Source organism: Gobio gobio (assembly GCF_949357685.1).
Source record: "Gobio gobio genome assembly, chromosome: 8".
In the NCBI taxonomy this organism is placed as follows: Eukaryota; Metazoa; Chordata; class Actinopteri; order Cypriniformes; family Gobionidae; genus Gobio; species Gobio gobio.
The window spans coordinates 28190885-28297802 of record NC_137114.1 but is presented as its reverse complement, the minus strand read 5'-3'; the positions used below and the strand labels follow the sequence as shown (position 1 = coordinate 28297802).

The window sequence follows — 106918 nt, the reverse complement described above, 5'->3', positions numbered from 1 at the left end:
TGAGAGGAAGTGATAGGACGGAGATGACCTAGTACATTACTGGGGCCAACATCAAGACAAATCAGTGGCCTGTAAAAAGGTATTCTGGAAGAAAGGGACACTCTGCAACAAAGAGCAACCTGCCTCGGGCCTACTGAGGGTTGCTTCTCAGGAAACGGAGAAGAGAAATCCTGTTCCCTCACCTTCTGCTTGCGTCTAAACACTGAAGTTTTTAAAAGCTCAAAAATGACATGCAGACCTATTTCGGTGACAGACAGCGGTGCACGAGGGGGTTTAATACTCAAAGCTGGGAGAAGCATGCAAGCCTGTTTTTGAATATGAGGTTTCTTTTATGTTTTCCTCCAAAACTAGGTCATATAATGTAGGCCTACACCTCCTTTTATGTGTCAAAGTGAGGGGGTAGGGGGAGGCTCAAGTGAGAGCTGATGGGATTAACTTAAAGCAAAAGCAGGTTTATGCTGTACATGAGTGTTAATAAAAAAAAATGCTTTTGGAGTTTCAGGTTATACTAACAGATCTGGAAATCAAATGATCTTCTACAGTGCTTTGAATGTTAAAAAGCACAATAAATGGCATCATTTTGCTTGTAAAGGAAGGGATGATAAACCTCTGAACAACTGGAAGGGGCTGCCGGGAGGGTCAGTAAAGCAGCGGCGCCACTGATTAAGTGGAGGACACTCTTCACATTCCTGCTGAGTTTCTTTTACAGATCCTCTCCCTCGTAATTGGACAAGAGCTTGCGTGCATTTTTGATGGATCAAAGAAAGTTGCACAGTTGGCATGAATCCGCCGATGTGGAACAATACATAAAAAGTATGCTGTGCTTGGCTGATGATAGCTAATGCCCCTTGTGCTTAAGTGGGAGATTCTAAATCATACCTGTAATTTATGGCTCTCTGAACTTCTCACATGGAATATGACTTCTTGGCTCCTTTACAGCTCTTTCATGCCCCCTATCCCTGAAGTGTCTACTTAAACAGGCCTTGTAACCTTAAGCACAGGACTACGCAGTATGCGTCGAGGGGCGCCTCCATCTTTACTACAACTAAATTTAGCAGTGAAATTTTCCTTATATCTCATCGTGTGGCTTATTTTGTAATTCATAACGAGGAAATGTGTGTGTGCGTGAGATCATGCATATTCCATGTTTGATCAAAGAGAACAGTCAAAGAGATTTCACGTGACCCAGTTATGCTTATGAAAATGACATGTATATATATATGTCTCACATTAGATATGCCAGATTACTTCGAGGAGAGAGAGTGCAGAAATGAACCACTGAGAATAACATTGTAGATGTAAGTAACTTTTATCTGAGGGCTTTCAGCCTTTTTTAGACCAAGGATTACATATTCTGTAAAAAGGCAAACACACACTATTTAACGCTTGTTTTGTATAATATATATAATGTGATCTATTTACATATATATATAAAAAGCAAGGCTTAATCTTTCAAACCAGCTTTTAAAGGGGTCTCAGAAAGTGAGGACCAGCCAAAATGTCCTTTGTCCTCACTCTGATGGTCTAAAACTCAAACGGGTCCTCACAAAAACAGTTGTACAAGTACACACACACACAAACAGGTTTTTTTCTTTCTAAATGGGGACATTACATAGATTGTTTTTCTATACAAATAATTGTACATTTTATAATATAATCCTAACCCACACCCTAAACCTACCCATCATAGAAAACTTTCTGCATTTTGACATTTAAACAAAAAAAAAAAACTTAAATGACTTTATTTTTATACCAAATTTACAAATGAGGACGTCCCCAAAGGGAGGTTTTTGGAAATTTTGTCAGGTTTTGCTCACTTCTGGGTACAAATTTGTTCCCAAAATATGGATAAGTAGGTACACACACACACAAATACAGCTGATTGGATCTGATGCTCTCCCTACATTGTTCTTGCGGTGGAAGGGAAATAACTAACCTTGAACGGTTGCAGTAACTTTTTTTTTTAACTAGATGGTCTGAGGGGTTCAAAAGGGCAGCAGAAGTTAAAAAGACCTCGGATTGTACGTGTGCATGTGTGTAGGACAGAAAGTGGAACAGTGGGGTTTTGTTTGCCGAGGAAAAGGCAGACTGTGTGACACTGTACACATTCCCCTCCTCTGACTTCCACTTTATTTGATCTTCCAAAGATTACCCTTTCCTTCAACTTCTCATAACCTTTAGTCTGGCAGTGAACCCTTCCCAGCGTAGATGTTTGTCAGGCTTGAACTGACAATAACCTCTTGCTTGCCTTGACTACAAAAAAAGGAACAGAAATTAAACAAATAAGTCTGGGACCAAGACCGAGGTCAAGTTTTGGAGCTTGACAACTATTCGTTTGTCATAGAACACAGAGGGGGGTGGAAATGCCGCACAGAGAACACTGGCTTTGATGTCCTGGTCTGCGGTACAGTGGCCATGGACTTACAAAGGGTCACGGATTAAAAAAACAGAGCTTTGATAAACAGTCAGGTTAACTTAGTAATCAAATCGGATGCCATGCATGTGAATGTATGCAAATAGCGCACAATTATTTTAATAGGCTTGAAATAATCTGTATTTATGCATGTAGGTAAGTTCAATTTAGAACATTGCGTACACAATGTTTATTCATAGTGCTTAACATTAACAATCATAAGAAATGTGTACATTTATGTACATTTATTTGTTTATATTCATTAATCATTCATGAATTAAGTAATTCATAAAAAGAGTGAGGAATTATTATTTTTTTAAATAATCAATGTTTAAATTAATTGCATTAAATGCATTTTTGTATTACTTGAAATATTTCACACATTTATTTAGACATGCATTTTATTAATGTCCTTTATTTATGCATTCAAAATGCATTGGTAATAAAGTGTACCATTTATTTTTGATTGGTTTGCTAAGGTCAAAACACTATGGAAACTATAGCAAACATTAAAATGAATTGGAGACTCATCTCTCTGACAGAGAATGTCTCATCTTTGACAACAAAGGCCTTTCAGACTCGTCCCACAGATATTTGCTTACAAGGGGGTGAAACCAGACATACTTGGACCACCCTTTAATCAAAGTACAGGCTGTTGTTTGGTAAAAGGCTCAGGACTCTGAGGGCAGAGTAAGGTCACAGCTGACTGATTCTGCTTAATGTCAAGCAGGACAGTGTGGGAAGAGTTTTCCAGTCCCATGCACACTCACGGGAGAGTAACAATGTCTGCATTCATTACAGCATGTCAGGCCTCTTCTTCACACTACTGTCTTTTAACTGTGCCAAGACATCATACTACCACCCCCATACATAGTGTACTTCAGATAGGCTACACACTTTACAATTACATATGTTTCTCCTGGATGTGACAAATCATCACAGACTTAAGTTCAGTCTTAGCCTACTCAAAAGGTGAAATATTCCACAATTTGTCTGGAAAATACTTCAAAGGGGCAGCTAATAGACACTGAATGTTCACAGACCTCTGCCCACTGGTCATTAAACACAACTAGTGATAAATCGCTAGTTTATGAAAGGTCACTGCAGAAAGGTTTTCCATGAAAATATGGACGAGGTACGCTCTCTAGTGGTTAGCAGTGTTAGAACATTCTTCATGCGCAGTTTGTAGCAAGGACTTTGCACCTGAAGTTGGATACATTATTAAGGTTTAGTCCGTCCTACTATTTGCAATACACATATTTATTTCTTTAAAAACTTAAACTCGACGAAGTTCACAAAACTACAACTACATTTCGTTTGATTTACATTAATGAAACACGCTACAACACTTCTCCGGGCTTTTCAGCGTCGAGCACAAACCGTTAGCATGTCTTCTGCAGTTCACGAAAACGTGAAGGTAAGGGTAAGCGGTGATAACGCGCTTTTACACCATTTATTTGTAAAACTGTAGTATATTTTTTTAAAGTATTGTTACATTAAATGAGGAATTAAATGGTTTTTGCAATATCAACACATAGCCTAGAGGTAATCACTCAAAAAAAAAACTTCATTTAAAATGATCAAGCATCATTTCTGTTTGATTACTTTTGACCTACTGAGCAATATTTGACTCTGTAGTTTCCCCATTGAACGCATAAATAAAACATGTATGTATGTATTTATAAATATTAATTCATAAATATTTTGCATGTATGTATTTAAATGTTTCTACCACCAAAAAAATGAAATCCCTTAAGAGTACACTGCAAGCATGCAATGTGCCTTCATTTAAATAAAATTTGACCACCACAACATTGCATTGAAACGCTCACTCTTTATTACTTCCAGAATTATTATGGCTCTCGGTTGGAGACTTCAGATGACTTGCAAACCAATGCTGCGTGTGTCATGCCCTCCAGACCTGTGGCCAAGAGTGCATGTGAAGCCCTGAAACAAGTCCACCCAGATGTTTGCAAGAGGTACAGCATCACTTAGATTATACTTTCAAACATTATTCTGTCTCATTTCTTTCAGTAATGCACAGAATATAAATCTGCAGGTATTTTGGCTGTGGCCTGGTGATTCCAGAGAAGCTGGAAGGATGTGCGGTTCTTGATCTGGGCAGTGGATCGGGGAGAGACTGCTTCGTCCTCAGTAAACTGGTGGGGGAGAGCGGTCAAGTCATTGGACTGGATATGACGGACGAAATGGTACTTCTCAGATTGATGTTAACCCATATTGATAAAGTTCAGAAACAAAGTATCTGAATATTAATGTCTTCAAATAACCAAGTAAATAAATGTGTAACTGAATTTGAAAGAAAGTGCAACCTTTAACCTTTGTCTTTACTCCATAAATAGATTGTTGCCTCACAAAAATATGTGCAGTACCATCAGGAGAAGTTTGGATACTCAAAACCAAACACTGTGTTTGTGAAAGGATACATGGAGAAGCTCAGTGATGCAGGGATACAGAACAACTCTTTGGATGTAGTTGTGTATGCACACGCTTGGGTCATTTATGATGTTTTCCATGATTTGTTGACCATTAATCTGCCTGTGCAAAAGTAGTAAAAAAGGCCTTTTTTTTTCTAGGTCAAATTGTGTAATATGTCTGTGCCCAGATAAGAGAACTGTGATAAGTGAAGCATACAAAGTTCTAAAGGTGAGATATTCCCATCACATATAGTTACTGATAATTTCCTCATTATTGCATTTATGCAACAAAATCCTAGTCTTACACTTTACAAATGCTATGTTTCATATGTGAATGATCTCTTAGGAGGGTGGAGAGTTGTTCTACAGTGACATATATGCAAGCAAAGTAGTTCCAGACTCTTTCAAGGAAGATCCAGTTCTGTGGGGTAAACTTGATTTCTGTTTGTTTTCTTGCATTCTTTCATCTGTTACTTTTTAGAACTTGCATTCTTTTCTTGTTCTCACTGGGTTCACACCAGTGTTATTTTAGTATAATTCAGATACTATTATTGTTTTTATTTATATTTTAATCAGTTTATTTTCATTCTAGTTAAAATGTTAGTAATTTTGTTGCTTTTGCCATTTTTTATATTATCTATTTAGTTTTTATTACATTTAATTCAGTCTTACTTTTAGTTATTTTAGTACATCAAGTTAAACAAAAATGAGAAATGCTTACTTGGCAACTAGGTGTTTATATTTTTATATATACTGTATTTATAGGGTTAAATATATAATAATATTTAAAAAAAATCCTGGTCCACATTGAAACACATTTAATTGAAATTGCATTCTTCACTAACATATGAAATGTGTCTCATCCACGTGAAAGTGAATTTGATTTAGCCCCAAAAAAGTGGATTTAAATGACTGCTTGTTACTATCAGGTGAGGGAATGGCTGGCGCCCTCTACTGGCGAGATCTCATCACTCTGATGAAGGACATAGGCTTCAGCACTCCCCACATGGTTGCAGGCAGTCACATTGTGGTTCACAATCCAGAACTTCAAAGAAAGACTGGTAACATATTTGCTAACTTTTTTTGTGAAAAATTCTTGTTTTTACCACTCTGTGTGTGTGTGTGTATGGGTAACTATGGAACCTTGTTTCCACCACAAAATAAAACATTTTAAAAGATAGTGACTTTTTATCTTACAATTGTGAGTTTACATCTTGCAATTATGACTTTTTTATAAAGTCAGAATTGCATTACCGGTATATAAAGTCAGAATTGCTAGTTATACCCCCAGTTTCACAGACAAGGCTTAAAGAGATAGTTCACCCAAAAATGAAAATTAGCCCATGATTTACTCATCCTCAAGTCATTCTAGGTGTATATGGCACTCTTCTTTCAGACGAATACAATCGGAGTTATATAAAACATGTCCTGGCTCTTCCAAGCTTTATAATGGCTGTTTCTGTTTTGAAGTCCATAAAAGTGCATCTATCCATCATAAAACTGCTCCACACGGCTCCGGGGGGTTAATAAAGGCCTTCTGAAGCGAAGTGATACGTTTGTGTAAAACCTTACAAACTGTAATCTTGTCTATTCGTCTGAAAGGAGAATGTCATATACACCTAGGATGATTTGAGGGTGAGTAAATCATGGGCTAATTTTCATTTTTGGGGGAACTATCCCTGTAAGATAGTCCCAGACTAAAATGCATGTTTGAGCTGTTTTACCTGAAAGCAACTTGCACTGACATATCTCAAAATATGTCACTGCCATTGCTTTGTTTCAAGATGCACATCGGCAATGTTTTTTTTTTTTTATAAGGCATGTTTAAAAAAGCCACTTAAATGTCCTAATTGAACCAAGGCCTAATTCTGGCTTAATCTAATCTTATGGTGCTTTTCCATTACCAGTACCAGCTCAACTCGACTCGCCTCGGCTCGCTTTTCGGTCCGTTTTCCATTGCAGATAGTACCTCCACAATAGTACCTGGTCGTCATAGCGACGCCGCAGGAAACTTTTTCGTTCCTCGTTGCCCCATCAAGCTCTCGCTGGATCCTCTCTTCGGCAACCAAACAAAGGAAACCTCCTCGTTTGACCACGGCATATTCTTCCGAGTTGCCATAATAGTAATGGGTATATCACACAATCTCTGGCCAAACTATTTAAAAATGGCGGGGTTATTCAGGATACTCCGTCTGGTGCGTGCAATGATGACGATTCTCTCTGACCAATCAGCAGTCTGCCATGTTTTCACGTCACATTTTAGAATCGTCTCAGAACCTCGCCGGAGGTGATGCGAAAAAAAGTACCTGGAAGCAGATACAGGTACAACTTTTACACAGTGGAAAACCAAACAAAGGCGAGTCGAGGCGAGCTGGTACTGTGTAGTGGAAAAGCGCCATTATAGTACGGGGCTGTTGAATGTTTGAATCTGATTGGCTGATAAACGTTCTAAGGTGTGCAATTATTTTCAGGGAAACGCACGGCAAAAGTAGTTCAAGGCAGGTCTTGACCGCATTACAGTTCCATATCACTTCGCCAAATGACTACAGATTTGAGTTATAAAGAATTGTGAGACATAAACTTTTTTTCTCACAATTGCGAGTTTATATCACGCAATTCTGACTTTATAACTCACAATTACGACTTTATATCACACAATTATGAGAAAAAAAGTCGCAATTACTTTTTTTATTTTTTATTCTTTGGTTTAAACAAGCTTCCATAGGTAACATTATAGCTGAACTGCATTTGTTTTCATGTGCCACTGTGCTTTTATGTAACTTGGATGCAGGCAGATGCTTTAAATATGAATTAGTGATGATTTGACCTGCAATGTATCACTATATAGGTGATGTTAAATATGCATCTGGAACTTTCCGGATCTTCAAACTGCCTCAAAACTCCATCAAGAGCAAAGCTCTGGTCACATATAAAGGCACCGTGCCTGACTGCGCTGATTGCTTTGAGTTTGATGCCTCTCATTCCTTCAAGGTAAACTTCTACTTCTTCTTCTTTTTTAGTATGTTAGTATGACATATTCAGTGGTCTGTTTTGCTAATTCTGCTCCAGACGAATGTCCCAGTGGAGGTGGATGCAGAGATGGCCGCCATCCTCAAGAACACACGTTTCTCTACGGACTTTAATATTACAATGTTAGACACTCCAGATCCAAACCAGAATGGAACTCCACAGGTAAATGTGCCGTCTTGTGCACGTAGCTTATTCATTATCGTTTGGTAAATAAGGTTTACTTTAGAAGCTATAGAAAAAGCGAGAACTAGAAAAAGGAATTACTTTTAATCATAGTTTTTATTTTTCCAGTATTGCCACCTTAGCCCGTTCCTTCTCGCGGATAAACTGGGCTCCTCTGTCAAACAGTGCTCAAAGACGGGACACTAAGGTAAATGTTGAGAGCCTGGTGGATCATGTGATGTCTGGATCACTTGAGAAAATGTGGTGGGAAGTGAGAGATTATATGGTGTCTGTAGTGCTCAAATGATCATTCCATATGTTTTCTTGAGGAAAACCATTTTTGAGGAAGCTATTTGTCCTGCTTATTGTAAAATGACTTTTAAATATGGTAATCGCAACAACAGCAGCCTTAACAACAAAACAATAGTAATAATTATTCAAATATTAATTACATTAATATGTGGCAAGCATGTGTAAAGTTATCCACTTTTTATTCAAGAAAGAACAAAACCAACATCTTTGCCAATGCATTTGTGTTTTGATTTGATTGAACTTTAAAATCTTCATAGTTCTCTTTTCTTCTTCTTTTTGTGCTATAGTTGTAAAATGTAAAGCAAATTGTATTGGCCACTATTTTTGTCCCTTTTAAGATTGAAAGTATTGGCACTTCAATTCTGCATTAAAATAAGGCAGTGCTGATATAATCATCTCTCTCTCTCATTTATTTTTTACATTTGTTATTTTTGCTTTAAAAAAAAGTTTGTTTACCAAAGTGACAATTGTGTCAATTAAGTGAATTCTTGAGGTGGCATAATGTATGAGACATTGATTTTTCCAATCACTTGTGTACAGAATATTTTTACTGTGCGTCATCACCAGCTGTAATTGTCAAAATTTGCAAAAATTGTGAAAATATTATTTCTTTCTGTGTATTTAGGTTGCATAAAATACTACAGTTGAAATTAGCCTTAACATACAATTGGTTTAGAGCTAAGTTTTATATATATATATATATATATATATATATATATATATATATATATATATATATATATATATATATATATATATATATATATATATATATATATATATATATATATATATATATATATATATATATATAATATATATATATATAAAATTTAATTTCCACCATAATTGTATTGATCAAAATACATTATTTGAGATGTGGTGAAAAGATTTTAGAAAAAAAAAAAACGAATGAAAAAATTAATTACTGTGATGGATATATATTCGCTGTTGTTAGTAGATTAAAAGAGTATCTAAAGTGTGTTTTAAGGAAATGTATTTTTTAGTATCCAAAAGAATAGTCACCCATTACATTAATAAGCAGCATCACATTGATGCTGATTCCGAGAAGGGATAAGTGTTAACTTCACTTTTTGATTTCCCTTATTCCTAAAAATCACATGACGCTGTTAATAGCAGGATGTAGACCGATGTCATTTTCCCTGCAAGTCTCTTGAGAAAGGTTTCTTTGCCAGTAATAGGAATTTCATCATACTTTTCAACAACCATATATTACATACGTTTTACCTAATAACAGTGGTATTATGATGAGTAAGATTAGATTCAAGATTATGTGTAATCTCAGTATTCTTTTTCGGTATTGTTGAATTGTCTCGTTTTATTGAATTATAGCCTTTCGGTTTGTCATGTGGTTTAATCCGCAAAAAGTCCTGATGTATTTATGGTTATTGGACTGTTGGTGGCGCCAAAATCCTCAGTGTTCCCACACTAGCTCTATATTCCTTGCTGGCTATGATATTGCATTTTTATGGTTCTGCAGTTTGCAGTGCAGAACCAATATGATTAGTCAATGATAAGGGCATAAAGCACTCATAATTCAAGGATTTAAAGAGGCAAATTACCTGCAAGACAATTCATCCCAAGCAATCAATGAGCATTTCTGAATCTCATTTATAGTAATTTACTTAGAGACTTCATTTGCTGATAATAGCCTGCAAGAACAAAGAAAGATTTTCATGATGACAAAAAATTCCTCCTCTGGATACGCCTCATCCAGGACTGTGTTATTTGAAACATTGCACAAGACAAATTGACTGTGCACAGGTTTATTTTACCTGGATTCTAGGTGTCTGTTAAGTCTCTGCATGTATCTCTAGAAAAAGCTTACATTGGACTATCCTACCAGAAATTGGCCAAATAAACTCCCTGACTTCTCCTCAGCCCTCTGAGAAGGAGTGCTGTGACATTCCGAGTTGTGTGGAGGAAGCAGGTGTGGTTTAAATGTAAACACAGCAGTGAGGAACGGCTCTCATTGTCCTGGTTTCACCTCTTCTAAAGTGCTGGGCTTCTACCGCGTGCCCAGAATGTATCCCATTACTCTCAGCCACTTAATGCTTGACGATATCCAGAGCTAAAAAGCCTCTACTGTCAAGAGACACTGTGAAGGGAAGTGTAAGCTTCAATGTATAAGACTACGCACTGATTCCAGCATGATGCTCGCTTTCTGAACTTGTTCATGTATTAGTTTTCAATGACGTAAGCTGGTGTATTGTACTATTGATAAATAGCTACTGTGCCAGTTATGTCGGCAAAATTGAATTTTACATTAATGGCCAACTTCCTTTATAGATGAAAGACTTTATCAAATCAAAATATAAGGTTTGTGGATACAAGTCCAAATCGTACTAAATGCACTACCGTTCAAAAATTTTAGTTCGGTTTTATGGCCCTATCATACACCCAGCGCAATGCGACGCCAAGGCACAATGCAAGTGTTTTTTGCTAATTTCAGCCCAACGCATGTAATCATTTTCACATCTAAAGCCAAATGGACTCGTGCCCATCTGTTCGCCCATCGGCGTGCTGGTCTGAAAACGAGGTGTGTTCAGGGACATTGTTGGCACGTTGCTATTTTGAGACAACTGAAAACGACTGCGCCATTGTCCAACAAAAACCTGGTGTAAAGTCAATAGTGCAGTATTTTGTGTTATTTAAAGGGTATGTTAGTAATATGTGCCTATAGGCGGGTGCGCGATGCGTGTATACTCTGCTTTTTACCCACACAGAGGAACACGCAGCAGCACACAAACATTTTAAATATTACAAATAAAAGGATTCCTCTCTGAAGAAGCGTTCAGTCTTTCCGCTCGCAAATTCCGCCACGTAAATAGTGAATCCACCATGGAACTGGCTTTTAAAGGGAATGGGAGATGAGACTCTGATTGGTTTATTGCACATTACGCCCGAAACACATCCATGACTCATTAAGAGACTAGGTACAACCCTTTTGGACCATGCACTTATGCGCCGACCGTTTTTTTCTGTCATTAAATTAGATAAAAAGGTACAGGTTTTTTGTTCAAAATTAACAACATTTAAATAGAGTCAATACGTCATCAATCCTTCCTTCGAAACGTGTTTTTGTCTTACCCTGATTCATTATTTAAGCCTATTATAAGTGTTTAAATTTTAGACCGGTCGGGAGGATTTTCATGAGAAATTGTGTACATATGTCACTCACCCGTGGGTCTCTTGTCATATCCGTAAATAGAGAAAGATTGCTACTTTGATGCGTATATGTAATGGTAGTGGCATAGGTTAGTTGTCACAACTAGCGAGAAAGGTTGATATGTCTCCAACCTCCATGGAATGGAATTTTTCTTTTTTCTGCTGGCAAAAGGAGAGCTTGTAATAAAACCTGAATCAACATTGCCTTTGCTTTTGAAATGTTGTAAAAGCAATGTGGAGATTGTGTTTTTATAACTCAACAGGTGAGTACAGTGTTTTATTGAACAGATAAATTGTCATATGTACTCTAACAGAGTTCGTTGTAAAGCATTATCTATTGTGAAGGGTCATTTCATTATTGGTTGTTGAAGCCATATGTGTATATGAAGAGTTCAGATGCAAAAGCCTCTAAAAGCCACTTCGGTCAAAAATGAGATGACGATACTGAGTGAATCCTCTCCGCATATAGTATACGTTCTTAAAATACTTTCACTTCAAACCCACTAAATCCAAGCCTGAAGTTCAGAAGTAACGGTACTTAGGTAGAAACCAATACATAGAGGCCTGACAAAAATGCTTATTTAAAAACAAAAACGTCAGACGGACTTAGAGGCTTTTGCATCTGAAGTCTTCATATGTAGATGCCACATTTGACAGCATTGTGCAGCCTATGGCTGTAAAAACCACTGAGCTATACATTTCAGATGAAATGAAATAACCTTTCAGAGGTGAGAATGTGCTGGTTTGTGTTTATAACTCAATATGCTGGATTATCACATTAATGATAAGCTAAATGCAAAGAAAATAATTTGCAAATGTCTAGTGCAGATATAGATATTCAAACATGTGAATAAATAGATTGCAGATGAACAGTAAACTTGCTCTCAAGTGGTCATGGACTGGATTTGATTTTTCCAATATGTCGGACGACTTGCGTATAGCAGCCTATAGAAACAGACACTGAGGCATATGTGTGTATGTATGTATGTATGTATGTATGTATGTATGTTCTATTATTTATTGTAATGCTGTGCTGGAATTTATTTTCAAGGAAGTAACGTCTTCAACTAGTCAACTTGAGAAACATGCCATTTAAACTGGTTATATCCCTTAAGCCTAGTAGTCAATGTGGACCCACTTTATATTAGGTGGCCTTAACTACTATGTACTAACATTTTAATTAATCATTTGATACATTGCATTTATTGTGTACATACATGTTTTTACATTGTACTTACATTTTGAAAAATACCTGTATGTAATTACATCTGTAATTAATTTCTGTAATTACGTTTGTAATTACACAGTTGACACTTCCCTTACACCTAACCCTACCCTTAAACTTACCCATACCACCACACCTGTCCCTAACCCTACCCGTATCCCACCTCAATATCAGCAAAGGTGTTTTGCAATACAATTTGAACACAGTAAGTACATTGTACTTACTTTTTGATGTAAATACATTGTAGTTAAGGCCACCTAATATAAAGTGGGGCTGTCAATGTTTTATAAGCACAACCAAAACAATGTTCTTCTGAAAAATACATGCAGGTTTTTTTTAACCGCTAGAGAGTTAAACGTTACATAATGTACCCTTAATATATTTTTAATGTAATTTATTTCTGTAATGGCAAAAAAATGAATTGTTAGCATCGTTACTCCAGTCTTCAGTGTCACATGAACATTCAGAAATCATTTGAATATGCTAATTCTGTGCTTTACAAGCATTTCTTATTACTATCAATGTTGAAAACAGCTTAGTATTTTTGTGGAAAGGTGATACAATTGTTGCTGTATTTTTTGGCCACTACAATGACCAAGTTACTCTAGATGCAAAAATGGAAACCTTCCAGATTCATAGCTGAGTGTACTTCTAACCCAACATGTCTGAGGCAACACTTGAAGCTACAGGAGCTAACAGGGTCTCGGTGAAGAGGAAAAATAGAACGGTGCTCTTGACCTGCCCTCAGCCCCGCTCCCACAGAGCCTGACCTGCTGGAGAGGCTGAGGGATATCTTACCCATGCTGCTTGACTAGCCAACCGAGATCAAAAGCGCTCACGGCTCCCCTCCCCTCCTGTCCCAGCAAGGAGCTGATTGAAGCGATTCATGACCAGGTCATGACCCCTGTGTGCCAGGCACTGCTGAGGACAGACAAGCAGCTTTCCTAAGCAGGTTTTGCAGACTCAGACTGAAGCACCCACAGTGCATTTATCAGAGCGTTTCACCTTTCCTGGCTATAAATCATGCTGTTTCCTTTTTTATTCACCTGCTTTTCCTTTTAGTTTTAAGGTCAATTGTGTGACAAATAAAATCTCAGTCTTGAAGGCAACGTGAAACGGCATTTGCAACCCATTTTACTTGAGGAGAATGAAACATGATATTCAACATGAGTAACACTTTACAATAAGGTCCCACTCGTAAAGTTAGTTAATACATGAACTAACAATGAGCAATACATTCACATTAACTATTAATAAATGCTTTAGAAGTAGTTTTCATTATTAGTTCAGGTTGACAAGTGAAACCTTATTGTAAAGTGTTACCTAAACATAAAACAAATGTAGGAGGGGATCTATCAAGGTTTAATTGTATTTTATTGTATTTGATGGCGTCATGTCTGCGTTATCCTCGGTTTACGCTTTAACTGCATTAGAAACCATGGCAACACTGTGGCTGCATGTGAAATGCTCTGTTGTTGTTTCGAACAGTTTTTATGGGCCACGATTTTCTGTTATCGTTTGCAGGAGGTTCTGTCACCAAAGATAACTCAAAGAAACATAAATGTACGGGTGAATCAAATGACCCAAGAAGAGTTTTGGACAAGAGGAGAAATAAAACGAGGATCAATATCGGTGTGGCATTTCCTAACATTGTTTAACAAGTCTGGTGATCAAGTCTATGGCAGTGTAATTAAATACAGTGTGTGTTATACGTAAATAGTAAGTTAGCCTTTTTGCAAATGCTGTGTGTACATTCAAATGTACTTTATTGTTTTGAACATGTAAAACTATGCTGCGTTGAGCCCAAAGTATACTTCGCCCGCCAATGTCTGCGTGATGTAATTTTCATCATCAGGAGGGGGCACAAATATCCGCACAACCTGTCAGAATACAGCCCAATTTTTGTGACTCTGCAGATGGTGTGCGTACAACAGCACATGTGCAAGTGACTTGAGCATTTGAAACCAAAATCCTGAGGTGGCACATGCCCCGAACGCATCTTTCCTCGCTCATGACCAAAGGTTTATACTTTGAAAGGCTCCTGCGAGACGGAGCGGAATGTGGAAAATGGAGTATTCCTGGACCTTTACCCCACCAGTTAATTCGACAAATAAAGTGACATGTATGAGTAGTAATTTAGCATTAAACATTAGGTTACTTGCAGCTAATTTGATCTAGCTACACTTTTATTATTGTTTTGAATATGCAACCTTTAGCAGCGAAAATTACATACTGTGCCTTTAAATCCATTCCACAAAATTCCACCGGTTTTCGAATTTGAATTATTTTTTTTATAAAGGCAATTTTTAAAAAATAAAGTGTTAAGAATGTTATATTTGTATATAATTCCTAAAACTCAGTCAAGTTTGTGATGGAAATGTTATAAACCCAATGTCTGCCTTAATATGTCTGTACAACTATATCATTACAAAGGGTTCACACTAATAAACTGATGCAGTGAGATCCAGGCAGACAAGCAATTATTAAGATCAAATTTGTTAGAGTAAAAGAAAAAGAAAAAAAAAATTCAAATGTAGCAAATAAGTTGGATAGAAAAGTAAATCTAAGTATTAAAGTAGATGAGAGTATAGAGAAAAAAAGGCCCAAAAGAAGCAAAATATTTGTAGAATACAAGGAGCCCAGAGTCTTCTGAAAACTAAACATTTGGTTACAATGTGTAGTTACCAAAGAAAGTACTGGTATATATCTACATGAGTTAAGGTTAGGTTTAAGAGTAGGTTCAGGGTTAGTACCTAGTTATAACCCAGTTATTGTAATTGCTATAATAAGTGCATAGTATGTACATGTGGAACAGGACTGTAAAATAAAGTGCTACATTTTATATGCTGAGCCTAAGTAACAGGAAGGGACTAGGGGAAGTACCTATTGAAGTATTGAAATTAAATTCTCTAATTGTGTAATTGTATGATGCACTCAAGACAAAATGTACCCTAGCAGGCTTTATTAGGTCACCATGGTCCCTGTAGGCACACGGAATAACTTGATAAGCAATTGTGGTTTTAACACCTTTAAGAGAATATCGCAGATCTTGCATTAACTCATGTCTACAGAGATGGAAACTGATGTTTTGATACCAAGGTACATCACATAATCAGTTCTGATGGAAAACACACCCCATCAACAGGATAAATCCTGAGTCAGAGTATATTATGTAAGCTTGTTTCCGCCACAAAATGAAACATTTAAAAAAATAATTGCGACTCTTTATCTCACAATTGTGAGTTTACATCTCGCAATTTAAAAAAAAAAAATTCTCAGAATTGCAATATAAACTCTCAATTGGGAGTTATAGTCAGAATTGCAAGATTGTTTCTCTCGCAATTACAACTTTATATCTCACAATTCTGAATTTATATCACACAATTCTGACTTTATAGTTCACAATTCTGACTTCTTTTTTCAGAATTGTGAGATTGCAAAATTATAAAGTCCACTTCTGAGGGGAAAAATAATTGCGAGTTTACTGTATATCTCACAATTCTGACTTTATAAAGTCAGAATTGCAAGATATAAACAATTTCTCAGAATTGCGACTTTATATCTTGCCATTCTGACTTTATAACACTTAATTGCGACTTTATATCACGCAATTCTGACTTTATAACTGACAATTATTATAAAAATCTAGCTATAGTAAATAGAATTGCGAGATGTAAACTCACAATTGCGAGAAAAATAGTCATAATTACCTTTTTTTAAATTCTGTGGCGGAAACAAGCTTCATTAAAGAAATCAGTAACATGCAAAAGAATAATCATACAACATAAGGACTATAACGATGAATGATGATTCATCGAATACATAGCTATCAATGACTAGAATTCATGAAAAGACTAATAACATTCAAAAAAAGGAAAAATTAATGAAAGACAAAAAAAAAACTATTCTAATACGAATAATTTCTAATACACCATAAACACTTTGATGCATTGATTTAGCTTTGGTCCTTTCGAATCCATTGATAAGCAAATATTTTTGTTCCTCACTATCTGCCTTTTGTGACATTGTTCACTTCACAGGGGCCTCTTTTTTCTCTCTCAAACGTCCTTTTGTATAGTCTTTGAGGATACGTATTGATTCTCGTTATACTTCCCAGCGTGGGGCAGCTTAGTCCTTGTTCAATGTCGCTTTCTGTTTTAATTAAAAGGTTATTAATACGGTATCAGGCGAGGAGATTAGCCCTGCGGTTATTTAAGGAGAGCTTTGTGAAATCACAATGTCCATTCTCTTGGGCCCTGTCAAATTTATCAGGTTCAAGGGCAACAATAGGCACTAGAATATCAGCTAACAGATCCATGGAAGCTTTTGTCTTGGCCGGCGAGAGATCTAAATTGCCCTGTGTTGTTAAGCTAAAAGCTTATTCAGAGGAATGCTAAAACCCTCGCCTTTGATCTCTCAAGCAAAAAAAAAAACGGATGAAGGAGAAACAGAGGAGAAACAACAATAGTGTTTGGTTTGAAGGATTTCATTATTCCCATTTGATTGCTTGCAATTTGGTCACTGGCTCGATAGTATCTGGATTTGTAGCGCTTCATATTCCATTTCATATCAATGCAAGTGTCAGTTAATAAGGGAAATCCCACATTTGTAAGACAAGCCGGAGAGTGGAAAAACAGGGGTTTTCCTGTTCCCATTGTGAGTTGTTTGATGGTCAAGGACCTTGCAGACAGAATGTCTTGGTTAAACATGACTGCTTCCAAATACAACCATAACAGTCCATAAATCACCAAATAACCTTTTATTGTTCCACTGTCTAGACATTTTGTGATTACAAGATAATTTAATATCCGATTTACGCAGGCTCTTTGTACTATAGCTCTGATAAGACAAAGAAATGGGTGACAACCTGTGAATGATAAACCCAATATTATTATTATTATTTTTTTTTTTTAGGGTAGTAGATTTTTGTTAGGAGTGTCAAGAAAAACTTGCCCTCTGACATACTGCTCATTATCACACGGGTCATACCGAGGTGGTGGAGCTTTATCGCAAAACTGCACCTCTCAATTAACCCACAATTCATTCTCTTCCACAGACAGGCTGTTTACTCTCACAAAAACATCCAATCAAAGTTATTGCCTTTGCAATATGATAGGTCTGCTAGCCAATGGGATGTCATTGTTGAGATGCTCATAAATGTGTTGTGCCCTAACTACCTTTGTTTAGTTTTATAGTCTTTGTATGCTAGTATAATGTGACCATTTGAAGAACACGACGGTTTTATTACAGATTCTCAATAGGCAGTAATGCTTTCAAATGTCAGAAGACAATAGCAGAGCTCATTTGATGACGCAGACAGTGTTGTTACTTTTTACTTTTCTCCTGAGATTAGTTCGGTTACTGTTACTTTTCCTAACAGGTGTCTAATCACATTGACAAAGTGAATAATTTTCAATAGTTTTCATTTGAAATTGGGACAACTAAAATACTACGGAAGGGACAGTTCTTCATTTAAATTTTTGCATGCATTTTACTTGTGATTTATTTCTTAGTAAGCTGGCTGCAAGTACGATGTGTATACACCACCTGATGAAATATTACTACACTGCTGTAGAGTGTATGCAAATGGCAAGACCATTGAGAAAACGGACAAAAAGCCAAGGTCAGCTGATTGGAAATAGGTGTACACACAGTATGGATCTTCTGAGTCAGTGTGGTATTAATATTATGGTCACGCTTTCGATTAGGGTGCAATTCTAACTATTAACTACGACTTTTGCCTCAATAAACTCCTCGTTACTGCGTATTAATAGTTAGTAAGGTAGTTGTTAAGTTTAGGTATTAGGTAGGATTAGGAATGTAGAATATGGTTATGCAGAATAAGGCATTAATATGTGCTTTATAAGTACTAATAAACAGCCAATATCCTAGTAATATGCATGCTAATAAGCGACTAGTTAATAGTGGGAATTGGACCCTAAACCTAAGTGTTACCAATATTATTACTACTGTTCTTCTCTTTCCATGAGCACCTGTTGGGTGGGGAGCAAATTCATCACATTGTAGTGCATCTAGAGTTACATGCAAACGTTACTGTCATTGTGAGGGTGGAGCACTCCAAGATTTATGTATTTCAGCACATCCTTACATAAACATCTCAAGACTGCGGATACACGCAGGCTAAGAAAATCACAATTCCCTGTGGATTCTGTTACGGGATTGAAGACCGCACAAGATAATAAATTGTTTACATAATACAATGTTTGTTCTGTTCTTCACTTGACACTTTGCTAAGCCCGCCTTGCTAAGCCCCGCCTTGTAAAAACCATTACTGACCAATACTACCGTAGCAAATTTTGCAGTCTGCCATATAGACCATGATGATGATGATGTATTAAGTGGGTGGAGAAAAGGATATCTCACAATTCTGAGAAGAAAAATAAATATTCTGCCTTTGTTCCTAAGAATTGTGAGCTTATATCCTGCAATCCTGACAATTTTTTCCTCAGAATTGTGATTTAAACTTGCAATTGCTAGTTATAAAGTCCAAATTTGGATATATAAACTCGCATTTTCTAGAAAAAAGTCAGAATTGTGAGATTAAAAAGTTATAGGTTTAAATGTTATCTAAAATGTTATGTTTAAATATTATTTCATGCTTCGACAGTAGGACTAATACATCATGGCCCTCTATTAACTTGTTTACATCAAAGTCATGCTTTTAAAGTAGGCTAATTATCATTTTGTCCATCAAGACAATTTTCACAGATGAACACAACTTTTATGAATTTTGAGGCCTAAATGCAGTCGCCAGAAGTAAAAAGCAAAAGGTAGGCTATAAATGAGCTACACCGTGATCCCACAAATTCAACGTCACCAGCACTAAGCTTCCGACAACTCTTTCAGTTTTTATCAAAAACTAATTTCCCATAAAGTTTGAGTTAGAATAGTTCATAAGAGCACATTATAAGCATAACGAGGCTGTAAAAGCGGACTGAGCTTACCTTTTTGGCGTGATGACGTTGAATGTCCCCGACAGCCTCTGAAGTCCCATTTAGCCACTTGTTAGCAACCGCCTTTAAGCGTAAAAAATATTATGTGTGAGGTAATACTGATATATTTTATGTCGTAGAATAAAACGTCAAAGTGTCTTTAGCTAGTGTTCACCACAGACCTAATTTTAACCAAAAACCCATTCAAAAAACCCATTGACTTTGGGACATTGGAGCCGGAAGTGCTAAAATGCTAACTAATTTCCATTTATGTCACACCTACGCCACTTTATTATGCGACAAGGTTTTACTCTTTTAAATCTAATTCTAAGTATTTCTAATGTGTTTGGGTAGAATTTTAAATGAACTTATACCGAAATTATCCAAAAATACTAAGTATGCTGTAGAACAGTTCCGTTAACATTACTGTAATCACTTTCAAATAAGGCTTTTCTGTGTTTGCATTGCTTTTTATTCAGTTTCTGCCGTTTTTAAGTCATGTCATTAATACATGTAATCTAGTATTTGCTTTGAAGAAAGACAGCAGATAAAGGATCCAGTTCTTTCCTACGGGACCTTCTGTAGAGCTTGTCTGTGAGAGGGGGCGGAGTTTAATAAAGGGTCATTTGGTGCACAGCTGAACAAATCCAGCTGCTAGTAAGGTGTTTATTTATTGTTTAGTTTAGTCTATTAACTCTTTGACTTATTCCTTTATAATATTTAAAAAAGAAATGTATAAAAAGCGTCAGACATGAGGTTAGGCGGTTCTGTGTCATAATGAAAAGCACTTTTTTTTATAAGGGCCTCATGGGTGGAGCAAACACTTACTCCACTTGTCATGTGTGCTGTGTTGGCTTGAGTCCAAATGGACGTCTAATAGAGCCTATTCTAGGCCCTCAGCACTGTGGTCTAGATCCCCAGGGTCTGATTATTCTCAAGAATAATTCTCGAAAAGGGCACGGTGAAGACAAGGTTGATTCTAAAATAGGTTCTAAGCAGCACAGGAGTGAGTGTGTGGTCTGGAACATACATGAGCAGTTGATAGTGCTCTAAAACCCACTCGACTTCTGCATATCTTGAACTTTGACTCTAAGTGAAAGTGTTAGTTCAAGCGGCCTTGCTAGAAATAGTATTCGTTTCGTGAGAGACTGGCTCAGAGGGATATTCATGTCTTGTGATTGCCTTAAGACAGTGTTAGGAAGGCAAAGGCCAAAGGAAACGTATCCTGATCATATGAGCATTTGTGTTTATGGTGAAACACTGATGTTCTGTTCACTGAGCGAGCGTGAAACCAGATGGAAAAGTCTGCCTGGGTTCACAACCTACCTCGAGGCACGGTAACTTATTTTCGCTGCTACAGTTGGACATGGAAAATGATCCTTGTCTCGTTTGACATCCAAAACATACACTTGGATAAAAGAGTAGAGCCATGTGATAGAAGTCAAATTCTGGAAAAAGAGTTTAAAAAAGTAAAAAAAGTGCATTATAAATGCATTACATGATTGCTTAAAGGGATAGTTCACCCAAAAATGAAAATTCTGTCATTATTTACTCAACCTCAGTTTGTTCCAAACCCAGATTTTGAAGAATACCCAAACGGTTGATGGACTTCCATAGTATTGAATTCCAAGTCAATAGGGCACATCAACTGTTTGGTTACCCATATTCTTCAAAATATCGTCTTTTGTGTTCAACAGAAGAAAGAAATTCATACAGGTTTGGAACAAATTGAGGGTGAGTAAATGGTGACAATTTTCATTTTGGGTGAACTATCCCTTTAAGTTTGTACAGTGGAAAAAAAATTTTTCATTGGCAACAGTGACTTGATAAAATGACAAATTCACTCGGTTATCATGTGTGGGATTAATATGGGGAGGAATAATTTCGAATTTTGTCAAGAAACACGCCATTTTAAATGTTTATGAAACACTATACTGTCAATGCAATGTTTTTTTGTCTTTAAATAAATGTCAGTTGATGTATACTACCATGATGTATGATGTGCAACCATTTAAACGTTTAGGTCAGTTAAGATTTTTGAATATCTTGAAAAAAATTTAACAGTTTCCACAAAAATATTAATCAGCACAACAATGAGATATGTAATATTTTACATATAGATAATGATAAGAAATGTCATTTGAGCATCAAATCAGCATATTAGAATGATTTCTGAAGGGTCATGTGACACTGAAGACTGATAAAGAAGACAGGAATAAAATACTTTTTTAAAATATATTAAAATCGAAATCAGACCCCAAACTTTTGAATGCAGTGTATATACCATGGGCAATATCACAATGAAATAGTGAAATGAATACAATAATTATTATTAACAAGCATGTTTTCATTTTATTCGGTTAGGCACCTCCAACCTGTATCCTTCTACTTTTAGTTACTTCCTCCCAACCTTGACTAATTGAAAAAAATAAGTGTCAAAGAGATAATAAGGCTCTAACTTGGTTAAAATGCACATCCATGCACACGTGCTAGTGTTAAGCTTGAGGTCACAGAGGAGTGACTGACTTGGGCTTGTCTGACTGGGCCTCTTGAAGCATGGCCTTTGCATTCCAGTGCTCAGACAAGGGCCAGCAGCTCCTATGAGAGAGAGAGAGAGAGAGAGAGAGAGAGAGGGGGGGAGAGAGAGGGAGAGAGGGAGAGAGGGAGGAAGTTTCTGCAGGGAAGGGATTATGCGCAGTTTCCTCCTCCTCCCATTCGCTCTCTCCTAGTCCTCCATAAACTATGTCGGAAAAGCTCTAGAAACTTAAACCTGCTCCTCAGGTACACGACCCTGCAGACAGGATTATGCTCTCCCCGCGCCAGCTGTATCTTTTTCTGCTCTTCACTTTCTAGCCTTTTTTTTTTTTTTTTGAGTCATGTGGTGAAGGAAGGGCCAATCTCATTGGAGAACAGAGCGGGGAAACTTACAGCTGCACAATGCTGAAGCCGGTTTTCTGCCTGACAGGCACTTAAAGCGATTCCACTCATGGATGAGGTAGGGGGTGCCAGGCGGGGAGGAGGGGGGTAATAGATTGTTCGCAGGAAGGGGGAAGGTCGTTTCACTTCTTTAGCACCAAGTTTCTGCGTGGTCTAGACAGCAGTTATTTCAAAACCTTAAATGGAATAGACTGTGATAAAGGTGGATGCTTCACTCCCTTTATGATACTTAGAGGCTAAAGGCATGGTAAGTGTGTTCTGCCTTCTTTGTCTACACAAGTTTGTTCTGACATTAAGAGAGTAAAGTGTATTTGTGCCGTTATGTGCATGTGCGCTCATAGACTTAAGCAATCTGTCCCATTTTCTCTTTAATAATGTTTTTTTTTTTTTTCTCTCTCTTTGTGATTTTTGTATTGACTCTTCAAACAAGCTCTGTGTGCCTTATCAGCTGAAACTGAGAATTGAGGCAAAAAGCCAGATATGTGCTTGAATTCCAGACAAGTTCATGGCCTGGTCTAGATTTTCAGTCTTTTACTTGAGCACACGTGAAAACAAGAGGCTGAATTTACTTTCAGCAGTTCCTGGTTCCATATTGTCTTATTCTTTTTTTTTCTTATTTGGATGTATAATATTGTATCGGTGTTCTCAAGATTATATATATGTGTTTGTATGTGTGTGTATATTCTGTTCCTGATAATATGAATAATAGCTTAATATGTTATCTCTCTTTTTATAAACGTTTTAAGTGGAGTATGCTTTTAGCTGCATATGTGTCTAGTCCAGTTTCTCTCTAGCGTCAGCAAACACTAACCAGCAGGCTCCGTCACTTTCAAGGACTTTCTGGGAATAGCTCTCAGTATTTACCTGGCTGTGCTGTTCATCACTGCATGGAGTCCTGTATGCTGTTTATTTGTGTAGTCTGCCTAGACATCCAGTTTAAAGTTTTATATAAACGGCGGAAAAACTAAAGAAAAACTACATTTGTATTTGTAGTGCTGTCAATAATCTCTCGAGTCCATCCTTCTGTCGAACCAGTTTTTTAAGTTATTAACCATAAAACAGATAAAGTTACATTACGCCGATGAAGATTGCCATTCCTGTGGGCGTGAAAAATCTGTTTTTCTATTCAGGTTTTCTGTGAGTTCAGTTGTAGACTAAAACCAACCCTGCTGGGAATGCTTTTTGAAGACCTACATTCATCGAGTTGGCAAGAAGGCCCAATTAGCAAAGTTAAGGTTCTTGGTCTGAGGTGCCACGCATGGGAGTAGTAGGTCAAGTGTAGATCAAGAAAATTGTAATTGGAGTTCACAGAGGATTAAGACAGATTAGATCCATCTTGTTCAAATTCCTCTGGTGAATGTGGAATTTATTTTGTCCTTGCACGTTATGCTGCTGAATGTGTTTGTAGGTCCCAGAACCTTTTGGGAGCCATGTACAGAGGCTGGTTTTTTGTGGTTATAACCTAGTATTCCGTGATTTTTACTTTTAATAGACAAAGAGAAGAGCTGTATTGGAGAGAGGTGAGAGAGAATTGTTCGAGGGCCGTCTTGTAAGGGAAACTACTGTAGAGACTTTTACTGTCAGCCACCAAAACTCTTGTTATATTTTCTCCTCTGATAGAAGGGTTTTGTCAAAGCCAGGATGCAAGACATGGAAGTACACTGTAAAAAATGTTGCAGCCTTAAAATTTTTAGTACAATCAACTTCGATATAATTTCAACATAAATAAATTACATTAAACTGACTTAAAAAATGAGCTGAGTATTCTACACTTTAACTTAAAAAGTTGAAAATGGCTTAATTTATTTTGATGAGTAAGTAATGTAAAAACATGTTGTCATAACTTATTGATCATATTTTTTTTTTACAGTGTAGCTTCAACCACAATATGTTTTATATTGTTATATATTAGAATTATGCAGTTATTATGCATTATATTACACTCTAAAAGTACATTATTAGTACACATTATTAGTACACTCTATTAGTACACTCTAAAAAATGCTGGGTTGTTTCAACCCAAATTTGGGTCAAATAGGACCAACCCAACAGTTGGGTTAAAATTTAATGTAAAAATTTGACCCAATTGCTGGGTTTGTCCATATTTAACCAAAATTTGGGTTGAAACAACCCAGCATTTTAGTGTGTATAATATCAATATATTTTATATTTCAGTGTTATTATATCAATATGTTTAACCCATAACACACCCTTACCACCAACCACTATTACATTTAGCCGTGTTTAATGGTTACATTAATTTAATACAAACATTTATTTTAAGTCAATGAAAGTCTTATGCACTATATTCTAATACAATAAGGTTTCGTTAGTTAACCACTTTAGTTAACATGAACTAAGAATGAACAATACTTCTAAAGCATTTATTAATCTTAGTTAACATTTATACATTACTAAAATCAAAACTTGTATTTGTTAACATTAGTTTAAGCACTGTGAACTAACATGAACAAACAACGAATGACAGTATTTTTTATTAACATTAACAAAGATGAATAAATACTGAAACAACTGTGTTGCTCATTGTTAGTTCATGCTAGTTAATACATTAACTAATGTTAACAAATGAGACCTTGTTGTAAAGTGTTACCTCTAAGCCTTCTAAGATGGTGTAAAGCTAATATCCTCTCCCAATTTTCTTTTAACCCTCATTCAAAAAGATGCATTCAAACTTGGTGAGTTGCAGTTGGTTACAAGGCAATTGATCTTTTACAACACTTTAACACGTCAAACCTGACTCAAGGAGGAAGTGTATTTTGACATTTTGTATTGTGATGGAAATTTGAGAGCTATATTTATGGTGCTTTTTTAACCTGACAGTGAAAATCAGTCAGCCTTAATGTCTTTGGTTGTACAAGTAAATGCACTTTAATGTTATTTATAATTGTACATTACTGTTAACTATTTGAATTCTAGATTAATGTGTAAAATGAGGAAATCCTGATGCCTGCCGTGAAGAGGCTTTCCTTGGAAATTTAGAAATCACCCTTTAGAAATGACTTTAGAAGTGAATGTTTAAACATAAGAGCCAGTTCAAAAATTAATTAATCTTTCTATCTTGCAGACTGATCTCTCGGTCGAACTGAAACATGACTTTTAAACTTGGAATTGTCCAAACATGCTTCTGCTTATGTTATTGTCTCCTTTAAGCTGTACAAACACCTGTGATGAGTACAAAGGAAGCATAAAAGTTCCAAAATGTTTTTTTTCCCCCCTTAAAAATCACAGGACACTTGTTTGGGGAAATGACAAGACAAAAGAAGCAGTATGTGAGTAGAATGGCTCACTGATATCCACAGGAAATGTCTTTTGCTGTGTTGCAGAGAGAGCGAGAGAGTTGGTACTCGGGTTCAGCAAACAGCAAGTAATGTCAGACCTGCCACCATTATAGTCAGTGTTTTTGCCGTGAAGAAAAAAAATCTATCTATCTATCTATCTATCTATCTATCTATCTATCTATCTATCTATCTATCTATCTATCTATCTATCTATCTATCTATCTATCTATCTATCTATCTATCTATCTATCTATCTATCTATCTATCTATCTATCTATCTATCTATCTATCTATCTATCTATCTATCTATCTATCTATCTATCTATCTATCTATCTATCTATCTATCTATCTATCTATCTATCTATCTATCTATCTGTCTGTCTGTGTAAATTATAAAACTACGTTTTTTAAGAGACAAAAAAATCTAAGAAATAAAAGTCATTCCATATAATGCACACTCTTAAAAATGAAGGTTCTTTATAGTAAAACAAGTTTAGATTATTAAAATGTTCTTCGCAATAAGAAAAACTTTTTTTAAAGAACTGATCACTGGCAGTTTCTTTGGGAAGCCAAAAATGTTTCTTCAATGGCATCACTGTAAAAAAAAAATCCTTTTTGGAAACTTAATTTTTTTAATATAAAAGTAATACATTATCTGGTCTAATTTATCTGTTTGATAGCCAAGAATTAAGACATGTTTTTTTTTAATGAATATTAGCTTTTCCTGCTATTCCTAGAAATGTTTTATAGTATCAGTTTTTGCGTTTTTATAATATTTGGGAGGTGGGAGGCTCATGTGATTTTTATCATGTGGGCACACAGCCTCTTTTGTATTCCGAAGTGGCACCTAAAGGGTTAGAAAAAGTCTCCGATTTGAATACGGAATGCCAACTATAGTACTCTCCCAAGCTACGTACTTCCAGAAGTACTTGGAGAAAAAAAAATGGTGGTGAAAACAGCTAGGGTTTCAGTGAAATAAGCCTCCTCCAGGCAGGGGCTCATTCTCCACTGTAATCCTTGAATAGATCTTCTAAATGACAAAGCCCTGATGTCATGCTCTCCTTCTGTGTGTGTCAAGCTGGCAGACATACCCTCGATTCACAGCAAGATCTGTCCGCAAGTCCAAAAACACTGAAGAGTGAGGACATCCATGTCCACAAAGAGATGACTTAATCACGAGAAGAGCGCTGTATGAATAACAGATGTACAGAACCACAAAGCAGGATTGAGAGGAAGAAGAACCATTCAGAAACACGTTAGAGATGATAACAGGAGTTATTCAAATGGAGATTATGAGATTTGACATCCTGTGAAATGGAGATTTATAGGATTTAATCAAGGCATGTCAAAAAATTTTGTAATATTTTTATTTATTCAGTATTCAACTTAACATATATATGAATACGCTGAAAAAATGGTGAAACAATTTTCACTCAGAAATTGCAAGTACATTTTACAAATAATTGTCAAGAAATGGCAAGTGCACGTTGAATTAAACATACAGTTTTTAAGAAAGACTGAAACATTTTCTTGCAATATTTTCTTGCAAAACATACTCCAATAATTATATAAAAAAATTTAAACAACAGTTTATATATTTAATATCTAGATTAAGTAATATAAATATCAGTTGTGTTGATGTAATCTCTGACTAAACGAAAGATGGAAAGGATTTTGTCATTTTATTTTTTTTTATAATTATTCTTAATTATATTAATTTATATGAAATAATATTGAATATATTTCTGATCAATATTAATAATATAAAAAATTATATTTTAAATAATTATATATAAAGTAATATATTATTGATAATAATTAGTTTTATTGTTATTATACTGTAGCTTATTTGTATTTCTGATATAGCCTACAGCCTTAGTATAATAACTTGGTATGATGGAAAACTAATTTTCCCTATATAAACAACACTTTTTTCCCCATAAACGTTGTGCTTTATGATATTATTTCAGTTACTTTTTTTCTCTTCACTACACATTTAATGAAACATCACTGGCGCAGCTGTGCGGTATAAAAGCCAGTCGGAGCACGTTGATTTGGTGAGCTCCTCTATCTTGTCCAATCACCACCCATCCTCCTATCCTGACCCTTCCTCGCCCTCTAATTATTGGACAGCAAACCTATGACATCACAGAGGGGAGTCGTACACATGGCTGCTGTCAAGTTTGATGGTCAATGCTGTGGAGGATGGGGGGAATTAGGGATGTCTGTTAGAATAGATGGGGCATCGGAGGGCATGGGAAAGTGTGGCGGGGTCACAGGACACGTGTGTTGAACCCAAAGAAAAGTCAATCAACCGGCCAGCCCTGCAAGATGTATCCTGCGCCCTGTCCAGAAGGCCCAAACTGTGATTGGCTTGAGAACAGATTGTTTTCCCAAACTAAAAATGCAAATCCGTTTTTTTTTTTCCCCAAGCTCCATTTTGTTTCATTGCTGGCTAAAATGTTGAAACGAAGAGTCTTGCCTTTAATGTGTATGCGAGGAGCTTCAGTGGGATATCGCTGTGGCTGTTATACCCAACAAAACATGGAATTTTATATGGTTATTTTTTCTCAAATTGATTCTTTTATTTTCATGTAGCCATTAATCCAAATATACAGTTTCCGCTGGTGTTTTGTGACGGAGCAGTTCACAGGTGGTTGTGCTAGAGTAAACATTGTCAGTAATGATGACATATGCTCACGATAGCTTTAACCGGAGCATTTCTGCATCGAGGGAACAGAAGGGATGACCGTTTTAAAACCGAGGTTGCTTTGCTTGACTTCCCCTGCTGGAGTGATCTCCCCTTCACAGGACTGCTATTTTATTAACAATTGATATGGAAATAAGGGGCAAGGAAGGACCAGATTCTCACATAAACTTGATGTGGCCATGAATGTGTCTCTGTGTTTGCCATGACCCCGCTGTGGCATAAGACACTGCCTGCTAGGGCCTGAGGGGCAGACACAAAGAAAGAAATGAAAAGCAAGCACATTCCTGCACGGCACACAAAGGCAGCAGGAGAAAGGGAGAGAGAGAGAGGGAGAAAAGACAGAATGAACCCCATCTCTCTCCCTCTCGCTTTTTTTTTTCTCCCAGTGTGATACCAGCCTTTTCTCCAAGTCACCATGCCTTCGGGTCATTCGTCCCCTGCTCAAACTCTCTTCACTTTTTCTTTTTCGTTCTATGATCAATAATCATGCATTAGGATTCAAACGTCCACATTAAAAATCAGCCCTTTTTATTTCAATCTGGAATTAAACAGGATTCACTTTATGATGCAAAATAACACATAGCTATTTAAAGTTTGTAACTCACTAATCAAATAAGCATATGTAAACGTTTTGGAACATTAACATCAATGTAATATTTGCTTTGGATTAATTGACAAGTGATGAATTTTTCACTCAAATTCTTATCCTGATATAAATATCCTAATGTAGAATAATATGTAATTTAAATATTTAATTGTATTAAATAAAATGATAAAAAAAGCAAAAAAGTTTTTTTAGTGGTCTCAGACTTTTGGACCCCACTGTCAAAGTAAACCTAACCAAATTTTTCTTTGTGAAATATTGCATTTTATAAATAAAAATATAAATACATTTAAAAAGCTTTTTAATGTTAGAATCATTGTAGAATATTATTTGTGCATTTCTACTTCCTATATTTTGTATTTTAATTCAATATCTATACACACACACACACACACACACACACACACACACACACACACACACACGTTGTGTTTTCATGTTTTTTGGGGACTTTCCATAGACATAATGATTTTTATACTGGACAAACTGTATATTCTATCCCCTAACCCATACCCCTAAACCGACCCATCACAGAAAACTTTTTACATTTTCAAAAAACATAATTTAGTATGATTTATAAGCTGTTTTACTCACAGGGAGAAAAAAAAAAGTCCCTACAATGACAAGGATTTTGGTCGTATGTTGCCATCCTTGTGGGGACATTTTGTCCTCATAACATAGGGTTTACCAGGACCACACACACACACACACACTTACACTTTTTATATTTTACCTATTTTGAACCACACTGACACCGCAGTGGTTGTTTCATTAAACATCTGTACAGTGAAGTGTGCTCAAGTCCTTGAATGCAGGGATTGATGCTAAAGCTCCATTAACCTGTTTAAAACCAATTAGGTTTGTGTATGTGTGTGTGTGTTTTTGTTTGCTCAGGGTGCTTGTTGCAGCACTGTCATTCATGAGCCGGACTCCTGCCTTTGGGGGGTGCAGGGGCGGTGGTGACCGCCGTCATCTTTTGTGTATTGACGCGTTTGTCACACTTCGCAACAAGCTAAATCTTGTCATGTAAATAGAGGGTATTTAACAGTTCTCGGGCAATTAAACAGATAATGGTGTTTTGTTAGCTCTGGGAATGCAGAGGGGGATCTTTTTGTGATGTGTACTGAGGGGGATCTGTTTGAGAAGAGCGACAGGGTACTTGGGGTACAGTCCACAAAAATGAATGCATTGTACCAGGTGGATATGTGTCCACCAGTGGTAATTGCTATAAAAATCTGAGATTTTTCTGTCTATAATAGCAAAAATTGCATGTGAAAAAACAGATTATGTGAAATGGATGTAGCAATTGAGACTCGGCTCTATTAAAATGCATTATGAGGACGGAAAAGCAGTGGGATTTTTGGCAGATAGACGGTGTTATCATTTGTTAGTGGTGACCAGAACGCGAATGGGCTGGAGACATTGTCATGCGGTAGGGTCAAGCTTTCAGCCTAATCTACTGATGTGACTATAAATAATGCATAGAGTGAGCTCAACAGAAAATCACAGCTGGTCTTGGCTTCATTGTCTATTGTGAGTCACACGTTCGAGTGAGCCAAAAGAACATATTGAGCGGCAGTCTCAAAGTCAAAACACTAAGAAGCACATCACAAATGACACTTTTGGACATGGCCGTTTAACGCATACCACAAGTGATATAATTGCATTAAAGTCATTTGCTTGGGGACGAGCTGACCAGACATTGTCTTCTGTGCGTTTAATGCATTAGCAATTTATCCGTTTAAATTAAAATGATTCATATTTCATTATAAATCACTATATTAGACAAATCAAATGGTGTTTGGACCTTTTCTTAAAATTATTTTGAAAGGCAGGAAGAGTTTGTAATTGTCTCTATATTATTTATTTTAAAGAAATAATGCCATTTTTAATATCTTTCTTAATGAGTCTAAATTTGCACTGTAAAAACAAGCACTACAGAGTTTTAATAGATTTGGCTTCAGTATAACATTTATACATCTGCACTAACATAATAATAATAATATGAAAAAAAGAAAAGTAAACCATGAGTGAAAATCATTTCCACATTCAAAAGCTCCATGATTAGAGCACGGAAATCCTTAAAATAAAGGAACAAATGCTTTCCCTTCGGAGCAGCTGTTCAAAATGCAACGGTAAATAATGTACCAATTACTTTTTAATGTTTGTGCATTTAAATTGGACGTGACCTGTATTTTTATGACAATAGCCAGTAAATGGAATCAGACAGTGGGTAATTTCCAGACTGAACTCAGACCTTAAGCTTCCATTTTCTGTGACCTCACCGCCAGCTACTGACATGGCGCGTGTGGTACACTGCGTGGGGTTCCGTCCAATCAGATTTCTCCAAAATAAAATCCCCACTTCAGCACCCTTAAACACCCAGTTTGGTGCATTCTCAAGCTTCCACCCATACTTACGTGAGCAGGAAGAGAAAATAAAAAAAATACGTCCAAAATGGTTGTTAAGATACAAAACTTTTTTTTTTATTGTTATGAAACTGCATGGATCATGTACTTATAATGTATGAAAATACATTTATGGGAAATATGGGATGTGTTATAAAAACAGGAACACATGAAGGGTTTTTTTTTCCATTTAAATGCTTTTTATTTAATTAAATAACATTTTAAAATATGTATTATAACTCATTTAGTCAATCTTGCATAAGAATATTTTTTAATTCACTATTATTTCATTTATTTGTTTTAATATTTTTTTTAAAGATATTTTTAAACAATACTGAGCACATAAAGTTGATGGTAGCCAAAAATCTACAGTAAACAAATCATATTTTAATGTTACTTAAATACAGTCTGTCTAATACAGTCCAATATTATTTAATATATTATTGTATTATAAAAAAATATATATATATATATATTTTACTTGTGTCAGTTTTGATGTCTGCAATATTATAATTTTTTTCCAGGCTGTCATCATATTCTACATTTGTGTTGTCATGTTCTTAGAACATATGACAAAACAAGTGATAATTTTTAGTGTGCTATTTAATATTATTTTGGTATTTATATAATCATTGATAATATGTTGATTGATCAGTTCATATCACATTATTGTCTATAGTTTCCATATGTAGTGACTATAATTATATACAATATAATTTCAACACAATAAATTAAATACATTTTGAGTGTTTAACTAGTCTCCAAACAGAAACATTTTCTCTTGTAACAGCCTAAAACCAAATTAAATGTTTTCTATTAGTATCTAAGAATTCACTTCTCATCACAATATGTACACAGTGAAAACCCTGTAATCCCACAATAATAACAACACGTCATTTGATGAGCGACAGATACATTCAAAGACTCACGGCTTTAATACAGCATATACTCAACATACATGTTTCAGGTAGACAGTGTACATTTATTGTGTATTGTGTACATTCCTATTTTATCTTTTACATCAGCTGAATATACCAAATCGAATATATGAGAACATAATTATACTCACCTCACGAGACATCAGTTTTTCACATTAAAACTGTTATGTTTTGTAAGCAGAAACTGTCATCCATACATCTTCTAAGATGGAATGGAAACAAAAGCAGTGCGTTTGCCAGTATTTTTGTTTAAATAGTTTAAAAAGTCCCTCTGTGGTTAGTGGTCATCCCGGTTGAAATTGAAAAAGCAAACAGTTTTAGAGCAGCATGCAAAATCCACGGGCAACACAAAGCTGGAATAAAAAAAAAGATAAAAAAAAAAAAAAAAACTTTACATTGATCAGAAGTATCACAACATGCTGATCCAAATGTCCCAGAAAATCAAAACAGATGCGTAGAGAAGTGTAGAAGAGGAAGAAAAAGCAGAAAGAGCAAGAGAGAAAATGCAGAAAGACGAAGAGAGAAAGTGAGAGAGAAATGGAGAAAGAGGGACAGAGAGAAAGAGAGAGAGAGAGGGAGGGTTCGAGAGCGACTAAGTACGAGAGAGGAAAAAAAAACGGGAGAGTTGGCCCACAACGCAAGCTTGATTAGAAAAAATGCTTACTAAGCTATCCGTTTCACACATGCACAGACTGAGGGTTCGATATTCAGCCGATCGATGAGGGAAAAGGCACAAAGGCAAAATCGGACGGAGCTCCTTTTCAAATTCACATCTCCGATGTCCCCCCCTGCAGTCTGCGGTGGTGCGACGCACGGGGAGCAAGGGTTACCTCAAGGCTGTTCCGTGGACCATGCAAACAAGTCTAGACCAGTGACCTGCTCAATCGCTCCCTTTGAGGGCCAGGCAAGTTCGGTCAGGAAGAAGAAAGCGAGGCGTGCCCTCTTTTCAATGAGGGAGCAAGGAGGTAAGGAGGGCAAAGAGAGTAGGCATCTGCTTCCATGGTTACTAGCCAAGTATGAGGATCCTGCTATTCAAAAGGCTCCGTTCTCATGCTCTCAGCCAGCCAGTGTCACACGTTTAGAGGGAAGGCAGCACAGGAGGAGACCCGCGGCACCAGGCGCGCTTCTTTTAACGCTCTAATGATACGTGCAGGGGCTGCTCACCAGAAAAAGGAGAAATGGAGGATAGAAGGGCGACTGTATGTCACATTACTGTGTAACACAGCTCTGTTATTTATTACTTTTTTATTTTAAGGAAAGCATTATATTGTCTCAGGTCTGGTTTCAGTAAAAAAATGACCCAAACAAAAGTCTTTAAGATGAGCGTGAAGGTCAAATGCTGTTGAATACGTTGCAGATATTGTGTTTTAGTGAAAAACGTTGCCAGCTAAAGAATAGACTTCGCACTCTTGACCATTTTGGTTAGAGCTTTTGACTTTTTTTTCTTATAATGCTTAAATTTCTCACATTGGATGTATTATGTCCTGTCAGTTTTTTTATTTAGGAAAGTAATATTATGAGAGATTGATGCTTGATGATGGTCTCAGAGTCTATGAAAAAAAAACAAGCTTACCTCTGTAAAATTCACTTTTCTTGACCTGGCAGACCACCATGGCTTTGTTTCAACTGAGGGAGATGGAAGGAAAGAAAGAAAGAGAAATCATTAGGTATTCCATTGTTTATAGTAGTAATACAATTGACGCTTCTTAATTTTTTTTTAATCGAAATATATTTGTATTTCTAGTGGTGGTGAAATCTGTTTTGGAATGCTGGACTTGTCCCAGGAGCTGACACTTGCTCCACTAGACGCACTCTAAAAAATAGACAGATGGCTGGGACAGAGGGAAGGGGCAGAGCAATGAGAGATTTACTGAGGGATCGTGGGAAAGTCTTGAGCTCAGTTCACCTGCTTAGAGGGAGGCAAGAGTGAGAATATATTTTCTGACCAGTGACCCATGATTAAAGGGAAGGATAAAATTGTCCTATAATCACAAGCATTGAACTTTATTTTAAAATCTGTGATTTCATGATATACATTTTTTCAATGATAAAGAACTCAAATTTAATGATAGAGCATTTGTAATTTCTTGCAGATTTAAATGAGTTATTAATCAGAAAAATTGTTTTAAAGAAATGAGGAGGAAAATAGGATCAGTATAGGATGCCTTTTAATAGGTTGCATTGTTGGCTTTCTTTCATTTCTGGCTCTGACACTGTTAATATTTTTGAGCAAATGTAGTTTATTAAATATCTTGACAGGAGGCTTTTAATAATGTAATAACTAAAACATAAGCTCCAGTCACAGAAAAGACACCCGTTTAAAAGACACATTTGGATGAAAAATGTCAAGCTATTTAGCATAATTTCAGTGCACTTGGGATCAAACAAATAAGTTCCCTATTAAACAGGAAAGGGGGGGGGGATCAATCGCTCCAGACACTTGCCCTATCAGTGTGGAGAAAGTGAGAAGACTTTGGGGGAAGTTAGGAAGTGCTACTGGTGTCTTATCCTCTTTATGTCTATTGTTCTTAACAAAGGCCAGTCACAATAACCCCTGGGGTGGATGGCACTCCACTGAATAACCACTTTGGTGGGATTTAACGGGTTAACCCTACACAAAAGGGTCTGTGGCCATGTAACACAGCAGGGGTAGAATGTTGGAAACACCAGGAATCTACATGCTCCACTTCCCTAACTTTTGGCCTTAATTTAACTCTGGCTTTTGCACATTTTCCATACATTTTGGCTTCCCTTTTCCACGCATTATGCATGTGGATGCTCCAAGTTTGGTTTTGTGAGCGATGCAAAAAACCCCAGATTTGTTTAGTTATGCAAAAAAAAAAAAAGAAAGGAAAAAAAAAAAGAAACCCCGGTGTTGAGCATTCACTGCCCTTGAGTAGTGTGCTTGACCTGGAAAATGATTTAGACAAGGTTTGCTTTTGTGCTGCACTCTGATTAGGTTTCTGCAAATATTTATTATTGTAGTCTTGCTCTTTGTTCTCGCTCTGATTTTGACTGAGTTTCTTTGGTTTGCTTTTCATAAAACTGGATCATAACCATTTATTCCCTGTCTCCCTGGAGTGATTTCAGTTTTTGGAGTCTGCTCCGAGGGGAATGGAGGGAGAGAACGAAGCTAAAGCCTGACCTGGGATTGATTTCATTCTGAGAGGGTTTGCTTCTATGGAAATTAGTTTGTTAGAAACTCATTTATTCATACTTTTGAGCACCATTAATAGGGAGCTTAAATCATGATGAAACTTGTGAACCATAAATAATAAACTATAAAGCAAATGTCCATTAAGTTATTAATCAGCATGATTTTTTTTTGCAGCAATTTTTTTCAAGACATGATAAATAATATTTGAGCAGCATAGCAGAGGATGAATATTTAGATCCATATAATTCATGATCTCAGTGCACTGTAATTTCAGAATGTTTGTAACAAGCATTGATCACATTCTATCGTATGAAGAAAATGTACTCCCTTCTCAACGTGTTACCGTAATTATGAATATTATAGTAGCACTGAGTGGTATCACACAATCGAATTGTGCAGCAGTGAAACCTGAGTCTCCGTTTCATTCGGCTCCTTGTTTTGATTCCACCCCTGAGGAATCGTTTCCCTCGTTTGACCCCAGCTTTCATTATGATGCATTTCTACTCCGTTTCCATTAGCTGCATTGTTGAGGGATCCCACTTTGCATTGCTTTTGGCTCCCACAGAGACTTTGCTGTACACAGATTCTTACATGCCAAGACAAAGTCATCAAACCTTAAATTCACATGTAGTTGAAAAAAGTGATTAGATATAATGCTGTTTACATTTCAATACAATCATGTCAAAATAAAGGTCTATTCACAAAGCCCACAATAAATAGCATTTTGTGAAAGGAAAATAATAATAATAAAAAAAATAGCCTTGTTATTTTTTAGAAATAATATATTCTCTTTCACAAATCAAATCTAGAAATAAAAAATGCAACACAAAAAATACACAAAAGCCAAACTCAATTTTCTAAATAATTATTAAATTTAGTCATTTAATTTAGTAAAAGCCAACAATATTTGATGCAAACTAGAGCAGAAGTGAATGCAAAAGTAAATAAAGAGAGTTAAGTGCCTTTGTTAATGATTGTTATTTAATTAATTAATAAAATATACATTTGGCATAAAGGTTATGCCTACTATGATATGGTGATAATTTACAAGAAAAAAAATTTACAGAAAAAGGAACAAATCAACAAAATGTATGATATATGATAGCAGTGTCACTAACAATTAGGATAGGATATTGAATACTGAATGAAAAGTAAGATTTGTCAGTATTTTTTATTTTCTGAGGTTTTAATTCCGTATTATTTCCTAACCATTGTCACGAAAGCAGCTGCTGTAGATCTGGTCAAGGCATGGCAGGTCAGGACTGATTTTTCATTTCTTTTTTTTCACAACCTTCTGAATGGCATTTAATTTCCACACTTTACTAATGCCACAAGTCATTTTTGTCTCCCCCCTTGTGGTGCTGTGGTAAATGCTTTCAGAGATCTGAGAATTAAGGTGCACACTTCTGTCTAAGGTCCAGGCAAGAGTCCAAAATATGAGCCTGAGTTTCCTGAATGCATTTCCAGTTTGCATTGATGTCCTGTACTCAATTAGATTTCAGTGGTTTTGAAAATGGGTTGCAGCATTTTATTTCTGTCCTCAGATTTCCTCTCCAGTGCTGTTACGATGCATGGTGCCACCAGCACGTTTAGTAATGTGGTCATTATTCTTTATTGCAGTCTCACACTAAGGTGCTCTTTAGTAAAAACAGCCTGCAGCAATAACAGCAGTGCTGTTCAGAATCTGAATGAATTGGTATTTTCATCTGCTGTGATTTTGAATGGATCTAGAGGCCAAGGATAAATGATGTTCATGAGTCATTCGACTTTTTAGAAACTTAGTAAAGCACACAGGTTGCATTACATTTAAAAATGAAGGTTTTTTTAAACTGTGTAGTATATACTTGGTTATATGGTTCTTTGGAGGTGTTTCATGTAAATCTCTTTGGCTGTTGAGATGTTATTTAGTCACGCATATATGGTTCTATGAAAAACCTTTAACATACATGATACCTTTCCATTGGACAAAAAGGCTCTTTTTAATGGGAAATGATCTTTAGATTGAAATGTTCTTCACACTAAGAAAATGGTTCTTTTGAGAAGTGATCACTTAAAGGATCGTTGAGGAACCCAAAATGGTTCTTGGCATTACTGCGAAAAACTCCCTTTTTGGAACCTTTATTTCTAAGTGTTGTTGGGCCTTTGCAGTTTAGTCTAATTTTCATTTTATTCATACATTTTTGTTACTTTTATATGATAATCAAGTGTTGTGTTGTCATAAAATATGATTCATTAACCAAAACTAGTTGAGAATCACTTATTTATTTATAGAATTATTATTATTTTAATTTGTGAATGGAACAACATTTTGAACAGCTTTTAATGTTGGATTACAAATATCCTTGTTTGATCAGCTTTAGTTTAGCCTGTCTGTTTGATATTGTTTGATACTGAGTCATCGGTACTGGATCATGTGACCAAGTGTCCAGCTCATAATCATATGAAATGGAGGGAATTTTTATTTTGACATGCCAACTGTTGAAACTAAGTTGTTGTGCGCACTAGTCCGGCTCATACTTATTCCGACAGATGAAATTTCCAGACTTTTGCAACTTTAGCACATTTTGAAATATTTAGAAACAAAATGTCAGTTTTTTGTGTATTCAATTTGAGTCATTTCAAGATAAAGACCAATACAGCTTACTCCATGATCAACAGAAAGACCATAAGAGAGAGAGATAGAGAGAGAGAGAGACCACAATTTTAGTGCAGATTGCAGTTGGTATCATATTAGTTCAGTTGCATTTTTCCATCCTCGTTGTACTGGGATTCGGCCTCTAATGGATACCATACACACGCCTATGGTAAGCAATTAACACTAAGCATAGTTGATCCGCAGACAAGAAAAGTAATTAAACTGAAATGGCATTTGATTTTTTTTTTCTTTTTTTTTTTTGAAGGAAATTCTGATAAATGGATTTACGCTTTTGCTTGCATTGATCCTAAAATAATGCTTAATTTAGGCACATTGAAGCTTTTTTGGCCAAGCCATGTTCATTTGAAATTCATAAAGTATTGATGTTTTTCATAATCACCAGATGTAGTGCTTGGCAGTAGTCTTTTGTATAATGAGAAATTATCAATATGAACTTCCATGACATTGGCCTCAACATGACATTTGTGATTTATATTGTGATATATTTTCTTTTTGATAAAATCAAGGACTAAGCTTGCCCAGCTCAGGTTTGACAATTTTTGTAATCCTTTCTGCTGACCAATGAAAATGAAATGCCTTAGTTATTTACTAAATTAAATGAATTGGCCTTACTGGTATAATCTGATGATTAAATGTGTTATCACTAGCTTTCTTTGTCAGAATATTTAATTACAATGTTGTTCTAATAGAAAACCAGATGATCATGACAAAAAACATTATATTTTTGTCATTATTAACATTTAAGTTTTCAAACATGAGAACGACACCTCAAACTAATTATATTATGAATACGGAAATCTCTCTCTGATGGCCAAATGCAACTTTTGCAGACTTCCTACTATTTTGCAGTCATGTATGCGCGGACACTGGGGTGAGTGTGTGTTTACTGCTTCCTTCATGTACTCTCCCCGAATAGAACCCTAGTTTTCCCCTCAATCATCCGGCAACTGCCGCCAACAAGTCCCGCTAAAATACTGACCGTGTTTAGTCTGGCACTGTGCGGGGAGATTGATTGGCAGCTGGGTCAAACAAAGTCATTTTCTTGGCGCCTCTCCCAGCAAATCTCTACTTGATTTGAACTAGTGCTATCAGGTCCCTTTCCACAGGGGCTGACAAAAGACCTTTCCCCGCATGCCTCAGGCTTCTAGCCTCAGCCCATCCAATCATCCATCAAAGCAATAATTGTCTGAAATTGACAAAAATGGATGGGTTGAGCGAAGGGTAGTGAAACGAGAACACAGGTAACGGTCTGAATTTTGAAGTATATTTCAAAGTAAATCCAATGTAGGATTAACTTTGAAACAGTTTTTATTCAGAAGTTGTTAGTAAAACTAAATTTCACAAATAATTGCAATGAAACGGAAAGTAACACATTGCGAAATATGACATTTTTGTTTAAAGACTAAAATAGTAATTTCTATATATATAGTTCTGATTCCGATTCCTCTTAACAATTCCAGTTGGTTCCATTAACAATTCTTTTGAATGCGTAAGTATATATATATATATATATATATATATATATATATATATATATATATATATATATATATATATATATATATATATATATAAAAAAACTAAATTAAGATAATCTTTGAGAATAAGTGGTGAAAACAGCAAATAAAGATAAAACAATTCGGTAACACTTTACAATAAGGTTGTATTAGTTAACATTAGTTAATGCATTAGTTAACATGAACTAACCATGAGCAACACCTCTGTTCAGCATTAGTAAATCTATGTTAACGTTAGTTAATATATACAGCTGTTCATGGTTTGTTCATGTTAGTTCACAGTGCATTAACTAATGTTAACAAGATTTTAATAATGCATTAGTAAATGTTGAAATTAACATTAACAAAGATAAATAAATGCTTTATAAGTGCAGTTCATTATTAGTTCATGTTAACTAATGTTAACTAATGAACCTTATTGTTAAGTGTTACCAACAATTCTTACAAAAGGTGTGTTTTCACGTTTTAATGAATGTATTTTTTACAGCTAGACCGCAAAAAAACACATCAGCAACTACCTTAATTTAAGTTTCACAGACGGTTAGGCCGTGTGTCCACCAAAGTGTTTTTTTCCCGAGGCTAGTGTATTTTTCCAATGGTTTTCAATAGGAGTGCTGCGTTTTTATAACGCCAGCAGCATGACGAGGTGCTGAGCGTCTATTTCATGCTGAGCACTAAGCGATATTATAATTTTTTTACCCCCGAGAGTTGAATAATGTTCAACTTTGGGTAAACGCAGCACCATCACATTCTGCCTGTGCAACGATAACATACGACAACAAGCACATCGTTTCATCCAAAATGAATGGCAGAGCAAGTATGTTACATTATGTCGACATTTTTATATTCAGAAACTATTTGCGAATTCAACTTTTCCGTGGATAACAGTTGAGTAACAGTGAGTAACAGTTCAGCGGATATTCAGTATCATACAGCACATCGTCTCAACTGAAAAAATTGCTGCACAGTCAAATCGCTCCTCAGCGCCCACAGCAAGGCGTTTTCATAAAAAACAACTGGCTTATTAGAGTCATTTGTTCAGGAGGCAGACTACTCCTGGGCTGTTTTTGATTCCCTACAAAGAACTGGGAGGAGTTTGGTTCCAGTATTTTTATGTTCCCAAACCTGGATGGCTACATCCTATTGCTGTACGTCAAGTCTGGGTAAAGATTGAACTATTTATCAAGCAAGAGAGGGATTTTACTACATCTGGAAAAGTGCACTGTTTGTCAGTGGTCTTTGCGTAGCGCGGGCCACAACTTCCTCTTGGACAGCCTCACACAGGTGTATAACGCTTTTAAAATGGGCTATAAATTGTTGCAGAGAGACACTGCCCATAACCAAATTTCAATTTGTCTTAAGTTAATGTGGGTTGGCTCAATGTGCTTGGCAAAATTTCAAACCAGTACTAGGCATAATGTTTCGGCTTAATGTCGATCCATCCTGTTATAATCCATTTCGTTAGGTGATCTTCACTTTGATTAATTATTTACAAGTTGGCACAACGGAATATTCAATAAAAACATCTTTGGATGAGACAGGTGAAGGCTAAATGCACATTGCTGGTTAAATACTAACTATCATAAGGAAACTCCATTAATGCAAAGGAGTTTTAATTAAATCATGGAAAAAACAGGCTTTTTCCTGCTTTCAGTTAAAATATTTTCACCAATCAGCTGGAGAATTAAATCAAATTAAAGCAACTATTCTCTCTGTGAAACCTTTTAGGTCAGGTCTGGAGAGTTGCTGTGAGAAGTGTGGTGGATCTGTCAGAGTTTTCTCTGTGACTTTAATAAGATTCAGACCAGTCTTGTTTTCACTCAGCAAAATGCGGTGCAGTGTGTGAGTCATGAGTCCTGTCATATGTTTGAGTAATTGCTATGAACCGAGTGACTCCTCGACGCATGTAACACTGCCTTGTAGCCAAATGGCACGTGAGGGGCCCCACTCAGCTGCTGCTCGCATTTGCTTGTTTAAGACTAATGGCACCGTTGAGTTCACTTCACGTGTGCACAAACAGTCAGGCTGTAGCCAAAAATATCTCGCTTTTTCAGATAAACTGCCACAGCAATCCCTATCTATCCTTGCTTTCATTACTTTTGTTAATGCTGGGGGATAAAACTAATCGATCAGTCTAGGTCTCCATTCTCACATGTCAGAGAGTACAAATCCACTAAGGGATGGAATTTATGATATATGAAAATTTGTATTCATAAATGAACTAGGACTTGTCATATTCTGGGATAATCTTTTTGTTTACAAGTAATGGAACTGGAGATGTGAAGTAAACTTTTATGCAAGTATACATTTCGGAGGGCACTGATTTATGGACATTTCACAGAGAGGAGAGGTTTTAAGTCTGATAATCTTTATTACTTACTTTTATAAAAATTAATAAAGGATTAGTTTACCCAACAGTATAGTTCTGCCATCATTTACTCATTCTCATGTCATTCCAAAAGTATGTAATTATGTGGAAGACAGACGTTTTTTTAACTAAATGTTCACGCTGCTCTTTTCCAAGCTGTCAAGCTCAGTAAATTACATATAAAAGACCATCATAAACCCATATTATGATGCATTCAGCCATTTTTGTTCTTGACAAGTCTTGTGCTGTGTTCATATTCTAGCTTTGTGTGAGGAAAAGGCCACAAATTAATCATTTTCATTCATAACGACTTACATTTCTGTCCTTTTTAGTAACATTTTTTTTTTCAAAGTTGTAAATAAAGCAAATATTATGCCAACTCGTCAGTACGAGTATGACAGTACGTTTTACAAGTTTTTAAAAAGGGAAAATTAACCCCCCACTTTTATAGACACTTTTATTCAAAACAAACTGAATTGCTTTCAATGTACACATTTTATCAGGCATCCCTTGCTCTAAAATATGATGATCGTTTGTGTAATCTATCCTTTTAACTGTCAAAACAGTAAAATGTTAATCTAACCAGAAAAATTATCAAAGCATTCTGTTTGCCCTTACAAATGAGATCTTGTATTTTTTTTATAGATATATCCATGTTGACTATTAATGATGCCTGAGTTTTTCTTTGATGTGGGGAGCCTGAAATGTTATTTTATGACCGGCATATTTTGACATGTCCACATTCTTTATTTGCAAAGCCTCATAGCTTCGTTCCTATTCACCATGCTCCATTTAAATTCACTGGTAATGTGAACCAGCTCATGGGCAAGGTTAAACTTGGAAGCTGACCACAAAATCAAAGAGTCATGTTTGACCTTACATGGCCGTTTCGGTGAAAGATGTTTTTGGTTCACATGTTTTGTTATGGAGCACAGTAAAGAGCTCAGATGGTGGTTGTAAATATCTCACTCCAAGCCCAACATTGTCTACCACTGTGAGCCCATACAATGTTGGCTCTACAAAAACTGTCAATCAAGCGAGAGGTCAAAAGGGAATGAAACTAATACTATACTTAGTGAGTCTTCAGACTGTCATTACACAGCTGTTTCATGAATAGGATTAGTAGCGAACTGTGGTTTAGTTAGGGTTACTAAAAGTAATGCTGGGATGCATCTTTGCTCTCAGCTTAGCAAAAGAGATCAACTCTTTTCCTCACTGAACTAAGTTTGACAGCCCAGGGCGTGCCGGTATTTGAATTCTTGGCATCATTTTTGAAAAAGCAAGATTACCTCAGTGACTCATAAGTTGGAAAGACTGTTGAGGTTTTGGACTAGGCAAGAGTTCTGTGTTATCAATCACTGAACTTGTCAAGGATTTTAGTGGGGAACATGATCTGTTGAGCTACCTACTTTTTTTTTTCTTCAGTGAAGCCATTTTACCAAAGTTGGGTTCTTTAATCAAACTCCCCAACCCCATCATAACCACTGCACAGGTACAGGGTTGTAGGTTGATTTTATTTTCATCAGCATGTACAGGTTAGTAGTACAAGCTATTTTATTTTAGTGCATTTTATTTATTTATGTTTTACACAAAATAGTATAGAATTGTAATGTCATCCATTGGCCAAAACATAAAAATAATTAAAGCTGCAAGCAGTGATGGTAGGGCCCTCGCACCTGCACCGCTACCCGGTGGCTTTAGGAAAAAATTGCATGGTGGGCAACGTGAGTTTCAGTAGGAAAATATAAGAGCACTACGTCAAGCTGGTGGCGCTACGACTGTATCTGAATTGTGGCATGTAGGCGTCTTCATGCCAGGACTCTTATCAAACATGTGAAGTTTGGGGCAACAACTTCCTGTTTCATGGCATTAATAGCATGCATTAACACTTAGCTAAGTATTGCTAGCATAACATGCTTCTAGCATATTTAGCACTTGCTGTAATATTTTAGTATGCTGCTAGGAGTGCATAAAAGTGTTAAACATGTCACTTCCTGCTGCCGACAGGTGGTGCTATAATTGTAACTGAATATTGCCATGTAGATGTGTTCAGGACTCATCAAATGTGAAGTTTGGGGCAGATTGGGCATTGCATGTCTGAGTTACAGCAACGTCCTGTTTCATTGCAATACTAGCATGCTTTAGCACTTAGCTAAGTGTTGCTAACATGTTTTATTATGTTTATAGCATGTTGCTAGCCTGTTTAAAGCTTATTGACACACTTAATATATTATTAGAAGTCCATAAAAGTGTTAAACATGTCACTTCCTGTTGCCAGCAGGGGACGCTGTGACTGTAACTGAATATGGGCATGGACGTGTTCAGGACAGAACTCTTATCAAACGTGTGAAGTTTGGAGCAGATTGGAGCACGGTGGGCAATATGCATTTAAATATATATATATATATATATATATATATATATATATATATATATATATATATATATATATATATATATATATATATATATATATATATATATATATATATATATATATATATATATATATATATATATATATATATATATATATATATATATATATATATATATATATATCTCTAGATCTTCACAATTTAACATCGCCAAGGCCTTCAAATTAGACTGGCAAAATATGTTGTTGCTCTGGTTAAATCTCTATGAGGAGTTAATCACAGTGTAACACGACATTTCCTGTTGCCCGCAGGTGGCGCTTTGCTCATAGCAAACATGTGAAGTTTGGGGCTAGTCGGACATTGTATGCCTGAGTTACAAAAATGACAAAGAAAATTAAAAATATCTCACTTCCTGTTGGTTTTCAGATTTTGTACCAGGAGACTTTTTTGTAGGTATTAGGTTACATGTGCCTACCGAATTTCATACCTGTACGTGAAACGGAGTGAAGTTTGGGGCAGATCAGACGTATGAACAAAGTAACAGATTTTGCTCCCAGGGAGTTTTTTATCAGATGTAAATTTTCACCACTTCTGACGCGTGTGCAAAGTTTAAATTTTCGAGCATGTGTAGGCCCTCAAAAATGTGATTCATTTTGAGAAGAAGAATGATAGGCCAAGCAATTACAATAGGGATGTCACACACACCATCGGTGCTCGGGCACTAATAATAAAGCGATTCCAATAGGGTTCTGGGGCCCTAATTATGTGCTTTTCTATATTGAGCATTCAAATATCGATGCATACTAACTGCAATTGTAGTAGCAAATTGTGTGTTTATCATCTATTATATCTTTGTGTTACAGGCCCCCAGAATATTTAGTTGTATGGATGAAGAACAGTTTTCTAGATTTATGCATTCTTTTTTTATGAACAGAAAATCGTGTTTTTATCAAAGACTACATTAAGATTGGATTCAGAACGATGATCAACCCATAGATGGAGTAGATTGAGTCCATCAACACCCCTAATGCTAGCACAGTCCTATAGCTCGTCCTGGGTCGACATTTCATTCAGTAACATAAGTCAGTTCTGATATGCTTTTTAATGTTGGTGACTACGTTATTTTACACATGCATATGATTACATATGATATCACTTGTTTCTGCATCTTCTTTTCATGTGTTTTGATCAGGAGATTCAGTACTCTTTCAGAAATTGTGTAATATCGGCCCCTAACATATGAAAAGCACTGAAAGCATTTTCCATCAAAGGCGGGAAAGCGTTGTCTCACAAATATTGGATATTTAGATCAGAAAAACAGTGCATATTGCATTTGCATAGGATAAAAAGATAGTTCCTCATAGTGCATTATACCTTTGCCTAAATACATCACAAAAGAGTGCTTGGTATATTTCTTTACATTACATTGCATGTTGGCCCAAATTAAAGGAACGATTAGTTTGCAATGCAGGTCTTTTTGAAGGTCATAGATTGAGGTGCCAGATTATTTACTTACGAGATTAACATCTCTATATAGTGTAGGACAATCACTGCAGCTTTTTAAAAAAAAATTCAAGTTCATGATCAAATGAGCAGCCACTTGTCATTAACCCGTAGATCCGATCTTGTGGTAAGTTTGACGGCACAAGCTCGTTTCTATGGGTCTCTGTCTCTGTGGTAGAAAATCATCCAAAATGTAAGGCCAGCCTGCTTTGGCTTTTTACACATTGCACTCTTTTTCTTGCTTGCCAGGCATTGAAGTTGCTCAGACTTGTCTAGTGTAATTTACTACTGATTGATGTTTATGTAAACTTCTTCAAAAGGGATTACAGCAACCGAGACTGTGTGCATCCAGGTTGAGGTAGTAGGTTGTATGGTTTAGAATTTTGCCCTGGGAGTTAACTGTACAACCTTCTAGCTTTCCTTGGAGCTCACAAGCCACCGATCAGCATACAGTTACCAAAATTAATCTAAAATACAACTTGAGACTTGAAAAATTACGTAATAGGATGTAATGCAATTTTATTTGGAATGAGTATTTTAATCAATTGAGTGCGTGTCTGAGAAATGGACCTTTATATATCCTTTCATTAGTATTGAATGGAATTAAAGATTCATGCATAACCTTGCGAGTCATTGAGGATTATGTCTGTCAGTAAAGCTGCAGCCAATCACTTCAATCACAGCTGGAATCAATAAAATATCTGAAACGGGATGTTTTATTTCTTTTTTTAAATCCAGGTCTTTGTTAGCTTCCTTCATATAGGGGAGAGCGGGCACAACCTAACGCTTTTTGACTGTGTCAGTTTGCGTAAATCCACTTGGGGTTGAGAGTATTTATTTTATCCCACATTAATGTCACACATGTCTAGTACAATTATGTGGTTTTGTTTAATTAATACAGTCTTGATTTATTCTGAAAGAATGGAAGTGAAATGTGACAACATGCTCCATAGGTCGGGTACATTGTAACATGTGGTGGGGCACATTGTAACATGAGCAAATGACATCTTAAAATGTTACCTGACATAATAAAAAAAATATCCAAGACAAAATAAAATATTTTGTCAATAAAATACAATTATTAACTTTTTAAAATAAAATAATGGCATTTTTTAATAATTAAAAATACTAATTTTTGAGTTTGACAACAAACACATCGCTAAATAGAGCTAAACAGCATATTTAAAAACATAATAATAACGAATAATTTCTGAACATTAACTCTGTCATTATTCACCCTTTTTTCATGTGGAAAGTGTTAAACCATGCGTGTTACATCTAACCCCGCGTTAGGTTGTGCCCCGCGCTCCCCTATATATATATTTTTACAGTTAATTTAATGCATCCATCTTTGGTGAATGCTACACTAGAATGAGGCTCATATTTCGACAACAGGGTGAACAGAATTGATTCTGTATTTGTATACATCTCAGTCCATTTGTCTTGTAAAACCACAAGAAAGCAATTGACCTTCGCTCATAACTTCAATGGTAACCCAACAAGTTTTCTTGAGGGGATTTTTTTTTACCCATCTGTTCACACTTTAGCCTTTTCATGAGCCCATTGGCTTTTGATTTTTCTCTGAAGCTCTAATATGAATTTTGCTTAGCTCTGCCGCACCTGACAGACAAGTGATAAAGCTTGCTTTTGCTTCATGTCCAGTAAATAACCATAATGTATACGTGGTGCACTGAGGTTTTATCGATTTGTCTGGAGCTGGTCCCTTTCGATGCTGTCAAAGAGTCTCATGGATCAATGCCGGCTCGCCCTTTGACCCCTACGACAAATCAATAGCATTGAGCGCAAGGGGCATGGGCAGCGTCGATAGAGTTGGCTGTCAATTGGTGCGACAAGACATGATAGTTATTAATGTTTGTACACTCTACACTGTCGGCCAGTACATTTCGGCTCAGAATTTTTCCTAGACAGATTTTATGATCTTGAAGATATTTTCAGCAGAGAAGTGTTAGTAGAGTGCAGATTTGGATTTGAATTGATAATTTTAAATTGAACTTGAATTGAGTTAGCAAACAAGATACAGAATTGCAATTCAAAATTTAATTTAAAGAAATGAAATGACTGAAATAAAATATGACCATACTTTTTAACTACAAAAGCAAATTTTGTCAAGACAAACATTAAATATTGTCTTGAAAGTTTTGAAAAATGTTTAAGCTTTAATAGATTGACAGATACATTTCTTTGAATTGCAATTCAGTAAATTCCTCTTCCTGTCTTTTCAATTCAAATTCCAATTGATCTTTCCGTGGGCCGATGACTAATTTAAATCAAATTTACATGAATCGAAAGAGTCAATTATTCGATTCTGAATTTTGCACAACCCTGATACAGTGTTGAGATTCATTTATTGGTTTTGCATCTGCCTATAGTGAAGGGCCACTGCAGAACCATAACACTCAACTGCACAAGGACTAACAAGCTTTGTAAAGCTGGAAATGTATTTGCTGCATCCTTAATGTCCAAAGGTGAAAGTGGGGGTCAGCAATGTCCAGACACCGAGGCAAAGTCTGTAATAGAGTTGATTGATTACAGGCACTAGTTTAGGGTCCGCATTGATTTCATTTGCTTTAAAAGTCCCTAGGCCCTCTAGAGTCTCCAATGTCTGCAGTCTGGAGTCCAAGCGGACTTGGACTTGAATTATGTGTTGCTGTAGAAATCGCTGTGTTCCTTGTGGTGCAGTGAAGATTATATACTGACATTCAGAGTGCTGCGCTCCTCTGAGAATGCCTGCATAGGGCAGGAGTGTTAATGAAACGGGGAATGAACTGAACCACAAGATAGGCTGTTCTGCAAGTCATTATATCGTTACACGAACCCTTTCTCAGTGAACCGCCTTTCTCAGTGTTTGCGCTATAATGTTAGACATAGTTAATGATGAATTAGTCATTAAACATAGACTTATTCATAATATGCTATCAGCAGTGATGTAAATGATTGCTTAACAGTTCATTTCTCAAAGAAGATGTCAGCGATTGACCCAGACCAACCGCAGAATAGTTTGTGCAAAAGGTTTATTGCTCTCCTCAGTCAATTAAGGTTAGCGTCCCCTGAGCCGGGATGAGGTTGATGACGAGGTTGGCTGTCGGGAAGACATCGAGTGTGTGAGGCATTTCTTTGGATCTTCACTTTTCTGCCACCGGCCATTTGCCTTGTGCCTGAAGAGAAACGCTCGCCTCACTCATGCGCCACAGCTTCCTTCCACTGCGGGACAGCATGATGGATGTCTCCCACAAGCCAATGGCAGCAAACGGCGGGGCGGGTATAACCTGCGCCTTCCAGTCCACCCCCGCCCCCCTCCTAAGACCAGTCTGCGTCTGATTCAGCACCTGGCTCCTCTCTTCTTTACCTCCAAGTAAAGAAGTATGATTTTTTCTCTCCTTCAGAGATGGATGGTGGCAGCGATGGCGTCTCGTTTGTTCGGAGAGGCAGAGGTAAATTGTGAATGCCGATAATAATCTGCTCATTCCCGGGGGCATCACCTCGGTCGGTTCCCCCCTTGTCCTCCTCAGGGGAGGACAGGGGCCAGAGGTGTGGGGGGGGGCGGGAGGAGATTGGGGGAGGAGCCGGGAGAGGTGAAGGGAATAACATCACTCATGTTTTGGCTGGGGTGAGCGACTGAATTGCCACCACAGATGGGAAAGATTTCATTAAGCGTACCGAATAATGTTGACAGAGGTAAAAGAGGGGGGTGGGGTTCGCTGTTCGTATGTTTGCCACATCTGTATGTAGTTGCCAACTAGTCGCACCTCCAAATATATAAGTGACAGCTTCGTCTTGAGGCGGTTTGGTGCGTGCCCGCATTTGCAAAGGGGTTTGAGTGTCCGATGCAGCCTATTTGATGATGGGATGGAAACAGACTTTCGATGGGGATTTTTCTGTCTTTTCTGTGTCTGCAACTGTTTTCTGATGTATATCACTGCAATGTAATATCGCTTTGTCCTACCTGTTATGTGGACGAGGCACCATGAGTCTCTGATGGGTGTCTGTGGGATTGCAAGTCTCAGTCTGTCATGACTTAGAGAAGACAACAAAGAGGAAGGACTGACCGTCTGGCTCTGAGATGGAGGTTGGGGGGAGGTGTTTCCTCTCCTCACACAAAGACTGCAGAGCAGAGGGCATTTGTCTATCGAAGTCCAATCCGAAAAAGAGGAAACAAGTCTCACAAGTTGTCATTCAGCTCTTAGCCTTTCAATCCCATTATCCTATTATTGTTTTGTCTCATGCATAGCAGTTATTAGCAAAACGTCTTTTTATTTTACGTGCAACATTTTCAGGCTTGTGCCAAGTAATAATGAAAATGTCTTTTCAGGCTTTTCACAAGATCAGTGATGCTGTAGGACACGAAGCATATGTGATGCAGCCAGACAAACTTTTGGCAGTGTAGGATCTGCTGAGTTCAGCTTTGATAAACGAAAAGCGATAGCCTCAGCTGGTTATAGCTGCCCTCCTCCTCTTCCCTGAGACCCTAACTCGTGAGTTCTTCTTTCAAAATCACGGGTCAGGAGCTTGGGAGACAGGTGGAGGGCTTCAGCACCTCTGACCAAAGAAAAATCTCTCACACAAAGTCAAATGAGCTTGTGCGATAGTCTGTTTGCCTGCTTAATACATACTAATCGTATTGTGTTATATATGGGCTTGTCACACTGCACTTATCCCAGGGTGAGCATTTAAATCCCAGGTTAAAACCACTTTTAACCCTGGGTAGATCATTTCACACTTCTATTTTTGAAAGCAAGTTATCATGGCTATTAACCCCGGATTACAGCAGGGTTTACCGGGACTTTGGGTTGCTAACCCTCCAATTGTGGTGCCAAAAATATAGAGTGTAAAACAATTCAATGTAAAAAAAAGTAATTAAGATTTGTTTGGAAACAGACAACTAATCATAAATGGCTTCATTGCTTACCTTATTAAATATTCACAAGCTTTAAACAGTCGCGTACATTTTCACACACTGTGTTTACTTTAATTTGAGGGGGGGTGTATTGTATATTCTTAAAGTTGTATTCTTGAACTTGTAGTTTATATTTTTTTAAAGATTTAAAACAAGTAGGTTCGAATGCTGTTCTTATCACAAATGAATTAGTTTAAATAATATTATCATCTCATTTCACAAATAGGAATGTTAGCCTAGAGTTTCAAATATACTGTGTGAAGTTCACTAACCATAAGTAAAGTATAAACAGTGTAAAATATGAATCAAGTTAACCCGGGATTACATTAATCCAGGGTTTAGAATTGTGAAAAGCCCACAGGCTATTTCGAGATCTGTATTTAAGCTCTGAACTTAAATACAAAACATAAGACATTTCACACACTTCAATCACCTTGAGGCATAACCGGTTTGTAAATTGGGAAATACCAACTTGGAATACACACCTGGAAGCTACGGTGTCTGGTTAGGGGGTTTTCCATCTAAAATGTTCTCAGATCAGAGCATAAATTAATTTTAATACTATAGTAAAAGTCTAATTAAATGCAGCAAATGTACATGTTCCTTATACATCGTTTTGGTAAACCGAGATGTATCTTGTGGCTCTTTCACAAGCAGAGCTAATGCATTAAAAGGCGTATCAAAAGGAGAATTTACTGGGAATTTAATATGTAGGTAATGCATTTGGTTTGCTTCCTGCTGGGCATATGGTTACTATTACAGTATATTGGCAGAGACAGAGATTGTCGAGAGTGTAGGGAGGGCAAATGCTGTTTTCAATAATTTTTCGAAGAAGTTCTCTGGCAGATTAATTAAAAGCAGATTGGCCCCTTTATTATGGAATTATCACAGAGGCAAGATGTACAATGGAAATAAAAGGTGGAAAAGGTCAGTATATTCCATTACTGTCCATCTAATGTCTGTGAACTATATGGAGGATTAGGAATATATTTTTTATCTAAGAAGCGGGTGGGATTTATTACTGTCACTCAAATATTTTCACCTCGCTAGAGTTTCCAATCAGACTCCGGGTCTGAGGATAATTGCTTTGCTTCAAAATGTCATTGCTGTTTATGACAGCTGTAAGCGAGTCTTTTAGACATTTATGGATTAATAGCATAATTCAGCAGACAATTCTAATGCCATTCGGTGTGCTTGTCTGCTTCATATTAAATTCAGAATAATAATTCTCTATTCCAGTACCTGGTTTTCCATTTGCATTAACCTACATTTATTGTGGATGTGTAATTATAAATCCACTGACTGAGTAAGAGTTTGCTATATATATATATATATATATATATATATATATATATGCATTTATGTATATACATACAGTAAGTAATATATTTGATTTAATCACTCAGACTTGCCCCTTTTTTGTCATTGTTTTTTTAAATCACTGACTCTTGAAAATGAGTTGAATGAGAAGAAAAGAAAAGCGTCAAAAAATGCAACCTCAACAATATTGTCCTCTGACGCTAACCATCCAATTACGCACTGTATGGCTTTTATATATTTATTAAACTTCACTCCAAGCCGTGGCAGTTTTCCAGCTAATAGGTGGTTGCTCCATAGAGCCCCCAGCAACAGTAGCGAGATAGTCATCCACCATGAATACAAAACAGTCAGGCATGGCACAGTAAGCCCGAAGCCACTAGACTCAGTCAGATGCGCATGCCTACTGAAAAAACAAACAAAAAAAAACAGCCATGGTGCGTCTGTCTGTAATCTGTAATCAGGAGATCGCAAAGAGGACTGAGTTGTGTATCTTTGAGTTTATGTTCAGTTACAGTTTAGGTTTAGTTAGGGTTTCAAAGCAGAAACACCTAACTTGATTGTTTACAGCTCGATACATATTAGTAATGAGATTATATAGTAGGGTGAATTCAGGGTGATTGGAACACATTTTGCCATTGAAATGACTTAGAAAAAGAGTCCATATCATCCTGAATTCACCCTATATATAGAGAGTCCACTTTCCTTCAGAGTTTAGCTCCAACCTTGATCCAACTCACCTGCTTATTAATCCTGAAGACCTTTATTAGCTTGTTCAGGTGTGTTTGATTAGGGTTGGAGCTAAACTCTGCAGGAAAGTGAATCTTAAGGGACAGAGTTGAGAACCCATTATATAAGCTGTGTCCCAATTCAAAGGCTGTATCCTACGAATGACTCAGACTTCAAAGGCGGTGAAGGTCAGACTGAGGGTTGCTAAATGGGACGGTCTAGCCTACGGAGGACTGTCCTTGTCGACAAGCAACTGTGACGAGCGGCAGTAACGTTTATACTGGACTTTTTAAAAAGTTATATTCATGTAGGGGAGAGTGGGGCACAACCTAACGCTTTTTGACTTTCTTAGTTTATGTAAATCCACTTGGGGTTCAGAGTATTTATTGTTTCTCACATTAATTGCACACATGTCTAGAGCAATTATGTTGTTTTGTTTCATTAATACAGTGTATACTTTTTTCTTGATTTATCTTGAAAGAATGGAAGTGAAATGTGACAACATGCCCCGTAGGTGGGGTACATTGTAACATGTGGTGGGGCACAATGTAAAATGACCAAATAACAGCTTAAAATGTTACCTGATATAATCAAAAAAATATACAAGACAAACTAAAATATTTTGTCAACAAAATACAATTATTAACTTTATAAAATAAAATAATGGCATTTTTTAATCATTAAAAATATAAGCGTTTTTGAGTTTGACTACAAACACAACACTAAATACAGCTATACAGCAGAGTTCAAAACATAATAATGAATAATTTCTGAACATTAACTCTCAGCCATCATTCACCCTTTTCTCATGGTTACTCTAAAGAATTCATAAAAGTATAGAATATAATGGCATATTTCTAATAGGGGCTCATTGTAACGCACCCCATCTGCACAACTGGGATTTAAATCGCGGCTCGTGTCTTCTGCTTATTAGATCAGCATTAAAGAACGATCTCAACTGTTAAATAACAGCTATACGATTATATCGGATTTGTCTTATTTTAAATAAACACAAAAAACAGAGATGAAAACTAAACTTAAGTAAGAAATTTACTTTTTCTATGGTTAAATACATGTTCAGTAATATCTTATAGAGATTTTTTAATTTTGGCGCTATTTTTTCTCGAAATATATGGCAACTAGTAAAAACACTAAGTTTCGTCATTCTGGCATGTGTGGAAAGGGTTAAAACATGCGCATTACAACTAACCCTGCGTTAGGTTGTGCCCCACGCTCCCTTATTTGATACATTAGATTAATCGAGTAAGTAAAACCCAATACCTACATTTAAAAGTCTAATCCAGCAATTTCTCGTCACCGGCGCACAATGAATTCTAGGGTACGCGAGGTCACGAAGATTTCCCGCAAAATGAAGGGCACATCTTCGTCGTGTCGTAGTGACACAATCTGCCTTCGAATGCGGTCTTCGAAGGATGCAGCCTTTGAATTGGGATGCAGCTAGAGTTTAGAGGGCTCTTTTCAATGTACTGAGAAAATTACAAATCAAATTGTGGAAAAAAACAGGCAGTAAATTGAGGCTTGTTGGGTCTTTTTCTTGGGAAATCCCCATCTGATCTATTCTAGGACTGTCAAAATGACTAATATTTGAATTACATTCGAATTTAAAAGGCATCTGTAGTGATGTTCGTGGGATGGTAAGGAAGAAGACAAAGGGGTCGGCTTACTGGGACTCGTAACTGGGTTTTAATAACTCAATTTGCTCAGGTTACAACACTGTGCACATCGCACAAACAAAAGTCACTCATAAATTCTCAGTATCAATCGTTGGTTTTCTTTCCAGCAGTTCCTCTCTGCTCTGTGGCCAGCCGAGTCCCAGTGTGTCACTCCGTCTCCAGCTCTCTCTCCTTCTCTCTCGTTTCCTCCTGCTCTATGTACTCTCTCCACGCCAATTACTGCAACAAGAGACAGGTGTTCATCATTTGTGCTTGATCCACTTACGTGCCGCTCGTCCTCTGACTCTCTCTCCCGTCACAGACTTTGCTAAACCACGCCCCCCTCGCCACATACCCCCACCGCCCGACTCAGGCCGGGGAGCCATCCGGCCTGCAGCCCCCCCCCCCCCCCCCATTTCTGGAAAGGAAGTCAGCCACAACCCTCTGCGCCCCCGGCCTGTGGACCACCTTGAACTTAAACGGCTGTAAAGCTAGATACCAACGGGTGATCCGCGCGTTGATATCCTTCATGCGGTGGAGCCACTGCAGAGGGGCGTGGTCCGAACAGAGGGTGAACTCCCTCCCCAGGAGATAATACCGGAGGGTGAGCACGGCCCATCGGATTACCAAACACTCCTTTTCTATGGTGCTGTACATCGTCTCTCTCTTTGAGAGCTTGCAACTGATGTACAGCACCGGCCGCTCCTCACCCTCCCTCTCCTGGGTTAGGACTGCCCCCAGCCCCCTGTCCGACGCGTCCGTCTGTAACACAAAAGGGAGAGAAAAATCAGGTGACTGTAAGAGCGGCCCGCCACATAGAGCAGCCTTCACCTGGGTAAAAGCCTGCTGGCACAACTCTGACCACTGGACCGGGTCTGGCGCTTCCTTTTTAGTGAGGTCAGTCAGCGGGCTGGTGAGGTCCGAATAATTAGGAACAAATCTCCTATAGTATCCTGCCAGCCCCAAGAACTGCTTCACCTCCTTTTTGGTCTTGGGTCTCGGGCAAGTCGCAACTGCAGCGGTCTTGTCAATTTGTGGACGCACCTGCCCATGACCCAAGTGGAAACCCAGATACCTCACCTCCACGCGCCCAATCGCACACTTCTTCGGGTTGGCCGTCAGCCCGGCCACCCTCAGCGACCTCAGGACCGCGCGCACGTGCTCCATATGCCGCTGCCAATCGTTACTATAGATGATAATATCATCCAAGTAGGAAGCGGCATATGCAGAGTGCGGCCGGAGAATTTTATGCATGAGGCGCTGAAACGTGGCCGGAGCCCCGAACAACCCGAACGGAAGCGTAACAAATTGGTGTAACCCAAACGGCGTCGTGAAGGCTGTTTTTTCTTTAGATAGAGGCGTTAAGGGGATCTGCCAATATCCCTTCGTCAAATCCAGTGTCGAATAAAATCGAGCGGAACCTAGCCGATCGAGCAACTCGTCAACCCTTGGCATTGGATATGCGTCGAACTTCGACACAGCGTTCACCTTGCGATAGTCCACACAGAACCGGACCAAGCCGTCCGTTTTAGGTACCAAAACTATCGGGCTGGCTCAGTCACTGTATGACTCTTCTATTACTCCCAGGTCTAGCATTGCCTCTAATTCGTCCTGAACCACCTTCTTTTTGTGTTCTGGCAAACGATAGGGCCGGCTGCGAACTGTCACGCCCGGCTCCGTCTCAATGTGGTGCTGAATGAGGTTGGTTCGGCCGGGTAGGGGCGAGAACACATCAGAAAAACTTTTCTGCAACTGGGCTATGTCAGTGAGCTGCAAGGGCGAGAGATGATCTCCCCCCGGGGCCAGAGCGATAAATGGGCTCTTTGTGCTTGCCTCTGGCCCGAGATCATCCTCTCCACTCACCGCCGTTGCTAGCATCACTGACTCCACCTCACTCCATTTTTTTAGGAGGTTAAGGTGGTATATCTGATGCGCTCTGCTCCTATCCGACCGAATGACCTCATAATCGAGATCCCCCACTCGCCGTGTGACCACAAACGGCCCTTGCCACTTGGCGAGTAATTTTGAGCTGGAAGTTGGGAGTAATATAAGCACTTTATCTCCCGGTGCAAATTCGCGGAGTTTAGTTCCCCTGTCATAAAGCCGGCTTTGTTTGTCCTGAGCCTGTAACAAATTCTCCATAGATAGCCGCCCCAATGTGTGGAGTTTTGTTCTCAGGTCCATGACATACTGAATTTCGTTCTTCGCTGGCGAAGGTCCGTCCTCCCAAGCTTCTCTGAGAACGTCTAACACCCCGCGGGGCTGACGTCCATAGAGGAGCTCGAACGGGGAAAACCCCGTGGAGGCTTGCGGGACCTCGCGCACGGCAAATAACAGGGGATCCAACCATCTATCCCAATTTTTGGCGTCTTCCTGTACGAACTTCCGAATCATTGTCTTCAACGTGCGATTAAATCGTTCCACCAAGCCGTCCGTTTGTGGGTGATAGACGCTGGTGCGAATCGATTTAATGCCTAATAATTCATAAAGTTTGCGTAGTGTACGTGACATAAACGCCGTGCCCTGATCAGTGAGGTTCTCTTTCGGGATCCCCACTCGGGAGATTAAGCGAAACAACGCGTCCGCAACACTTTTAGCCGAAATGCTGCGGAGGGCAATTGCTTCGGGATATCGTGTTGCATAATCCACCAGGACTAATGCAAAACGATGCCCTCGTGCAGATCGTTCTAATGGTCCGATGAGGTCCATACCAATTCTCTCGAAGGGGACCTGCATCAATGGAAGGGGGCGCAATGGCGCTTTTGGTACGGCCGGCGGATTTACCAGCTGACATTCACGACACAACACGCACCACCTGCGCACATTCTCGTGAATGCCCTGCCAAAAGAACCGGACCATTAAACGATTCAGTGTCGCTCCCACCTGCACAACCGTTCTCTCTCCCCGCCTTGTTTCCCCTCAAGAAACATCCGCACATAAAACCCCTAATAATTCTCTAAAAGCCGGCCAATTAGTTCCCAAAATCAGCGGATGTCGGAGGTGCGGGCTAACCGCCACCTCCACTCTATGCTTTTGTCCCCGAAATTGAACGGCGGCAGTCATCAGCGGATAATTCACCACATCCCCGTGCACACACTGTACCTTAACCATGCGGCTCCTATTCAATGCCAACGGCTGTATCAGGCTTTGATGGATGGAGGTTTGGTTACATCCTGAATCCACCAAAGCCGGATAGGTACCCCCCGGGATACTCACTGGTATCTGGTACAGCCCGTCTCGATCGAGGGCAGCCTGTGGCGCGTCGGGGACCCGGATCAACGTCCCCACCTCCATCACTGGACAGCGATCTATGAAGTGGTCCGGGTCCCCGCAGCGCCAGCAGGCCGGCCCAGGCTTCCCCGCCGCCCCGGTGGCAGCAAGCGGATCAATGAATTGGCGTGGAGAGAGGGAGGAAACGGGACCCGCAGACAAGTGCCGCTCCATCGGCTCCACGCCCCTGGGTGGCGCTCGTGCGCCCAAGAACCGCTCCGGAAAAAAAACCTCCAGCCCTTCCCCGAGCTGCACCCCGGTTCTGGAAGCCCCCCCTCGTCCTAGGAGCCGGAACCGGCCTGTAAAGAGACGGGGAAGAAACAGAAGGGGTGGGGAGAGAGAGTGAAGCCGCCGGAAGGGATTCGCCGACCCCCGGGCACGCCACCAGCTGGTCCTCCGCCAGTTCAATGGCCTTCGTCAGCGACGCCGGCCGGTGGCACTGGACCCACCGCGTGGTTTCCCTGGGCAGCCGCACAATGAACTGCTCCAGCACCACTCGATCTACAATCTGGTCGACGTCGCTCTGGTCGGCCATCAGCCATCTGCGGCAAGCATCCCGGAGCTGCTGGGCCATCACGAAGGGCCGGCCACTCTCCCCCAAGGTCAGCGATCGGAACCGCTGACGATGTTGTTCGGGGGAAAGACCGACCCGTTGGAGGATGGCCCGTCGAAGGTCGTCATATACCAGGAGGTTCTGGACTGGCAGTTGCTGGGCGGCGATCTGTGCCTCCCCTGACAGCAGCGGGATGAGGCGAACTGGCCAGTCCAACCGCTGCCACCCACACGCTTCAGCGGACCGTTCGAAGAGGTCCAGGAAAGCCTCCGGATCGTCCTGCGGTCCCATCTTGCTGAGCTGCATGTGGGTGGCCTGGGCCGGGGTCGATGGTGTTCCCCCGGCCGGAACCTCCCGGTCTATCCAGCTCCGGATCAGCTCGCGGTCCTGCTGCTGGGTCAGGAGGAGCGCCTGGAACCGCCGCTCCTGCTCCTCTCTAACCTCCAGCATCGTCTGGTGGTGCTCCTGGTGCAGGCCCGCGAGTGACTGGATTATCTCCGCAAATGGCGTACCTGACGTGGATGGGACTTGCATGGTGGCGGCTCTGGTCTTCTTCCTTCCCGGATTTCGGCACCAGTGTAGTGATGTTCGTGGGATGGTAAGGAAGAAGACAAAGGGGTCGGCTTACTGGGACTCGTGACTGGGTTTTAATAACTCAATTCGCTCAGGTTACAACACTGTGCACATCGCACAAACAAAAGTCACTCATAAATTCTCAGTATCAATCGTCGGTTTTCTTTCCAGCAGTTCCTCTCTGCTCTGTGGCCAGCCGAGTCCCAGTGTGTCACTCCGTCTCCAGCTCTCTCTCCTTCTCTCTCGTTTCCTCCTGCTCTATGTACTCTCTCCACGCCAATTACTGCAACAAGAGACAGGTGTTCATCATTTGTGCTTGATCCACTTACGTGCCGCTCGTCCTCTGACTCTCTCTCCCGTCACAGACTTTGCTAAACCACGCCCCCCTCGCCACAGCATCATTTCAGTTAGGGGAAGAATGCTTTTGGCTTCTCTCCTGAGTCCACAAGAGGGTGCAGCTAGCTAAATATTAATGCACCGCATTAACTCTTTCCCCACCAACGATGGAAATTTTCATCAATCGTGTGAGAATTTTCCAGGTTTCTGTGTTTTCACTGTTATAAAGTAGGGGGCGCTTCTACGCATCTTCCAAAAGAGTCCTGAATCTCCTAATCAAAGCGAAGAAGCAGAAACATACAATATCATATGTAAGCAGATGCTTGTAAAATAAGATGATCATCAACATTAAACATCATATAAAATCAAAACTGCCAAATGTTACTGAATGTAATGTCGACCCAGGACAAGCTATAGGACTGTGCAAACATTAGGGGTGTTGATGGACTCGATCTACTCCATCTTTGTTTTGATTATCGTTGTGGATCCAGTCTTCCGATACGTCTTTGACAAAAACGCAAAACTCTTTTTTTTATGAAACCCATATTCAAGTGATATTCATACAACAAAATATTCTGGGAGCTATGAAACTTTTGTGAAAATGATCAAAAATGCTGGTGGTGGCTGACAACTTTTTGCAAAGATGCTGGCGGGAAAAGAGTTACATTTTTTATTCAAAGCAATGAAATAACATGACTGTCTGTACGAAAAAAAGTGTGTAACGCTTAAACTAATGTTGATAAATCAAATATAATTTTGAAAATTGCATGAACAATTATGAACAAAACAGCATCATGTATTTATGCATAGCTTAATACAAAAAGCCAAAGCGCCGATCACACAGACTACTTTTTGCGTTTAAAAACATGAGATGCAGTGGAAAGGAAAAAACCCAACAAGGTCTCGAGGCGTTTTTTTTAAGAGTTGAACTTCTTTTAATTTTACATGGCTTTCTAAACATGAGGTTGTCTTATGCGAGATGCAAGTGCAACGGACAAAGATGTCCGTCTAGCGCATATTTACAGAGAACAATGGAAAGCAGTGCAGAAAATGCGTTCCGTGTGAGAATTTTGGTTTTGGTTCTCCAAACTGAGCTTCTCTATTTCTGCAATTCAAATAGGCTAACAAAAACATTAAAATGCAACAACTCTTTGTGTGCCACTGATAAGTCTGTCAGATGCACATCTAAAATTTGAATGCGCCGTTTTTGCATTTGAATGTGGATTTTTATTATAGATTTGACAAATATTCAAAATACTAATTTTAATTTGACAGCCCTAACCAATCAAAATTACAAAGTGAATAAAAGATCTTGAGTGTGGACTTTTAGTGATTTATCTACAAGAGTAGTAACTGAATGAGTCATGAATTGTGGGTAATTTCTGCAGTGCAGAGCTGGCACGATCTTTATCTAATTTAAGTGATGCAATATGTACTCCCATGGAGGTCAAGGAAGGCCTCAAAGTGACTGAATTTCTTGACAGATATTGCTTGAGGGCGAAGCTATTGTCTCCATTTACTAAATGAGAGTCAAATAAGGACACAAGCACTGCTTTGGTCACAGACGTCTTGCTCTTTTCTAGTTGACTTTTTCCTTTCTCTTCTCTTCTATCGCTCACGCATATGTGCAAGCACACACTTGGGCGGTAATCAGAGTTGGCTGATGTCTGGGTTTTTCAGACACTGCGGCAGGCATCCAGACAGTCACCTGAAAACTCACTCCATCTTTGATTGTGTTGCCGCCATTGCTTTCACCCTCCATTTCAATCTTATGAATACGCTGCATATAGATTACAACATTTTCATTTCATTTTCACATTTCAATTTCTTGAAAATGTGCTGTTGAGAGGCAAATCAATAATTTATGATCTTTTTTTACCTAATTTCAACCATGCGCAGCCATTAGCACCAGTGAGATTCAATTTAGTGTCGTCATGTGGATATAGTCTGTAACTGATGCAAATTATATTCTGGCTCCAAATCTCCCATTGTCCCTCTTCAACTCAGTTTCATCTCCTTGGCGCCCTCTACTGCATTGCTTTGTAGGCGTTGCCATGACAACCCAATCCCTGTGCACCCATATTTCAGTTTGCAAGCGACAACAAGGTGCACTGTTGCATTATTTGTACCGGCACCACCAAGGTCACTTTCTCTCAACGGTCTGTCTCCCAAAGTCAGCAACCCTCATGTCGGCCAGCCCACCATGAGCTACTGAGCAGACACGATGTGCACGGACACTATTTGAATATATGATATCCTATGATTAAGATTGTCTGCACTTTCTCAGCTACCAGGTCACATTTTGCTGACATGTTTTCTTTAAACTGGCTGAATAATCCTTTAGTGGAGGAAAACCTCACTGCGTGTCTCATATACCAAGCTTTAACTTTACGTTATAATTGTAGGGGTAATTTCATGGAATGTTTAACATAATTTTTCTCTGTTCGCAAAAAACTGCACATATTATGCCTCATATGGAAATGTACCCCTTATTTATGGCCGATATGTGGGTTTACCACAGATGATTTGAGCTCCAAACTCTAAAACCTTCTCATAAGATGGTAAATGTGTGGTTTCGGCTGAAACTGAAATACCGCAGAGCGAGGACTGTTTTAAATGATGTATATGTGCCGATTGTTGCTGAAAAGTGCCGTGTGTTTCATTTGCAGGCAGTTGGCGGTGTTTAAGCGAAGCTCCTCAGACTTAGCACATCTCCACACAGATGAGCTGAGAGGTCAATGAGTTCCTGGGCTGCCACAGCGACTGCCAAGTACAACCAGACATACTCTATTAGATGCATTATAAAACTGTTGAAACTCTGCCTTTTTCTCTTGCTCTGCTTCTCTCTCTCTCTCTCTCTCTCTCTCTCTATCTCTCTCACTGTTGCAACCAGAATACAAACGAAATACATTCTTTTATTACTTTCAAAATGATTTTGACCAGACTTTGTGCAATAAAGAAATAAAAGGTGAATGATTTTGTTATTTTGCTTGTTCTTTCATTGTTCTCAGACATTCTGCAGGAGATTTAAACAGGTCAAAGTTGCTGTAAAAAAAAAAAAGTATATTTATATATATATATATATATATATATATATATATATATATAATGAAACAATATATATATTATGGTAGTCAATTGCTAACATCAACTGTCTGGTTACCGACATTTTTCAAAATATTTTCATTTTTAACAGAAGCATTCATTTTAAAATTAATAATGTAATTTTTTGGTGTCAAATCCTAAAAGCATTTTTAAAACATTTCTCTGTTCATTTTGTAAATGTTGTGTTAAATATTAAATAATATTTCATTAATAAATATCATTTCATGTTATACAGTGCATCCGGAAAGTATTCAGAGTACTTCACTTTTTTTTCCCTCCACATTTTATGTTACAGACTTATTCCAAATTGTATTAAATTCATTATTTTCGACAAAATTCTACAACCAGTACCACATAATGAAAACGTAAGAGAAGTTTGTTTGAAATCTTTGCAAATGTATTAAATAATAAAAAATAAATAAAATAAAAAATAAAAACGTATGATGCTACGTTCTTTACAGGACCTCTCAAGCTCCATCAGATTGGGTGTGGAGTGTCGGTGCATAGCCATTTTTAGATCTCACCAGAGATGTTCAATCGGGTTCAAGTCTGGGCTCTGGCCGGGCCACTCAAGGACATGGACACTTTATGGAGTTGTCCCATAGCCACTCCTTTGTTATCTTGGCTGTGTGCTTAAGGTTGTTGTCCTATTGGAAGATAAACCTTTGCCCCAGTCTGAGGTCCAGAGTGCTCTGGAGCAGGTTTACATCAAGGATGTCTCTGTACATTGCTGCATTCATCTTTCCCTTGATACTGACTAGTCTCCCATTTCCGGCCACTGAAAAACATCCCCACAGCATGATGCTGCCACCACCATGCTTCACTGTAGGGATGGTATTGGCCAGGTGATGAGTGCTGCCTGGTTTCCTCCAGACATGACGCTTTCCATTCAGGCCAAAGAGTTCAATCTTTGTTTCATCAGACCAGAGAATTTTGTTTCTCATGGTTGGAGTCCTTCAGGTGCCTTTTGGGAAACTCCAGAGTGCTGCAGAGATGGTTGTTCTTCTGGAGAGTTCTCCTTTCTCCACAGAGAAACGTTGGAGCTCTGTCAGAGTGACTATCGGGTTCTTGGTCACCTCCCTGACTAAGGCCCTTCTCCCTGTGTGCCTTTCCAAATCATGTCCAATCAACTGAATTTACCACAGGTGGACTCCAGTCAAGTTGTAGAAACATCTCAAGGATGATCAGTGGAAACAGGATGCACCTGAACTCAATTTTGAGTGTCATGACAAAGGCTGTGAAAACGTATGTACTGTAAGCATTTTTGTTTTACACGTTGTCATTATGGGGTATTGTTTGTAGAATGTAATCCATTTTGGAATAAGGCTGTGACAAAAGTGCTGTGAATACTTTCCGGATGCACTGTATAACATGAAATAATATTTTGTGTAAAAATGTAAAATAATATTCTAAATAAAAAGTTCATAGTCAAAAGTTCAAAAGTCATTATTTTTATTTAATTTCAGTATTATATTGGCCTGCTCTTTATAAATCAGCAACAGTCTGTCCAGACTAGCCAATTAACAAAAGTGGTCATTTTACAATGAATAATGCACTTTTTTTTAAATGTTAAAAGAAACCTGTTTACTGTTAAATATTGTGCAAAATAATACATAAATAATTTAATACATGTAAAACTATTCATATTTTTTATTCGTTCATTGTATTTAAATGTATCATTTTATATTGGCCTGCTCTTTATATATAAGCATCAGCTTGTCCTGATTGGAGGATTAGCAAAATAAGTAATTTTACAATGAATAATGCACTTTTTTTTAAAAGTGGTAAAAATCGAAAAACTATATTTGTAAATATTGTGGAAAATAATAACATTTTATTAATAAACATGATTTCATGTATTATAATTAGTGATTAATTGCATCTACATACAAGTTTTTGTTTACATAATAAATGTGTGTACACACACACACACACACATTATATATATATATATATATATATATACATATATATATATACACACACACACATATATATATATATATATATATATATATATATATATATATATATATATATATATATATACACACACACATACATATATATATACACACATACATATATATATATACACACACATACATATATATATACACACACACACATACATTATATATATATATAAAACTTTATAAATAAAATATTTGGTAAAAGTTTTTTTTTTTTAATATTTTATATTGGCCAGCTCTGTATTATATTGGATGCTCCAATTAGCATCAGCAGCCAAAAAAAATTCTTATCCTTGGACCACTAGAATCCAAAGACCAGAAAAGACGGAGTTCTGCATGGCATTCTCCCAGCTAAAATCATTCATCTGTCTTCCACAGCCCCCTCTCTCCATCAGTGAGGCGAGGCAGCGAATGAGCACTGCATTCTAATCGGATGAATCCGGTCACTACTGTAGGGGGTAGGGGGTACAGAGAGCCGTGAGAGTCCAGACAGAGCCAGACACAGACAAAAGCCCCATGCTTTGCCCAAGTTACCTGCCACAGACACTACCTGCCACAAAACCTGACCTTCTCTCCACAATACCGCCTCTATTGTTCGCTTATCAAGGGCAACGGAAAAAAATAGCTCCTTTTTCCCGTAAGAGCTTTTTCCACAAGCCACACTTTGAACATTAGTGCTTTATTGAGACATCCACTGAAAATGAATGAGACAGATTAAAACCAAGCAGCGCTTCTTTTGGTTCAGATTTGGCAGAATGGTTTAGTAACAGCCACAGGTCTCCAGTGTGTTTTATCATATTATCATGAGTCTCGAATGTCAATTCATTAGCTGTTTTTATTCGTCTGCTCCGGCTGCATGCGTCAGATTTGCGTCAGGCACAAACCCGACTGTGAGATTTAAGCGTATACGGAAGGACGTGAGACAGCCAAGTCAAACATTCTTTGAAGTCATGAATTTTGCAGAGATATTAAGCATAAAGCACAATTACAGCCCTTTTACTCTGCAACGCAGCAGATACAGCATAGAGAAGTCACAGATAAATCTCACACGATGCAGCTAATCTTAATGTATGGCTCTCACTTTGATATTGTTGCTAAATAATAACTAATAATGTTTTATTTAAAAGCATCATAATATACTTATCTTAAAAAAGAAAACTGAACTCAGATGCTCAAATAAATGTGGAATGTACCAGCTACTGTGTATTGGGTGAAGTTATGAATGTTTTGAAGCTGGTAGCCTAAGGGCTGGAGAGATGCCTACCTTTCTCCCTTCACAGGCCTCTGTCTAATTATACATTCCACTGAGAGATCTCCATTGAAATGGCCGGATCCCTACATGCTCACATTCAGATTTCTATCCAAGCTGTAAGCCAGCCCAGAAAGACCCAAATGGGAAAAATTACATACAAAAAAAAAAGAGGGGAAAAAAGCAAAATATTATTTCTACTATAAACAGAACAGAATATCAGTCATCGCATGTCTTTTTTTTTTTTTAAATCAATCTAATGCACAGAGAACATGAGCGCTTTTGATTGCTGAACCACAAAGTTGCCAAAACCACAACAGGAGAAGTCCAAATCCCCTTACCACGTCCAACTTGGCTTTGTAGGAGGAGAAGCAAACATTGCGCTCCTCCTACCTTCATCAAAAAGCGCTGACGATGTATTTGGTGCTGTCAATGAGTGTTTTACACAAAAGGCATTGCGTTTATCCCCATTGTAGTTTAAATATCACAAGAAATGTGAAATACTGAAGCAGGAATGTGTCAGAAAAGAAAAATTATGGAAAAAGAAATGATGTATGAATCTTCACTTCATGAATCTTTTGTATGTAATAAAATGTTACACACACACACACGCATACACGCACGCACACACACTGCTGTATTGCTTGTATGTATTGATGTATTGCTGACAACTGCTCTATATACTAAAATGGTCTCATTTTAGGGGTGTATGCTTGTCTACTCGTTCTCAAATGGATGGACTGAAGTTGCTACACAGATAATTAACATTGTGATAAAAACAGATGGATGAAGAAAGTTAAACCAGGCCGAGGGCTAGACCAAAAGCGAACTATGTTGCCCATGTATCATATTTATCTTTACTCAGTTGAAATTGTTAAATAACAATAACCAGCAAATGTATGGATCTGGGTTGATTTCTCCCATTGCAAGATAATCAGAAATTGCCAGTGCACTAAAAAAATTAAGATAAATCAGATTTTCCCTTCAGTAGCCTATAAAATGCACAACTGAAGTGTAATGCCATTCCAGCGAAATCTATAACTAAAGCAGAAGGAGCTGGTGTAAAGGTAAAGCCTGCCATCTAGTGGTGTAAAACATGGATTGCCTGCATTTCCAAAGGATTAGTTCACTTTAAAATGAAAATTACCCCATGAGTTACTCACCCTCAAGACATCCTATGTGTATATAACTTTCTTCTTTCTGATGAACACAATCAGAGTTATATTAATACATAGAATGTAGGACGTAGCAGACGTAGGGTTTTGAACTGCGAGAGACATTACACTTTGTGCGCAAGTTGAATACGGAAGGCGGTCTGGGGGAAGCTAGATTTTTACTTTATAAAGTTTTAAATATGGATATTTTTCTTACAAAAACCCACCAATTCAAACTCGTTCACTGCCATAATAAAGCTGGGAAACATCGGAATATTTATTAAGATAACTCAGAATGTGTTAAAAACACTTCGATGCTCTACAAACTGATTGTCAACATTTTGAACAGGTATAATTTAGTACCTACCCATTTCATTTCCATTTGTGTTGTGGAGGTACCATTTAAAATACTTTTACTTTTTACACTCTTAAAAATTGCATTGTATTATTATTGTATTTTGTTTTATTGTGATTTAGCCGTTATAATAAAATTTTCTTGGACTGAGGTTTAATATTCCTCTTTGAGCATTTTTAAAAGGATTTACAGTATATGCACCATAATCATTTTTATCTATAGGTTCCTGTTCTCGGATATTTAGTGGTTGAGGTGAAAGAAAGAAAGTTAAGATGTGGGTTAAAATTCACTCTTTGCAGTAGATGGACAGTGGATCTATTGAAATTAACATATTTAAATTTCAGCATCTCTGCTTGCAGGAAAGGCTTTTAATAGAGGTCAAAACTGCCATAAGCTTTCACATATGCACATGCAGTATAGACACTCAGGATGGTAGGCATTTCCCAAGCTCACAAGTGTGTGATGGAGTCTTTTGAGATAAACATATTCAAATTTCTGCTCCAAGCTCACACACAGAAATTGTTTTAGAAAGGGCAAAGCAACGATGCTGTAGGCTAAAAAGAATGTTTGATGCTTTGCAGTGATGCTGACCTTCCATAAAGCCCTTCATAAAAGCCCCTGCTTTCAAGTTATAAGGCTGAAACGTTCATATTCTTGCCACATATACCCTCTATAAAACATTCACAGCAGTCACACAGAGCTGGGTTTCTCTTGCAGCTGTACACACCCAAAATGCACATGCACATTTACAAGTTAGTGTGTCGACATTTGCCAACTTTAGGTCTTATAAAAGCCTTTCGTTTTCAATAATATTGTAATAGGTTACTAGATTCTTAATCTAAGTGGGGAAGTGAGGGAATATACTTCCCTTTTATTATAGGTGTTCATAACAAATATAGTCTATTTCAAAGAAACCTCAGTTACATTGATCTAACCATGATAATGAGTTCTTATCCTTGGTTTTACTAACCAAGTAGCTTAAATGTTCACACCGCTCACCCCAATTTACCTGGTCACACCTAAACAAGGTAGACGATCACATTTGAAATAACGAAATGCAACTTGCTCATGGAAATTGTAACTGTATGAGAGAAACTATTAGCCTATAAAACAAGAGTTGTTATTGCTGCTTACCTTTTGTGACATTAAAGGGATAGTTCACCCAAAAATGAAAATTAGCCCATGATTTACTCACCCTAAAGTCATCCGAGGTGTATATGACATTCTTCTTTCAGACAAATAAAATCTGAGTTATATTAAAAATGTTCAGGCTAATCCAAGCATTATTATAGCAGTAATAGTTGCTCTGTTTTTGAAGTCCATAAAAAAATGCATGTGTCTGTCAAATAACGTGCTCCACGCGGCTCCAGGGTGTTAATAAAGGCCTTCTGAAGCGAATCAATAAGTTTGTGTAAGAAAAATATCCATATTTAAAAATGTATTTAATTAAATTTCTGGCAAATAAGGTCAAAATATATGCAAAATACCGGTGGGATCATAGATGTATACATAGATTCCTCATTAGTGCCTGCGCGGATCGGTCAAATGAGGCATCTACGTATATATATCTTTGATCGCGCTAGTAATTTGACCTTATTCGCCGGAAGTTATGGCGCTGGGAATACTAGATGACATTCGTCTGATAAGAGGTAAAAAAATAACATAAATACTGTTCGGTTTCTCGCAGAAACCGATCGTTTCGTGTCTTAAGACATCAATGTGTCGCCACGAGCCGCATGGTTTAATAAGGATTCGTATGTCTATGTGTTTTTACTCTCATTGCTCTCATACTCTAAAATATCCCCATTGACATGCATTATATGACTATCACACTGCAACGGTTGGAGTTAAAAATCTTCATTTGTGTTCTACTGAAGAAACAAAGACAACTACATCTTGGGGGTTAGCAGATAAACATAAAAATTTCCATTTTGGGTGAACTATCCTTTTAATGAGTCTGCAATATCCATTTTGGCGCGTTTTTGTAGGTTACTCGTTCTAACTTAGCCTACTGTGTAAGTGCCAATTATGAAAAAGAAGAGGAGCTATTTGTTGCTCTTGAGCACTCCTTTAGCCCCTGCTGGTAGAGTCTTTACACTATTATGAATGGTAAAGGTCCCAAGACATGAAAATGTCACTTTATGAGTTTTTTTAACATTAATATGAGTTCCCCTAGCCTGTCTATGGTCCCCCAGTGGCTAGAACTGACGATAGGTGTAAACCAAGCCCTGGGTATCCTGCTCTGCCTTTGAGAAAATGAAAGCTCAGATGGGCCAATCTGGAATGTTCCCTATATGTCGTCATACGGGGAAAGGTTACCTCCCCTTTCTCTGCTTTGCCCGCCCAGATTGTTTCTCTTAGTAGCATGAAACAAATCTGTTATTTAAATTGTGATTAAACTACAGAGAGCGATCAAAGAACACTCTCTTTATAATGTTTGAAGCTGTCAATCACACTTCGCGAGTATCTGCACACATTGCAGTTATAATGAATTACGCTGTTATGCTGCACAACGAAGCTCTTACTGTATTCATATCGATGTCGTGTTTGCTGTTAGTTGTGGTGAAAACATTTTGTGAGAGAAATAGCGTTGCAATGATGAGATCATTGCATTCACACGATAAACAGACTGTCTGTCTACTCAATGCTCATCACTGCAGCCTTTCATGTGACGGGAAAAGATCTAAAAATAATGCTATAATCAACACTTTCACGATTCGTTAATCTCGACAACTGTAATAGTAAAAAAACGCAGTAAAAGTATTCGAGAGGGGTTCCACATGTAATACGCATTTAAAATGCACAGATGTCAGCCAATCACAACAGAGGGCGTTTACACTGAAGTCTCACAGCAGACACGCCCCTTCAAACAGAGCATTCAAGCCAGAGGACAAAAATCAGGATAGAAAAATGCCTTTTATTTCTAAATTATGACATTTTATGATGTAAAAATCATACTAACAATATAAGTACACTCAGGAAACATTTTAAAATAATACAAAAATCCAAATCATGGGACCTTTAAAATTCAAAGACGGTCATAGACTGCCTGCCATTCATAAGCAATGTATTATTAAATAGCCTAAATTTTTTTCCAAGTAAAATAAAAATACAGTTTGATACTAAACAGTTAGCCTACAGATTATTTTTGTTGGACCCTTAAAGGGTTACTTCAGCGCTGGGAAGATGAATGTGAATTTAAACTGGGTCATTTATGTAGTAGAAATGTGAAAGAATTTTTGAATTTGGTGCCTTCTAGACTGAGAAAAGACAGAAATGTATTTTTGTCTCATGTGGATTAAAGACAACAACTCCCAAAATGCACTTGCTTCGCTGCCCTATGAGGCCACTCCCTACACCCCCCCCCCCCCCCCCCGCCGTTTTGATCTTCATAAAAATACAATAATTTCGTTCAGTTAGAGAATAAACACTACAATTAAAAACTGAAAGTGTCTTTTTCAATAAAGTGTGAGTGAGCCGAACGAAAGTCACGTCTCAAACACAGCAGGAGTCAGATTTCATTCATCACTAGGGCGAAGTGCTGAGCAGAGCTGAGGTAAGCGCAGCATTCATTCTCAGCGCGTGTCCAGTCTGGCGTGTTTTCTGATCACATATGGAAGCTTAACTTTCATAGGAATTCATTGAAAAGTTGAAACATTCACTTTGCTCCGCAGCGCTCCGTTCCGTTATTAATACCCGATCCGAATGGCCGTGCGCATTTACATTCTGTGAGTGAGATCTCTCCCCTGTGGGCGGGTTGATAACATGCGGAACTAGCTCCTTCTACTGGCTGTAGTTTTTAGCCTCTGGCTAAAAAAATCCTCAGATGACGCAAAATGACGATATCCGCACCTGGCGGCCATCTTGTCACAGGCAGCTTGTTCACTCGTAACATTGTTTTCATGGGTGCTTGCACTTTTTAAAATAACCATAACTTGCTCAATTTTCTACCGATTTTCAAACTGTTTGGTTTGTTATAAACGTCAGAAATGTAGTTATGAAAAATTATTCATAATTTGTTCAAGCATCCATAATTATAGCCACGTTAATAACGTTTGTAAGAAACCAAACCATTTGTAAATCCGTGAAGATTTCAGTATTTGTGTTCATGCAGATCACTCACCTTACATCAGGTACCACAGAGCCCTGCCTGTGACAAGATGGCCGCCGGTGATGACGTTAGAGACTCCTTTATTATGGATATCTATGGGGGAAAGTACCATAATTTGAATTTACTACTGGGTTTCTACTGTTACAGAGCTGAATGCTAAATCACTGAAGTAACCCTTTAAGAACAAATTATATTTTAATAATGAATTTTGTAGGACTTAATTCTGCTTTTTTGCGCCCCAAGACAGATAAATAAATACACAAACAAAGTTCGTATTTGACCGTTGTAGTTAGTTAAAAGCATGAAACAGAACAAAAACATTAAAAAAAAAAAAAAAATGTTTTTCGTATCAACATACCACTCCATTAAACCACAAAGCTGAAAATGTAGGTACGGCCTAGTTACTAACAAAATGTGAAATTTTAATATCTTCAGAATGTTTAAGGCAGGCGGGTTTTACGTCAGCGTCTAAACTGAGTCGTTTCCCATAAATGTAGGACTACTATCGTGAATGAGTGAACTATATCGGATACAGTGTGTGTTTTTGACCAATGTTCCCTGACAAATGTTGTTCCCGATAATAATTTTAGCCGATTAAGCAAAAATGTCTTATTTCACTTACATCCAGGAAGTCGAGCCAACGGAACAGCTGCAGTTGAGATAAATCGGAATGAAAACGTCTATTTCTACAGGTATTTTTAATAGACTTAAATGTCTTGAACGTTTGCTGTAATGACTGTAATGTTTTGTGTGTGTGTGTGTGTGTGTGTGTGTGTGTGTGTGTGTGTGTTTGCACGTGCGTGCGCGCGTGCGCTTGTTTAAATCAAATAGATGGATGGGTGACATAAGCAAGATAAGATAGATAGATAGTCTCATCCCATTGTCCACAAGATGGCAGTGTTTGCTTATGTGGCAACACTGTTACACTGGTAACACGGTAAACTTTCCCGTTAAAAGTGGCACGTTTAGGGGCTACAATACAAACTGAAATATATTTTGATTCTCACTTAAGTGTTTGACAAATAGCCTAATATTTGTGCAATTAGTACAAATGTAATTAATCTCTGTTCTCATGATTGTGAGAACTGTGAGACTGTCCGTGTGTGTGTGTGTGGGAGAGAGGTCTAAAAATAAATGCTGGCACTAATGATGCCCACTCACACAGAGAAAAATCAATTAAAATAGGAAACAACGACACAGTAATCATAATAATTTTACTCCTGCATCCTGTTGAGCATATTTATACTGCACAAATATTTACACAAATGACAATAACTTGTGCATTAATTTCATGCCTCACAGTATTTTAATCAAGAAAAAAACAAACAAACAAAAAAACAAACAAACTCCGGAACCAACAAAACAGCTTCATACTTTGTGTGATCAAACAAATGTATCATGTTAAATTATAATTAACTCTAATAAATCTTCTCGCTTTACACCTTGTGCCATCTATTCACACTTGAAGGGAAATATTGTGTGCAGTCTCTCTCAAACCTGTTTACACAAACCTGTTCAACTGAGCGACCGCCACGCAAACACCCACTGATACTGTCAAGTGCTTCCTGTACACTGACACCTCCATGTCCTTGCAAGGCTGAACCATGTTATAATAAGATTCAGGGTTACACGGTGGCGCAGTGCTGTCAAACCCCTTCAAAATCCCACCTTAAAGACCTCATGGTGTTCTGCTCTCCTGCAGATATGATCAAACTAGAGCTACAACTAGCCCTTCAGCAAAAGTGCACATGCTGTACTGTTCCAGCTATACAGATTGGTTGGGTTTGTTTATCAACATCAGTGTGAACCAAGAGCCACTTTTTTGCTTATTTTTTTGCTCGTGCGCTTTCTTCATTTGCTTTAATGGCATTTTTTCAAAGTGCGCTTATCATCCAGAGATTTCCAAAGTTGCAAACAGTGAAAAGTAAATGGCTTTTTAACCTTTCAACCATTAGTTATTCAGGCATATGCTCTCCAGAAGTGAGCATTATAAATAATTTTGTGCTGTGGTGCGTGGCTTTTTCTCAGGTGGCACTTCATGCCTTTACTGTGCGTGTATACCACCTCTTCAGATTGTATAGGTTTTGCTGTGTTTGATGTTTGAAGTTACAAAGCCTTCCTTCTATATTTTTTTTTTTCTGAGGTCCTTATCTCAAAGATTCAGCGTCTGCACCTTTGATATGTCTTGTTTGAAAGGCTGCTTGATAGTCCTTCAATGTTATTTTAAGATTTTTCTGTCTATATATATATGAAGACTTCAGATGCAAAAGCCTCTAAGTCCGTCTGACATTTTTCTTTAAAATAAGCATTTTTGTTAGGCTCCTATGTATAGATTTCTAGACTGTATAGACTGGTACTTCTGAATGGGCTGAGACTGGAATTTAGTGAGTGAAAGTATTTTATGGATTATACTATGCGGAGAGCATTCACTAAGTATCGTTATCTAATTTTTGACCGAAGTGGCTTTTAGAGGCTTTTGCATCTGAACTCTTCATATATATATATATATATATATATATATATATATATATATATATATATATATATATATATATATATATATATATATATATATATATATATATATATATTAATGTGTGTGTGTGTGTGTGTGTGTGTGTGTGTGTGTGTGTGTGTGTGTGTGTGTGTGTGTGTGTGTGTATAGCCTATGTTTCCTGCTAAATTATGCTGGCTTTTGCTAGACTTTTGTTAACTACACAGCTTAGATGCAGATATTGGTCACATATTGGTCATTGGCCTACATATATATATATATATATATATATATATATATATATATATATATATATATATATATATATATATATATATATATATATATATATATATATATATATATATAGTGGTGGGCATAGATTATTTTTTTTAATCTAGATTAATCTCACTGTAATCTTGGAATTAATCTAGAATAAAATGGCTCATTTGAATTCTGCCGAAGGCATTCCGAATATGTGTGCTCATAAGTGATCATTTGTCTTTTTGTAGTTTGAATAATAAATAACTTCTGTCCCTTTAAGACCTGACGCACGCATTGATCCCAAACACTGTTCCTGTGAGTTGGTTACGACTGTGTTTACGTTAAAACTCACCAAGATGGACATTGAGACAATTTTGAGTGTATTTGATCATTAATAAACTGGAAAAAGGAGCTAATTTTTGCACTCGTATGTCAGAGGCGGCTTTATTACGGTATGTGTGTGCGCGCTTCAGATGCGAGCGCAAAATCTGCGGGAATCAGTAGAATTAAGGTTATGTGCAACCCTGCACGAAATTCAGACCGGTCACACCAATACTAACACGCTGTCATGAAGAAAAATCCAACAGAACACCCGTTCGCCATGTTCAGAGGATTAAACGGACTGAATGAGAGGAGCCGGGTGCGTGTCAACTCGCTGTCGGTCGGAGAGGAGAGCGCAGCTGATATCGATACTGTAGAAAATGAGTATTGTATCGTTTCAGATATTTCAGTATCGATACATATCGAAATATGGATATTTTTGACAACACTAGTAGGCATACACACAGGTTCGAAGACTCGTTCTCTCGCCCCTACAATTCGGCTAGGTATACATCTGCGCTAAAATATCAAGGTGAAAGTCATCATAGCTTGCGTAGTATAGATCCAGCTCCCAACCCAACTTTGAGAATAGATTAACGGCGATATTTTTTTAATCGCCCGATAAGAGTCTCACGTTAACGCAGCACGTTAACGCCCCATCACTAATATATATATATATATATATATATATATATATATATATATATATATATATATATATATATATATATATATATATATATATATATATATATATATATATATATATATATATATATATATATATATATATATATATATATATATATATATATATATATATATAAAATATATATAGTGTGTGTGTGTGTGTGTGTGTGTGTGTGTGTGTGTGTGTGTGTAATTGTAAATAAATAAGAGATTTGTTGATTATTAGAGTTTAGATTAGAGTTTTGGCACGAGTCCTGAACTTTTTTTTGTGATTGACATCTCCAGAGATTGTAAAGGGAGCTTTCTTTGATCACTTTCTATATTTGATTTAATAACAGTTTAAATAACAGATTATTTTCATCCTTCTAAGAGAAACAATGTGAAGTTGACTGTTTAGTCACTGGTTTGATTTACTGACACATAGACAAAGAACATCTGACTGTACATTAATTATTACATATCACAAAATCACTGGTCACAGTAGATCATCAGGCATTAGAATTAATTACATGTTACTTACTCAGTGTAATGTACCGAATACAAATAAATAATGCTCAACTGAGACATTCACATTGTTGAAAATAAATAACCAAAATCGGATCCTTTAGAAGGCAATGTTATTTGTAGTCCACTGATCCTGTATCACTCTTCTCTCCTCGTCATCTCACTAACACGCCAGTAGGCGGGGCCAAAGTCGCAATGTTGTTTTTGGACTAACAAGGATGTTTTCAGTTCTGAAACTTACAGGATATTCTGATGACCTCTTAGATGTTAAAAGCTCAAGGAATTTTTTATTTCTCAATTCATGAATGCTTTAAGTATAAAAAATAAAATAAAGAAAACTTTAATTCTCAGGGAAAAAAAAGGAATATTGCATAGAATTGTCTTTAGCACAAGCAGATAAAATGTTTTTCATATACTTAAAGTTAAATGTTAAAGTACATGATCTCTACCTTGCGTCCCTGAAGTGAATGATATTCCTTGGCTGTTATTGTATTTTTCTGACAGAAAGACCAAACAGTTAGTTGACAAGGGGCGGTGTAAATAATTCATGTTTCTCAGACGAGACGAGAGTGTTATTGCTTTTACCTGTGATACAGAGATTTTTTTGTTTTGTTTTTCATATCCTTCCACACTACAGATCTATATATATATATATACAGATTGTATATTTGATGTCAAAAAGCAAGCTTATAGATTTATGGGCTTTTTTTTTTTTGCGTTATTTTTGAACATTGTCGTTAATGTAAATCATGCCTCAGACAGAATCTGTGATCAATAAGCATCAATACTACATGACCGTACATGCTTATTTGCTGATCATTCATTATTTATAAGCTAATCTAACATGCATTTCACATGCATCTTCTCTTCATATGTACTCAGGTCAATGAACAGCAGAGCAGTGAGAAAACAAAAAGAAAAAAAATTAATATAGCCTATATATATATATATGCATACAGTATGTGCGCCCTCAGACGCTGATGTAAATAGAATCTGCTCTATTGTTTTATGTTATAGAGCCAACAGCAGCTGCTTTTGATGGACGGGGATCCAGCCGCGTTTGCTCCGCTTCCAGTGAATATTGGCGAAATTGGATTCAGAGTGACAATAGAAGAGGGAACTAGGGGCTGGCAGTCGGGTCATAATGACCTTTCCATAGCAGGTATCTCCCCTATTTGACAGAAAGGAGGAGGAGAAGGTACGGAATGTATTTACAGGTCTGTCGTGGAGAAACCACAGGGCACTTCTCAGGAGATGACACTGTCAGTCAATGTCATCCAAACTCATTTACTGTGTCATTTACTGTTGTCTCCAGGAGAGCCAAGACTGAGCTTCTAGTTGCGGTTAGGCTAGAAGATATCCTCAAGCTGATAAGATGTGTCAGGATGATGTTTTATTTTGGGGTTTTAAGCACAGTGTGAAACCATGTCCATGTTGTCAAGGACAGAACTTTTTCTGGAGTTTGTAGAAAGCAGCCTGTTTTCCCTTTTAGTTGACATGATGTGGATGGAATTAGTGATGCCTAATTTATCGATACTGTATCGACTATCAGCTGGTTTTTATACTTGATACACTACTGCTCAAAAGTTTGATGGCAGTAAGATTTTTTTAAAGAAATTATTTATTTTTCTTCAGCAAGGATGCATTAAAAAAATCAAAAAGTGACAGTAAAGACAGTAAAAACAATGTTACAAAAGTTTTCTATTTCAATAAACAACATTCTAATTATCATAGAATCCTGAAAAATGTATATTGTAAAAATATAACAAAAAAAATACTGTAATTTTGATCAAATCAATGCAGCCGTAGTGAGCATAAGAGACTTATTTCAAAAACAATGAAAAAACTACCCACACTTTTGAATGGTAGTGTATGTATTGTCAGATATTGGATATTTAAATGTGCATTTGCACAGTTATTTTTAAATTTAGATGACCTTTAAGTTAATCTTAAAACGATAATAATTTACATAATAGCACTGTTAAATTTAATCTTTAGCAATTCAAATTAATAAAATCAATATTATTATTTTCATACTGTACAATATTGTTTTCTTAATATTGGCTGTCATGATTTCAGCTTATTGGTATTGGCCAGAATTTTAATATTGAGCTATCCCTGAAAATTGTGTCGCTGGAAACTTGAGTATTGTGCTTGAGTAGAACACATTTAGATTCATTACACAAAATAGTACAAAATATATCAGCCTCAAGCCTGGACAAGAATCTAGGTTCATCTTTTAAATCTAGGGGAATAGATTTCTTTTCAGAAGATTAATGTCAGTTAATGTAATCAATCACATGCCCTTGCAAGTATAGTGAGCACTAAAGCAATTTCAGTCCTGCTGCTTTATATGCTGCCATATGTATTTACGAGGCTATGATCAGGAATTAAATGATCGTATTTGAATGTTTTAAGCAATATTCTAGTCTCTTTTTTGCAACTGCATCTATATTGCTTTAAAACATGTACCAAGTAGAGATGGTAATGTTGCACTGACACTGGCTTAATTAGAAGCATTTTGAAGCATTTGATGGCTTATGAAAGCCCTAGCAGCAGCACTCGATTTGGATGGCCTCAGTGAATGCTTTTAAAAATGACTGGTGGAGAAACCAATCACTTTACCCCTGCTCTTGACAGCAAACCCTGTAATCACACAATAGAGCACAAATGTACACAACATAATAAGCAGTATTCAATCCCAGCACTTCACCTTTCCCATATGTGCTGCAATATGATAGCATTTAAAATGTGATCTATCTATCTATCTATCTATCTATCTATCTATCTATCTATCTATCTATCTATCTATCTATCTATCTATCTATCTATCTATCTATCTATCTATCTATCTATCTATCTATCTATCTATCTATCCGTCCGTCCGTCCGTCCGTCCGTCCGTCCGTCCGTCCCTCCGTCCCTCCGTCTCTCCGTCTTCTAGAGTTTCTTGTGACAACTTCCATTATATGAATTCGTATTTTTTTATTCATTTTAATTCTACTTCCTCATACATTCAAATTATTATTGCAATTCTGTGTTGCGTTTTCTACCTCAATTCTACGGTGGCCCAGTAGTGCACAACCATAGACCGTAAAAAAATATGGACGACGCGACTTCATTGACTTCCGCTGACCAAAGTTGAAGCTTTCATAGGCCCGCTCACGGCGCTGACATCTTGGGACCGAGTCTGCGCAGTAGCGATCTCGGGACCGGAGTTGCGCAGTAGAGAACAGGAAGTAGAGGCGCGATTATCAAAAGCCCGCCCACACTCTCGCAGATGCAGAACAATTCATTATGTTGGTGTGAAATAAACAGTTATGGAAGTGTAGAAATTAAAGCTAAAGCTCCAATCTCCTCCCAAAAATCCAGAAAAAAGTCCGTTAGTGCCTCAGTGACAACTTCACTCAGAGAAGCCGTCAATCTCAGCTGTCAATCATGACGTCACACCCCTCGTTTTTATAGCATCAAGTAACTCACTAAAACTAAACTTATTTAAAAAAAGAACACTTGAAATGAAATTATTGTAATAAAAACTGCCTAAAATGACAGAAACCATCTTTAGGAAACAATTATTTGAAGTGTAATTAAATTGTTTAGTGTGTCTCGCGCCCATTCTAATACATGGAGAGGCGGGGTTTAGGAGCTATACTGGGACCGGCCACCGGGGGGCGATCGAGGCGCGAAAGCTTCAATTTCTGACTGAAGCACTACAGGCTTGTGCACAACACAACGAAATTTAAAAAGCATACATAAGTTCACAACACAACGAAATAAATCCACAACACAACGAAATCAAGCCACAACACAACGAAATCAAGCCACAACACAAAGAAATCAAGCCACAACACAAAGAAAAGTCCACAACACAACGAAACAGCCACAACACAACGGAAATGCTCCCGACCACTCGGGGGCACTCGGAGCGCTGTAAAGTTTGCACTGTTCTATAGAGTCTGCAATCTTACAAAGAAATCAATACCACAATTAGTTTTAACAGTATGTAGGCTAACCATTGTTTATCTATATGAAATATTAATTTAAAATCACCTACATGCATTATAGCTGCATATTTATGCTCGAGAATGCTTTGACCCGATACCACGGCGCTAAGGGAACGTCTGCCAATTCCACTAATTGGTTGAAACGTATAATTTGTATGAATTAAAATTACTTTTAACATTTAAAAACAGACATGTTAAAATTCCACAGCTTGATTGTATTGGTAAAATTAACTTAATAATGCACAACACAACATTGGAATTTGAAAATTAAAAAAAAAGTTAATTTAATTCATACAAATTATTTTTCAACTTGGTGGAATTGGCAGACGCTCCTTAGCGCCGAGGCAGCGGGTCAAAGCGTTCTCGAGTATAAATATACAGCTATTATGCACGTAAGTGATTTTTAATTTATATTTCATGTCGATATACAACTGCACACTTAAAACTGATCGTAGTGTTTAAATATTTGTAAGATTGGCGAATCTATATAGAACAAGGCAAGGAAAACTAACTTTAACGCACTCCGAGAGTCCCCTAGTGGTCGGGAGCATTTCCGTTGTGTTGTGGACTTTTCGTTGTGTTGTGGATTTTTCGTTGTGTTGTGGCTTGATTTCGTTGTGTTGTGGATTTTTCTTTGTGTTGTGGCTTGATTTCGTTGTGTTGTGGATTTATTTCGTTGTGTTGTGGACTTTTCGTTGTGTTGTGGACTTTTCGTTGTGTTGTGGATTTTTCTTTGTGTTGTGGCTTGATTTCGTTGTGTTGTGGATTTTGCTTTGTGTTGTGACTTGATTTCGTTGTGTTGTGACTTGATTTCGTTGTGTTGTGTCTTGATTTCGTTGTGTTATGGTTTCATTCCGTTGTGTTGTGGATTTATTTCGTTGTGTTGTGAACTTATGTATGCTTTTTAAATTTTATTGTGTTGTGCACTACTGGGCCACCGTACAATTCAAATGAATTAAACTGAAATTTAAAAGGCATTCACAATTCAACTTAAAATGAATTAACTTGTGAATGATAGTTACACTACCTTCTCTTTCTCCTCCTTAAAGTAATAAAGTGCTTTCAAAATGAAAGAATTCACCCAGCCTCCGTCAAGCTGTTGATTGATGCATATCACAATGAAGAGTCAAAATATGTGTCTCTAAGAATAGTGCATTATAACTGTCTTTTATCTGGAAAACTTGCATTGCAGATTAGCACACACTGGCCTTTTTACTTCCTTGATTAAAAATCCCTGGATTTGTAAGAGAAGGATAAAGAACGGATTTATAGACAGCCCAAAATATGGGCCAAGAAATCTAAGCCATTAAAAAGCACCTGTTTGTGAGGAACAATAGAGTATTTATTTGATAAGCCAGTAAAGCCACTCAGAAATCAGAAAGAGATGCCCCAGTTTACACAACTAAGCAGAGTATGATACAATTGTAATACTAATAGTTGAATCATTATATTCTGAAAGTCAGAGGTCATGGAAGAAACAGATCAATGATTAGGTTTAAGTTGATCTAAGGCACAATATGTAAGATTTTTGGATTAAAGGTCACCTATTGTGTACAATCCACTTTTACAAGGTGTTTGGATATAGTGTTGACAGTGTGTGAACACAGCCCTATAACCCCTTTTTTATCCCCATTAAACCAAAGCAGTCTCATTAGACAAGCCATTTTCATTCTCTTAGGTATGTGATGTCACATTCCTCATGCCCCGCCCACGGCTGCTGACTGACAGCCCTGCATTACCTTAGTTTCCTCCCTCAGCGAGTTTTACACTATCCGTCATTTTCTCCGTGCTCCAGTAGCTAGTTAAACAGTTTTGTTTTTGGATGTATGAGTGAGCACAAGAGTCTTCATCTTCTCCCAGCATCTGAGCTACTGAGGACGCAGTGGATTAGTTTTATTTTTAAAAGTAAAGCGCTTAAAAATACACCTAAACGCGTTTTTGTCTGCGCAAAGCATTTTACTCCTGCCTGCTTTATGAACGAGGGGCAATACAAGGCAGGATCTGTACCAACTCTTCGTCATCCTCCAGAAGAAGTAATTGTCACACTGTTTATTTCTTATCATTTTTGACCATTTTGGATGCTGCTGTCTGGACAGATTGGCCTGTAGCGATAATCGATATATACAGGCCAATCAGAAGAGAGGCTCATGAATATTAATTAGACAGGCCAAAATCGACCTGTTCTTATCAGAGCTCCTGAGAAAGGAGCTGTAAAAATATATTGCTATGGTTTTTGGTACTTATACTGCAAATATAAAGTCTTGAGGACATCAACACCTAAAATAAAACTCCAGAAAGGTGTGCAATATGGGACCTTTAAAATATCCCAAAATCACTAGAACAGTGTTATGTATTTTGTGGACTTGTGTACTTACATTATCCCAAATGTTTCCAAAAATGTTTAAATCCAGAGAAACCATGTCTGTGCGTCGCCTATCAATGACATCATACCCGCGTTACCCTCGATTTTGGAAACACCAAAGACACTTTAATATTATGTGTTTTATTAGACAGATGAGCAACTGTTTGGATACATTCATCGATAGAAAACGAATCATTGTTATATAGCTCAATTAGTCTTATTGTTTAAATACTGTTTTCATGATTTACCGCGAGTTCCATGTTTTACCAGTGTTGGGCAAGTTACTGAAAATTAGTAATTAGTTACAGTTACTAGTTACTTCTTTTAAAAGTAATTGAATTATCTATCCAGTTTTAACTGAATCAAAAGAGTTGAAAATACATACTTTACCTGAATTTCAAATTTGACCAGTTGTTTTTGTGGGGGGTTTTTTATTGACAAAGAGACGCACGCATGCATGAAGTGTGAATTTCTTCTCAAATGTGCTCACGCCAGAGGGTGTTTTCAAATCTAGGGTTCATGGTCTGAGACTAACTGCTAGTGCCGGGAAACAGGAGTGCAATTAGCACTTAAATATTTTTATTAGGCCTATAAGGAATGCTAATTATAGAACTCTTGAAGTGGAAATTTCCAAATGAAAATCATTTGCCAGCTTTAAGTGGGTCAATTAGGAGAAAAAGATTGTAAGACTGCTCCAGTCAAGAAATTGCTTTTCAGAGTGAGTCCTGATTTAGCATTAAAACGTAGCTTCTGACTGTGTGTATTATGCATACAGTACCTTTCTGACCTTTTCGTTCTGTTTCAGCCAGTCCTCTGAAGAACAATAGAAGAGAGCTGTAATCCAAATTCCATAAACCTGTCTAACCTGTAGTCTTGATTTTTCAAAAAATTGCATGATTTATCTGTAAAGGGATAGTTCACCCAAAAATGAAAATTAGCCCATGATTTACTCACCCTCAAGTCATCCTAGGTCTATTTGACATTATTCTTTCAGACGAACACGTAATGGCTTTCTTTGGCAAAGCTTTATAATGGCAGTGAATGGGCATTCACGAGAGACTGGCGTTCCAGCGTGTGACGTAGGACCCTCCGGTGAGAATATGCTAGTACCCCCCGGAGCCGTGTGGAGCAGTTTTATGATAGATAGATGCACTTTTGTGGACTTCAAAACAGAAACAGCCATTATAAAGCTTGGAAGAGCCAGGACATTTTTTAATATAACTCCGATTGTATTCGTCTGAAAGAAGAGTGCCATATACACCAAGGATGACTGAGGGTGAATAAATCATGGGCTTAATTTCATTTTTGGTTGAACTATCCCTTTAACTGAAATTGGATAATTATAACTTAAAGTGCACACGAAGTGATATAGCGTTCCAGGAGTACAGATATTCAGCACTCCAATGTTTCATTGTTTATCACTCGGCTAGTCTCTATTTGAGAAATTTCAGACAGATGATGCTGCTTTGCTTCTTTCTTTGAACTATTTTGTTAGCGAAATAGTATAATATTCAGTCTAAAATGTAAGTTACTCGATGTCATATACAAATATAGTTCATCAGTGCACAAATTATACAGTGACTTTCACAGGGGTCAGCATTTTTTTAATCAGGATTTGTTGAGGTTTGTCTTGCACAACACAAGGACTTTTTGGTGCACATACTGCAGAATGCTAAATGTCAACTTTCATAAATACACAAACAAAACACTACAGGTTTTTATTACATAAATCTATAATTAAGTGATAAACAATAGCAGCTCTGTTGCTATGGTTACTTCCTCAGGCAAACACAACGGCTGCGTCCGAAACCTGGAAAATGCTGCCTTCGGAGGACACATTTCAAGGTAGGAAGGCATCAAGGCACGTCCGAATCTAATGTTAGCTTCACTTCCTGTCTCCTGAGATACCTTCATCTGATCGATTTTTTGAAGGCAGCATATTTGTATCCTTCGCTACATTTGATATCCCACAATCCTGTGCTTTCCATTCTGTGACAGTTGAGCTGGGGGGAAAAGATGGTCGTCCGAAAGTTGCGTTTGCTGGTCAGTTTGTGTGTAAATGTAAGTTTTTTTACCAACATTTTCCACTTCTGATGTCGAATGTAGTAATTAAATATTAGTTCTCACCAAAGCTCTCTCTATTTAGCTGTAGATCATTAAACGGTTACACTGCCTAAGAAGTCTGTACAAAATTAGTTTCTGCCTTCATGTACAAACGCTGCCTTACAAGCCATTGTCTGATAAGGCAGCGAGGCAACGAGTCAGCTGCCTAGGTTTTCCAACCTCTGCATTCTGATCTTGCAATCAAACTTTTAAGTGAGAAACAAATTTAAGTGAAATGTAAAGTGCAATCATAAGCACTTCTCTTGTTTTAAAGAACAGTTCCACTTTCCTAGTATTTCAAAGAAATGGTAATGAGCTGCATTACATCTATGGAAAAGAGGTAATTTGTGTCTGCTTTGTATTTACACCAACATTTCAAATTTCCACTGAAGATCTAGCCCCGCAATAATGTATCCATCATTGCAAGGGAAAAACAAACTACTATAGCCTACCCGATAAACCAGAGTTGAAAAGTGTGGCGCTAAAATGAGATGATAGGACTTCCTGTCTCTGGGGGATGTATACATGTGCTTTAATATTCATGAGTGCATATTTATGTCTGCATGTTTAAATCACACAGAGCCTCCAGCCTCCATCCTGATCCTGCCATGCATCTGCCACCAGCCAGGGTTTTCGCCCTTGTTTTATCACTTTGTTTACTTCTATGATTTTAAATAATTCATAAGGTTGAAAAGCTGGGGGCAATGACATGGGAATGCGGAGAGTAGCCAGCAAATGACAGCCATAAATATAAAGCTGATATATTGAAAAAGGTTTTCTTGTAGAATGACACCTATTCAGTTACAAATTCAGCCAACTGTTTAGGTTCTTGAGTTGCTCATTTCCATTCATCTACCAAATAGCTAACATCATCTGACTATACGTTACACAACACTTTTCAAGCTAAAACTGTGTGATAACAATGACATTTTTTGTGTTTCAAATGATAAAAGTATATATACTGCTCAAAATTCATAAAAAAATAAATAAAATAAAAAAGGTTCTGAGAAAAGAAAATTCCATGAATTTTCAAGGCTGGAAACTTTCCATGGGAATATATGGGAATTACGGAAATATATGGGAATTAACAGGAATTAATGGGAATAAACTGGGAATTTCCAAATTGCAAAAAATGCACTTTCAATTGAAATTCTACCCTGCACCTTCCTCAATCACACACTGCAGGGCTATTGAAGCCACACCCCCTGCATGCACCGTGCATTCTTCCATCACATGCACATTTGATCCAAAAAACAGAAAAAACAGTAATATTGTGAAATATTACAATTTAAAATAGTTGCTTTCTGTTTTAGTAGACTTTGAAATATAATTTATTTCTGTAATGCAAAGCTCATTACTCCTGTCTTCAGTGTCACATGATCCTTCAGAAATCATTCTAATATGATTTTTTTTTTTCAGGATTCTTTAATGAATAAAAAGTTTTAAAAAGAACACAATTTATTTAAAATAGAAATCTTTTGTAACAATATAGGCCTACAGTACCATTCAAAAGATTGTGGTCTGTATTTTTTTTCCTTCTTTTTTGAAAGAAATGTATTCTTTTATTCAGCAAGGGTTTGTTAAATTGATAAAAAGGATAGTAAAGACTTCTATTTTTAATAAATGCTGTTCTTTTTAACGTTTTATTCATCAATGAATCCTGAAAAAAAAGTATCACAGGTTCCAAAAAAAAAAAAAAAATTAAGCAGCACGACTGTTTCCAACATTGATAATTGAGCATGTTAGAATGATTTCTGAAGGATCATGTGACGCTGAAATAAATAACATATGCATAACAATTGCTGCAATAAAAATATATTTATTTTACTATATTAGAAGTAATTAATTGGAAAATATATCAATATGTAAAAAAATTAATGAATGAATAAATAACATGTCCGCTTATGACCAAACAAAATGTTTATTTTTATGTTTGTATATGATACAGTTTATATACATTTCCCAAAATGTAAAATGTAATGTGTAATTCCTGTTAAATTTCCAAATTGGAATATTTCCAAAATTCCCCAGATTATGTTCCCGTGGGAAATTTCTGGAAAGTTTCCGCCCCAACAAATAGGTTAACATATTTGGTTGATCCTGGAACAACATTCCTGTCTGAAAATGTATCCCTACCCCTAACCCTACCCATAAGATATCCCTAAAATTACAGGGACATGATAGGTAAATAACACTGATGTAGCAGCACCAAACCCTGATTGTAAGCCTAAACTTAAAATTAACTGTAAACTTGTCCCTCAAATCTGATTGGTTGAATTGAATGTTGTTCCAGGATCAACAAAGACGTTGATTCAGGAACATTGTTCTAAATCAGGTCCTCTGTTTTCCCCCACAGGGTAGTTTTTGTTTGCTTTGTGTTGTTTTTAATCAAAAGATGCTATTTAAACTGTTTTGACAGAGGGCAGATTCGAACTTGGACCAATTTGCGTAAAAACTTTCTGTCTCGCGCCTTACTCCTACAGTATTGCTGCTAACAATCTGGTGTCTTCAGTAATTTTGTCTGGTCCAACAAGACGTCAATGGGCGGTGATGGTGTAAATAGCCTCTGCCAACAAGGCGGGCTATATGCGCTTAGTGTAAATAGACACTCCATTTATTTTTTGATTTAGTTAAAAGCCCATATCATCATTTTTGAGTCATTGTCTCATCCCTTACCTAGTTATTTGTGGAACTTGGTTTGATATTTTGCATCTAATGCAATTACATTCAGGCATTTTTAACTGTTATTTATGATTCAAAATACTGTATTTTGAGAGTCTGTATGCTGTTTAGTGTGTGTGTGTGTGTGTGTGTGTGTGTGTGTGTGTGTGTGTGTGTGTGTGTGTGTGTGTGTGTGTGTGTGTGTGTGTGTGTGTGTGTGTGTGTGTGTGTGTGTGTGTGTGTGTGTGTGTGTGTGTGTGTGTGTGTGTGTGTGTGTGTGTTCACATGTTTTTCCCCTTTTGTTTTGAAACTTTTTTTCAAAAAATGTTTACTATGCTAAAATGACCACATTGTTGTGATTTCAATTTTGATTGCTCTCATTTAAGCTTGAAAGACAACTGCTGAGGCAACACAAGTAGATTTGGCAACATTTGCACTGTTGAAATATCACTGACCTTATGTATGAAGGTCTTGTGATAGACAGTCCCTCTTCCTCTGATCAAAGCCATATGGAATATAATATTTGCATTTAGATGCAATTTTTTAAAGCCTTATTTTTTCCTTTCTGACTCAGGCGACAAAACTCACCTGACATAATACAAGGATCTCTGTGGTTTGGAGACAGAAGCAAGCTACCCAAAGCCCTTTAATAAATGGCTGTTGTTGTTCATGCTGACAGCACAGCACCGGGGTGGCATGGAGCAGCTTTTTCTGTATTTTAAATGAGGTACCATATTATATTGACTACATATGGAGCCCCACACATGACGTGCAAGAAAAAAAAGTAAATTGTGCGCACGATTTAATAATTTGTTCCCTCGATTTAAAAATCATGCGCACACTTTACTACTTCGTTCCCTCGACTTGCTAAACCGTCCATGCGATTTACTAATTCGTACCCTTGATTTATAAATTGTGCGCACGATTTAGCCTACTATTTTTTTTCCTGCATGTCATGTGCAGGGCTCCGTAACTACAAACTCTTCCTGCAGTGAAGTTATACCTCAAAATCAGCCATCATGAGCTGATGTACTTGTAATGATTTAGATTCATTATTTTTTTAAATAATCCCAGCCATGATGCATCAGCAGTGATTCACTGCTAAATAATGTAATTCTAATATTGTTGAATATAACGCTAATAATGGAGTATAAGTGATTTTTGGTGCTTGTATCTCAAATCATTCCGAAAAATGTATCTAGCCTTGCGTTAAGTGCTCTCTGTGTCAAGTGAAAATGAGATCCCAAATGAACTTTAATCGCTAATTTTGCCTTTGGGAGCAGAATCATGCGCTTTTTGAGATAGCATTATTCTAAAGCGAAAGCCAATTATAGCATCTTTTTATCTTAAAGACCTCAGATGCTAAAGCAATTTTGTGCTACTAGTAATTATGCAGATTAAGCTGAAATAGCTGTTTAGTTATTTATACACCTGTATTGCCGTCATTCGTATAAAGGAGGTAAAACCACCATGTTCTAAGAGAGAGGAATTATATGGTGCACTGTAGCTAATAATAGCAGTCTAATAAAGTCTGTGTGAAAGCACCATTTAAAAAGTGAAAACTTGAAAAGTGTTTTCAGTTTAATGCTGCTATCTAAAAAAAATGTCACGCTTTGACTTAAACCACGGAAGTCAATTAAATGTAAACGCAATGAATGTAGTCCATTGAATTAAGACTGAGGTTGACATCACTGAGACAGTTGGTCTAAATTTTGCAAGCATAATGTCTTTGTTTACATAATGTGATTATGAGATTTAGGCGATTAAACCTTACCTCATGCAAGGTGATCAAAGGGATGCAATTGAGCTCATAATTTGGAGCAACCATAATCGTAGTAAAATATGTGGTGTATGCCGATTTTAATCACAATAAACAGGAATGTAAACACTTTAAATCACATCTGTCCCACACCCAGGGCCGGCCCAAGCCTTTATGGGGCCCTAAGCAGAATTTTATTTGGGGGCCTCTCGGTGCCACCAGTACGATTGACTATTGTCAGTTCTTGATAATTCGCACACCCATTATCAATTTCATTAGTTGTAGCTGTGTTGCTTATCTGCTCATCATGTTTTTACCCTTATACGGTTTTTAATTGTAACAGTAGCAAACCCACCAGAGTGGTCAGATGTTAACTTGCTTTTAACTTTTAATAAAACTTTCCTTTCCTCTTTTCCTCCTCTTTCCCGCCCTATTCTAGCCTGTGCTACACTGAGAAATTTACACGGACCAAGTATTTCAGGCACTTGTTGCGCTCACTCGACTCTTCACGACCAATCGCTTATTGTACCCCCAAGTTGTAAGTCGCTTTGGATAAAAGCATCTGCTAAATGCATAAATGTAAAATGTAAATGTAACTTGCGCTTTAATATTCAAAGTTTTACAGTTCAGACTGGGATGTGTACGATTCAAAAGAAAGTTCAAAAGAACAACATTTATCTGAAATAGTAAGCTTTCAAAGAATCCTAAAACAAAGTTTACACAACTGTTTTCAACACTGATAATAATCATATATGTTTCATGAGCAAATCATCATATTAGAATGATTTCTGAAGGATCATGTGACACTGAAGACTGGAGTAATGATGCTGAAAATTCAGCTTTAACCACAGGAATACATTACAATTTACCATATATTCTCATAGAAAACAGCTATTTTAAATTGCAATAATATTTCACAATATTACTGTCTGTTGTTACTGTATTTTGGTCAAATAAATGCAGCCTTGGCAGCCATTTTCTTGGGCGATTCCAGATTTTTTTTTTTTTTTTTTTTAACTGTGCCCTGCCAAAACCGATTTTTGCTGATAAGTTATGTGCAGCTCGGAATCGGAAAGATGTGAGACCTACCAGCCAGCCAGCATGCGGAAAATCTGCTGATTCTGGTTCCTGGACAGTCATTCAGTGCATCTCTGCTTATGACATACATGGATGACATGTCACGCTCCTGCTGTGATGCACATATTAGTAAACATGGTGGTAAAGGAGGCATCACATTTTTGGGGTGCTGAAGAAACTGAGTTCAATGTGTTTTGCATTTGATGCAAGTAGATTCAAACAGAGGACAGTAACACATCTACTGTATGTGAGTTCATAATTTGTGCTGTGCATTAGGATATCTGAATAAGGGCGGGAAAAAATAACCAGAATTATTAGCGAATAATCAGAGTAATGAAAATTGCATGTAAATGGTAATGAAGAGGTTTGCTTGTGTCATGAAAACATCTTTACAATGATTAGGTCCTTAGTCTGATTAAATCATCACATTAATAACATTAATTGTGCACATGAAATGTAGTCAATGGCTGAATCCGAAATCGGCCCCTAAACACTCATTCACTATTCAAACATTCACAATCAAACATACGAGCTACTGTAGCTCAAATTGCTGAAGAAGTTAATGCTGGTTCTGATAGAAAGGTGTCAGAATACACAGTGCATCGCAGTTTGTTGCGTATGGGGCTGCACAGCCGCAGACCAGTCAGGGTGCCCATACTGACCCCTGTTCACCACCGAAAGCACCAACAATGGACATGTGAGAACCAGAACTGGACCATGGAGCAAAGGAAGAAGGTGGCCTGGTCTGATGAATCACGTTTTCTTTTACATCTCGTGGATGGCCAGGTGCGTGTGCGTCGCTTACCTGGGGAACACATGGCACCAGGATGCACTATGGGTAGAAGGCAAGCCGGTGGAGGCAGTGTGATGCTTTGGGCAATGTTCTGCTGGGAAACCTTGGGTCCTGCCATCCACGCTGTGGATGTTACTTTGACACGGACCACCTACCTAAGCATTGTTGTAGACCATATACACTCTTTCATGGAAATATCTGTGAGATGTGCTGAACAAACAAGTCTGATCCATGGAGGCCCCACCTCGCAACTTACAGGACTTAAAGTATCTGCTGCTAACATCTTGGTGCCAGATACCACAGCACATCTTCAGGGATCCAGTGGAGTCCTCGACGGCTCAGGGCAGCAAAAGGGGGACCAACACAATATTAGGTCATAATGTTACGCCTGATCGGTGTATAGTGAACCACTTACTTATTCCATAAATCTTGTGCATAATATTCCAGGACTTCTGATGCCATATGGTAGTGTAAGAAACAGGTCAAAATGTAAGTTATTGTTTATTGAAAATCTTGACATCTGCCCTTTGCATTGTGAAAGATTGTCAGTGAATATTGAAGCAAATTGATTTGTTTGTCACAAAGCTATCATATGAATTTTTAAAACAGTGTTATTGTTAACTAAAACTACAACTAAATCTATTTGAAGTTTTTGTTAATTTAAGTAGAGATAAAATAAAATGATTAGATGACAAACATAAACTTATGAATAAATAGAAAGGGGAAAAAATGAGAAAAACGTAGAATTACTAAAACTTACACTGTTACAGAAGACTTACTCTATAGTGCATAAACCACTTGCTTTGCATTCCATAGAAGAAATAAAGAACTGAGGAAATGATTGTTTTGTGAACTATTTCTTTATTACATCCAAATTAGAAGTGAAAAGATTGTACATAATTTTATTGATGCTGACTTAATGCTCACCCTTCTTATTCGTCTCATATTTATTTTGGATGTCAGTGTGTGAGACTGTGGTCAGGAGATAAATGCACCAAGTGAAATAGCTCACGCTGATGGATCAATGCAAACATCTCTGTTGACAAGGATGAATGTGAACATAAACGCCACGCTTTACAATGAATCACTTCTGATATCTGAGCAGTGTAGTCTCCCTACTGAGACAGTTTGGTTATTTCAGGGTTATATTTATATCAATACAGATTAGCAAAAATTTCAGAAGAGATTATCCGTGCTCTGCATGTTAAAACGTCCCCTGTGATGATAGCAATACAGCGTACAGGCCGGGATCAATGTTGTTATTTAGGATGATTAGCTTTTGTCAGCATCGTGAACAAATAATTTTTGTTCCAAATAATCACTTCCTGCTCTTTTTATGCCATTTCAGTTTAGTATTATTTTGTAATGAAGGATCCACTGATGGCAAATGTAGATGAACCCAAGTGCAGTTTAATGAAAAACATGAACAGATACAAAACACACACTGACTTTGACTTTGACTTGACATGATTTGACCTTGACCTAGACCTAGACCTTGACCTTGACCTTGACTTTGACTTTGAGCCATGAACAGCGGGTTACATATAACAATACGAGACAAAGACGCAAGGCAAACATGAGGGCTTAAATACACAGAGACTGATGACTAACAAGGAACACCTGTGAACAATCAAACAATGAACCTGTGACAAAACAGAACTGATGAACACATAACAAAAACCACCAATGAGAACAGGCTTGTTCGATTTCATACAGCGAAGAGCAGACCGATAGGCAGCTGACTTGAAGCAGTGCGTGCTGGTTAGAAATTTTGCCCGACTTGAGGCAGCGCTGACGCCATGTGACTGTGACGTATGTCAACAAAGTGCCGCAGGAGCAATTCGAGAGCAGCCGGCTGGTGCATTCTGCACAGCTTCTCCAGAGCGACTGCACCAGCGCTAATGATGACACAGCTGTTCCCCGATTGGCCGGATTCACCGCATTACAAAACAATCACATGCATTTCGTATTTATTCTAAAACCTTCAGTTCTACTAGTACTAATGCTCACAAATCGGTATTTTGTAACAGTAAAACCTGTTTTCATGTAGTTGCGATGTTATATTGTGTAATGTTTATCAAAATAAAACTGATAAAAAAAAACCCACTTCACTGATAGTTCACTTATGTTGAACCTTATTCTTGTACCAGCCTAAAGTATTAAAGTATTAGCCTAAACCAAAATGTATCATATGTGCATTGTATTGCATTTATTTCACTCCAGCTGTGATAAAGTATGCAAACAGCGCGAGCGTCACTGTGGGAAGCAGAAAGTATCCAATCACGTCTCCGTTTGCAACTCCTCCCCACCTGTACGCGGCTACTCTCACCGATTGGTTGTATTCAGCCGCAGTCGATGTCGAACACACCTAAAATAACACATGATGACAAGGGAATTACATGACAAACAGGGGCCTATTCCATGAAGCCGGTTTAGCTGGCTAGCCAGATAATTTTTAAGCTTAGATTGTGCCAATCCTGGGTTTTAGGTACCATTAAAGTGGTTTGGCTTTTAGCAGTGTTCATCTCCATAGTAACTTACGCTCCACGGCTATCCTGCTCCAGGGCAGGTTATGTTCTGGATAAGTTTTGGTTTTGTCAACTCGAAACTAATCCTGTTACCCTGAGTTTGTTAAAGGTCCTATGGCATGGCATTTTTCTATTATTTTATAATGTTTCCCGAGGTGTACTTATATTGTTAGTATGATTTTTACATCATAAAATGTCATAATTTAGAAATAAAAGGCATTTTTTCTATACTGCTGTTTTCCCTGTGGCTGAATGCCCTGTTTCAAGAGGCGTGTCTGCTGTGAGACTTCAGTAAAAACGGCCACTGTTGTGATTGGCTGACATCTTTGCATTTGAAATGAGCGGAGGGTTCGTGGTTTAACGAGGTCTACGAGCAGGCACGAGCTGCTGCCAGAGAGACGGATGGACCTGAGTTCACTTCACATCAGTTCTCAGCGCGTCTCAGTTCAGTGAACTGTTGTAGTTACAAGAATATACTTCAGGTTATTAGTTTATTTCTAGTCGGAGGGGCTGTCACTCATGTCAGAAAGTTAGTAACTTTAGTAAACTATGGATCAGCGCTGACTCGAGACACAAACCGTTTAGAACGATTCAGTCCGATTTGGTGAACTGGTTCGGTTAACTAAAAAGAACCGATTCAAAAGAATGATTCGTTCACGAACCGGACATCACGGAGACGGAGCGATTGCTAACAAAGTTATTTATAGTAACTACTGAGTTGTGAGAGCGCTGGCAGCACGAGTTTATTGTGTTTGTATCTGAGAGTTCTGAATAAACACGAGTCCCAGTCACGTCGAGTCCGTCTTCATCATTATTCACCAACTTTGTAACACATGCAATGTACCATTACAGCGAGATGAAAGAGTTAGTAAGTGTTGATTATAGCATTATTTTTAGATATGTTCCAATCATATGAAAAGCGTCAGTGACGCGCATTGAGTACACAGCGCAAACAAAGACACAACAGCAGTAATCGAATGTAATCCAGTTTATTGTGGGGATAGCTCGCTAGCCTAGCCGGATACCCTCACGCTTACCCCCCTTCCGCTTAATCTCGCGCCGTGCATGGTGCCTCCGCTGTGGGCCAGATGCAGTACTGGGGGTCGGTGATGTTGAAGGCCGACCGGTCAGTGCAGCCCGAGCCTCGGCGTGCGTGAGGTTTATCTCTAAAGAGATGTGAGTCTGCCGATGTTGAGCAGAAACTCACGACTGTATGCACATTGTAGAACAGATAGACGTGACGAGGACGTACAAAAACACTAACTCACAAGATAGAAAACACAAAAACACTGTTCTGTCGGGAGAGAGAGAAGCCGCAGTGTGTGCACGAATAATAAATAATTAGCTACACATAAGAAATCACTGATCACAGATCAGAAGGAACTGAAAAAAGACTTCTGTTTTCATTTGTACATCCAAACACTGAGAAACTGCCAGCGTTCACTCGTTCACAAGCCATGATCTCTTGAGCGCTTGCATGGGCGTGCCAGATTCTCTGGGTGGAGGAAAGGGAGGTAACCGTTCCTGTGTGGACGTCAAAACAGGAGACTTCAGGATTGGCTAGTCTGGCCTGTCATTTTCTCAAAGGCAGAGAAAGACAGCCAGAACTTGGTTTTACACCGATCAACATTTCTATCCACTTTGGGACAATATTCAGGCTAGGAGAACTCATATTAATGTTGAAATACCTCATAAAATGAAAATTTCATGCCATGGGACCTTTAAACTACCATCATGGCACAGGCCCCAGGAACACATGACAAAACCAGGAACAGGACAATGAGCAAATAAAAAGACATCAATACAAACAAAAACCCAAACCATGACATATATATGCAGACACATCAGATGGTGACTTAAATTTGTAAAGTAAATTTGTTTCAAATGTTAAACCATAACATATTTTTTTTTTGCTATTTTTTTGAATATTTACTCTACCATTCAATAAATTGGGTTCAGTGTGATTTTTATTTTATTTTTTTTGACAAATTAATACTTTGATTCAGCAAGGATGCATTAAAATGATCAAAAGTTACAGCAAATTACAAAACATAAAATTACAAAACATTTCAAATAAATACTGTTCTTTTGAACAAATAAAAGCAGTCTTGGTAAGCATAAGTTTGATCTGTTCACAGTGCAGACATTGCAGCTCGCTGTGCTTGTTGTCGAATGTTAGCAGGACAACCACTGCAATGCATGCCAGTCTATTTTTGTAGTATCATTAATTTCATATTTGCCTGCCTCTAAGTGTCACATAAAAATGAGCAAACTATGTTTTGGCTGTTTTATATGTCACTCACACGCCCCTCATACTGTATTTTAAATAGACGGTTCTTGGCCAGAATATGCACCAGATTTAATGCCAAATATCTTTGCCTGTCTTGTCTCAGACTGTGTTGGATGAGCACAGACAGAAGAGAGTGCTGGGAGTTTATGAGAGCTGCCAGCATGCAATAATAATTCCCAGTGCTGCGAGTGTTTTAGCATATCGTGAGCCATACCTGTCTGGCCTCATACTGACAATAGTCCAACAGGGCACATCACATCCTCAGTCAGTCAGCTATGAGAAAGTATTTGCACCCAGTGGAGCAGTCAATCACATCAGAACAGGCCTATACTGACACCAGAGCCACCATAACTCTCCTCAGAACAAGAGGCTTTTGCTCCGGTCCTGCAGTCACGCTCGTCCAGGACTCCACTAAGATTCAGAGCATGTTCCCTCTCTTCATCACTCTCTTGCCTAATGAGTCGCGGAGCTCTTGTGGTGCGATCGAGAACCCCAGCTATACCTCCACTCCGGTGCCACTCATCCCGCCAAATGCTGACCCTCCCATCTACTGAAAGACAGCCAAGTCTTTTCATTTCAAAAAGTGGTCTGAGTCTCCTCTCCTAGACCGACTCACTCAGTCATTTCTGTCCGCTGCAGAGCCATTACGATGATTGAGGTTAATTGTGTAAATATTTCAGGTGGCCCATCCTAATGCATTTTGTCATTGCAGCACCAAAATAGAAAGTTACACTGAGCTTGTTTGTTTACTCAGCAATAAAAACAAAAATTTATATTTCAAATAAATGTGGTGATCTTCAAAAAACCATAACATGGTGAAATTAAGAGAAAGTGAAAAGCTGGTTTCAATCCCGTTGCAAATCACTTTTTATATCTTTCATAGCTTGTCTGTAACAAAAGTTGTGGTTATCTGAAGTCGTCTGATAGCTCTGATTTCAGGAACGGAATTTTGAGAAACAGGTTTAAAGTCTTAACTGTTACAACCCCCCCCCCCCCCCCCCCCCCTTTTTTTTTTTTGCTTATACATGAAAATCTCAACTTACGTGGTTGTAATTCAAGAATGCTTTGGAATATAGACCAGATACAGTTGGTCTTGTTTTACAGAAGACACTTGTTTTATAACACTATATATTTTACAAAGCACGTTTTACTCTAAAACATAAAAATAAAATATGAACAAGTTGTGTTCCAAATTTTAGGTTGATATCTCAAAAAAGTAGCTTTTGGTAATATTTTGTTTGGCCACAGTACCAAACTTTTTCACTAGATGACATCCAAGCTCCATTACTGACCATATAAAGTTTCCATTTCCATATATGGTTTGAGTGATCTGAACCATATTATTCCATATGTTCACATCCTATTCAGAAGTAGTATTGCAGTTTGGCAGTATTTGATTTGAATTCGACCTCTAATAAACAAGTCTATAATATACAAATTAATGTTAATAAGTTAATAAACAGAACTGCATGCGTCTTTTGGAAGAACATTGCAGTCGGAGCTACTTCTCTCTGTTTATGTCTATGGCGAGTCACGGTCTAAAATAGTCCCAATATAAACACTTATTATAAGTGTACCATAATGATTCAGGGTAAGACAAAAACATGAACTTGAACTTTCTATTCAATCCTGGAAAAATCTCGGTTTCACAAAAATATGAACAGTTTTACGCATTTATTTTTTCTTGAGCATCAAATCAGCATATTAGAATGATTTCTGTAGGATCATGTGACACTGAAGACTGGAGTAATGATGCTGAAAATTCAGCTTTACATCACAGTATTAAAATGCATTTTAAAATATATTGAAACAGTAAAGAGTTTTTAAATTGTAATAATATTTAACAATATTACTATTTTTTACTGGATTTTTTTTTTTATCAAATAAAGGCAGCCTTGGTGAGTATAAGAGACCTCATTCAAAAAGATAAAAAAAAAAAATCCTACTAACCCGAAACTTAATTATATGTTTGGTAAATCCGACATAGCTAAAAAAAGAACCGGTTCGTAAGAATCATTTGTTCACGAATCAAGCATTGTGGTTTGCTGTGGTTTGTTATTGGATGATTGCAGGACAACCACTGTGAAGCTCAATAAAAGAAGCTCATTGTGGCACTGCCCTGAATCTCGATTTGAGCGCAAACGTACCCCCACGCTTCTCGTATTTGGAAGTGACAGAGAAAATTTCTTTGGTACAAGCTGAATGCCGCGTTACCGAATCATTTTCCAAGTCGGCAATATGTTGTTGCTCGCTGGGAACATTTCCAGCACAAGCTTGATCAGTGTGACCGATTCATCACATTCCTGCTGTTCTCTTCAACAGAAACATAGATTACAACCTACAGCCTGCACATAAAGGAACCAGGTCAAGGACCAACATGATGGATGGGGTACATTTAAAACATAGTTTACAGCCACCCACTTCCAAGCTTTTTCAATGACAAACAAATCTTGAAGTCCCCTGACAGATATTCACTGCTTCTTAATTGATTAGCTGTTTCTCTCACCCAAACGGAGGAGGGCTAAATTAAAGAGTGGTTGTGTTTTCCTAACTGACACAGGCACTTTGTCAGTGAAAGGTTATTGGCTCCTCTCCCATCCTCATGACCTGCCAGCGCGATCCGACGGGGAGCCTCCGTATCCAACTTCTAATAATTCCTCCTTGGCAGTTTTAAGCAGGATCAGTGACCGGGGAGCTTGTTCAGTGGGGGCAGCTGGGAGAGCGAAGTCATTTAGATTCTGATCACACACCAGATTTACTTTCCCCTGAGCAGCAACACGGATAACTGCTGCTTGTTTGTGCTGTGTGGGTAAATGGCATAGCCTATCTTTTGTCACATGCTTCAGAGAATAAAGAGACACATTTCAGAACACCTTTTTACCGACGTCCATTTGTTGTTGAACTTAGTTGGTGGCAACTTATTCATTTTTCTGATATTGTGTGAGCTAATAATATGAACACCGAAAGCTATTTTTCACTCTGACATGCTCAGTACAACCTAGTTTACTGAAATAATAGCAACTATCTTATATTGTCTCCTTCATGTGTACATATACCTATGATTTTTGTTTGTTTTGTGTAATTTTGTTTCCGCGAGCTACTCTGCTCTGATTGGCCAGATGACTGTCTGTTGTCTGTTGTGATTAGTCTACTGCTTACAGCACTTGTCGGAAGCTAAACGCACATTACCATAAACTTCAGCTCCACTTCCTAAAGCTCAGCGATTGTACACTGTAAAGACATTCGATTTTACCATATCAATCCGAGCACGAGTCCGATGATGAAACATTGGAATAAGTTATCCAACCCAAACTTCCATCGCAAGGACGACTTGAGCAGGACATTTCTCAGAGATCCGCTGCTTAGTTTGATGAGATTTTGCAACTGTACTTCCTCACCATCAGCATTGACAATATGTCCATCAACAAACCGACGTGTATATTTCTAATTTATTGCGGCGCGCATGCGGGAACTGTATCGATAACAGTGCATACGTTAGCCCAGCATTAACGTGAATGACTGATGAACATAAAAGTTTGCAAAACAGATCTTGCTCCATCCTTTATCTTTACTCAAAGTAGTAAGAACGACAGGCAATCTGCATTAATAGACAGTTTTATGTAATAGTGGCCCACAGCTGATTAGCATAAGTATTTCAGTAAGACAGTAAAACGTGAGTTAGCCGGTTAGTTAGTTTAAGTTAGGTAGTTGTTAGTGAGTTAGTTAGTTTTCAAAGTCTATTCTTTTTTTGGGAAACAATAACTTTATTTATTGTGCACTTTCGACTCTACAACTTTGCAGAATGTTTACATTCACACACAATGCATGAAAGGGAATATTTGAAAAACCATAATAGGGGGCACTTTAATATTTTATATATTTGAATAAAGTTATTTTTATATTGTAATGATATGTTACATGTAGAGTTTTACAAAGACAGGGTCTTTAATGAATAAATCCAAAATGGAACACTCAGGAGATCACAAGGATAAATACAGTATAACAACATAAACTAAAACGTGACGAACACTGAACAAAGGAAACCAAGGGCTTATATACACAGAACTAGAAAATTAACAAAAGCTGAAACAGGAGCGTAACTTAATCCAGAACCATGGAAAATTACAATGAACAAGAACACAGGCAAATGGTATCAGGGAAAACAAAACAAATGAAAAACTAATTTGATCAAATAAATGCTGCCTTGATGAGCATAAGAGACTTTAAAAAGTGTAATTGAATGGTAGTATGTATATGTGTTTGTTTATATGTATATGTGTATGTTATATGTTTATCTGTGTGTGATTTGTGTAAGAGAGACTCTTCTGGGTTTTTGCCAGCTGGATGTTATGCTTAAATGTTTCTTAGGTGAGCGACAGCTTTGGCAGTCCCATAAGGCTCTGTTCAGTCTGATTCTGTCAGGAGTGCAAAAGAGCTGCGAATAGTTTGCAGTACTTCTTGGCAGCTGTTCCTCTCATGTGGGAGTTCTCATTGAAATTCTATGCAGGTGATTAGGAAATTATATCAACCTTTGCTAGTGTTTTTGTTTAATTTATTTATTGCTTTTAACTATTTATTTTACTAGGCCTATTTCCTATACAGCTTTAATATAAAATCCCAACAATACTTTTACATCCTTCTGCATTCAGCTAGGATATATATTTAAAGGTAATTGGACTTTTCTGGAAATTAAGCAGGTCATCTGGCCTAGTCAAAGAGAGTGGTAAAGAATGGCCGGCCACCTTTTGCAGATCTCACCAGGGAGACATATGGCATAATTACATCCACCTGCCTCAACACGCCACCCACAAACCCCTCCAAATTGGCAGAAAAAAAGCGGAATCCAAGGTCAAATAATACACAGTATTGTGGAAAGCTAGCTGATGAAAAAAAGGGCTCAGCATGGGGGCTCTGACTCACTCTGACAGAATAGAAAATTGCATGTAATATGCCTCCAATCTGAGCTTCCTAGCTGTGAATCACGTTAGAAGTTTTGTTCCTCGTCCCTCTCAGCATCAGTTAAGTGACTTTGAGAGATTCTAACTGAATCGTGTGACCAAAAAGCATTAACGAATGACAGAAATGTAATTATAGGGTTGATACAGGGCCAGCTGCGTTTTTAAATAATGGCTAGCAAGGTCTTGCTGCTAAATGGCGAACAAAAAACAAAACAAAAAAAAGATCTGGCCAATTAGATTCTGTGGATATTGCTGCCATACTTTCAAATGATAAAACAGGCATCTGTTTGGTTTGAAACGGACTGCTTAGTATTAGATCATCTGCAACTGAACAACTGTAGGGATTTAAGACATTGAATAATTAAAAACAACATGATATATTTAAAGATCACAGTTCTCTCAGTCCACAGATGGTGAAGCAAATTTAACTCTAAGGCTTGTTAAACACAGCATGCATGTTTATTTTGCAGGTCATATTAACAGGTCACAGCATTCACACTGTGCAGCAGTCTGTGTGGTGCTGCGTCGTAGAGTTTCGGCACTGAGCTCACATGTAGCGTGTTTAAAAATTCAATAAATGTGACTGAATCTAGATGAGTTTTAGCAGTTAGGTTTGTGTTACATTTATAATGACATTTGGATTTAAATGTGTTTTTTTTTTAATTGCACACTCCCATTCATTCTTAAGTGCACACTTCCATTAACCTTATCATAAATTAAAGCCGTTAGAGATATTAAAGAGGCCAAATTCTGTTTTTTTTTTGTTTTCTTTTTTCCTTTATTGTGTAATGTATCTGTCTGTGCATTTATAAGATCTGCAAAGGTAACACTTTACAACAAGGTTTAATTTGTTGACATTAGTTAACTACATTAGTTAACATGAACTAACAATGAAATATTTCTAAAGCATTTATTCATCTCAGTTAATGTTAATCTCAACATACTAATACTTGATTAAAATCAAGAGTTGTATTTGTTAACATACCGTAAGTTCATGAATCTGGACTAACATGAACTAACAATGAACAGTTGTATTTTTATTAATTAATGTTAACAGAGATTAATAAGTACCGTAACGAATGTATTGCTCATTGATAGTTAATATTAGTTAATGCATTAACTAACCTTAACTAATGGAACCTTATTGTAAAGTGTTACCATTCTATCTAACAGGGAACACTGACCTAGACCTGCTTAAAATGCCTCGATCAAAGGCAAGGCTTCAGTGAATGGTAGTGTAGTCATCATGTCGCGATCACTCTGGACTTTTCCGAAGGGGGTCTTTGCGAAAACTGGAACTCAATCAGAGCGTTCAGACAGACTGGGAATAGAGGTGGTGCAATAAACAACAAAAAAGAATGTGTTTTTTGAACATTAAAGCATGTTAACCTACTCATGTACACCATTAAACAAAGTAATGACCTTTTAAATTGCCCTTATTGCTATTTTAAAGCTTCTTAACTTTAGTTTTGGAGGTCTCCAACAACAGGTTTACATGGATCAAAGCTTCATTTTCTCATAATATACATTGCACATCACCACAATGTTCAATGATTCTCAAACGACTCGATGGATTAATCGGTCTCTCTAAATCCCTCCTTTCTGCGAGCCTACTCTGCTCTGATTGGTCAGATGGCCCAGTCTGTTGTGATTGGTCTACCGCTTACTTCCGCTTATTTCGGAAACAAACATACATTACCATAACTGAACTCCAGCTCCGTCCGACGTCCAGAGGCTTCCTAAAGCTCAGCGATTGTGTACACTGTAAAGACAGTAACGATGACATCAATTTTACATCAATCCCAGCACAAGTCCGAATCAAAGATGAGACATTGATAGAACTAGTTATTCAACCCGAACCTTGAACAGGACGTTTCTCAATGATGCTACTCAGTTTGAGGTACATTATGAGATGTTTCAACTGTAATTCCTCACCATCGGCATTAACAGTGTGCACTGTCCATCAACAAACCTGTGTGTGTGTGTGTGTTTCTAATTTCTAATTTATGTTTCTAATTTCTAATTTATTGTGGCGCACATGCGGGAACTGTATCAATAACAGCGCATACGTTAGCCCAGCACTAATGTGAATGACTGATGTAACATTAAAGTTTTCAAAACAAATCTTGCTCCATCCATTATCTTTACTCAAAGTAGTAAGAATAAAAGACAATCTGCATTAATAGACATATTTTTAGGTAATACTGCAGCCCACAGCTGATTTACAGTAGTATTTCAGTAAGACAGTAATAACGTGAGTTAGCCAGATACCTACACGATATGAAACACCAGTCTTCTTGACACAATGCTATCCAGTATCCGCTGCAGTGTTTGAGGTGGTTCAAGTTTTCCCTGGTGTCTGCGAGTGCCAAAAGTGGACGGGCAATATGCTAATGTTTCGTCTTGACGTCACAACGAAACGGCTTACGATAAGTTTAATTGACTCCGAGACGATTCTTACTTTTGAGAGACAATAACTTTATATACGGTGCACTTTCAGATGTAAAACTTTGCAGGATGTTTTCATTCACAAAAATAATATGGGCACTTTAAAACAATATTCAATGTATTACATTTTAATGCAGTGTGTTATGCTTCAGCTCTGCCTATGTGCTTCTTACATGTGTTAAACAGACCTAAGATGTTCTGAGTTCACAGAGATATGTTGTGCACTCAGCTCTTCTGCCGAGTGTAAGAATATCAACAAAGTTAAACTGTCAAGGAAATGTTTGAATGTTTCTTCAGTCACAGCTTGACTTGAAGGTACAGTACCTTCCTTTGAGCAGAGCGTGTGTGTTTCTGTGATTGTAGAAATGAAACAGCTTAACCTTAAAAATATCACTTTTCAGGGTACTGCCCTCCACTGAGGTCCACTGAGTGGCGTGTATGCTCATTGCATCACTTCGTGCTCTTCATGTCAAAGTATTTTGAAGAGGGCCTTTGCCCTTCTGCTGCATTTAACTGAATATGTTTGGGCTTTATATATATATATATATATATATATATACTGTATATGTATGTTTGGGTTCACTTTTGGACTACTTTACTATCTTTCTTGTACACAAAAGTTTGGGGTCGGTTTGTTCATGTTCAGAAATACTTCATGCTTTTATCACCAGCAGGGTGGACTATTGTAAAGGCCTCCTCACTGGCCTTCTCAAAAAGACCATTAGACTAGGCCAGGATTCTGAGCAGAACCAGAAAATATGAACATTCTTGGGTCTTTACTCTGGCTTCCTGGTTCATTCAGATTTGATTTTAAGTACTGTTACTTGTTTAAAAATCACTCAATGGCCTATGACCTCAATACATATATGCTTATTGAATATAAAGAGATAAATCAGATCATCAGGATCTAGTCAGTTAGAAATGCTCAAAACAAGGATAGTCCGCTTTTATCTTTTCTGAAACCAGAAGAGACCAGATCAGTGTTCCAACAGTAGCCACATTCAAATTCAGAGCAGAGGATGGCCCACTGTCATGTGCCTCAACAAGTAAAGTCATAACATAACGATTAATTAAAGCAGACAACTGGAAGTTGAAATGCATGGCTTTGACCACTATTTAATATATTTAATATAATATATTATTAGGGAATTATACTTAATACAATATGACACATTAAACTAATAACAATTTAATGATTATTAATCTATTAATCATATAGAATGTTCATTAGTTGCTGATGTAGTAATCATTAATAAATGGTTTAGTTTTCGTTTTCTTAAAAAAACAACAACAAAACAAACAAACCGGTAGTGTCTGTAACATTGTGTTCTGTCGCTGCCTTAGTTCTCTTAGTTTCCCTGGTTGTTGATCATAAATTCATTTTAGGGGGCAATTACCCGATTTGAACAATCACCGATTTATTAAGTAATTGTGCAGCGTTTATACAGTATAGTTAAAAAACTATTTTCTCTCAGGCATAAAACACAACCCAAAAAACCATGCTAAAAAGCTAACAATTTCATATAAAATGTATATGGTATTTAATTATGATATACTAAGCTCTCAATCCTTGTTTATGGAGCTGCTTGGTAAATGGCTCTTGTGCAGCTGAAGGCTTTTGAGAGGGCCAAGTGACGTTAATCAGATGCATGCAGTGTATGTCAACAGCTGGATGATTCTTCCTAATGAGTAACAGCAGGTGCCCTCTATATATGGAGAGATGGGACACCATTATATCAACAGCTTTTAAATGTTAATCTTGCCCTTTAACCTGAATATGTCTCACTAGGGGTGTAATGATATTAAAATGTTACAAGATTTCTCATTGAGGTGAAAAGCTGTAACGCGATATCGCCATGACGGGTGAAATTATCACAGACTATGCCACCGCTACTTTTACAAAGAGGTGGACAAAATACACAACTCCATTACTTGAGTAAAAGTACAACTGGTCAAATATTACTCCATTACAAGTGAAAGTAATAAAAACTATTTTTACTTAAGTAAAAGTACAGAAGTACTTGCTTTGAGAATCAAAAGTAAATATCCTTTTTTATGTCAATGCATACTTTAGTATACTTAAGTAAAATATAGTATACTTAAGCAAAAGTACTTTGAAAAAGTATACTACCTCGCGAGCAGGGATGTTTTCAAGGGGACATTTTTACCCGGAACTTCATTTAGATCCTGAGTCCCTATTTCCTGGGGAAAGTTCCTGCGGTGGAAACACGGCTATATATATATCATAATTATGACATAAGGAGTTAACATTATGATATTAATTATGAAATAAAGTCATTATTAAATTAAATATTTCATCTTATGTTTTAACTTTTTGTCATAATTTTGAGGTGTCAGTTATGACGAAATTCATAATTATGAGCTAGAAAGACAACATTATGAGATACTGTGTCAATGATTTACCAAAGCTTGACTGTTTTCCCCTTTTTTGTCAGAAATAGGCTTCCTTAAATATGTAAGTAGATTCAAGATATTTATTAGGGGTTTCTCTCTTTTTATACTGCATTCATCTATCCATAAACCTTTCAGTTTTTCTTATGCAGAGAATTCTACCTATAGAGTAATGCTGCCTTCACATGCTATCAGAATGATCATAAATAAGTCATATTTACCACTGGGAAGCTAAGAGATCATTTTGATACCCAAGCTCCTGATGAGTGTGCCAGAAACTGTAATCATGGTGGAGGGGTGAACAATTGCTGCTGTGACTGGTAGCTTACTCCTTAAGCTGCATCGCTAAGGAGTGCATATTAATGTACACGAATAACCATTTGAATCCCATAGTTTGTTTTATACACAGTGAAAATAGCTTGTTTCACTGTGAATGTTTATATGGCTGTCAATGGTTGGATCACTAATATATTTTTGGCTTTAGCAAGAAAAAAAAAACATGATTTCTGTTCTTTCCGACAACAAAGCACTTGAATGAGACAAGCTCGTAATCACAACTTCAGAAGTGGGAAGAAGGAAATTTCCGATAGCATGTGAAGGCAGCATAAGACACATTATAACACATCTATCAGATTTTCAACAATCTTTTCCTTTCTGTCAAAGTTATGTCTGCAGTTGTGTCCACACTGTGAAGAATGGCTCCGTCTGATGAACAAAATTGGGTCATTCCATTGTCCCCACCTGGAGATTTAATGGCTTTCTGTGACAAAGCTAAATGATGCTTCTCCACTCTCTCTTTCTTTCTTTCTTTCTGCCTGTCTGTATGAACAACCCTCTATATGCTTTATATAATGTGACATTATGTTATTTGCATTACAACAGATGTACACTCCTGGGCAAAAAAACGTCAAGTCACCTTTATTGATGTAGCGTTTTATACAATACACATTGTATCAAAGCAGCTTTACAGTGATGACAAGAATGATGCAATTCGGCTGTTGTTCAGCTGAAGTTATTGATTCATTTCTGTTGTAAACATCATCAATTATTAAATTAGTTAATTTAATCTATAAAGCAGTCCTGCAAAAAAAGCTCAGTTCAGTTCTCATACAGCTGCATTATTACAGTCAGATCAACAATATTGTTGAATATTAAGTGTCCAAAAAAAAAGAAAATGGACCAAGCCCAAAATGTCTAAAAAACACTAAGCTTTTAACGTTCTTAACCACAAATTATTGATCAGAAAATTAGCTACATGTCACATGTCTATGCTGCGTTCCAGTTCATTTTTATTATGCCCTTCACTCGTTAACTTCCCTCCGTCTCGTTCACTCGGATGTGCGTCATTGCTTACGTTGCATGAGTGCCCACTACTGGCGGAACCTTTGCAATGGACTGAACTGGAACGTCCTAAGCCCTTGATCACTTCGAATCCACTATGGAGTTGATTTATTATTTATTGTTTTCCTTTACGAAATTGCTTAATGCAGCATTCTATATGTATATAGGTGTATTTGGGTTGTTTTAAATGTTTTTAAAAATAATAAAAATATCATAGAGTTGTTTGTGGTGGGATAAATTTAACGCGATATGCGGTGACATCACAATCGTGTTGCATTGTGGTATATGAAGCTGCCTGAAGTGTACATAGGAAGTGGACACTGTCAAAATCGATGGAGCAAGGGTCTGTCCATATAAACTTCCCTTGTCCACTTCACGAAGTGGAACACACTTCAAAATGGC

General features: G+C 37.6%; 1 protein-coding gene across 1 annotated transcript; it reads left to right on the top strand.

Annotated features, from left to right (window-relative positions):
• Nucleotides 1–3566: 3566 nt before the first annotated feature.
• Nucleotides 3567–62544, top strand: LOC307130975 (arsenite methyltransferase). The gene is made up of 11 exons (XM_079824328.1): nucleotides 3567–3830; nucleotides 4262–4392; nucleotides 4473–4623; nucleotides 4774–4910; nucleotides 5008–5077; nucleotides 5195–5276; nucleotides 5778–5909; nucleotides 7697–7839; nucleotides 7918–8040; nucleotides 8170–8248; nucleotides 62231–62544. The coding sequence occupies exons 1-10, from the start codon at nucleotides 3744–3746 to the stop codon at nucleotides 8245–8247; spliced, it is 1134 nt and encodes a 377-aa protein (XP_079680454.1). The 5' UTR covers nucleotides 3567–3743; the 3' UTR covers nucleotide 8248; nucleotides 62231–62544.
• Nucleotides 62545–106918: the final 44374 nt, after the last annotated feature.

Excerpts from the sequence above, each read along its gene's own strand:
- LOC307130975 (XM_079824328.1), top strand. The coding sequence starts at position 3,744 with ATGAAACACGCTACAACACTTCTCCGGGCTTTTCAGCGTCGAGCACAA. Across the intron at positions 4,393-4,472 it reads CACCCAGATGTTTGCAAGAG|GTATTTTGGCTGTGGCCTGG; the intron begins GTACAGCATCAC and ends ATAAATCTGCAG. Across the intron at positions 5,910-7,696 it reads AGAACTTCAAAGAAAGACTG|GTGATGTTAAATATGCATCT; the intron begins GTAACATATTTG and ends ATCACTATATAG.